The sequence below is a fragment of the Oryzias latipes genome, chromosome 10 (assembly GCF_053564925.1).
Source record: "Oryzias latipes strain Hd-rR chromosome 10, Olatipes_Hd-rR_3.1".
Lineage (NCBI taxonomy): Eukaryota > Metazoa > Chordata > Actinopteri > Beloniformes > Adrianichthyidae > Oryzias > Oryzias latipes.
The window spans coordinates 27,614,239-27,758,417 of NC_136246.1; the positions used below are offsets into that span (position 1 = coordinate 27,614,239).

At 38.5% G+C, this 144,179-nt stretch overlaps 3 protein-coding genes and 4 long non-coding RNA genes across 8 annotated transcripts; 3 read left to right on the plus strand and 4 right to left on the minus strand.

Moving 5' to 3' along the window:
• The first annotated feature begins 1,039 nt into the window (after positions 1 to 1,039).
• On the plus strand, positions 1,040 to 61,803 carry LOC144994920 (uncharacterized). The gene is made up of 4 exons (XR_013658618.1): positions 1,040 to 1,371; positions 40,431 to 40,485; positions 61,205 to 61,301; positions 61,670 to 61,803. It is a non-coding gene; the product is annotated as an uncharacterized LOC144994920 (long non-coding RNA).
• LOC144994919 (uncharacterized) lies at positions 33,038 to 36,650 on the plus strand. The gene is made up of 2 exons (XM_078954349.1): positions 33,038 to 33,980; positions 34,107 to 36,650. Exons 1-2 carry the CDS (start codon positions 33,557 to 33,559, stop codon positions 36,488 to 36,490), a joined length of 2,808 nt encoding a protein of 935 aa, XP_078810475.1. The 5' UTR covers positions 33,038 to 33,556; the 3' UTR covers positions 36,491 to 36,650.
• LOC111948058 (uncharacterized) lies at positions 61,642 to 63,270 on the minus strand. The gene is made up of 4 exons (XM_023959443.2): positions 63,017 to 63,270; positions 62,735 to 62,906; positions 62,212 to 62,360; positions 61,642 to 61,997 (listed from the first exon to the last, which is right to left on the minus strand). Exons 1-4 carry the CDS (start codon positions 63,174 to 63,176, stop codon positions 61,837 to 61,839), a joined length of 642 nt encoding a protein of 213 aa, XP_023815211.1. The 5' UTR covers positions 63,177 to 63,270; the 3' UTR covers positions 61,642 to 61,836.
• Positions 63,271 to 63,766: 496 nt separating this feature from the next.
• On the minus strand, positions 63,767 to 64,829 carry LOC144994963 (uncharacterized). Its single transcript, XR_013658703.1, has 3 exons — positions 64,715 to 64,829; positions 64,505 to 64,601; positions 63,767 to 64,399 (listed from the first exon to the last, which is right to left on the minus strand). It is a non-coding gene; the product is annotated as an uncharacterized LOC144994963 (long non-coding RNA).
• Positions 64,830 to 89,954: 25,125 nt separating this feature from the next.
• Positions 89,955 to 95,011, minus strand: LOC111948037 (uncharacterized). 2 transcript variants are annotated; one of them, XR_013658620.1, is made up of 3 exons: positions 94,897 to 95,011; positions 93,691 to 94,088; positions 89,955 to 93,082 (listed from the first exon to the last, which is right to left on the minus strand). It is a non-coding gene; the product is annotated as an uncharacterized LOC111948037 (long non-coding RNA). The 2 variants fall into 2 exon arrangements; XR_013658619.1 differs by having other exon boundaries at positions 89,955 to 94,088.
• A 70-nt stretch (positions 95,012 to 95,081) lies between these two features.
• On the plus strand, positions 95,082 to 102,356 carry slitrk4 (SLIT and NTRK-like family, member 4). The gene is made up of 2 exons (XM_004073617.5): positions 95,082 to 97,012; positions 97,685 to 102,356. Exon 2 carries the CDS (start codon positions 97,727 to 97,729, stop codon positions 100,307 to 100,309), a length of 2,583 nt encoding a protein of 860 aa, XP_004073665.1. The 5' UTR covers positions 95,082 to 97,012; positions 97,685 to 97,726; the 3' UTR covers positions 100,310 to 102,356.
• Positions 102,357 to 113,503: 11,147 nt separating this feature from the next.
• LOC144994921 (uncharacterized) lies at positions 113,504 to 121,071 on the minus strand. The gene is made up of 3 exons (XR_013658621.1): positions 120,898 to 121,071; positions 115,001 to 115,056; positions 113,504 to 114,808 (listed from the first exon to the last, which is right to left on the minus strand). It is a non-coding gene; the product is annotated as an uncharacterized LOC144994921 (long non-coding RNA).
• Between the last annotated feature and the right edge of the window lie 23,108 nt (positions 121,072 to 144,179).

Sequence of the window (144,179 nt, forward strand, 5' to 3'; positions counted from 1 at the left end):
ACAAAACATTCACAATACAATTCTGCATTGCAACTGTGCTAAAGTGACATTTTTTGTTCAACTAATCGTTTCTGGCCTTATACAGTTCTATTAGTGACTTCTTGTAGGTTTTTTTGAATACATGTAAACATGTTACATGTTTTCAAACATGTTGTGAAAGAGTTTGCTCTGCTCTATACCCACCCTCCTTTGTTCAATATTCTTTTTCAGTTTATGCTCAGTAGAAAGCAATGAGACTTTTGTAGACATGCTCTATGCATGATCAAACGTATGGCGCCGGTTCCCTGACCTTTGTCATTGTTCACATACAGAGATCTGACTAGCTAAGCAAGGATTTCACGGGTCAGTGATGAAGGAGGAAAATTGTGTATGTGTGAAAACAAATTTTAAAAGAAGCCCATCAGAGGTAAAAGTTATCAGGTGAGCATGAAAAGACAGGCTATCACTTAGAGAACAACAGGTGGGGAGGAGTTCAAATGTTGAGATGGAGCCTTTTGGAGTAACTGACTGTAATTGGGGAGAAACCATTTCCTTAGAAACTAGACTTTCTTCGCTCAAATGTTTCTCTTTGTGTTTGGGAAATGCCACTTATGTGAATATTTTTAAGATGAAGGTGCATACAAAAAAATGTTGTTTTTGTAACTGGGCTACACTGATTTTCATACAATGAGAAAAAATTCCCTCAGGGTATAAGCATAAATTTAAAAAGAAATAGGTATTTTAACCAGATGAAAGATTAAAGTGGACTCTTTAGGTGCAAAAAAAATATTTTGAATACAAAAGTAGTGTGAAGTAGTTTTGTATTTTTATTTATTTTTATAATGATCACAAGAGGTCAAAGCAACAACGAATATAGATTACAACAACAAAAAAACTTGTGATGGAGAGTGTACGTTGTGTTTATCAAAGTGTCTAAATGAAGAAAAAAAAGAAAATTATCTTTTTTTTTTTTTTACAATACACCATGTTTAAATAAATATAACAAAGTTTTGTGTTTGCCATTGTGCCTTCCAGACATGAAAACTGAAAGAAAACAGAAAGACAACAAAGGTTGATTTATTATTGAGAATAACCAAATTTGTAGGTATAATTTAGGTGGAGGAATAAATAAGTTTTATAATGCTAAGTATAATATATATGACCGATGGAATGGAGAACTATAGTTATCCTGATCCACACTACAGACCAGTTGGTGGCAGTATTTCCCCCACCAGTTGATTGTCAACTGCCAAAAAACATTATAAAGAAGAAGAAGAAGAACTTGTCGTCAGAGGGTTTTCTGAGAGAAATCTAAAAAAAAGTTTTGTGACAGACAAATCTTAAACACTTGCTGACGTCCTCAAACACATTGAAAGCTGGAACAACATCTGAGTGAGTTTTTTTTCAACTTTCTAATTGTTTTTACCAAACACTGACCAAAGACAGCATTGTACAGTAAATCTGTTGAAAAGCTTGTTCATGGTTTGCACCTCTTGCCAACTTTTACTTGATCAACTTCCAGTCATTTACTATTAGAACCATCCTCCTAATATTATGTTTTTGGGTTAAGCTGCTTTTGAATATTGACTTAGTTTTTAGTCAGCCCTAACGCCTGCAGTGAGCACCTATGGCACATGTGTCAAACTCCAGGCTTTGATGGCCAGTGTCTGACATGTTTTCCTTATAAATGCCAGTGTAGTTCCTAATGATGGGACTTTTAACTTTAATATAGTCTGTGTCAACCATCTTTGCCGCTGAAATTCTCAGGCATTAACATATGCAGAAAAAGAAAAGAAAAACATTATTCTATTTGAATCTTTTCAGTTGTGTCACCTGCCACTGAAGTAAGATTTTTAATATAAAAAAATAAAAATAACTAAAAATTATAAATTTTCCAGCAAAAGTTGCATTTTAAGTGATCATAATTTTTTGTTTTGTTTTTGATTGAAGGTTTTGTTCAGACAAAGACATTAAAATAAAAAAAACAACAAAAAAAAAACACAACAGATTGTTCCTTAAAGCAAAGCTACAAATAACAAAGAAAATGATAGTTTGCTTTAGGGTAGTGCTTTACACTCAAACAATTGTTTTTTGACAGTAGCAATCTTATTCGTGGTGTGTAAAGCTTAAGAATGCAAACTTGACAGAAGGAAACCAATATTTGTTATACAGAATTTTAAAAAGCTACTAGAATTACTACATAAAATCAATGTCTAGTCAGCAACACAGTCAAGACAACTGTGTTTAGCACTGGTCTCAAAATGAATACCAGTTTGAAATCTGTCTAAAGTGGCTAAACAAGGGACCATGACGACTAGTGTTTAATCATTTTACAACGAAATAAAATAAAAGAACTGTCCAAGATATATCATAAGTATATATTATAAGTATAATCTAACAAAGACAATATGAGTATTTTGACAATATTTTAACATTTTTTTTGCCTTTTAGTGACTGTAGCAGTGTTAAAGCTAAACCAAAACATGTCACTTCCAAATTTGATGAACTTAAAAATGCCAAATATTGAAGTTCCTCAAAGCTTGCCTTTTTTTTAAACATTATGTTAAAAAGTTAAACCTTTTCCATTCACGATAACTTTTTTATAACCAATTGAATTATTCTGAGGTTAAATTTGTCCATAACAATTTTGGAGTGTTTTTTTTTTGACAAGTGGGAGGAGCCATGATGTGAATGGGTGATTTTTGGTCTAATTTTCAACTATCAATGTTTCTTCATATTGCATCAGTTATGAATGGATCTGCTGAAGTAGGGCAAAAAGCAAGTCAGTCATCAGTCAAAGCGGCACTGCAAAGCAGCTCTTTTCCGCTTCAGAATCCCTGGAATTAAGTTAATTGCGTAAACTGTTGAAGAATTTTGATAATCCAAAAAATGTCAACACTGGAGCTATAGATCCAATGTAAAAGGTTAAACATGGTGGGAAACATCCGAGCCTCACCAAAGGTGGTGGAGCTAGAACATTTTTGTATGAGAGATGGTAGCAGAAGACTTTGGAAGGGTGGCAAATGAGAATGGCACAGTGGCAAGCCGTTACAAATGAAAGGATCAAATGTTTTTGAAACTGTTTTTTTTTTCTGTTTTATTTTTTAATCAAATAGGTCTTGCTCTACTCCAGTGACAAGCAAATTCAATTGAAAAGGGTAGGGAGTTTCTCTTTATGACCTCAGGGAACTGGTCCTGTTGCCGCTGACATAATTCAAGCAATGACAATGGCAATTAGTGACTCATTAGATAATTTACCTCTTTTATGTGTCCTTCATTTTAACAACCTCTGGTACATTTTTTTCTGTCTGCTCAACATGAGTGGTGGTCAATGCTCGGTATTTAACCTGCCAATATAAAGTGGTCGGTCTGTAGTCTGGACAAACAGCTTTGTTGGAGCAGATGAGGAAAACTTAACCTGTGGTGTCACAAGTCAATTTCATGTTGCTGCAGATACAAATTTAAACAAATAAACGTCTGTCTTATACTTAGCAACAAGTTGTTTTGGGCATCCACAAGAAAAGATATAATCAGAAGTGACTGCTTCAGAGGGACAGCTCATGTTAGACACTTTCGAGATGTATGTAAAGTAACCGTTTGAGATGGTTTGGACATTTTGAGTAGAGCGACAGATATTGTTTTAATAAAAGGATGCTGTGGTTGAAGAGAAAGAGCAAAGATGAGTTTTATTGATGTAGAGAAAGAAGACATGAGGGTTGTTGGTTTGAGTGAGATGGATGCAGATGATAGGGTTGGCTGGAGGCAGATCATTTGTTGTGGTGATCCCTAAAAGGAACAGCTGAAACACAGCAGTAGAAAAACAACAAATCCCCAAACACTGAAACCTTGTGGTTCATTTTTTTAACAAGACTATTGAGAACTTAGAAAATATGGATAGATTTAAATCTATTTCCCCCTTTTTTTTAAATTAGTTGGTAGATTTTCTTTTATAAATAATGTGGAAATTATGACAACTTGTATAAGCCTGAAAACATTTGATTTTAAGGTGTTATGTAGATCCTTTAGTTAAAATTTAAATAAAAAATCTCAATAATTTATCAAGAAAATATATCTGTACTTGTCATCATATATAATAGGGTTGTAACAATCAATCAACTTAATCGATGAATCAATTTATATTCCCATAATCCAACCAGACTGATCTGACCGGGACAAATTATGTTTTGTAAGAAATACAGGGAATCTGCACTGTGCAGTACCCATGTACTTATCTCCGAGTCACACTGGTTGATTGGTTGTCCTAAATCGATTTTAGATGAGTAATTCAGATTGTTCCAATTGACCCAATATTGACTATAAATTGTTAAAATGTATTGTTACAATCCTAATATATAAGGGTGTCGGAGGGTATTCTTATGCAGTCTATAAGCCAGCCCTGCAACCTTATATTCAGTCACTAACAATTACAGCTTCATTAGCTGCATCATCAAATAACTAGAACATATATGAACTACAAAGCAATTTTTACTCTTCAAACCGTCTTTACTCTTCTTCTTTTTTTTAATAGTATGTGCTGCAGGGAATGTAAATCCTCCAAAATCCCTTCTTTTCTTGGTTTTGTTTTTCTTTGCCTTCCGATAGCACAATTTGAGAGCTTTTTCCTTACTGAGAAGAACATTGTAAAACGTTATATTTCCAAAAATGGTCTAGTAGCTGTTTTTTCCCTTTTCAAAAGCAGAAAAATATTTTACCATTGTCAAACTTTAATTGTGTTTTTGTTACAATTCATGGTTGTAATCACTTATCTTCCAACTTAGTTGTAACTGTTTTAAAACATAGTGGTTATCACGGTACAATTATGTTGAAATACTTGTGTGCACTGACTTGGGTGTGTTGGTAGGTTGATTAATGCTGGAAGTATGAATTTATGACACATTTGTTGCTGGATCTGCATCCTGACTCCTCCAGAGAACTCATTATTTTTTTTTGTCCCCCTCACCATCTCCACCCCCCTCTAAAGCACAAAACCAAGTATCATCTTTACTCACACTAAGCCTTCTGCTCCATGACTACAGCCTACAGCCATTGCTGATTGGAGACCATCAGTCTCCGTTACTGATAACACTTATGGTGCCTCCTCGTCTTCATGTGTATTCTTGAACCAGAGCAGAGTTAGGGGCATCAGTGCGAGTATTTATCAGCATCTGTGATGCTGCTGTTGGTGTAGTCTGACTGATTCAGCTGGTAAAGTCCCAGCATGTTGCTGCTGATGAAACAGATTGCGCGATGGATCTGGGGAGCACTGGAGCAACTAAGTGTGTCTCTAAAAGCTTTTCACCATCTCTGTCAAAGCTGCTAATTAACAAGAGAACAAAGCTCCCGCAGGAAAGGAGGATAGAGATAGTTGAACAAAGGGATCACACAATGCAGCTGATGCTAATATTGAACTGTGCAGTCATTAACTACGAACAGCCCTAGTTGGTAAACGTTTGCAAAGATGGGGATCATATATCGTATATAGTGATGCCTGTCACAAATGAGTCACACACTAGTGAATTATTTCTCACAGTACTGGAGTCTGTAATTATGTCTTGCAAACAGATTAACTGTTTTTTTTTTAAGTCTATATTTTTTTTTGAATGTGCTCCTATTGTTTTAGAACTGAATATTTACTTGGGTTGGATGTAAATGAATGGGTTTTGTCAAATATAAGTAATAACTTGGTAAATGGCGTATACTCATTTAGTGCTTTACAGCCTCATTTAGTGCTTTACAGCCCCATTCACCCATGCACACACGCATTCACACACTGATGGCGGCTCCGCTGCCGAACACTGGTGCCAACCCATAACCAGCAGGAGCAATGTGGGGTTCAGTGTCTTCCCCAAGAACAGTTCAACAACCGGGCAGGCAAGGCGGCAACAGAATCTGCAATCCTCAGAACAAAGGTCGACTGCTATACTTATGTCCCATGGCCTCCCCTAAAACATCATTTCCGTGCTGCAGATTATTGCCCACAAAGATTAGATAACCACTGATCCTGTCTTCGTTGACAGCAGGCAAGCATACAAAACATAGATTTTTGGAATCACTCACTAATCTTTGATGTTCAAGTTTTGTCAGGGTCCAATTCCAGCTTCTGCTTTCTTTGACAATGTTTTGTGTTTTTATTTTTTCTTTGGAGTTGGTGTCAGTGTCCCCATAAAAGTAATAGAATCACAGAGAACAAACACACAAGCTGGCTGCTGACTTTACACCATTTTTGAGAAGGGCGCTACTTTGTTCCCTCACAGCTGCCATAGTGTTGGCTTGTTAAAGGGTCCCTGATGGCGCTGGGCTCAACAGCCTTCTTTGTTTACAGCTAATTTCACATGTCTGGGCATTTTTTTTTCCTTTTCATCCTCGGCTTTTGTATGAGTTCTGCCACTTGTGCAAGTTTAGTTTAATGTACGAGTCAGCATTTGGTTTTACATCACTAAACCTTGCATGGCACTCTTCTTTGTGCATACATACACTCTGTCAGACTCTTTTTGCTGCATTGTCTTATCAACTTTCATATGAAAAATGTGTATCTCATCTGTGGACCAAAAAACAGTGAAGTGCAGGACTTGTTTACTCATTAGAGGTAGCCCTTGTCTTTTTACAAGCCAAGCTTTTTTTTTTTCTAACGCAGAATGTAAAACTTTACCAACATTCCAGGCTTCCAAAATACAAAATCCAACAGAAAAGTCTTTCCAAAGACAGTGTTTTGACATCGAACATCATGCACCCCACAAGTACTATTACACTGCCGCTGTACAGCCAGTGGGAATGCAGAGAAGTGATGCACATCTTGAACTGCTGTATTAATATTCAGGGAGGTTGAAGTCTTGTGTTTGACGGAAAATCCATAAGGCACAGCACACTATGCCAACCTCTGTGTATGACAGCTACCCTGCAGAATGGATGTTGTTGGCCGACTGCGCTACTGTTGCATCTCCAGAGTAAGACAAGGGTAGGAAAATGTGCTTTTGTTGACTTATTGTCACTGTAAACTGATCAGGCAGCCTTCACTTTCTCCCTCCAGGTGGTTGCTTAACATGTGATATATGACAACTCAGGTTACAAACTTTACTTTATTAATAGTCATAATACTATAAAGACTATTAACAACTGCTTTGTCCTTTTTGGAAAAAAAAAATCATAAACTTACTGTATCCATAACAATAATTGCAACACCTGCTGCACCATTGGGCCAAATGTATGATTTGGTGATTGTTGTAATATGCCGGTCCAAATTTAGAGCTGGTGTTGGTTTTATTTCAAAAAGTGGGATAGACTATAATTAGCTTAATATTCAGAACAAATAAAATGTCTCAGGATTCAGAGTTTTCTTCTTCCTCTGCACACTGTAGTCTGAGTAGTTATCAGGAGCGGACCCCCTCTGGCCTTTTTTGAGTCAATATAAGTATCATTACTGACAAAGATTTATAAAAAAGAATCAATACCACTTTTTATAAGCATTAGTTGTAGCACCTCAGGTAAAGGAACAGCTGTTTAAAAAGGCTTTTGGATTCACCTAGTATTTTGCTAAGACAGGAAGAACTGGAAACAACAAAGAATATTCTTAAGTCTATTTTATTTTGGTTTTAAAATACACCTGAGAAATTTTAATCTTTGTGAGTAGGAAATCATCAGAGCTTCTTCAAATTTGATTGCTGCTTATTCATAAAATGTTAATTCCGATACCCAAAATCCAATTGAGATGAAGAGAAAATGAAGACCATAGGAGTAGAGAGAATACATATTAACCCTTTAAAACCAGAGCTGTTGCCAGTGACAACAAAATAACATACTCTTTGAACCACAGTGTTTCTTTAACCAGTCATGCAATTGACATATTTCTAACAGATACTCATGCAGTACTTTACATTATAAACTGGTTTACATAACTGCTGTAAATTATTGGATATCAGTCGAAAGCTGCTTTTCTCAGCCTCACAATCTGCTGAAGTAATATTTGTTGCATAAACAATTGAAGAAGAACAAAATTCAAAGAACATCAATATTGGAGCTAAAGCTCCGGTGTTAAAGTAACCAGTTTTTAGAATATTGGAATTATGTGACATGCTGTCTTATCCTTCCTGAAGCCCCATCAAAAAATTGATCAAATGGTCTTAAAATGCAACAAGGTAGGGCGGTTCAGTGTTTCATGTAGTTTGTACTGTGATTCTATAATCTGATTCTTGCAAGCAGATTCTTTAGAAGAGGCAGGAAACCAAAGACTTTATAGTCTTTCATCTTCTTCAGGGATCAGTTTGATGTTGTATTTTTCATAACTTTGCTGTAAAAAAAACAGGACCATTCCAGCTACAGCTGCCATTCTGTAACTTCACAATAGCCTCTTCCTTCTCATTTGATGTAAATCAGACATTTTTATATGAAGTGTCCCCTATTGCTTGAGTCACATTCTAAAAAAACGAACATGACAGATGAAATCTGCAAATCAGCATTTTTTTTCAATAACTAGAGATGGTTTAGAGCAGGGGTCCCCAGACTTTTTCCAATGAGGGCCACATGACGTTCCCTTTCTCTGATCGGGGGCCGGGTCAGTTTGAAACAGAAAAAGTGTGACAATCACAGCGGTGCATAAATGTAAACATTTATTGTTTCCCAGAATGCCAAATATTAAGCTTATTAGCTTACCGATGGACTGTATGTTCATAAGCAGGAAGTTGAACTGTGGGCCTGCATCTGGCTGGTGAGGAGTTGAATATCCGGTTCCATCGTAGTCACAGCAAGTCTCAAACACTGATGCAGATGTTCATCCGTCAATCTTGATCTTAGTGGACTTTTCAGGAGTTTCATCTGTGAAAAGGTTTGCTCACAGATATATGTGCTGCCATAAAGTGTGAACATCTTCATTGCGTTTTTTTTTATATTAGGGTACGTGTCATTTGGGAGAGCGGCATAGAAGTCAATGAGACTTTTGGGCTTGAATGCGTCTTTCAAAACATCACAGTTCTGTAAGTCAGCTAGCTCAAACTGACAAGAAGGCTGGGCTTCATCGATGTTGGCAAGAAAGGGGTTTTGGAAAAGACGGATTTCTTTTGCATGAACATGAAGTTGACTGAATCGCACACTGAACTCCGCCTTCAGCATTTCCAGTGCCTCCACACACTTTTCGGCTGGGAACGGGGCCGCTGGGTTCTCTGCAGAAAAGTTTTGGGTAGCAGGGAGATTGGCGAAGTTGTGCTTCTTCACTTGCCCCATAAGCAGCGCTAGTTTCACCTCAAATGCTTTTATGTGGTAATTCATATCACAAATGAGTTTTCCCTGGCCTTGTAGCTGCAAGTTTAGGCCGTTCAACATTTCTGTCACATCTGTCAAAAATGCGAGGTGCCATTTCCATTCTGGTTCGATAAGCTCTGGGATGTGCCTTTGGAACACAGAAATGCGTTGATTTCAGGTAGCAGCTCGTAGAAATGCCTCAAAACTCTGCCGCGGCTTAACCATCGGACCTCTGTGTGGTACAGCACATCTCCGTGGGCAGACCCCAAGTCAGACAGGAATTGTTGGAACTACCTGTGTTTAAGTCCATTTGCTCTGATGAAGTTTATGAATGATACGACAACCTGCATGACAGAATCCCACTTCAGCACTTTGCAGCAGAGTGCCTGCTGGTGAATTAGGCAGTGGACTGGTAGCGGAGCGCTGAGACCGCGTTTCTCCATCTCCGCGTTCATGCGTCCTATTAGACCCCGAGATGCGCCCACCATACTCGGAGCTCCATCGGTGGTAATGCTGGCCAGCTTTGCCCAGTCCAGATCCAACTCTTACATGTTTTGGCATACATTGTGGAAAATATCCTCCCCCGTGGTAGTGCCTTTCAGACTTATTAGGGCTGCCAGCTCCTCACAAAACTCAAAGTTTGCGCTAACGCCACGAATAAAAATAAGCAGCTGCGCCGTGTCCTGCACGTCCGTGCTCTCATCCAGCGCTAATGAAAAAAACTCAAATTCTTTGGTCTTCTGCTGCAGCTGGGCATAGACATTACTCCCGATTTCTTCAACGCGTCTGGTGATAGAGCTCGCCGACAGACACAACGCATTAAATACATCTCTCTTCTCGGGACACATCTCCTCCGCGACGACATTCAAAAATTTCTTCACAAACTCTCCCTCGGTGAAAGCTTTACCGCAGCTCGCTATCAGTTGCGCGACACAGAATCTGGTCCGAAGGTATTATTGGTTGACTTGACTTTGGTTTACAAATGCAGTCTGCTGAGCTAACAATCCACTTTTTAGCTTTGAGAGTTTCTCTGCTCGTATTTGGCCTTGCAAGTTATCGTATTTGTCTTTGTGACGGGATTCGAAATGTCGGCGCATATTGTATTCTTTGAATACCGCCACCGTCTCTTGGCAGATTAGACAAACAGCCTTTTATTTGTGTTGAATAAAAAAATACTCGTTTGTCCACCGCGGGTTAAATACCCTGCATTCAGAATCAATTTTCCTCTTACCTAACCTTTTTGCCATTTTTCCGTTGTGTGGGGGTTGGGAGGGTAGTGTTCGCTGTAAATAGAAGGTTCCGCGTGTCTTGCCTATCCCATAATGCATTACTCCTATTCCAAAACATCTCGTTCACTGTAACTGAGATGCATTCAGGGGCAATACGATAAATGTAAATCATAACATTACAATCAGGCGGCCAGGCTAAAAAAGATATTAATCGAAAAAAAAGGCAGCTTTTGACCCGCCCCCCCCTATTGGTCAGGGAGCCGTTCAGGGGGCCGGGTCAAATGAGTCGGGGGGCCGGATCCGGCCCCGGGGCCGGGGTCTGGGGACCCCTGGTTTAGAGCTTTACCCCTGCCCTCCCCCACTACACACGAATCTAAATGTTTCTAAAATATTCCAGAATGTGAACACAAACATTGTTTAAACTGCAACCCTTTGTAGAAAAAATAAGTTCAGTTTTATAGAATGAAAACAAACATCTGCTCGCAATGAAGATTTATGTAGTAGGTCTGGTGAACTAAACACATTCAGGAGACACGGCATGGAGTGACACGGAGTTTGACTCAAAGTGGTCTACGGCCAATCAGCATGCAGACCACAAAGTGCGCTGTAAAAAGAAAAAACAATAAAAATCAGCAACACGGAAAGACATGAAAAGTCAACCGCAATATAGGCGGGACTACTGAATAAATTATTGATACTAAATGACCATTCTTTCTTATTTGGAACATTCCTATTAAATCCAAAATCAGGGTTGGGCATCCTAGTTTATCAGCTGACATACTCAGGTGGACTTACCTAGCAACCATTGAAAATGATTTGAATAGTTTTTTTTGGTCTTTTTTCTTATGCTAAAAGTAAGGCTGATCTTTTCTATTTTCTCATGACCATTTCTACATGCCTAAAAGCACATGAGCTGATGCCATGTGATTGCCAAAGACAGGTGTAGCTAACAAAGTGGCCATTGAGTGTAAAATTGCAGAATGAGTCACTGCTCTCAACAAGATCTCAACTTGAATTTGAAAATCCAAACAAGAATACAGCTAAACATACACACTGTCAGAAACGCAACGCTCACAATGCGAAACAACTATTTCCCGAGAACTATTATGTACTGCTGTGATAAAACATATTTTGGTTCCTTTATGGAACCCAAAACAAAAACCAACAGGAAGAAAGACGACTTAAGCAACAAAGAGCTGCAGTATCCCACCCGTGGCTGTCATAAACTGAACACTCTAAATTGTGAGTTGGTTATATCAGAGGTACACAATGTCTAACACCCACATACTGGTTTAAGAGAATTATTTACAAAGAACGGAAATGAAACAAAGAAAGAGTAAGTATGCCAAAACAATTGTTTTTGTTATGAGACGGGTTTTTCTCTCTAATTGACAAAAGTTAAATAACTGACAAAAAAGCAAAAAGGAAAGGGGGGTAGTAAATTCAACCCGTTAGGACCACCACACCGGTACTGGTAAGAATATAATGATTTGCCAAAGTTCTGAAAGATTGTAGTTTTAGATATTATCAAAGTCCATCATTTTTAAAACACACATTTTGAAAGTTCACAGCATGTTGTTTTGTTTGATTTCTGTTTTTACCTGAACCATAATCACTGTTCTTTACTGTAATTACTGCTTTTACACAGATTTCTTTGTGAACTTCTCAAATAATTCCTTATGGATGGCAGCAGCAGTTCAGCCATAATTAAGCAGCATTAGTTCACCAGTGAGAAGTCAAGAAGTAGGACATCTATCATGGACCTGTTTGAAAATGGCTTGCTGGTTAATTATGCTGCACTAGTAGTCTGTCCCATTGGAAAATATCCATAAAATTACTAATTCTGTCCTCCTATATTTTGGCTGCTGTCCAGCAATCAAGCAGAAGATCCCAATTAAGACAGAAATACAGCTATAGAAATGCAGCAGAAATACAGTTTAACTTTTGTTCATTTATCAAAAATGAATGAATAGGCTTCTAAAATCCAGGATAAAAGCAGCAAAGAATGATGAAACTTTTAGAAGACCTCCTTGTGGATAAAAAAATAAAATAAAAATGAAAAAATCCGATTCAGACATCATCCAAACAGCCAGTAGAATTCTTTAAGAGCTGTAGAGGCCAGTTCTTTTAGATTCAGAACCTCAGGCACACCCTCTTTGTTTCCCAGAGCCAGAATTAAACTGCCTTTCCCCATCTTCTTTGACCCCATCACAGAAAAAAAAAAGAAATCCCTGTAGAGAAAACGCAATTGACCACAATGACATTCACCATCTGTTAGATCTAATATATCCATTACAAGGCTTTAGCTTCCTTTAGAAACACATTTAGGAACTTAAAGGATGAATACAAAGCTCTAGTATGCCCTCGCTTTCTTGTTGCAGAAAATAAAGACCCTACAAATATACTGTCTCTGCAGGTAAAGTGACATCTCTCTGGTCCACTTGTTTAAATTCCTTGCAGTATTTAAGGGGGTTTGGTCTGATGGTTGATAATTATGCCCATTTGTATAATGATTAATTACTCAATTGGAAACATTTTCCTGTTAATCCCATCTACTGAAATCTTTATTAAAAAAAGGGATCGATCAATGCCTCATAAAAGTGTTGCAGATTTTTCTAACTAATGCTTAGATTTATAACAAATTTTCAGTTTTATTGTAAAAACAAATATTTCCATTGTTCTTTAAAGGGTTGTTGACTTGAGTGTCTGGTTTATCACTGTGAAACTGCTGGTCAAGCAGATACCTACTGTATGGGCCAAACGTAAACATTAAAAAAAGTCTTGTTGTTATCCTGGTACATTTTGCTAGAACACGATTACTTTTGTACTCTTCATCATGAACGATTAGTCAGATTTCATGAACACAAATGCTTTGCGTTGTGTGTGCTCGTGTTCTCTGTGCTGCTTTGCTCCAGCAAACTGATGAATGGCAACTGCCTTGAGCTCACATTGACTTTCTGCTTCAGCACTTCACACTGTCACCCTTGTGCCTAGCCATGTAACATCAGAGTATTCCAGATTCATTTATGCTGGTCTTTTTAGAACGAATGAAAGAAATGTAGATTTTTCTCAGTTGCATTTTTGCCCTTTGCGATGGAATCCACTGTCAATGGTTAGCCTCAAGAATGCAAAAGGAAAACACGTTTTTTTGGGGGGTTCTTCTTTACGGTATCCACATAGGTCCTTCTCCTTTGCATCACATGGAGATGTAAAAATGATTAATATGGTCAAATAGGAGAGTAATCTGATTTTTGGTTAAGCAAATGATCAGCATAGCTGTGGGTATTTCACACATGTGTAACAGACAGAACATTTGTTAGGAGACCTGCAGTAAGTTAGCCATGTGCGTTGTGCGTCTAATGTCTCAGATAATTCATCATGAACTGGCAGAGATTAATAATTATAATCATGACAGTAAATCTGAAAAAAAAAACTTTCATAAAATTCAAACAAGGCACGCAAGCTTAAGTATAGAAACACTTTTGCTTTCATCATGAGGCGATCTCACTTCTTTTTTTACTTTATTTCATACCTTAGATTTTTTAAAACACTCCTAACTCCAGAAGTGAGTTTCCACTAGTCAGTTTTAGTTCTTGTTAACACTAAAGTACAAGATGTGAATACAATTGGAACTAAATAATATTGAGTATTGATTGGTCATGCGTTCGGGATGGCATGTTTCCATTGCAATTCTGTTTATTACATACAAAATTGAATTTAATAATGTCTTTTAAAAATAAAGTTTTGTGTAGTTTTTGAGTTCTAATGCAAATATGTTGGGATAAAAATAGAACATATCAATATTCCTCAATCCAGTATGAAACCTCTTGTGGCCTGGTGCCAAACACTTTTCATTTTTTGTCTTTTCTAATACCTTTCTTTGTCAGTGTCCCACAAGCTCTTTCTGTTCATCCTGGCCACAGAATAGCAATGCAACGCATTAAATAGTCTCTAGAGGGGCCACTGCTAACAAGACTCCGCGTTCACTGGCAGCCTACCAATAGAGGCTTAAAGAATAAGACTTGCTTGAAAGTGAAAGAGATTAAAGTTGTCTTTAGATACCTTCTCTGGCCTTGTGTTGAAGAAAGTGGAGGGAAGTAGAGGAAACAGAATGAGATACTCACTGAAATTTAGAGGTGATTTTGAACAGAAATCACGAGCAATGATTCTTATAATTAAAGAGGTCAAAGGTGAAAACAAACAAATAAAATAATTGAATTGCCATTGTTCATCAATTTGAGCTTGCTTTACTGTAGTAGGACTTTACAATCTTGGAAAGTGTAAGTTGACGAACTCCCATGTCTACTAATCAAAGGAAACTTGTGAAGATACTGTTTATATTGTTGTAAAAAGTTCAACCTAGAAACAATAATAATTCCAACTGAATGATGAAAGATTAGTAACTTAACTTGTGTTGTGTGAAAAAAAGTTCTTCTTCATCCAAGACAAAGATGTGACTAAAGATAAACACATCAAGTAGGGCCACTTTTTTTTTTCTTACATTGTGCACAGTGTGGCTCATATAATGTTTTTTCTAACTTAAACCCTTTTTTACTATTTCAAATTGGGTTGTTTGGTCTGGAGCAGTTTGTTTCCTCTTGGGGTGTCTTTCATGTGGAGCATAACAGCCGTGAACTCTAACTTTGAGGCAAGACGGTATTGTCTGCCTAAGAAGGAAGGTCACAATTCATGTGAGTTAACTTTGCTGTAATACAGTCAGATTCATGTTCACTACAACAAGGTCGACCAAACAGAAAGGCATATGCGCAATATGATGACACATTTTCATTGAAACATGCTTTTGAATTTTGTAACCCAAACCTGACATTTTTTTTTATACCGTGTAATTATGGACGATTATTTTTTTATAGATTTTTAACTGTCTTAACAACACACCTCGTTATTGAGTCTCTTTCTATATTTCAGCACAATAAACTTTAACTCTTTCAATAGGTTCTGTTTATAGAGAAACTGTCTTCATTGCAGCTCTTTTAAACATTGCAGGATATGACCTTGGGTTAAAGTTTAAAAAGTCAAAGTCCTATTATTTGTCACACACCTAGGTGTGTGAAATTTGTTCTCCGCATTTGACCCATCCCCTGGGGAATGGTGAGCTGCAGACACAGCCGCTCGGGAACCATTTGGTGGATCAACCTCCCCAATCCAACCCCATAACCCTTGTGATATCCTATGGGGTCAAGATGACCATTGATGTGTTATTCCTACCATGACACAGGTGGATAAAGGTGGAGAGGATTTCATGTAATCCATAGACACCAGTGAAGATCACAAATCATTGGGAAAAAAAAAAAGTTCCACACATTGTCTAGTGGGTCTAGATGACCCAACTCCCAATGTTAAAGTGCCTAGGATAGCACGAGGGTTAATGCTGAGTGTCAAGCAGGGAAGCATTGAGTCTCATTATTTGAGTCGTATGACTCGGCCTGGATTTTGAACTCACAACCTTCCAGTCAAAGGGCAGACACTCTTCCACAAGGCCACTGAGCTGGAACCATGCTGGGCCTCTCTGTTCATGCAATTAACAACAGTCCTCAAGGTTTTTTTCACCCTTGAGTAAACTTTATCACTTAGGTTGTTGAAAATGATCTTGCAACCCTTCCGAGGTTGATGGTCAGCTACACATGCTTCTTTAGATCAGTTCCATTCTCTTTTCCACACTGTCTCATAAATTAATGCATAACATCAGTAAGGTGTGAAACATTTTTGCATATATGCTTTCATTACCATGGCTAGCTTCAGTAGCCACGGTAATAGCTACTAATTGTGACAACTTTGACATGTTATTTTTTATTTATTTTTTTCCAAGCTTTTGTGTTTAGCAGAATTACAAACATGTAGATAGATGTTGTTTTTCCTGATAGTTTTAAGCATCTGATCCCTGCAATGCAAGCTGACAGTAAAAGGTTTAAAAAATAAATAGACTAGGTGTCTGAATTGTAACCAATCAATTATTTGGTACGAAAGCACAGCATTGTGTAATTTAAGTTTTTGTTAAGTATATTTTCTACTAAGAAACCTTTTTAAATTCAAAACATGAACTTATCTAAGAAAATTGCAAAAGTCTTGAAATAAAAAAATAAAGTGTGCAAACAATCCTATCATTGATTCAGCGGCAGTTCACCTGAGTAATTTAATTTAATGTTATTACTGTTCTATGCAACACTATACAAATTTTGTTAAATCTTGAAACCTGCAAAATCAAAGGGTAGATAATAAATAGAATAGACACAATTGTAAAAAAAAACAAACAAAAAAAAAAAAACATCAATGTTTAATTTTAAAGTAGGCCCAAGGATAAATGCTGGCTCACATTACTTCATGACTCCAAAGAGAGCCACTATTGACACGATAAATGGCTAATCATCTTCTAATACAGCAGTCCAACACTTGATTTATTAGTTCAATAAAAGGCTTTAACTCTGAAGCACCCAATAACACAGTTTTATGTGGGCCACTGGCTGACCATGCTGCTATAAGAATGTAACATTCTGCGGGGTCTGGGGGGGGTGGGGTGGGGGCACTATTGGTACGGGGCAGGGGGGGTTGACGGGTCGGGGTCTCCGCTGAGGCCATCGGCGGTTTCCCTGGCCGGTTGGCTGCCTCGGTCCCGTCGAGGCCTGACCAGAGCTCTTCTAGGGCCGGCGTTTGGGGGTGGGGGCCTGGGCTTGCTCCGGGGGCGGGCCAGCGCTTTCTGGCTCCTCTCTCTCTGTGTGTGTGGGGGGGGGGGTGCTGGGCCTGGGGTGTCGGCGCCTCCGGGGGTGGGGCCCCTGGGCTGGGTGGGCCTGGCCCCCTTGCTGGGGGGGGGGGGTTAGGGTTTGACCACCGGGGGACAGTCTATCAGCTGTCCCCAACTTACCCCCTTCCTCATATAACCTCATAATAGGGTGAGGGGGTGGGGGGCTTAGCCTGCGATGAGCCTTGGGGGGGGGTTTACTAGGCAGTGGCCCCCCTCCTATGGTTGCCGTATGGAGTGGCCCCCCCCTCTTTCGGTTTTATTTGCACCTTAGACATGTAGAGCCCTTGGTAGGGGGGGGTGCTTGAACATCACTGCCAGCAAGCAGCGGATGTCCTCCTAGCACCCTACCCGCCAATTTTAACTGCACATTAGACATTTAGGGCCCCTTGGTGGGGAGGGTGAGGGGACGTCACTGTGAGTAATCAGGAGACGTCCCCTTAGTGCCCTACCCGCCAATTTTAACTGCACCCCCCTTAGTACACACACCCCTCCCCCCTTAATATATACATCCCAACATAAACACACACACATGCACACACCCACCTTCTCAAACACACATACACGCACACACATGTTGCAAGGAAGGTGGGACCTGGGTCCATCTGTCCCCTGCCTCTTCCCTGGTGGGGGGTACTGGCCCTTTTGCAACGGCGGCCGTCTCCCCGGGGTGCCGGCTTCCTGGGCCCGGCGGTGCTCTCTCCGCGCGGTGGGGGGGTTCACATTACATCTGAGCCGGGGCTGTCTGGTCCCTGGGGGGTGGGTTCTGGTCCTTGCTCCTGGGTGCTGGGCCCCGCCAAATTTCCAACTGTGGCCGAGCCTGGTCGGGCCATATTTACAACACCCCTTGTGGGCCCTCTTTTTTTTCCCCGGGGTTCCCCCCTCCTGGGCGGCGGGCCCCCTGCCTCGCTCCTCCCTGGACCAACCGTGGGCCGGGCTGGTGGCTGCCTGGAGTGCGGAGCGGGTCTCCCTTGGGGGGTCCTGGCTCGTACCTGGGGTTGGGGCGGGGGGATGCCCGGAACTCCTGGGTGGTGGTGGGGTGCTCGTTTGGGGCTGTGGGCGTCCTTGTCGGGTGGGGCCCTGCGTTGGGTTTCCCGGTGGGGCCCTGCGTTGGGTTCTCCCGGCGCGGCGGGGGGGCTGCTCTCCTGGTTGGGCTGGGGCGGCGCTCTCTTTCCCTCCGTGCCTCCCTGGCCTCTGGCTCTGGGGGCCTTGCGGCGGCCCTGCTGGCCCTGGCCTGGGTGGCGGGCTTGGTCGCCCGGGCGGCGGTTGTTCCCTGCCGGTTCCCGTGTGGCGTTGGGGGGATTCCGGCTGCCGCTGCTGCTGCGGTGGGGATCTTGGGGTGGGGATGGCTGGGCACTCTCCCTCCTTCTTTTCACGTTCCACCATCCATTTTAGAAGAACATAAACACTCACCTGAGCACTGGTGTTAGCTCACCTTTGCACTAACAGTTTGCATGACTGAAAGACTGAAATATTTCACACTAGTTGGTTTTAAGGCATAAGTATGCGTGTGAACACTATCTGTTTTGTGTACATGTCGACAGGTGGACATTTTTGCAGCTAGCAGGTGTGTTTATAACATTTGAGTGTGTGTGTGGACAGGCCCCGCCCTTTTTGTACTACATTTGAACCTTACCATAATGATTAACAACCAGTAAACTTGTTGCTTTATGCTGCTTCATGGTCTTACCCCCCTTCCCCTCCTATTATCACCCCCTACCCCCCCTCTCTCTAACGTCCCTCTCTCTTCTTCCCCTCTTTCCTTTTCCGTCCGGTCCAACACCAAAGATTTTCAGACATGATTGAAATTAATAAAGTTTGGCCTCAATTACAAAAGGGGGTTATTCAGACATACCTTTGGTTTGTCTGAAGATTAATAACCCCTCTTGCTAAAGTAAAATATGTCCAACACAAGAGGCCCTCAGCTCTCATCTGTCTGCCCAGCTGTTGGACAGGACAAGTTAAAAAAATAAAAATAAAAAAATGTAACATTGTTCTTTTATGTTACTTTAGTTTCCTTCTGTTTTCACTTTTTTTGTTTCCCTCCATTCGCATTACAATAGGTTTGAGTTTCAATCATTCGCAGCTGATCTTTGTTGGCCAATGACCCTCAGTCTATTGAGCAGACTGGGTTTTAGTTTGCACTAATCTGGTCTTGCATTTTGTCACCTCTCGTGTTGTATTTGATTTAAAGTTTTTGAATTGTGGGTTGTCATACTTCAAAACCAAAACTAGAAAAAGTGACACATTGGACACAGAACACAGATAGAAAACTTCTGTCATTAAGACTTTTGCTACTTTTTTTTCTTTTTTTTTACATGTAAGAAATATCTCTTTAGACTTTTTTGGGGGGACAGGACTTTCTTCCATGATATCTGAAATTATGTATCTTAATGAGTCTAAGTCATCTTTCATTTGGACTCCAGGGATGTCCTAATCAAAGCAGAGCTTGAGCTAGATGATCTGAAAAAGCATTAAAGAGAATCCTCAAACTCCACTGGCAGTACTGGTTTTCAGCTCTGATAGCTGCAGTATGCTGCCAAAAACTCAGTCTGAGCTCAGAGAGCACTAAAGAGGTGCATTGGCATAAGTTTATCGATCCTTAGAGGCAACCTTTGACTGAAACTGGCTGAAACTGTCATAGAACACAATGTTGTGAAATGGATTTAAAAGTATAAATAATACTTTTGGATGCAGAGGTGAAATGGGCAAACACTGTTACAGCATGATAGAAAAACGCTGACGGGTCTTTATCAGCTTTGCAGAATATACAAGTTAGAACACTTTGAACTGTTCTACATGCGTTTATTAAAATATTCAAAATTTAAAGGTAAAAATGTTTTATTATATTACCAACTGTCCAAAAAAATTGTTTACTTCAAGTCTCGTATTTTGCACTTTACCTTAACACTTTTCATCTAGAAGCTAAAGATTTATTGAATGTAGCAAAACCTTAAAGTTTTGTAAGACCTCATAGGGCTTTGAAACTGCAACAAAGCAATTTCCTTTTATTTATTCTTTGGTGCAACAAGCTGTCAGGCAGCTAAAAGTTATTGATTTTATGGCAATTAAATACAAAATCACCTTTTTAGTTTTGCCATCATGGCAGTAATGAAAGTACTTCTAAAAAGAGCAAAAACAAATGGTGAAAATCTTTTTTAATAATCTGAAAGATCGAAAGACATTTAGAGAATTTAACTCCTTAAATTCCCCACCATCTAATATCATGTTCAACCTATTGTATTCTCTCATCTGTTTTTATGTAAATAGAATTTATTATCATGTGCATTTTGGCTGATATTTTGTTTCATCTTTTTGAATGAGCCACCTTAAGAGTCAGGGCATCAGCTGTCAGTGACAAGTATTCAAACTCAATTTACATTACTTAGTCAAATTTACTCTTGGGCTACATTAACTCAAGCTCTTTAATTATTTTATTTTTATGTGTTTTTGTTGTTTTTTTAGAAAAGACTGAATCCATCTGTCCTCTTGGTAGTCATGTCTAACCTTTCAGGAGATAGCTTTTTTAAAAATGATTTTTAGGTATTCTGAGGGACACTGGTACAGATTCTCTTTTGATCTTTATATTTATAAAGTTTAAGTATCGAACCTGCCTATGTTTTTGTGCATAATGACCCACTCCAATGAAAATCATGTTTTGGTGTTTTTGACATGTTCTTGAAGGATTTTTCCCTTGATGAAAGACTTATAGGAAATAAATTAAGATTAAAATGGAGTATTTCTTTATTTAAATCAACAGCAGAGAAACCACTGTTTATGCAACAGCTAAAATGGGCAGGGTTGGGGTGGTGAGTGGCTGAAAGATAGCAGAAGAGAGTGTAACAAAGGAATGATGGGATATCAGCGAAGGCTTTCTTCTGCACCACCAGTCTTAACCTAAAATCAAGAGTTGGATTTCTGATGAACTGTTGTTCTGCACCAACTTTGTCTTAAAAGATTAAACAGTTTTTTTTATTATTATTATTATTTTGGCTATAAACTGCATCGTTGTAATTAAAAGACTACTGGGAAAGATTTTTTTTACAACAGATCAAAAGATGATTGGAGTGAAACTTTAAATAACTAAAATTTAAAAAAAAAACAAAAGCTGAGGGTTGGCCTTTTTTACTTGTTTTTCTGGTGCTTTGACCTTAGCAAAGCAAAAAACAAAGAAAAAAAAAACAAGAAAAGAAATGTCAGCAGGGATTATTAAATAATGCTATGGGGTACATTTGGCACTTGGACTATCAAATTCTATTTACAGTTATAAAAGAAACTTTAAAACAATACTGCCGTCAAATAACAAATATTTCTCAGTCAGTAATATTCTGGGGTAAGGGATTAATTTTAAATAACAAGTAAAATGGAAACGTCTTCCAATTTGTTGTGAGCCAGTTTGACAGTGACATTATCAGTTGTTTGTCAGTATCTTGCATTCAAGCTCTATTAAAGATAACAAAAAGCTGAGAGGGGCTGCAGGCATTCCAGTTTAATTAGAACGAATGAAATGGATACGGTTGAAAACCATTTTATTTTTCCCTGCGGTCACTCACCTGACACCCTTTTGTGTTCTTGTGTTTGTATTATTGACATCTCACAGGTTTACACATACATGTCCTATTTTCTCTGTCATATTGTCCCATTGTGTTGGTTTGTGGCTCATGTCATTCTGTTGACAAAAATTTCAGCATTCATCCTCACTGCTGATTTTTCTTTTTTTTAATGTTTTTAAATAGGTTTTTTTTGAGTGTTATGATAGAGTTTAATATTTCCCATTTATTATTCTTTGGTACATGCCCCAATCTTAGTTGATAATTCCATTTTTTTATAGTATTTTATAAAGTTAAATACCCATGGGCTTCCTAACTGTAACTGCAAAGTGAATGTTTGCATTAAAAAAGAAATGTAGAACATGGGATGGATGACCTTCCAAATCGCAGGAAGTCGATGTGAGCAGTCGTCCTCTTTTTCATGAACAAGTTTTGCCATGAAGCAATAATCTTTCATCTTCTTTCATCTTCCATTTGAGATAATTCCTCCTGGAGTACGCCGTACTCATTGGCTGACTTTGATCTTTGCACACCACCATAGGTTGTAACTACATTATATTTTATTTCAAAAAGTAAAAATTTGATATTATTGGCAATACCCAGCACCACGGAAGTGTTATTACCTTATATTGATCAACCAAGGTTGATAACCCTTAGATCATGCTCACTAGATCAGAATGGTTTCTAAAAAGGCTTATGGATAGTTGATTGGTACTTTTTCCTCCTCCTAAACAAAACAAAAGGGCCAATAAATGTGCATCATTACAGAATTTTGGGAAATGTCAACTTTTTGAGGGAAAATATGAGGAACTATTAAATTTATTGATTTTAACTTCACCTTATTTTTTTTATTTTCTTAATTTAATTTAACCCTTCTTGCTATCCTATGGGGTCAAGATGACCATTGACGTGTTCTCCCTACCATGACAAAGGTGGATAAAGGTGGAGAGGATTTAATGTAATTCATGGAAACCAGTGAAGATCTTTTGGGGTCTAGATGACCCAACTGCCAATGTTGAAGTGCCTAAGATATCACAAGGGTTAAGTACATTGTTGTTGTTTTTTACCCGTAATCTGTAAATAGTGAAAAAAATTATATTTAAGATGATCTGACAAAATTTAACTTTCACTTAAAAAATCTTTCTTCTTTCTGTTGTATAGAATCAATGCAATTGTTAATTGAAATAATTAATTTAGGGTAATTGTTAACACTGCAAATTCTAACTTTTTTAATCTATACATTTTAGTTTTGATCAAACATTTTTGCTTTTTTCTCAATAGTATATTTCCTTGTTGCAGGGAAATAATTGGTCTGTCATGGGTTGTTCAGTGTCCTTAAAAAATACTATGTTTCTCTCTCACGCTTATGGTTTTGATTGGTAAAAAAATACAGTTCATGTCATGTCACGGAAAATCGTTTTGTTGCTGCAACATATATGCAAACATATAAATCTAATAATTATCTTGCTTCTAATGCTCTTTTTCTTTGAATGTGACATCCATGTAAAGATAGACAGTGGCATTTGTTTTCTGTCTCACTCGTCTTGACTGTGCGCTTTAATCCAACAGCAATGACTGAACATACAATTCTGGTTGAAAATTGTAAGCGTTCCAACAATTAAATCCTGCCAAACCATGTGAAAGTCATGGTTTACTTCTCTGAATGGCCTGTTCTTTGTGGCTACTTTCACTTGGGCTGCAAACGATCCAGGTCCTGCTTCACCAAGCATGGAAAACGTACCAAATCAAAATCTGCAAGTCAAACTCAGAACTTTAAACATTTGTTTTCTTTTAACCCATCTTGTAGAGAAATCCCACACCGACTTTGTTTTGGATATTTAAAATATCTTCAGCAAAAGAGGCAAAGATGAAAATGTCATTGCTATTTCAAATACACTTGTCTTAAGGATGATGTGCACTTCAGTGTTGCTGTCACTACTGACACAAAAATACAACACTCATGCCACGGTAGTCACTCACAGAGCCTTTTATTGAAAATGTATTTATTTATTTTGCTTGGCACAAACTACCAGTAGCTTCTGCTCTAGACGCCCTTAAGCTTACCTAACCTCATTCCAGTTTATTTTTTGACATGACTGCAGTGTTAGCAGCAAACTGTTCAGTACGGTTAATAAGTGTGTGCTGCAACTGACTGAAGATGATCTAAGCCAATTTCCTAAACTGTCACTTTGGCAATTTCAGCCTAAAGAAAGTATAATTTTACACTTCAGCTTCCACACTAACACAGTTTTGTGTGTTCACTCCTCTGAAGCAAAAGGCATAACGGCTATGGTGACACACAGCTTGACAAGAACATGCTAGTCTGTTATTGTTACACATGGGCGATGAGAGCTCGGCCTTGGAAGCCTATCACTGACATAAAACATATGATTCTGCAGTCATCCTTAGCGTATGTAAGGAATGGCGTATACTTGTATAGCGCTTTTCTACCTCCTTCGAAGCCCCAATGCACTTTACAGTCACAGTCCCATTCACCCATGCACACACAGGTGGCGGCTCCGCTGCCGAACACTGGCGCCAACCTACCATCAGAGGCAAGGTGGGGTTTAGTGTCTTGCCCAAGGACACATGGGCGCGCAAGGCGGGAATTGAATCTGCAATATTACGATCGTGGGTCAACCGCCCTACCGCTCCACCACAGCCGCCCTAAGGAAGAAACCAGGTGAATTTTTATTGACAACATCTAGTGACCATAGATTGTTAATGTACTAAATGTAAACTCTTGAGACTGCTTGTTTGTTGAACAAAATCGCTTTTTCTGGGCCGATGACGCATGAAAAGATGCAGCTACTGCGTTAGTTGCTGTATGCCTCCAGGATGGAAGAGTGATGCATGTGCTGCAAGGGAACACAAAGAAGCTGACAGGAATTTTGCATTACTGAAGCAATCAGGTGGTGTGTTTCTAGTCCTAATGTCAAACCAACCAATGTGTGATGCCTTATTTATTTAACAGTCCACATTTTGAAAGCTGATCATTTCAATCAAATAAGAACTTGCTATTCTCTAATAATGGTTAAAACTGATACTCGAATGAATGTTTCTTCAACTACAATCACTCCCAAAAGTTGTCCGTTGCTGCCAGATTTAAGACTGCAATGTGTTCTCAGATTTTTATCTACTTGGCTTCTCTGACATGATCTTTAGTCTTTGGAGATACAAGACAGATTTCAGATAAGATAAGCAACAACAAGAAAACAACCTTCACTATGGACTTTACCTTTCCTATCATTTCTTTGGGTTTTTAAACTCGATCTATTTTTTTGTTGGCGTTTCTGAAGTTTGCACAATGTTTGTCTTTTTCATAACTAAGGACTAGTTTCTTGCTGCATGGTTGTTAGCACTCTCGCCTCACAACAAGAAGGTCCTGGTTCCAATACTGGCTGAGATCTTTCTGTGTGGAACCTGGATGTTCTGCCTGTGTACGCGTAGAGGGTTTTCTCTGGGCACTCCGGTTTCCTCCCAAAGTCCAAAGGTTCATTGGTGACTCTAAAAGGGGTCCTTAAGTATGAATGGGATTGTGTGATAGTTGAGTGGCCTGAGTGGACATCCAGAGTCTACTCTGCCTTTGCCCAGCAGTGAATGGGATTGGCTCCCACAACCCAATGACCCTAAAAGGGATGAAGCGGGTTTAGAAGATGGATAGACTTGTTACAACAAAAAGATGTTTTAATATCTTAATTTTAAAAATTGTTTGTTTCTGTTCAAAAGAATGGAAAAAAACAAAACATTCTGGTCCCAGAAACATTGTTCAGTTATGTTTTATGTCAAACTGTACATTTGTTGAGTGATTGTGTGATATTCCCAACACCAAAAGATTAATTCTCCAAACCCAGGTTAAAATGAAGTCTTATCTATTTTCATTCAAATTCCTGTCAGGGTGAGTGATGGATTTTTCCTTGAGCTCAACAGAAAGCCATGTTAATGGGCTATAACAGCATGTCGCTGCTTAGCTGTCATGCATCAATAAGTTGCTTATGAAAAGCTTCGTCAATCAGCCTGGCACAGAGAAAAAAAATTAAAAGTCCTCATATGATATATCAATCAATCTACATTGTGTCTGAGTTTGCAAGGTATGTGCACTGGAAAAAAACTAAGAAAACGTAAAAATAAAAATGAAGACAAAATTAAATTTAAAGGTAGTATAATTTTTTTTGTTGTTTATAGTTTAGTTTTGAGCCTTTCAAAACTAAAGGGTCAAAAAGTACAGACATACATTTTTAATCAGACACAAACCAAAAATATTATTTAAAAAAAGACCGACTTTACTGGTATGACATGGAAAATATAATAGATTTCTATTATTCAGAGACGGTTATTTTGGTTATTTTTATTATTATACTCAGGTTAAATACAATCTTTGGAGATGTAGAACTAAAAAACTTGTGAAGCTGCAATTCCAGTTACCTAATTTATCAGACATGTCTACTAGGAGTTAACAGTCCTATGCACTTAAACCATGGAAGTCTTCCTCCTCAGTGTCGGATTGGAATAGCATCAGATATTCTTCGCCACACACTCTGTCCCCTTCGTTGTTGCTGTCAGTGTCACTCTCATCCTGAGGGAAATTCTCTCCTGAGTTTGCGCTGCCCTCTCTGTCATGCAGCAGACCGGCTTTTCCAAACCCGTTGGTGATGGTGGATTTTTTCACACTGCTTTTAACGATTGCTTTTAACTTGAAATCTGCGTCACATGCATTTCTCCTTGTATTTTCCATGATAAGGGTCTGTTCATGCTATTCATTCACAAAGCAGGAATTTACATTAACCTTTTGCTTCCTTGACACATATACCGTATTACCACTGTCTCACTCTTACCCTTTCTGCTCGAGCGCCCCTAGCGGCCGTTAGAAAAAATGCATTACAAAGAAAAATACATTAATTAGCCGCATCATTGGTTAGAAAGTGTGTAGCGGCTTATAATCCAGAAATAGGTAGATCTCACTGTCCAGGTCTAAACTGACAGTGCAGTTTTAGTGAAAGCTCCAAAGGTAGACATTTTATAAGGTGTGCCTGTAAAACAAAGCATTGGGATTTAAAAAAAAAAACAAAAAACACTTATGTGCGCGTGTGGTTGTCTGCGATAGCATGATAACATCTATATTGAGTTTTTATAGAAAAGAATGTCTCTTTCCTCCATCAAAACAAACAATAACTTTCTCAAAACTTCAGATGCCTTTTTTTTGTAGCAACCATTATTCTTAAGATTGAGAAAAGATGTTTGAAAAAAAAAGGAAAAGATAAAGAATTAATAATTTCCCATTAAACTGCACCATACTTTATCTTAAAGTAATTTCCATATTTTTAATCCACTTGCCAGTTGTTGCCTCAGTTTGTTACACATGAATAGGACTATCCAAACAGGATTACAATTATTAAAGTAGCTTTAAAATTTCAAACTACATTTTCAAATTACAATTTTTATTAATTAGATAGTAGAAAATAATGTAAATCCAGTATTGAAATGCAATTAAAAATGGACTAGTATATGTGAATGTAATTTATTTATCTATATATTGTCCATCTATCATGGTTGAATTAAAAAATGTATTTACTTATCTTTGTACTTAACTTCATTAAAAATAGCTGAATTACTAATTCATAAATTCTCCTGGTTCTCCAAAACTAAAATAAAAAACAAACAAACAAACAAATAAAAAATAATTTAAAAAAAAGACGCAGATGGAAGAACTAACGCATACAGTGATACTAAACAGTATATTTTTATTTTTGTAAAATCAGACATTTTAGTAAGTATACTGACACCAATAGGGCAGTGACATGCAGTCAGGTGAAGCAGGTAATATTGCAAAATATAGCTCAAAAAATTAAAAATAAATAAAATGAATATACTTTTTTTAATTAAAAACAAACCTCCACTACTTTTTTGTGGGGTTTTCAAAGTTCCATTCGTTAAAAACATAAATGAATAAATAAGAATTAGTGAATATGCATTTAATTCTTAAAGACACAAGAAAGCGGCAGTTCAGACTGAGCCACACACACTGAGCTGCAGCTGTCGCAAGTGCTTTACTGACACTTTATTTTCAAATTTCAATTTCTTACCAACTCTCTGATTACATTGGTGTCATGGTTCTGTGAGGATTTGTGAAGCTGCAATTCCAGTAAAGCTTGTTTTAGTCAACCAAGCTCAAAGATCACAATTCACATCTTCACTAAGACTTGTAAAATAAAAATAAAAACATGTCCAAACTTTTTTATTCAAATTTTTGTAGAAACAGCAAACTATTGACATGACTGAGCTTAAATCACTTGTCAAGTGAATTAACAAAGTTTGTCAGATATGCTGTAGCACAAGAATCATAAAAAAAGGCGGCTAGTCAGCAGGAAGTCATAATATTTAAGGCAAGCGTAACAGTCTTGGTTACGAAACATGTTTGTCAAATAAATAAATTGTCTGCAGTTTCTAATGCTTTGTTATTCATTGGTTGGCCATTAAAATTAGATTGAGACAAAGTAATTTGTAAAAGTAAAAACTGTAGAATTTAAAAAGATGTATAAGTGATATTGCTTTTTTGTTTATTTTTACATGAATCGCTCGTTTCAGTTTCCATTTTTAATTCCAACTGCTGGACTGAAGTTAGGTAAAATGTTAAATAAAATAAATAATTTAAAAAGGCAATGTTTTTTCCAACCTGAAACTGATTTGTATTCAGTGAGTGGTTGTGCGGGTTAGACTTTTTACCAGCATGTGCAGCCTAATGACGAGGTTAACCTTGGGTTGAATAAAGCTCAGATTTTCTTTGGAATACATCATGACTCATTTATTATACTTCTGAAAGTGCGCTCAAGTTCTTCGCAACTTTGTAGTGGTATGATGGTTGTGGCAAAACTTTGTGCAGCTTTACTATTCATTTCAAAAATAGACTTCATTTATCTAAAGGGATTCTGTTTATGAAAAGATATTTTCACAATCTCAACTGATGTCTTAAAGTGCCGAAATTAAGACACATCAAAGCATGCCAAATAGCATCTGAAAATATGTATTATTATAAGTTTTTCTAAAGATTCCTAAACATTACAAGTCCAACACTTTTCAGTGATGGCTCAGTTGCCGAATACTGGTGGAAACCTTACCACCAGGAGTGAGGGGGGGTTGCAGTGTTTTGGCAAGGTGGGAATCGATCCTGCAATATTCTGATTGTGGATTGACATCTCACTCTTCTAGGTTTGCCACCATTCACGGTTCTTTGGCGATTATATAGTTAAATCTTTGTTATCTTCATAGCAGAACAGTGAAAAACCTATTTATTCAAAAATAATTGTACGTTAATTAGTGAGACCATAGTTTTGGTGCAGTCAGCTGGAAAGCCCGGCCGTGGTGCTAAATCTGTCCTTTGATGTGTTTGATATTTTCACTCAGCGCCGCTTGCACTGTATGAACAGCATCCTGTTATTGTTAGGAAGCTTAGAAAACAACAAATCTATTCACTGTGTTCAGGCCTCTTATCAAACTTTCAGAAGCGCAGCAAAAAGCAATTACTTTCACATACCACTGTAAGCACTTTTGTTATGATTGAGGACCCCTGACCACTCACTGTACCACAGCTTATAAGCTTTTAAATATCTGTTACAGGGGATTATGATGCAAATGCTGGCTTTAATCTTTAAGTTAAAATAAGCTTTCCTGCTGTAAAGCTAACTAAGCACAAGCCAATGAAGTATGAGGACGGCTATCATGAATATGTAAAGCTCTCTCGCTGCTAGTTTCAGAGACATAATAGCGTTTATATGCAGGGTATGTCAGCTGATATTTATCATCAACTTTTATGATTATTTTCGTATGGGTGACTTCCCAAATCATGACGGATGTTTTTATTATATGTTTTTTTAAACACACACTCACAGTGAAATCTGACTCAAGGCAGATGACTTCATAAATCTTTTCTGTGCCAAGTCAGCACCACTGAGGAGCAGATGAATGTAAATCCATTCCCTCAGATTATCCATTCTCTCTGTACAGGAAAAAAAAAAATCCTGCCACAATCCCTTTTTTGCAATCCTTAGTTTTCATCCGGACTCTGGTATAAAAATCGTATCATGAGGGGACTCAGCCGTGACTGACGGGACAGGGTTGAATGACTGAGAGACGGCAATGTTAAATTTTGACAGCTATGTTGCATTGGTACGGTATAGGTACAATAACCGTTCAGCCTACAACTACGGTTCGGGGTCCTTTCGACTGAGGATAATGTCACACTACGGTGGCCCCACTTGGACAAATTACATAGGGTCCAGATCTGCGCGGGCTCTACATATTTTCATTTCATGTTTCCTTTTGTAATATAAAGTTCTTTTCCCTCGTAAGTTGTGTCTGACATTATCCTTTGTAGTGTTTATAGAGAGATTTTGCCACAACCCAACTCTGCTGCTCCACAGAGTGAGCCGTGTCTCTGAGCACAGCAGCCGGAGTCTCGTAGCTTCGTGTTCGCAGACAAACACAAATTCATATGATGGTTTCTCAGATCGCAGCAGCATTTCCGCCTTCAGCGATCGTCGGGAGCTTCGCGCTCCGCTGTGCGAAGGCAGCTGGCGGTCCGAAGAACAAAAGCTTGTCCGCGGTGCGTCCGGAGGAGGACCGCAGAAGGCGGGCATGCAGCTACTTAGTCCTGAGAAGCTGTGGAAACTCATCAGAAGTTCACAACCATCACAAAACCCTCTTCTCTGGCGCTAACACAGTCTGCTCCTGGTGTGTGTGTGCGTGTGTGTGTGTCAGTCAGCAGCCGGACACACGGAGAAATCAGTGACGTCATCGCCCCGCCTCCCCTCTGCTAATACTTTTCCTAAATGAATATTGTGACAAGGTGCGCTGGGTGGATGTGAAAATGCAAATGCAATCCCCTCTTTGCATTTTCATTTTAATTATGACACAGAATAAGCGGTTTTAGGTATAAAATGAAAAAGCATTTTGAAATATTGTTTTTTCATTTTTTCTTTTTATTTTTGAGTCAGAAAATGCAGTTACATTTTGAAAATTAAAAAGCATTTCTGTTAATCCATTTTAATTGTCAAATTAGACATTTCTAAATGAATTACACTACACATTTACCAGAGACCTTTTTGAAAATGAAACGTCAAATACCATTTTATTTATCATTTTAATTAAGTGACAGAAAAAGCTGTGTTGAAGTTTAAAATGATAAAGCATTTTGAAGTATTGCTTTTTCTTTTTAATTTTGAGTCAAAAAATGCAGCTTCATTTTGAAAATTAAAAAGCATTTCTATTAATCCATTTTGAATGTCAAATTAGACATTTCTAAATGAATTATGCTACACATTTACCAGAGAACGTCTTGAAAATGAAATGTCAAATACCATTTTCATTTTAATTTTAATTAAGTGACAGAATAAGCTGTGTTGAGGAAGGAAATGAAAAAGCATTTTGGTGGATTGCTTTTTCATTTTATTTTTGAGTAAAAAAATGCTTTTTCATTTTGAAAATGAAAAAGCATTTCTGGTTTTGACTTTGCTTTTTATTTATGCTACATAATCGCTTCCATAGTTATTGTAGCTATAATGGCATTCTGTTCCAGACTCAGAAGGCCGTTTGAGTTCTACAAAAAAAAAATTTAAATGGCAGAAAAAAAGGATTTTTTTTTTTGGGAAATAGCATAAATGTTTTAAAAATTCAGTAACACTCTCAACTGAAATAAATAATTAAAGAAATAAATAAAACAAGTAAACAATTCAATTATTTGAGAAATGAGCGTGAAGAAAGCCAGACATGAAGAGAAAAAAAATACTAATTTCTATTTTGTACTTTAACGTCAGTTTAATCTTTTTATTTTATTTTATTTTATTTTTTTGGTTGCCTTCTTCAAGGGTTGCTGTTGCAAATCATCTAATTCCAGACCTTGAGGGCCAGTGTCTTACATGTTTTCCAACCAACCTGCCATTGAAGCTCCTTATTGGCTAAACCCACCTGATCCAGGTAATCAACAGCAGATCAGGCAAGGTTTCTGGAAAACCAGCAGGAAGCCAACTTTGGACACCCCTGATCTATCTCATCATCGATATCATTGACATCAACCACCCTCATTAGCCTCCTTTTTGGTCTTCCCCTAGGTTTCCTTCCCAAATAGCTAGCTCCACCCTCAGCATCAGTTTACCAACATCATCACTTTGATTTGTTTTTTTCATGAGATGTCTCAAAGGTAAACAAATCCAAACTTGGTATTATGTGTTGACTAATTTCCAAATGCAGCAAAGAGTTGGATCTAAATGATGGAGGGTCAGATCTGCTTTAGTAGTGGTGTCCCTCATGTTTGACAAACATTCACTGTTCAAATTCTGGGTAAAGATGAAGGATACTCAGGATGAAAGTCTGCTTTGAGATCACATCTTGCAACTCATGCAAAATAAAGCTCTCCCTGGAAAACTGCAGAGAAAAAAAAAAATATTGGAGGCTCATTTTGACCAGAGGAAGGATTAGTGTTAAATCACAAGTTTTCATCAGAAACCTCTGGGTGGAGGCAGTCAGAAGCAGTTCCTGGAGTTGTAGGCCACTCAGTCTGACCTGGTCCTTTAACACAGCAACGCTGCAAAGGAAACAGCAATGTCGGCACTTTCTACATAGAGGGTATACTGACTTGCTCAATCTGTGTTTGGTCTGAAAATTGTAAATCCTTAAATTAAAAGGACATGCAGAGAGTTGTGAGGATGGACTGTATGATTACTGAGACTTACATTTTCCCATCATGGACCAGTGCTTTAAAGCATCAAAAGGGTTAAATAAAAAATGCAGCCAAATCCCAATAGCACCTTTACACTGGGATGCACCTTATTTTGAACTGAATACATTTTAGGTAAAACCTATTAACTTTTGCTGTTCAAATTATTTATAATGTATTACGTGATATAAAATGTATTATAAAGTTCAGTTTGAAAAACTGCTTTAATTTTGTATGGCACCTTAAATAGATTTGAAATTGCTTTGTCTGTTATGTTTTGCATCAAAGTGTTGAATGTTAAGTAGCTTGAGAACCACAGTTGGAGAAAAGGGGAAAAAAAAAGTACTTACAGCATTTTTGAGCAAGGTTAAGGTCTTTAACAATGGTCATTATAGTCATAAAAATCTAAAAATCTTCTGCAATGGCAATTGTACCTTGGGGGCCATTGACAAATTATTTAATCCAGACAAGAAAATTCCTACACATCACCTTTTTTATTGTAGAAGTCACTGTTGTTAAATGATTTTACTGGCTTACCCAAAATAAGAGTAAGCCAGTAAAGTAAGGGTAAAAAGCGGAAATGAAACTCTAATGCTTCCTCTGGACTAAGGAGTCATGGAATTTGTGTTCTGGCATTTGGGAATCAATTAGTGCCGGTAGATCCTCTGTGTCAGAGGCCATGATCAGTGAAAAAAATAGTCATCATTTATTAAAATTGGCATGAAATTGTATTTTATTAACACTGACTGACATTCCAGAATAAATCCCAAAAGGTATTCATCTGAGAGCAGAGAAAGTGAAACTGAAAAGCAATGAATTCTGTGGATAGTATTTGACTTACATTTAGGGGTTGCATTTATTTATTTCTTTTTTCTTTTTTTTTTGCTTTCCAGACTGATAATTATTGTTAAAGGAGTGCAGCTTTTACATGGATTAGAAACAAATTTTATGTTTTTGTGGGTGGTTTTGTGGAGAAAAAAGTTGTTGTTCAGCAAAGTGACGTAACGGTTGCGCCAACTGAAGTGGCAGCAAGTTCGTGTAGCGCTGTGTTTTTGCTGTTAAAAGTAGCTTTTTGTGCTTTTTCTTCTCATCATTTTTGACCGAAATGTGCATCTACAAATACTCGAGAGATATCCTCCTTCAATTACGACACACATCGAACGGATGTAAACATCCGATTCCTCCGGAGATTAAGAAGCCCTTCCGTGGATGCCGTGCTGGGGCTAAACTAAAGGCTAGAAGGTGGAGAAACAAGCCCTTCGTCCCATCGATTATCATGGGGAATGTAAACTCTCTACAGAACAAGTGTGAGGAGCTGGTCGCCTTGATAAGAACTGACGAGGCATACCGTGTGAGTTTATATCTGCTCACAGAGAGCTGGCTGACTGACGTGATCCCCGACTCAGCTGTTAGCATCCCCGGCTACGCACTCGTCAGAGAGGTGGAACTATGCGGAAAAACGAAGGGCGGTGGACTTTTTGTGCTGGTCAGCAACAAGTGGTGCCATCCCGGTCACATTACGGTCAAAAGTAAGATCTGCACTCGTGATGTGGAGTTCTTGGTGATCGGTACAAGACCATACTATCTTCCATGAGAGTTTTCCAACGTAGTCGCTATCGTTGTTTACATTCCGCCGCGGGCGGACCCATCGTCAGCGTGTGACGTCATCCAGGAAGTGGCTGCGAGGGCTCAGTCTGCACACCCAGAGTCGCTCATCATAATATCGGGGGACTTCAATCATGTTGATGTGAGCTCTCACTTAGGGGTTTTCACACAATATGTGAACTGTCCAACTAGACACAAAAACACTCTGGACCTGTGTTATGTGAATTTAAGATCTGCCTACACTGCAGTGGCTCTACCCCCCCTTGGTAGGTCTGATCATAACCTCATTCAGCTCAGACCATCATATAAGCCATGTGTGATGAGGCTGCCTAAAGCTACCAGATCCTTTAGGCAGTGGACTCCTGAGACAGCAGCCATGCTAAGGGACTGTTTTGAATCCACTGACTGGGACTTGCTGGTGGGAGACAGTGACAGTGACATCGATCAGGCTGTGGTGTGTGTCACTGATTACATCCACTTCTGTACAGATGTGGCAGTGCCTCTGAAAAAAGTACGCTGCTTTCCCAATAACAAGCCGTGGATTAAAAGCAGTATGAAGCACCTGTTAAACCTGAAGAAGCAGGCCTTTAAGACTGGTGATCGGCACAAAGCAAGGGTGGCTCAACATGATCTAAGAAGAGCCATAAGGCGCGCCAGGAGGGATTACAAATCTGGGCTTGAGATGAAGCTGCAGAATAAGAACACTAGGGAGGTATGGAGCGGCATGAGAATCATTACTGGCTTTAAGGAGAGGGGATGGACTGTGCCTGGTGATGTGGCCAAGGCGGATGAGTTCAACCATTTTTATAATAGGTTTGACTCAGTACACGCTCACCCATGCCCAACCATCAGTGACTCTTCCACCTCTGCTGCTGTGACTGTGACCGGCTCCCCTTTTCCACCCAGTGACAGATCCTTGACTTCTGCTGCTTTGACTGGTTCCTCTACTCCACCAGGTGGCGGCTCCTACACCTCTGCGACTGTGACCTGCTCTTCTCCTCCACCCAGCAGCGCCTGCTCCAGCTCCAGCCCTGATGCTGTAACACCTATAAGAATAGAGGAAGTGTGCATAGAGCTCAGGAGGCTCAATGGTTGGAAATCTGCTGGTCCTGATGGAATATCACCACGGTTGCTAAAGGACTGTGCGTCAGAGCTGGCGGTGCCTCTTCAAACCATCTTTAACAGGAGTCTTCAGACAGGATGTGTCCCTGGCTTGTGGAAGACCTCATGCCTTGTCCCAGTGCCCAAGGTGACAAGGCCTGCAGGGATGAAGGACTATAGACCAGTTGCCCTAACATCTGTCATAATGAAGACTTTTGAGAGGCTACTACTCCGGAGGCTCAAACCCCAGGTGGAGGGGGCGCTGGACCCCCTTCAGTTTGCCTATCAGGACAGTATGGGAGTGGAGGATGCAGTCCTTTATATGGTCCATAGGGTGCTCTCCTTTCTGGAAGGGACTGGCAGATATGTGAGGGTGATGTTTTTCGATTTCACAAGTGCCTTTGATACAGTCCAGCCTCAGCTGCTGAAGAGGAAGCTTGAGAGGATGGGAGTTGATCCAGGTTTTGTTCGCTGGATCCACAACTATCTGACTCTTAGGTCACAGTTTGTCCGACTAGGAGACTGTGTATCTGGGACATTGAGGAGCAACACCGGAGCACCACAGGGAACTGTACTATCGCCTTTTCTCTTCACACTCTACACTGCTGACTTTAATTATGCATCTGCAGCTTGTCATGTCCAGAAGTATTCGGACGACACTGCTATTGTGGCGTGTGTAAAGGGAGGGGATGAGAGTGAGTACAGGGAGCTCATCACCAGATTCACCTCCTGGAGCAGGGACAATGGTCTTGTGCTGAACATATCAAAGACCAAGGAGATGATTATTGACTTTAGTAGGAAGTCCTCCCACCAGCCAGTGATCATTGATGGAGGGGGAATCGAGGTGGTTGACTCCTACAAATACTTGGGTGTGCACCTTGACCACAAACTGGACTGGTCGGAGCAGGCTCATGCTCTTTATAAGAAAGGGCAGAGTAGACTGTTCTTTCTGAGAAAGCTGAGGTCCTTTGATGTATGTACTGACATGTTGCTCCTCTTTTATCAGTCGGTTGTGGCGAGTGCTGTCTTCCATGGGGTTGTCTGCTGGGGTGGCAGTATGACCACGAGGGATTGCACTCGATTGGACAAACTGATTAAGAGATGTGCATCTGTGATCGGGAGGAGGGTGGACTCTCTGGGATCTGTGCTGCAGAAGAGAATGAGGGCTTTGACTCAGAGCATCCTGGACAATCCCAGACATCCTTTGCACAACACGATGTCAGGTCAGAGGAGCACACGGAGTAATAGACTCCTTTCACTGCGCTGCAGGACAGAGCGCTTTAAGAACTCATTTGTCCCTACAGCTATCAGGCTGTTTAATGAACCTGCCTGATATGAACTGATATTATTTTGTGAACTGTCTTTTTACTGTTGTTTGTTGTGTGTGGTTGTGTGTTTTGCTACCGGACACCTGAATTTCTCCTTTGGGAGATTAATAAAGTTTATATCTATCTATCTATCTATCTATCTATCTATCTATCTATCTATCTATCTATCTATGCATACATTTAATTCCATATATACTACAGGGTTTCAGAACGAACAAGTGGGGATAGGTGAGCAGTGGCAGCTGAGGTGTTGACACTAATACATAATCTACACTGACAAGACTATCTGTTGAGTGATGCAAAAATGACATTTTGCATTTGAAAGATCTCATTTTTAATAATATAACCTCTTTGAGCATCTCTGATATGCCAAAAGTCGTGTTTAATGACTGTGGGGTTGCATACTGCTCATCTTACAAATACTAAGTAACATGTGTGTGACTCTCCTGGCACAGTACATCAAATCTTTATAATGTATTATGGAATCATTAACTTTTTTATTTAAAAAATGGTTTTCAAGGATGACTGCTTCAAGGAGTTATTAACTGTTACAAATCCTGCAGCACAAGCATTCTGAAGTCTTGGAGAAACTAAAGTAGGACTCCCCTAAAGGCCACTTTAAGTACATCTGCAAATTTTTGCACGTCTGGTCAGATTTTTGTCAATGTGATTTGGCAGAAAATTGGACAGAGAGACGCATATTCAAGAGGCATACATCTTCTTTTTCTCCTTACGTCTCACTTTAGGGGTCCCTGCAGCAAATCATTTGCCTCCCTCCAACCTATCGTATGCATCCTCCTTGCTCACACCAATCATGTCATCCATTCCATCCACAAACCTCATTTTTGGTCTTCCTTTAGCCTCTTTCTTGGTAGCTCCAACCTCAGCATCTTTTTAACAACATCCTCACTGTCCCTCCTCTCAGTGTGACCAAACCATTTTAGTCTGCTTTTATCTCAAACATCAACCATGATTTGTTCCTTCAATGGATTTATTCCTGGTTCTATCCAACCTGATCACTCCTACAAATACACAGTTACTCTGTTTTGAGCTTTATTGATCTCCTTTCCAAAAAAAACCTCCACCTCTTCAGATGTTCCTCCACCTGCTTCCTGCTCTCACTACAAATCACTGTGTCATCTGCAAACATCATGGTCCACAGAGATTCCAGTGTGATCTCATCTGTCAGTCTGTCTATCACCACAGCAAATAAGAATGAGCTCAAAGCTGATCCTTGGTGCAGTCCAATCTCCACCTTGACCTCCTCTGTCACACCTACAGCAGATTTCACCACCGTCTTACCCTAGGCTCAAACTGCATCCATTCCAGCTTCACCACCACCAGAGCGGTCTAGCTACGGCAGATAACTCACATTGGCTATGGATGGCTGCAGTACTGCTACATCCCAGGCTCTGTCCTATTTGTCGTTGTCCTTATAAAGAGTGTTTCATAACTATTTGAAGCCAGAATTTGAAACCAACGAAAATGATTCAGAGCACTGGTGAAGCCGAACTGGAATGGATGCCGTGGGAGTGCCTCTTCCACTTTTTAAGTTACATAAAGACTCCAGCAGCTGCACCGGAGCTGAACTGGATGCAGTATGAGCCCAGCGTTTATACATGTCCTGAACAACCCCAACATACTTCTCTGCCAATTCAGATTCCATCATACGACTTTTAGATCCTCCTTTTTTTAAACTGTCAGAGTTTTTCTAGATCTTCAAAGACACAATCTGACCTCCTCTGTACTTTCCCCAGCAGGAGAAGTCATCAAGCTAAAAAACAATGTTGTTCTCATAATGAATGATTAAAAAATAATTATTTTACCAAATATTATTGCCCCATCTAAAATGCTGACTTGCATGAGGATTTGTAACTAAAAACAAGTCTAATTTGTTTGTCATTTCTTCAACATACTTTCTTCAGCAATCAAAAGGGAAAAAAAAGATGAAAAAAATGCAGCATGTTGTAACCCTTGTGCTACCCTAGGCACTTTAACATTGGGAGTTGGGTCATCTAGACCCACTAGACAGTGCGCTGAAAAAATTTCTTCAATGATTTGTGATCTTCACTGGTGTTCATGGATTACATGAAATCTTTCCACCTTTGTCATGGTAGGGGGAACACGTCAATGTAAGGGTGGGGTCATCTAAGACAGCACAAGGGTTAATATGTATTGATTGAAAGTAGGAGACTAAGATGAAGTTTAGTTTAAAAAAATGATTTCCAGTCAGACCATTTTAACTGTTCTTTGTTGCAAAATGAAGAAGGTGTTTCCTGTTGACTGTGTGTGGTCACATGTACCGGTCAGCATGTGAATCTCTATACTTTTGCCTCTAACTGTGGGTATGCAGATGACTTTGTATGCATGTGTAAGTGAAAGGGTGGGAGGCGTGATCCATGTTAGCTGTCTTCCCTGGTTCTAATGGACCAAGCTGGAGAGCTGCAGGCAGTCTGACGTGTGACAAACAGCAATGCATATTCATCCTCCTCCATCTCACACACATACACACATTCATGCACACACACACACAGTGGCTCCCTGTGGTTCTGCTGCCACCAAACTTTATGGATGACTAGTAAAGGCCACAGCCTTCACCTTTTAAGTGTTTTTTTTCTTATCTTATCTTTTCTTTATTTCCTAAGTTATTCCATCTTTGTCCTACATTTCTCTTCTCCTCCATCTTCTTTTTATTCTTTTAAATTTTTGTGTCACACTTTTGTTTTTCCGCCTGTTTATTCTCCCTTTATTCCCATGTGTTAGCACTAAATAGCTCCCTCCTATTCTGACCAGTTTTTTTTCCATTTGTTTGATTCCTCCTTTCCAACAAGTTTGGTATAATTTAAACAAAAATATAAGTCTTAATAGTCCATCACAGCTTTTCTTTTCTCGACTGTTTTAAAAACCTTTCTAAAATCTTTCGTTTCCAGGGAGATGACGGATTTCAAATTTATAGCCAAACCCCTGGAATGATTACTTTGCCCTTTTGAACATCTCAGTTTGATATACATGGTCACAGCTTTCTCTCAATCGGAGTTTCTCATCATCCTGAGTCATTCGGTTTGACGTCCTTTAAACGTGTCTCCAGGTGGGATGCACATGCTCTCAGCCCACTTTATGCAAAAACGTGACTCCATATTTCTTCCCCTTTGGCCTCTTCCGGTATCAAAGCTTTGGCTCTTTCTTTTATTTTTATTTTTTTCTTTATCACCACTGGCATTGTTATTAGGCTGCACAGATTTTTTTTTTTTTTTTACCAAGTGTGCCTTCAAGCTCTTTTTTGACAGTTAGAAAGGCTTAATATTTACTTCTGCATCCATTTGGCCTGTTTTCACGTCCTTCTTTGAAATCGTGTTTATGCAGTGTTTTGTTCATCTGAGCCTTTCCCTTTGATGTGTGTGGAGTGTCTGATTTTGATTTCCCTACAGGAAACAGAAAAATAATTTCCTTTCCACCTTTTTCAATGTCACAGATGCTTTTATGCTGTTTTCTTATGAACTTCAGTTCGCATCTGACTGATGTATTGAACAGCCCCAATGACAGATGTCTCTCACTTTGGTGAGAGCTCCCTTTACTCTCTGTGTACTAGAACAGATGTGTGTAAATGTGGAACATTACTAACCCTAAATAAGGTGAATAAAAAGTTTTCTTTTTTAAGTAATTTCTGACAGTTTTGTGTCAAAAGGAAATATTTCTATCTTAAATATAATTGTCAACCTTAAAGAATAGTTAGACAACAGTTAAACACTTGTTTTAAATAGACTCCATCATGTCATAAATGTTTCTTTGTTATGTACTAAATTGATTCCTTTTTATGTCATTTTTTTTCATCCACTTTTCCATTTTCACTTGACTTACTTCCAACCCTATCTATACATACAGATTTTTAAACTTTCTTTTGTTTTCCCATTATAGTAAATGCATTTTTATTTGTTTTCTTTTTAGAATTGCTCCACATTGGAAGTAGTTTGCTCTGCCGAACTGGACAACCTTCTGATGGGTGAGTAGATGGATAGATACTTTATTTCTCATTGTCACTGGTACTACAACATTTAAAAAGTGCTCTCTGGGCAGTGCATCATTCATATAGTCAAAACAACCAAAAAGTGCACCATTCAGTCTTTTCAGAGTTTTGTTGTTCACTTACCTACCAAACCAAAAGAAAATATCTTTTCCTTTTGACTTCTCCTTTCAGGAGTCGCCACAGGGAATCAGCTTCATCCATCTAATCCTGAATTGAGTTCTAAAAACCAGCTGATTTACCTCCATAGACACACACCTACACACACAGACACTTTAAAAGAGATGTCATAAAAAACAAAACCAATAAACATTGAAAAAAAATAGAAACCAGACTCTTTTTTAAGTTTGGTTTTGATATTATAGTTGGACTTGGAGGCTGTTTTGAAAAGCAATTTCCCAATGACCTTCATATGTCTACTAACCACTTTGCAGCTACAGCGTTCTCTCATTTTTTGTTATAAAAATAACTCACAATAGGGGAATTTTGTGAAGTATAATATCTCGTCACAGCCTCGTCACAGCACACCTTAAACTTGTTTTCCCAGACTTTAACATGTTCACACTTATCTCTTGTTTAAGCTCTCAAAGTTTAAACCTTAGTAGAAGAATACGGCCGGTATTATAGAATGAAAACAAATATATGCTCGTGATTAAAGATTTGTGAACATTTAACAAAATGAATGCATTCTGTACAGGAGCCACTGCACGGAGAAGACAGATTCAAAACGTCTACCCCCAATCAAAATGCAGAGCACAATATGCTGTTTAAAAAAAAGAAAAAAACATGCAAAATTCCACTGGAAATAAATAGTGAGACTGCGATACAGCAAAGGAGCACTGGAGTTTAAAGATAAAAATTGTTAGTGGGACCTCTGTAGGGTCATTAGTTTGGATTCCTATTGTATATTTCTTTAAGGTTTCCAACTTCTTTTGATCTTTTACATGATTAAAAAAAAAAGATCTGTCCACACTTATCAGACCAAAAATTAAAACCAAAAATGTCCCCAAAACTTTTTTATGTGAAACTTATAAAGAATTTAAACCCCATGTTGTTTCACTTATTCAAAGTAGAACACTTTCCCAAACATATAAACTTTTTGCCCATCAGGAGTAATAATTGTTATGCTAGTAAAACTGTGTGTCCATCTAAGCTTTGCTTAAAATCTGGATTCATGAGTCTCTAAAAATTGACTCTTATTTTCATTGCACTGTGTCATTGCATCCTTTTCAAATAGCCTGTTTACTTGTTTGGAGCAGAACTAAATATGTATATCTACCTAACCTCACACACACGCTTCCTCTTTTCATCCATCTCTCTCATCTTAATTAATGAATAAGCGAGTCAGGTCAGAGTCGCCACAGTGTGTATTTGCTCTCATCAAATTTCATCTCCAGCGCTCTGGTTTCCCCACACAGCATTACTGTAGGGACAACCAGCCCCATCAATATTTAAAATGCATCCCGATTAAGCCCTGGCTGCCGGCTCGGAGCCCGAAATGAGCAGAGGGTGAAATTATAGATGATTTTTTTTTCTTGCCCCCCCACTGCCCCGATATCCCCACAGACTCTTCATCAAACCGAAAACAACAACAAATTGCTGCTCACTCGCCACGTCTCCAGGGGGACTGGCAGAGATTTGATGCGGGGTGTGTATGTGCAGTGAAACATGGTTGATCTAATGGGAGGTTAAATATTTATGGCCTCCTTGATCCTCCTTCACAATGCGGTTATGGTGATGGATGACATGTTTGCAGGATAAGTTAACCTGCAACAAAGACGGAGAGTGACGTTCTTTTTATGTCAGAGTGTGTTGAACGCTACCGTCTGATCATGTTTCAGCTCTGACAGTGAAAAGGTTGCCCTTATTTGACGGAAAGCAATAGACTGACAAAGTTTAAAGACACACAAACACTGAGATTGTGTGCGTTTCTGTTGGAGTCTGATCTAAAAACATGGAACAAGTGGTACCAGGCCTCCCTGAAATCTTTTTTTTTTTTTTTTAATCATCAAATGAGTAATTAAATGCTTTATCATAATATTTATTTTCAGACAAATTGTAATAGATTAAAATAATAAAACAAAGTTTTAACAAACATGTGGTATTAAGACAGCATTATTAAAAGGAAATCTGATCTTAATGCAAAACCAGATGCGGGAAAGCTACATTATAACACAGGTTCACTTTGAAAGACATCAGCAATAATATACAGCTGTTCCTTTGAATAAGTATTTTTTAAAATTTATTTAGGAATTTTAAATTAATTATTAGGAAAAAAAGAAAGGTTTTAAGACCATTTTCAAACAATTTGCATAAAAGAACACTCTAAGTGTGTCATGATTAGGGTTTTTTTGCCGTAGTTTTTACTTCTGTTTTGTCTCTGTCATGATTAGAGTCCTGCCTGCTTCCTGTTTTATTTTGAAGGTTTCCTGCATGTCTTAGTTTTGAGTTTTACTTTCCTGGTCCCAATCTCCCCTGATTGTTTTTACCTGTGTCTCGTCAGTCCCGTTTGTATACATGTCTTGTCTCCTCCGGTCCATGTGTCTTCTTCCCTGTCTGCCTTGTGACACTGACAGTTGGTTTTGTCTGGGTTCCCTGCTCAGCAGCAGTATTGAACCTTTTTTTCTTGGAACCACCTGCCTCTTGTCTCTACATTTTGTGTGTGTCCCCCCCATACCTGACAAAATGTGATTGACAAGGGATCCAATTTCAAAGATGTACTTTGTATTTCCAAAAAGAAGTGGTAATCTGCATGGCTTTGGTTTGCAGTAATGGGATCTCATGAATCAACTGAATTCCTTGGCATACTAAAGTCTCGGAGGGTTTTAACTCCTTGACATTATACTAGTTGGATTTCCTGAAGCACAGCATTTTATTGTATTTTTTTCTATGAAACTGAAAAGACTTTAGACACAGCTTTTGCACTGTCAAGTTTCAAACCTTGGGCATAAATAACAGGATTCAACAAAAGCTCATCTGACATTTCTAAGAACATCTTTGAAAAAAGAAATCACAAATATCACATTGATTTTATTAGCTTCTTATTTTACAAGCCAAAAAATCTAAAGCTTACTTAAAATTTCCAAAAAATCGCTACATCTGTTCAAAATTAGATGCAAAAAAGCCACAGATTTGACATTGTTTAAACCCAATTGCATGTACGCCGCATATTGTTAAGAGGTGGAATCAAATTCATTTAGATGTGGTGGTACAATGATAAGGAATAAGGATAAGGAATTAATAATAATTAATAATTAATAATAATAATAAGGAATTAAATCTATTTAAAACTATTACTAGGTATTTTATAATTTTTTATCAGCGTATGTTACAATCCAATACAATATATACAGTACAGACCAAAGGTTTGGACACACTTCATTCAAAGAGTTTTTTTTTTATTTGCATGACTATGAAAATTGTAGATTCACACAGAAGGCATCAAAACTATGAATTAACACATGTGTAATTATATACATAACAAAAAAGTGTGAAACAACTGAAAATGTCATATTGTAGGTTCTTCACAGCCACCTTTGCTTTGATTCCTGCTTTTCACACTCTTGGCATTCTCTTGATGAGCTTCAAGATGAAGTCACCTGAAATGGTCTTGCAACAGTCTTAGGGAGTTCCCAGAGATGTTTAGCACTTGTTGGCCCTTTTGCCTTCACTCTGTGGTCCAGCTAGCCTCAAATCTCGATTGGGTTCAGGTCCAGTGACTGTGGAGGCCAGGTCATCTGGCGCAGCACCCCATCACTCACTTTGGTTTGTAGTAGGGATGGGGATAGATGCCCCATGAAGCCTCATTGGGGTTCATGTAATTGTGCCGGAAAAATGAACTAACCATTCAGGGCTTTGAAACCACACAGAACAGCGGCGTCTTGTGGCGGACTGGGCGTATATCATATGCTTCATCTAAACTCTTTGCAACACTTCAATGTGGAAATGATAATGAAAAAACGTAAAACAAAACAATATTGTTGATGATGATAGAAAAAAACAACGTAAAACAACACGAGTTTGCTGTGAGAAGTGCTTCACACAGCAAAACACACATCACACGAAGAAAATTAAAGCAAAGCCAATAAAAAAAATTTAAAATGCTGACATTGAACCCATTACCTCCAGATGCAGACCCCATTGACTTTTCCACTGAGCTATCTCTACTGATACAGAGTCACTTTGCCATTGTAAATTCATTAAGTTTTTTTTGGTTTTTACACAACGTTCATAGTGTATTGTTTTATTAGGAGAAATCGAATTGCAGCGATCCTGAGCCACAGTACGTTTTTAACAGGAGCCATGGTAAAGTGTAATGAACTGATACAGTCCGATACAGGAGAGGCAATAGAACTAGTCGGGAAACGTTTAGGATTCATTTAGTGTTTCTACAGAATAGCGCGCCCAACTGTTCGAACACAAGTGACATATGAACCGTGGTTCGACCAAACGGAACATTTGGTGCTTCATACGTCATCAACCACGTGATCTGCGCTATAGTTGACACATGCCCCGAAACATTGTGCCGAACCACTCTGTTTCATGAAGGTGAAACACGCGCCGAAGCCTCTGTGTCAAACAGGCCATCCCTAGTGAATTGCCATTTTCTTTAGTAGTTGTTTTCTCCTGTTTTTGTTAGTCTAGCGAGGTTAGTGTTTTGTCATTGATTTCCCTTTTCTTTCGTTCACAGGTAAGATTACATGTTTCAGTTAGGTGGGGTTTTGTTTGTTATTTTGGTCTTTGTTCACCCTGAAGCCTTTTTGTTTCACTTTAGTTCTTGTTGATATTTATTTATTTGTAAATAAATTAGTTAAATTAATATGGAGACATTCGTTTGGTGCGTTTGTCAATTTAAATTTGGAGACAAAACCATAACTTTTTATGTTATGCCCCCTAGATACCCCTAGACTCAAAAAGGGGTGTAACATCTGCGTCGCACAAAGACACGGTGGTTGGAACCAAAAATCTCAAATTTGGACTCATCAGACCAAAGTACAGATTTCCACTGGTCTAATGTCCATTCCTTGTGTTATTTAGCCCAAACAAGTCTCTTCTGCTTGTTTCCTTTCTTTAGCAGTGGTTTCCTAGCAGATATTCTACCATTAAGGCCTGATTCACACAGTCTCCTTTGAACAGTTGTTGTAGAGATGTGTCTGCTGCTAGAACTCTGTGTGCCATTGACCTGCTCTCTAATCTGAGCTGCTGTTAACCTGCCATTTGTGAGGATGGTGACTCAGATGAACTTATCCTCTGCAGCAGAGGTGGCTCTTGGTCTTCATTTCCTGGGGCGGTCCACAATTGGGCCAGTTTCTTTGTGGCAGGCATCGCAGGATTCTCAGGTTGTGTGGAACATCCGACTATGATTTGAACCAGATTCAAGCAGCCAAGTGCGAGAAGTCCGACCTGCATGTTGTCTGGCTGGATCTGGAAAACACCTGTGGTTCAGTTCCTCATCAGCTCATAACCTTTGCGCTAGAATTCTTCTACATCCCAATTTGTATCCAGAGCCTAATATGCAACTATTTCAGTAGTTTCCAAGTATGCTACACCACACAGGAAGCTACCACCAGTTGGCACCATCTTGAAAAAGGCATCGCAATGGGCTGCTCAATCTCTCCCATCATCTTCATGGCAGCCTTCGAGGTCATTCTAATTGGTGGTAGGCAAATGGGGCGCGGGACAAAGTCACAGTCAGGCCAGCGACTACCAGCCTTGCGGAGTTACACGGATGTTGTAACAAGCCTGCTGCAAACAGCGCCATGTATTACCAGGTTCCTGAAGAGGTTTGAAGATCTCCTTGGATGGGCCGGAATGAGAATCAAACCCTCAAAGTCTCGCAGTCTCTCGATCCGGAAGGGGGTGAGGAATGACCACATCTCTTTCACAGTGAATGGAGAAAGAATTCCATTGTCGGCTGAGCAACCAGTGCGAAGCTTGGGAAGACTGTATACGTCGGAGCTGTCTGACACCCACAAGCCGGCCACCATTATGCTCCAGCTTAGGGACGGACTGGAGAGGATTGACAAAAGCCACCTCCCAGGGAAATTCAAAGTGTGGTGCTACCAATTCATCCTCTATCCACGCTTGATGTAGCCCCTGAAATTGTGTGAGATTACATCATCCACAGTAGCAAAGATGGATGCCAAAGCAAACAATTTCATCCGTAAGTGGCTTGGCTTACCTCGAAGTCTGTCCAACACAGGCCTTTTTGGGAGAAACACACTCCAGCTGCCACTGAAGCCCATCAGCCTAGGCTACAGACAGGAGAAGACAAGGCTTGTGCTTGAGCTGAGAGATTCAACCGACCCTTTTGTAAGAAACGCCAAGGCTCCTGTCCGAACCGGAAGCAAATGGAAGGCAGAAGAGGCTGTTGACCAGGCCATCAGCAAGCTTAAGCACAACGAAATTGTGGGAAAGACGCAGTCCGGCAGAGCTGTTAGACTGGGGAACAGCCCCCAAGTTCTGGTCGAAAGCCACAAGAAGCGAGAGGAAAGAGCTGGTGATTGAAGAGGTGACCAGGAGCGAGGAAAACCAGTACAAGATTAAAGCACTCAGCCAGCCACAACAAGGGCGTTGGACAACATGGGAAGGCGTGGTCAATGGGTGGTCTAACATATGGAAGATGCCCCCAAGCAAGGCTGAGCTTCCTCATCCGGGCCACCTATCAAATCAAATCAAATCAAACTTTATTTATAAAGCACTTTTCATATAAAAATATAACACAATATATAAATATAACGCTTTAGATTAAAACACAACAAAATATAAAAACAAGCATTGACGAATTAAAAATAAATAAAATAAAAATAAATAAATAAATAGGGCCCCCCCCCCCCGGACCTAGCCCCCCACTCCTTTCATACCTCCCACCCCTTAAGTGATGGCAAGGACAATGAGAAATAGGTTGAGCACAAAAACAGGATGCAGGAAACGCTAATAATTGGAACCTCCCCCTCCGAGAACAGCCGCATAGACAGCCAAATGCAGCATCACAGGCGGGGACCGCTCCACCACAGCTAAGCGGTGATGCAGGTCCCCATCTAGAGCCGCAGTGGCTGAAAAGTAGCCGACCCAGAGGGACAGGATCCAACTGAGGAAGCACCGGAAATAAAAATGAATAAAAATGAGAATAAAAAAGTAAACATATTGATAAAACATTAAAACATTAAAATAAGGTTAATTAAAATGACACATTAAAAATCAGGTTCAAGTTCATAAAACAAGATAAAATGGATAGATAAATAAATAAAATAAAAATAAAAAGAAAATATAAATAAATAACTGAATAAATAAATAAATAAATAAAAGTAGTAAAAAAAATAGCTAAAAGCCAGGTTAAAAAGATAGGTCTTGAGCCTTTTCTTAAAAGCATTAATGCTCTCTGCGGCTCTCAGGTCCGCTGGCAGACTGTTCCACAAACGGGGGCCATAGTGCTGAAATGCAGCCTCTCCATAGGTTTTAGTTTTTACAGTTGGAATGGTCAACAGACCAGTGCCAGAGGATCTCAGGGTCCGCGAGGGTTCATATCTTACTAAAAGATCTGATAAATAAGAAGGCGCAAGACCGTTAAGACATTTAAAAACGGTTAAAAGTATCTTAAAATCAATCACCCTACCCAGCCCCAGCAATCTGAGCCTATGGTTTGGCTCAGAGGAAAACTGCCATCTCTGCAAGACTCCAAGCCCAACATTACAACACATCCTGTCCGGTTGCAAAGCAGCTCTGGCCCAGGGTAGGTACAGATGGCGGCATGACTAGGTCTTGAGGAAACTGGTAGAGGTCCTGGAAGTACGGAGGATGGAGGCAGCTAAAGATCCTCCCACGAAGACACCGTCTTTGATCCACTTTGTTGGAGAAGGGGCTGGAGCACAGAACACCAACCAGAGAGGGACACCATCACTGCTAACACCAGGATGCGACTTGAACTTAAGGGTGGACCTCGACCGTCAGCTCAAGTTCCCACCAGAAATAACTACCACCGCTCTGCGACCAGACATCATCCTGTGGTCCTCTGCAGCCAAAGCAGTAATCCTGGCAGAGCTCACAATCCCTTGGGAGGGAGGAATGGATGCTGCACATGAAAGGAAGAAGGACAAATACACGGAGCTGGTAGTTGAGTGCCGAGATGCTGGGTGGTCAACCATCATCTGCCCGGTGGAGGTCGGCTGCAGGGGCTTTGTTGGAACATCCACCCAGCTCCCCCTTAGGAAGATGGGAGTGTCTGGGTCGAAATTGAAGAAGGCATCCAAGGACTTGGCGGAAGAGGCTGAAAAAGCCAGTTTCTGGCTATGGTTGAGGAGGAAGGACAGTTCGTGGGGAAAAGATGGGTCCTAAGGGCGGCTGCGGGGGGCGGCAGGGAGACGTCTCTGCCGTTGCTCCACCACCATGACATGTTCCGGGATTAATGGAGCGAAACATCAATGAAGGGTGGCTCCCGGCTGATGACCCTGCAGCTGCCCAACTGGCACCGTCGGAGGTGCGTCAGGCGGAAACGCCATGCAGGTAGCGTTTACCTGTGCTTACACCGTAGCGCTTGATGGTTTTTGTGACTGCACTTGGGGACACTATCAAAGTTTTCCCAATTTTTCTGACAGACTGACCTTAATTTCTTAAAGTAATGATGGCCACTCGTTTTTCTGTACTTTGCTGCTTTTTTCTTGCCATAATACAAATTCTAACAGTCTATTCAGTAGGACTATCAGCTGTGTATCCACCTGACGTCTGCACAACACAACTGATGGTCCCAACCCCATTTATAAGGCAAGAAACCACACTTATTAAACCTGACAGGGCACACCTGTGAAGTGAAAAACATTTTAGGCAACTACCTCTTGAAGCTCATCAAGAGAATGCCAAGAGTGTGCAAAGCAGTAATCAAAGCAAAAGGTGGCTACTATGAAGAACCTAGAATGACATAGTATTCAGTTGTTTCACACTTTTTTGTTATGTATATAATTCCACATGTGTTAATTCACAGTTTTTATCCCTTCAATGTGAATCTACAATTTCCATAGTCATGAAAATAAAGAAAACTCTTTGAATGAGAAGGTGTGTCCAAACTTTTGGTCTGTACTCTAACTATTTACATGTCCAAAGTGAGTAGCCTGGGTTTGAATTTGTTTTTTGTTTTTCCTTTAATTGATAGTTGAGCTAGTGAAAGCATTATTGATTTATTAGTAAAATCTTTCTTAAAGGTAAAAAAAAAATTATCAGGCTAAATACATTTCTGTTAGTTTACTGTTTAATCCTGGAGAACCAAAGAAGAGTTTTTTTAACGTTAATTTGAACATTTGTTTTTAGTCATTTTGGTCAGCAGCAGTTAAAAGTAATGAAAATCCAAATCTAAAATTAAATCAAATTGGATGAAAAGTATTATATATTTAATTAAATCAAATTTGAACTTGAATCAAATCACAAATGTGTGAATCCAAGTCAATCGACTAAGGATTTTGGCATTAAACCATATCCTTTATTATTTTGAGCCAATCGGTCATCGAATGCATATTTGAATTTACATTCAGATGCTATGCTGCCACTGCTTTGTTAGTTAACAAGCTATATGGGAGTTTCCATTTCATCTCAGTTGTCTTTAAAGAGGATTATTCTCACTTTACTGCAGGCTTACGCTGAATATTGGCTCCTCGCTCCCACTCTTAGATTTTTAAGCTCTGAAGAAGGCATTTCTTGGCATGCACAAGTTCTAACGAGGATCTGGTTGAAGGTCGTGTTGCTCCAGGATGACGCGATCTCCGCAATTTGACTCTGTAAGGACATCATCTGTTGACAGACACAGTGGCAAGTTCACATCAAGTTCACAAAACATGCATAGAGATAAGGGAAGTGTCTGGTCTTTGAAGTCGGGGCCGTGGATCACTTATCTGTCGTAAATGATGTATACAGGTGGCCCCACCTGACAGTATCTGTGTGCGAACAAGGTAACGTAATACCAAAGGAAACAAGCCTTTGAACTTGTTTTTCTCCATGTCATTAATACTGTACACATTTATTTGTTGTGATTTTTTTTGTTTCTTTATAAATATTCATGTGCTTATTGCCCATTTTTTATTTAGATTGAATTGCTGAACATTCAAAAAGATGCATTTCTTTGAGTGATTCCCTCTGCTGCAGCAGACCTGCAGCACAGCAGGAGTAAATACGGCTTGTTTTGCGTGAATCACTGCAATGCAGCTCAACAGATAATAATGATGAAAGATGACAATCAGTGGGATATCAAAGTGCAACTGAGTCCAAATGCCTTCACTCGAGCAACTAATTAAGTCACATCTTCTGGAGAAGCCCTTTTGCCTGTGAGAATATTTTGGTTTGATCACTGCGCTCCCACTGCCGCATGACTGATTTATGACTCCGTACACATGAGCCACAAGTTTTGCTTTATTCAAAAGATGGTGCTTGTTTTTAACACTGCAGGTTCAACACAAAGATGCTGGAGCTTTACAGCATGATGTTTTATGAAGGTTAGCATGTCACATACAATTATTGAAATGGTTGTAATTCATGAAAGATTCAGTTTTAAGGTTTGTCCGCTGCAATAGTGTAAAAATACAGAGTGATTAAACATTGAATTACAATAATAAAGCATTTTGTTTTATATGAGCTTTGAATGCTAAGCTGCGTTAAGTTTCACTGTAAGTCAATGTACAGATAAGACCATAGGTCATGCAGGGCAGGTAGAGTTTTGAACGTGGCATGTTGGTCTGGCAGCGCATTTTTGGCATCACTGTACATCAACAGTTCAAAGGTTTGAAATTTGGCAAAGAAAATGTGTTGCATCAACCAGTCAGGAACTCATTCTTACCTTTTTATTTATTTATATTTTTACCTCCTTAGACTATTGTGGAACAGCAAGTCCTCATGGGTCACAGAGAAACTGGGTCTCATGAACCCTAACATAGAGACGTTATTACTGATGTTTTGAAAAGCTCTTTTTATAATAAAAATTACCTGCCTTTCATGCATTGTAAATAAGCTATACAGATATACATTCAGTGCTTCCATGTCGTGATGAGGCTAAAAACGCAGAAAGTAGCTCCTCCTACACGCATCTGGAGCATCAAGTTTATGAACACATTATTGGACAATTGCCAGGCACAAATATTTGACACACAAATCATGTTCGGTGTGAACATGACTTCTGCATCTGGCTCTTACTAAAATGAACAAGAAAAAAAGACAACAGGATCCGAATCTCATCACTGATGTCATGCATTTCTGCAAAGTAAAAGCTCTTTTCAAACTACTTTAAACTTGTTGACTGTTAATGGACCCTTTTAAACAAGCAATTTCCACACAGACGTCAATGATTGTTAGTGTTGTGACAGGAATAAGAGGGAGTCTTTGGGAAAATCAGGCTCCTGATGCACTTGGTTAATGGCTGCTGACATACCTGTCCTCTGTTTTGCAATGCTGCCATTGTTCAGCTGTCATAGCAAAAGGGTTTCTGGATTAAAAAAGACAGACTGAGATTGTCTGCTGTCGCAGGACAGCATAGCTCTTCTCACATTTAGAATAAAGGGTCAGCTTGAAGATATTCACAATAAACATGCAATAAGAGTTATGACAAAAGTGTATCGTTTTTTTTAAGTACTGGGTTGACGGAAGTTGGGCATTTAAACAACTGTCTCACAATAAGAACTTTCTTGTTTAATTTTCCATCTTAGTACTTCTGTGTTTTCTCCTGGCACTCTGGTACGTCTAAGTGAACGATTGTCCTTCCTTGTATGTGACCCAGTTTTAGATTGAGGGGCTGTTAAAGGTGTGCCCTGCCTTTGCCTTTTCATGGCAAGGATAGGTTCCAGCAACATCTAACCCTACTAAGACCTATAGGTGTGTCATAGGTTTAGCTGTAATTTGATTTGGAATAAGAAAATCCCAAAGTTTTTTAACCAACACAAATGGCCTAGGAAATACAGAAATTTGCATAACCATGTGCCTCCCTTTACTTACCAAGTCTGTTGAAGTAAGGCAAACTTTGATTGATTACTGATTACCTACAATAAAGACAGAAAAGAAAATTGGCACAAAATTGAATAGAAACAACCAAATCAATGACCTCTGTGGAGTATCTTTTTTCCCTGTGAGAAATAAGAAAATAAAAACATTTATTTCAAAGGTCAAATTTGGTTGATGCAAAACTTAAGATATGAAAATGTTTTTTAACCATTTTTAGTCCACTGGCTCACTAATAAACAGTTAAACTATTAAACAATGTCTCTCCCCTGATTATCATCCTCATCACCCAGCAGTCGTGTATATATATATATATATATATATATATATATATATATATATATATATATATATATATATATAAAGCTTAGTCGGAGAAGGAGACATTATTTTACCATGTAATTCTGACGACGTACTCTCTTTTGAGTTTACAAATAGAAACATGAAATTGAATTACATTCTTTCTGAGGTGATTAAATATGATATTTTAACTGGATAAATGTAACCAATACAACCATCATGAACCACCAATAGAAGCTTCTTATTCACAACATTTTGCTTATAATTAATTTGAAAGGATTTACACAGAGTTCAGCTCTGACTCCCATTTAGATGTCATTTTGTTTATTTACCCATAAACATCTTGGACTGACATCCTCATTTCCTCTTTGGAATGGTTCAAACTTGTTTTGTAATAAACTTTGCTAACACAGTGCTCTTCATCACTTTGCATACAGTTAGAAGTGCCTAAATCATGTCTGATCTTGGTTTGTCAGCAGCACACACAGCAACACTGAAAGCACACGGTCCCCTCGAGCATCATCCTTCAGGAACAATCTGCTCTAATGATTTTCAGCGTGATTGGATTTCTCTTCATAGGCACAAGTCTGTGTCTGATTCTGACCACTGTTGATTTGGTTGTCAATGAAAACCCTGTAATGAGATTGTGAAGTATTGTTCGAGGTAATACTTTCAACCCACCTTTCAAGCTATTGTCAACCACTTGACTCCTATAATTATCATTATTCTTTTTTTTACTTTGCGATGTGTTTTTTTTTCTTTCTTACTTCTTCCTGTTCTAAACACCTGCCCGTTTGTCAGTTGGTGTTTTAATTTATTTAATTTATTATTTTCTTTTCAACCATGAAACAATATAGGGACATTTTCACTTTTCAGTTATTAAAGAATTGGATATATATTCTAATTTAGGTCACAAGAAGCCAATTTATGATTAAAGTCATTAATGACTGTTGGTTACAGGGAGCTGGTTTAGCTCGTGCTGGTTTGCGGCGCCTTCCGTCCGTGAAACCAGGGTTCGACTCCGGGCTGCTCCCTGTTCCCTTCTCTACCTCTGTGCCGGTCCCAAGCCCGGTTTGAGAAGGTTGCGTCAGGAAGGGCATCCGGCGTAAAACATTGCCAAGTTTACCATGCGACTTGTTCGCTGTGGCAACCCCTGATGGGAGAAGCCAAAAGAGGAAGAAGAATGACTGTTGGTTACAGTTACCCCAGTATATGAGTAACAAAATCCCACATGTATCAATAATATCTTACATGTGATCCATGCCTGCACCGACCTATATATCAAAAACTAAATTAAAAACTAGATTTAAAATAATTTTTAACAATGTTGAATGAGTTTTCATGCACCTGTTGAACCCTGGAGGGCAAACACGTCACAGAAAAAGACAAATAAATTATTAGTCTAATTAATGATCAATGATAAATCTAATACAATTCTTCTAGCCCTACATTCTTGAAGGCCTGATATCAGGATGTCTTTTGAGGAGGTAGTCAGCCTGGGTCGTACCTTGATGGTTGGGCTATTGGGACCGTCTCCTAGGTTGCAGCCCTCCTCTTCTTGGTTTTTGATTTTGCAAAGACACTTGGGCCCTTTGGTGGGAGGGTGGTTTAGCACCACTGTCAACAAACAGAAAAAAGCCCCCAAGCCCAATATAAATAAATAAATACATCATCTTCATTTTTTTTACTCAACCAACACAGAACACACACAGTGCAAAAGAAAGGAGGTTGCCATCCATTCTTTTTTTCCTATCCCATTCCTTGTGGGATGGCTCTGGTGACTAAAAGCTTGGTTGGTTTGGTTTTTCATTCATTCTTTCTGTTGGGGACCTCAGCATCCGACCAGTTCCCGTCTCCTGGGTGAGGGGAGTGGTCTCAGCCTGATTCGGAATTTTCCACAAACCTAGTCAGTGGCCTGTGAATCTAGTTTTCTGAGGTTGCCAAAGGTCTATGGTTCTGCCTTCTCTTCCACATATAGTATTATTATGGTATATTTTTTGTCAAATTACACACAAACACCTGTCTGTTTACTGTTGTCAACTAATCATCTAACAACTTTTCACCATTAAATATCTCAAAAGTTAAACTGATTTTTGTGACAAACAACTAATATCATGACGGCACTGTGGTGAAGTGGTTAGCACTTTTGCCTCTCAGTGACAAAACGCTGGTTGTGAATCCATGTTAGGTCCTTTCAGTGTTGATTTTACATGTTCTTTTCGTGCAGTATTTTCATGCAGGATTAAAAGAAAGGGTTTTTCAGCCATTGGCATAAAAAGTATGAGCAAAATAAATAAATAAATACAATAACAATTATTTGCAGTGGACACAGTCTGTGGTTTTTTTTTTTTTTTTTTTGAGCTTTGCAATGATGAGTGTAATATTTAGACAAATTACTAAATGTTTGACAGAAACTGAAAATTGTAGTTCGCTGGCAACAGATAATTTTCACAAATAATTTTCAATAATCATTTTAATGTCAGTTACTAATTTAATTTGATCATTCTCTACATTAGGCTTTTTTGTGTTGACTGTCAATGGTGAAAATGTCTGTCAGTGAACGTTGTCAAATAGTTTGATGCAAATACACACAAAAAGAATGAGAGATGTTCCTGCTAAGCACATCAATGTATTCTCCCCACTTGAAACAAGAAGGCAAAGAGCTAGATTTATAATATGCTACACTGACTCAAATCCAAAAATGTGCTGGCACATACATCAGAGAACAGCGTGTCTGAGCTCGCACAGTTCTGACTTCCAATCTGAAAGGAAAAAGTGAGTGAAAATGAATCTTGATAAATCCTTTTCTTCTTTTTTTAAGTGACAATTAAATGAAGCATTCTACTAGAAAGAATAGAAAATAGTTATTTTGAAGAAGCAATCTTCAAACAGATGCGCAAAAATACTTTTATCCCAGCAGTACATTGATCACCCAACTCCATAGCAAAGGTCGGGTGATAGCTTCATTTTGGACTCTTATTTGGATACTTATTTTCCTGCCATAAACCACTTTCACCAAAAATGGGTCCAGTCTCACAATATTGGTAAATAGTAATTGGTGTATACTTTTATAGGTAGCGCTTTTCTACCTTCCTTTAAGGGCCAAAGCACAGATTCAGACTGATGGCGGCTCTGCCGCTGAACACTGGCGCCAATCTTACACCAGAGGCAAGGTGGGGTTCAAGGTCTTGCCCAAAGACACTTTGACACAAAGCAGGAACCAACCTGCAAACTTCCGATCAGTGGTCGACTGCCCTACAATTGAACCACGGCTGCCCAACCATTGAACCATGGCTGCCCAACCATTGAACCACGGCTGCCCAACCATTGAACCACGGCTGCCCAACCATTGAACCACGGCTGCCCAACCATTGAACCACGGCTGCCCAACCATTGAACCACGGCTGCCCAACCATTGAACCATGGCTGCCCAAGCTTGTGGAAAATCGTAGTAATGGCTTTTGAAATGGCCATTGAGAAGGTGGTGTTTATGGATATCTGTTAAACAGGTCATTAGTTCTTAAAATATTGAAAATGTGGAAATTACCTTATGATTGCAGATCAGAGATCAGATCAAGCATATTCAATCTCTTTGGTTTAATGTTCAACATTATTACTCCTTTCTTAAGTTGAGTATACAATCTACTGCATCACAATAACCACAGCTAGCAGGTTGAAAAATGGAAAGATGTGTTGGAGGAGACAATACATAAAATGAGTTATTGACCAGTAAATAAAAATGCAAGACTACATGGGGCAAGGAAATTATAACCTTAAGACTGCATGTACATTGAATGTGTTAGGAAAAATTGCATTCAGTTTTCTCATAAAATAATAACTTTAACATTTTTTGGGGGGATTTTTCCTGCAGATAAACAATTACATTTTCAGGGCGGTAATATTTAAACATTTTTAAAGCTCTTGGTAGTCTGTTGCCATTGATGCTACAATGATAAATATATGCAGTGGAGGGATACATCTGTACTTGAAATCAAAGTAATAATATGATGGATGTGGACATGGCTTATTTTTAAAGACATGGAGTGATGGATGTGGTCAAATATTTTTTTTCCCCAAACATTTAGATTTTAGCTTTAGAAATTAACAGTAACATATACATTTAGCTTAGATTTTATTCATGTTTTTGTTAAACATAAATTCTATACGTGTCAGTGTCCTTAGGCAAGCCAATGGACTCCACATTTGGAATGACTATACGGTAGCGCCATGTCAATGCAGCGGAGCTGCCATCAGTGTGTGAATGTGTGCGTGTGCATGGATTAGTGGGACTGTGACCTTAAAGCGCTTTGGACCTTAATTGAGCTAGAAAAGTACAGTACAAAAGTAAAATATGAACAACCCATTTACCATCTATAAAAGTAATAAAAATGAACCAAATATTAGAAAAGTTGGCTAAATCTGCAAAAAATTAACTAATTTTTAAATGCTTAACTTTTATATTTTGTACCCCATAAACTCAGGTGTGATAATAGTTTTCCTAACAACAGGGACCAAGTCAGATGATATATTATGACATCAGAAAAATTAAAGAAATCAGAGTGCTGCTTTTTATGTTGGGTATTTGCATAGCTTTGCACATATAGTCAGTGACCTGCAGGTGTGGGAAACAGCCCTATTGTTTATAAAATTAAAACAATTTAGCTTTTTTAACCTTCTGTTATTAATTTGAAGATTTCCTTTGTCTTTTAAACTTGTTTTGTCTGATCCCAGGCAGCACATTTCGTCTTAACTTTTGGTCTTTTCCTGTATGCAGTATAGTCAGATTCGTGGTATTTCCATTTTATATTAGCACTTTTGTATGCGTCACCTTTGTGCGTCACTCTGAGATCCATCCTTATTACTTCAATTACAGGATTATACTGAGCTCTGGCCAGCAGACGCTTAGAATAGATTTTTGAGTGGTGTGTGGACATCTTTTTATGCAGTCAATAAAAGTGGCTTAAGTGATAAAGCTATGTTTACAATCAGTCTTTAATCAAGTCTATCAACTATTTCATTATTAAATTGTATACTACATTTGTCTATTTCATTCTTTATGTTTCAAATCAAATGAAATGAGCTTATTTTCATAAAGGAACCTCCAGTTATTTCTTCAACAGCCTACATTTTTATTTTATTTTCTCATGTAATAGCCTATCTCCACATCAGCTAATTTGTGTAATACTTTTAAGTGTGTAAGAATGACATGGCTTCATTGACATATATAAGCATCAGTCATCATTTGTACCAATCTTAACCTGTCCTGACTCCACTGCAGCAGTGATACATTATGTCAAAGGAACAGAAAAAGACAGAAAGCCCAATTCAAGTGCTTTGTGGTAAAATGGCTAATGACATGTACTGAAGTTGAAGAGCAATAGGTGAGTGGTAAAATTAAGCATCAGCTCTGTGCCTGTAAGCAAATTTTCAACCATCTAACAGTGGGAACATTAAGCAGTTCTTAATGGCACTACTACAGTGCTTCAGTCTCTATTATTAATGCACATTCATTGATTTATTTATTCATTTGCCTAATGGGGAGTGTACAAAAATCATCAGAATATCTCGTACAGAGGTGTTTGTATTTATTGCACGTGTTTGGAAAAGTTTTGATTATTAATGAGAATTTTTTTTAAAATGCAAGAATTCATAAATATTCAAGAGGGTGCACAGGTACAACTCTTCGTGTGCTGTAAGGTTCTTGTTTTCTTCATAGGTGTACATAACATATTGGCAAATAAAGCTATCAGAGCACAAAACCTACCTTTCATTCACCCAAGTCCACTGATGACCCAAAAAATATGCATGCATACATTTGACATGGCAAGTGGCTACAGCACATATTAATGGGAAATACTTTCTCTATATGTAAATGAGGTGCTGAACATCGCAACAAAAATAGTACAAGCATAAAACCAATCACAGTTTTGGTCTGTACTAACTCAATGGTCTGTTGCAGTCCTGAAAGAAACCACTAAATGTCTGTGCTAAAAGTAAAATTTAATTTTCCATGTTTTATGCTACAATAAAATATAAAAACACTAATTTGCATATTCTCACTCAGCTAACTCGCTTGTGTTTTCAGTCAGGTTCAGTACTTGCTGCCTTTTTGAATGCATCCATCTTCCTCCCTTGCACTTCAAGTGACAACTGCCAACCATGCCTTAAAATATTTCCATTTTAATTGACTTATGGTAAACATTCATCCTGGTGTTCCAGTTATTTGCAATGGAAGAAAAGCGTAAATAATAAAGACATAACCACCTTCCACTTTCATAAATATTTGATGTACATTCACCTTGAATCAGATTGTGAAGTAAAGGACGCAGTATGTATTCGTGCACGTGTGTGCATGTGTTTTCCATTCATATTTTATGATGAGGTTGGTTATGTGTTTTCAATGTGAATTTGTGTGAACCCATTCAAGCCTGAGTTTGCCCATGCATCATGTGATGATATGAAATGGTAATGCAAAATGATAGAAAAGATAATATAAAGTCTAGATAGTGCTGATGTCTATCTTTTTCTTTATTTTGCAGTTATTTGAGAAGGAAGATGTGAAAATGTGTTGGTACTGCTGCTCTGTCAGTAAAGGTTAAAAATTCCATTGGAAAAATATATTACTTCATCTTGGATTGATTATGACAACTTCTCTCCCACTCAAAATTTAGAAGATCCAGATGGTCGCTGGTCTTTAATGACGAGCGTTCAGTGCTATGGGTTGTTGCACTCTGAAATGAAATTTTAAAAAATAAATGAAAACAAAAAAAAGCAACCAGTCACATATGAAGCCCCGAAATGAAATTCATTACCAAACTAAAATCTGCATTTGTAATTAATTTAAGTGGCATCCTTTTAGAGTTATAACAAATACAAGAGTTGGTGTATTCTTTCTAAAACTCTAGAGTGAACATTCTTTGGAAAGTTCTCTCCAAGTCTCCCATAAGTGTTTGACACTTGTCGGTTGTTTTGCATTCACTCTTCTGTCTAGACCATCCAATACCAGCTCAATGTCTTCTCCATCTTTTTAAGCTTACTATCTTGTTCTTTTGTCCTCCGGTAGTTTTGGCAGGGTTTGTGTTTCTGTTTTGGTTCATTGTCTTGTCTTGTCTTGTCAATTGCATGGTGCCGCAGGATGTGGCAGTGTGTGTGTTCAGGAAGACTCTCACACTGTGAAACTCTGGATCTAGAACAAGCAATCCCATACCATCACACCTCCCCTTCCATATTTGACGTGATGGTATCACACACAGCGGAGACATCTGGGGGTATTCCAAAAAGCAGGTTATGTGAGTTACCACGCTAACTTTGAGGCTAAAGAAGCGGATAACCTCAACTTTCGGTTCCAAAAACAGAGGTATATTTCAGGATACGCTTAGTTCCCATAGCAACTCATGCTTTAAACATAACCTGGTCTGGAGCAGGTTTAGTTGAAGGTTACTTGGTTTTCAGGGAGGTGAAGCAGCATGGCGTGTCAATTTGAAGATGATTTAGTGGAAGCTCAGATAATACTTTTTCCACCGTGAGAGGGTGATAAGACCACATATGGATGTTGTAAAGTGAAGTTTTTTACATTAATCTAAATTCATTATTTGCTTTAGTTAAGATTTGGTTTTTGACCAAATGTGTTTAGTTGTTTAGCTGTTTTACTGTGTTTTGCCTAGTCATTTTATCCTGTTCTGTTTAGTCCTTTCAGCACCATGAGTGAGAGGGAGGAAGAGGATGATAAGGTTATTTACCACTCCTAGTGCTTCATTGTATTATAAGCACTGAAGTTAAAGTGTGGGTGACATGGCCTATTTTAATAAGCCAAAATATAGTAAATAGTCTCTATTTCATGTTGCGATTGTTTTTAATATTTTTCGAAAAAGAATAAATAGCGAAAAACGCGATATAAACAACGAGGACGGCCGCCGGCTTCACGCATTCCGCCGAATTCGCGCCGCCCTGTTTGTGACGTAACGAAAGGCAGACAACATGGCTAGCACCGATAGCAAAGCACAGAGTGATGCTACCGTCTCTATTAGCGATTTATCATCAGATGAACAGAAAGATGAAGAGGAAAGTTGCGGAGATTATCATGATGATGAGTCACTTTTGCAACCGTATCGATTCGAACCCTTTTGCGAAAGTGAGGAGGATATAGCAGAAAGTAGTAGGTCTAGTGATGCCGATGACGATAGCCAGCATGAAGATTCTGCTAGACTCCAGAACACGGCATGGTTAGTTGCCTTTCGTGATTTTGGAACCTACGTAGACTAGGCCTTGTGTATACATCTGTAAAAGTACACGCAGAATTGAAAAGTCAATCTAATAGGGCCTAATGGTGAAATTTTTTCAGTGATTCCTAACAGTATATATGTAGGACAGCTGGATTCAGTTTGTAAGTTACAAATGAATGAGATGAACTAAAACTAACTTTTTGTCATAGGTGCCAGTGTCAATGTTGTGCTGTCATGCCTCTAGTGATGGAGTGTATTTGCTGCCGTGAAATAGATGAAGTCCAAGGAGAAATGCTGCGCAGAGGGGTAAATGCATCCTGCATCACTGAAGTGCATAGTTTCCAGACCTGCTGCCTGAATCCTGATGTTTTGAGGGTAGCATACTATGCTTATGTTGATCATCATGGTAGAATGGAAGAAGCTACATCACATGAGTGAGTATACTCTACATGTCGAAGGTTGACACAGAATAGATCTAATTACCAGGGTATACATTGGTAGCATAGCAATTGAGTTAAAGTTAATTTAGTAGCTGGTAAAAACAGACTCTCGGTCAGGCCTAGGATATGATATATTTATTTACTTCCATCAACAATAAAAACACTTGCATGTAAACACGTCAATATATTTCAAACACTGACAGACATGTAATCAAGTCTTTATTCTATTTTCAGAAGATATCGATATATCGCATACAGGCAGTTTGTGAGGCTGTGCTGGGGACATCTTGGGAGAGCGGTTCGTGTTACCCTGCCATCCTGTGCTGTGAATAAAATACGGTCAACTTTTTCCGCACCAACTGGACAGTATGTTGGATTTTTGTATCCTGCATTAGACTGATTCAAGTGGACTTGTATCTGGATTTGAACTGTGAGACAGCAGTTTCTTTGGTTGGTCTTTGGTATTCACCACTCAATGGAGGAGGCACATCTCTGACATCCACATCTTCTCTGGGGTGTACGAGTCTGTCCAGGACATCCTTGATGATCTCATTGACATAGTCTGAAATGTATTGTGGAATACATATAAATGTATATGTATATTTTTACCTATACCAAACAAATGTACGTGTATTCTTAAAATTCACATGCCTGTTCATTGGAGTGAGCCAATACATATAGAAATAAAGCAATATATTATAAATAAAGAATCGTGTTTTTTTCATATAAATAATATGAACATAGGTTTATTGAAAAATGGAAAAAATACAACTTACCAAATGTAGGTTCTTCTAAAACTTTCCTCACTGTGTGTCCCCCTTTCTTCCACTTTGGCAGGGACACTGCATACTGGAGTTCACCTGATCTGGTACTTTGTTGAGTCCGCCCACTATTTTCATTGAAATGCATCACTGCTAACAGTCCTCTATTAAAAAAAATATGTATTGACATAAACATTCAGCTGAAAATACTAACATCTTGAAAATATGTTACGCTAGAGCAGAGGTGGGCACTGAGGGCCGCATTCCTGCATGTTTTCCAGCATACCCTGCTCTGGCATGTTCTAATTGGCTGGACACACCTGAACCAGGTAATCAGCCATGAGTAGGGCAAGATTATTGGCTGGACACACCTGAACCAGGTAATCAGCCATGAGTAGGGCAAGACTATCTGGAAATCATGCAGACACACCGGCCCTCGAAGCCTGGAATTGCCCACCCCTGCGCTAGAGACAACTATTTTTTCTTTGATAAGCTGATAAAGCAATGTTTCAAGTACCAGCATATAACATGTATGTACCTGCAAAGCTGGCCCTCATAAGAAAAGGCATACATTTTCGGAGCGTAGTGGTTCAAGAGGCTGTGGAACGCCTCCAGAGAGGATGTCTGCTCCCGGTTTGATGCCTGTTTTAGATCTCTGATGAGGTATGTTGTTGTTGCCAGTGTTTCTAATTTCACCATCAAGGTAGAACCTGTAAGCAAGCAAATTGGATGTACATCATCCAAACTTACTTATACTTCTACAGATGACTCCAATAAAAAAAAAAGATACGGCTGTGTAAAATATACAAAACATACTTACATGGTTTCAACCACTTCTTTCTAGCTGCTCTTCCTCTCAGCCTTTTATGCTCACATTTAGGGAATAACTCATTGTTGTGCGTATGAATATTTACAATATGATTCAGCACAGACGTCCACTTGGCTTCAACTAGGTTTGGCTCTGCTGAATCTGTTGACATGACTGACCAATAAAGGTGATTGATTATGCTGTCAATCCACTCTTTCAAGTCTGTGCAGTCTTTTTCTTTGGAAAGTGCCACAAGTTTTTTTTCTGAGACCTGGAAATAATAATAAATATATTGGATATTTTACAACTGGAACAACTTCTGATAAAGAAAAAAGACTTGAGGAAATGAATAATACCCTTCGCAACATGCCAAACGTCCAAAAGGTGTTGAACATCTGGCAAATTCTCTCTGATCCATTTCCGTAACTGGACATGCCTGTCTGTTATTATCACATCTATATCTAGACCCTGTTGTGTTCCCAAGAAATTAACTGATCTTATGAAGCCCTCCTTTTCCATATGCGAGGCACCACCAACTTCATTGCTCTGTAAAAAAAATAGAAGCGATGGCAGTTTATCATATTTTTAACATTAAATAATAAATAGGTAGTAGTAACTCCTCATTATCAAGAAAGATAAATACCTGTACCAGTTGCATGTCTATGATAACATTTGCTGGTAATTCTAACATGGTGTACGTCCCATATTTTGCGGAAAGACCAGGGCTGTCTGAGCGACCATCTCCAGCCAATACGATGCCTCTTTGTTCTGCTTGAAGACATGCAATGAGCCAGGCTTGCTGCTCAGCCCACAAGTGTGTGATACTGGGAAGCAGATAGTCTTTTTGATGCCTAAAGAATGTTCTTTTGGATATGCATGCCACTTTCATGTTTTGGAACATGCGTAGTACTTTAGTGGCTACTGCACCAGTAGACAATATTGCTACAGATAGCAAAATATTGCCTAAAGGTATGTCTCCAACAAAAGGCTGACTCTTCCATTTTGTAACTTTTTTACAACTCTTGCATGTCCAGAGGACACACAGCATTGTACCCTGGGTTGTGGTTGACATGTCCATGTCCATTTCTTGACAAAAAGCACAACACTTCAAATTGAGCAGCATGCTCAGAGCAGACCAGGCAACTAAGAAAAAACGCTCAGTGGGTGGGGGTGTGGACCTTCTTTCAGAGTCAGAGGAGGATGGGGTCTGTGAAGAACTTGGAAGATAGTCACTATCATCAGCTGATACGGGATCCGGCTGACTGGATGGAAGGTCTGGTGATGAAGGAATGATTGGTTCAACTTGTATAGATAGCTGCTTGTGGTCACACAATGGGCAAAAATCTTCATCAGTTTGAGTGCTGATTTCCACAACTTCAGGCATTGTCTGTGACCCTGTAGAAAATGAATTATGAAATTGCATTATGTTACTTATCATTTTGTGAATTAAGAAAACAAAGCACACATCTTTAAATAACTTATATTTCAAGTAGGCCTAACCTTTTGTTTTTTTCGTTGGACCTTTCGACCTCATATCAACCTGCAGTCTAACAGTGCGACTAGTTCCTGGTTGCCTAACTGTCTGTGTGGTAGCTTCCTGTAACATGAAATTTATGAGTTCATGATAATTATTTTCACATTATTAATTTAACATTAATGCAATTCACTAATTACTTTAACAACAAATACATATATATGTGATCATCTTACATGTACAGGGACTGGTTGCGGTTCATCTATCTCCATTTCCTCTTGAATATGTTCAGGCAGTTCAACTGGTTGGGCTAGAAGCTCCTGTACTTCCTGGAATATTGTCATAGATATTGTTAGTATTATTAGTTGTCTTGCTGCTAAACAGCTTATAATTAATTGTGTGAAATGTGTACAGGCAACATTTAATTTAAATGAAGGATTATTCAGTATAAAGATCTGTTACTCTGTATAATACTCTGTATAATATAGCATAGGGAAATTTTTATATCAATATATATACCGTATATATATTAAACGTTAAACTCACTCTCTTTTGTAATAAATACATTATGTAATAAACGTTAAACTCACTCTCTTTTGTGCCAGCTTTTCGGTCACAGATTTTCTCTTTTTTTACTGGCTCCTGCCAGTGCTGGTACTGGGCGTTTCTGTTTCGGACGTTGCCACTAGCGATCTCTTGAAAATGGTGGGGATTGCGTTCGGTTTCAATACTTTTTTATATCTGACATGCATTCCCATATCTTTCATGAGCTGTGGTGTTTCTTCAAAACAGTCTGCCTCAAAATGTTCGCTGCATAAAGTTGACGAAGCAGTTGGCACCCAATTCGTCCTCGTTCGCTGAACTTGTTTTGTCCATTGTTTCAGCAGCGTTTCTTGTTTTGGGAATTTATACACAGATACACTTTCACTAGATGTATTGCTACATCCAGCTGCCACACAACGACTTGGCATGTTGATGATTAACAGAGAATTAATGAGAATTAACGAATTAACGATGATTAACGAGAGAAACGAAGACTACCTGTTTTGTTTACCTGCTGTCCGAAGCGGAACTACGAAAGTCAATGCCTTTCGTGACGTCACAGGTCATATCGGGGTCACTTCCAGCCTGCGCTCTTAGCGGCAAATTAAAATCTCTGATTCCTTCGAAAGATGTCTATTATTCATATGCTTCAGATTTTTTTCGACGCGAACTATTGGTATCAATAGAATCAGCGTTTAAAAGGCTTTTTTATTTGACAAAGTTGTTCAAAGCATGGCATCCACACTTTAAAGTCAGTCATGTTAAAAAACTCTGTGTTTCATGTTGCATATTCACATTTTGTCATTCATTTTAATGTTATAAAATGAGAATATCTGCGGCCTCAAACTTAGACATATGAGAGTTCCCGGATTACATTAATTTAAGATGGAAAAACATTTAATTCAATTGGAGTAACATGACATTTAGTTAGATAAATATGTACATTTGAGTTGTATAAACAATTATTGAGTTGGATAGATGCATAGATAAATTAGGTTGAATAAATTTAACTCATTACTCTTTACCAATTGAATCAATTAATTTAAGTTGTATAAGTTTGATTAGTTATATACTGTATATGTATGCATCACAATGAAAATGGAAATTAGATTAGAAACTCGTGCGTTTACTTTGTTATTTTTCTCCAAGCAGAAACTCTTTCTTTTGCTGATGCAGCCATACTCCTTTTTTTGATGGGCGTAGAATCTTCATATGCCGTCATTAAAATCTCCGACTCCTTCTCACTGAAGTATAGCGCTCTCTTTATTTCTCCACGTGTTTCCATGGTGACTCCGGAAATCGGCAATCCATTGAGAATGTCTTTATGTACCTGCCATGCACGCACATTACCCCAGGGTTACCAGGTCGAGCGTAATTACGCTTACTGATAGGTCTTTTGGAACCCAAATAACCAGAGTAAGCAAGTTTATACAGACTTCAGCCAGAGTTCAGGGTTAAAAGTCAGGGTAGTTTAAATGGGCCTTCTGGATTACCCCCCTGTTCACCCTTTGATGGGTTACAAAGATTTTGCACGATGCACCAAAGATTCCACATTTTATTCACTGGTCTATAACACCTCATTCCTGTGTTTTATCAGTACTATGTTCCCTGGCCCAGATAAGCCCAGGCCACTGTTGTAAATAAAAACATTAATAGCTTAACTAGTTAAAGAAATAAAAAATAAAAAAAAGCTTCTCTGACTTATTTTGACTCCATCTTTGGTCCGGCCCACTGAACAATATCAGAGACCCGTGTTTTTTTGTTTTTTTTTATCTGGCCATACGATCAAGACGTGACATTTTAATCCCCCCTTCTGCAGTCTGTGCTCCAACCTGAAACCCTCTAAAATCCCTGTCAAATAGAACAGAAGACAATCTTTCCTTTCTACATCGTAGTCCATCTTTCCCGGTTTAGCTTATTCTTTTAGAACAATTGCGTTTTTTAAACAGCGCACCCTGTTCTGTGTCCTGATTGGCTGGAGACCTTGTCAATCAATCTCCTACGTGCCATGTGTCCTGTACAGAAACGCGGAGCTCTTCAGATCAGAAATCTGTGATCGATCAGATCTTCATTCTAAGATCCTGGACCTAATTTATATGAAGGTTTGAGAATTTAAACAAGGGAAAAGGGTGAAAATGTGTGAAAATGTTTGTCTGAGTGTGTCTAAGTGTATTTAGGCAGTGAGGAGTTTTACTGCCATAAACGTCTGTAATCATTCTCCGTGGATTTCACCGATTACGGTTATTTTTAGAACGTAACTCCTGCAATAAACGAGGGAACTCTGTACTGGTGAAAAGGTAATGCAGAAATATGCTTAGCTGCAGCAGAAGACACTCAAATTTGCTTTTCATAATTACTGGATGAGAAACAGACGCGCAGGACACAGCGCAGCTGAGCAAACTGAGGAGCTGCAGCCCTCAAAGTCTTTATTAGGATTATGACAGGAGAGAATCGACTATTTATTGTGTTTTTTTTTTAATGTATCAGTATATTTTTCCTGAATTTTTGTCTTTGAAAATCATAGTGTTATTTGGTCATTGTTTTATTTCATAAATAATGTTATTTATTTTATTAAAAGGATCATGAATGAATGAAACTTTATTCATACAGTACTTTACAACTCCTTGAAGGTACCAAAGGGCTTCACAATAAAAAAGAGATCTGAAATGGAAACAAAAGTTTTAAACTAAAAAACTCTAGAATATTCTGTTTTAGAATATAATTTTCAATCCAAATGTTTTCATCTAGACTCCATGTCATTTCTTTCTCACTCCACGCATTTGCTCCTGGTCCGGCCCTTTTATCGAATTTTAGAACCCAATATGGCCCGCGACTTAAAATAATTTCCCACCCCTGCTGTAGGCCTTCAAAAGACTGCGCAGCCAGACTGTAAACCACAAACTGATGCATGTCTCAGTACTGAAGGTCAGATTGGATTTAGAAATTCAGCATCATAGTAAACATTGATTTTGACAGTAATTATGGACCATTGAGTCCAATTGAATTTAGTTTGTTAATACAGATACTGATGGTATAATCTTTTCGGGCTGCTGTCCGGCGATGGGGTTGAATCATCTTTATTGGTTTAATACGGTGGCCCAGAAGGGTCACAACACAACACATTAACTTTACACACAACACATTAACTTTACACACAACACATTAACTTAACACACAACACATTAACTCACAACACATTAACTTTAACCACAACACATTAAATGACAACACAACACATTAACTTTACACACAACACATTAACTTTACACACAACACATTAACTTAACACACAACACATTAACTCACAACACAACACATTAACTTTACACACAACACATTAACTTTACGCACAACACATTAACTCACAACACAACACATTAACTCACAACACAACACAATAACTCACAACACAACACATTAACTCACAACACAACACATTAACTCACAACACAACACATTAATTCACAGGACAACACAATAACTCACAACACAACACATTAACTCACAACACAACACATTAACTCACAACACAACACATTAACTCACAACACAACACAATAACTCACAACACAACACAATAACTCACAACACAACACATTAACTCACAACACAACACATTAACTCACAACACAACACATTAATTCACAGGACAACACAATAACTCACAACACAACACATTAACTCACAACACAACACATTAACTCACAACACAACACATTAACTCACAACACAACACATTAACTCACAACACAACACAATAACTCACAACACAACACAATAACTCACAACACAACACATTAACTCACAACACAACACATTAACTCACAACACAACACAATAACTCACAACACAACACATTAACTCACAACACAACACATTAACTCACAACACAACACATTAATTCACAGGACAACACAATAACTCACAACACAACACATTAACTCACAACACAACACATTAACTCACAACACAACACATTAACTCACAACACAACACATTAACTCACAACACAACACAATAACTCACAACACAACACAATAACTCACAACACAACACATTAACTCACAACACAACACAATAAATCACAACACAACACATTAACTCACAACACAACACAATAACTCACAACACAACACAATAACTCACAAAACATTAACTCACAACACAAAACATTAACTCACAACACAACACATTAACTCACAACGGAAGTAAAGCTCACTGTGACGTTACTTTCTGTTAGGCAGTTAGCACTTCCATTGCTGCTTTACTTCCGTTGTGAGTTAATGTGTTGTGTTGTGAGTTAATGTGTTGTGAGTTATTGTGTTGTGTTGTGAGTTAATGTGTTGTGTTGTGAGTAATTGTGTTGTGTTGTGAGTTATTGTGTTGTGTTGTGAGTTAATGTGTTGTGTTGTGAGTTAATGTGTTGTGTTGTGAGTTAATGTGTTGTGTTGTGAGTTAATGTGTTGTGTTGTGAGTAATTGTGTTGTGTTGTGAGTTATTGTGTTGTGTTGTGAGTTAATGTGTTGTGTTGTGAGTTATTGTGTTGTGTTGTGAGTTATTGTGTTGTGTTGTGAGTTAATGTGTTCTGTGTAAAGTTAATGTGTTGTGTGTTAAGTTAATGTGTTGTGTGTAAAGTTAATGTGTTGTGTTGTGACCCTTCTGGGCCACCGTAGTTTAAGGCAGCTGTACTTCAACGAGAACATAAACAAGTAAAATGGTTTGACATCCTCCGTGCATACCTTCTGTGTTTTGACTCAGAGCTTGAAAAGCATTTCCAACTTTCAACCAGTCCTTGGACAATTCAAAGTTTTCCCACTAACTTCACATTTAGCATAAGCAGTGCATTTTAACCTGCTTTAAAAAAAGACAATCTTTAACCTTTAATTTTGATTATCAACAACCAAATTAGCAATGCTGCACAAAATTTAATCTGTTCAGACAATAACACAGGAATTAGAAGTCAAAAATAATCAACTTCTGAGTTTCAGAATCATTTTTCATTTAGGGGCTTTGGGAGAGTAAATAGTCCCCAAGTGTTTGTACTTTATGAAATAGGCAAGATGTAAGTCTTTTTAAGACTCTTTGCATCACTCTCTTTTTGAGAGTGATGAAAAGAGGAGGTGAAATGCTTTACATTTGTAAGACAATCGAGCAAAAATGGAAAAAAAAGACTTCAAGTTAAACTTGAAGCTCATGGCTGATTGGCTAAATTGAAGGTGTCTGGAGATAAGAGACTATGGAGGCTGATTGGAAATGGAGGACAGATCTATAAGAACAAAGATGATAAGGACGGTCTTCCTGGCTGAACCTTCAATAAGCTTTATTAGGTTGCAGCAAGAACAAAATGATAACTTTGAGTCTGTCATTTAATTCAACAGAACCTGTGATGGCCACACATGCTTTCACAGACGTGACAAAATGGCAGTAACCCTTCTTGCTCTTCACACCTTCATAGCTGTTTCACAGTCTGTTTAAGTTACAGATGCATTTTTCACTCAAATGTTTGTTATACTTTCCCAAACACAACATGCACACGTCTTTTTGTTTGACATTTATTTTATCTAATTTATTTCAAAGACAAATTTTAGTATAAAACTTAAGTAATCCTTAATTCTATTTTCTTTTGCCAGGTTACAGTTGAAAATAAAATTTTTATTTTTTGCCTATATTTCTAGTTAGTAAATATTTGACAGTTTGATGTGTCCTCAGAACCCCATATAATATAATAAAAAAGTCACTTGAAAAATTAGGAATGGGTGCAAGAAAAGTTAAAAGCTTAACTCTATTAAATGTTTTCTTTCAAAGCAGCGAGTTTCTTCTGTACATAACTAAAGAAAAAATAGTTAGATAACCTTTTATGTAGAAAATGACAGTCTAAACTTACCAAGGTCAAAACCATCTCTTAGTTTTTAGTCAATTTGCACTAATCATGTTGTTCAAAAATTATTTTCACGGTCATGTTGTTTATTTTTGAGATTATCCAAAAACAGCTATTTCATAAGTAATGCTTAGATGTAGATGTGATTATGTAACAGGAAAGCTTAAAGTTCTGCCAACTTTATGCCTTCTTGTGATTCAACATCAGCTCATTTCACCCTAATGAGGTCAGACAGTGATTACAAGCCCCCTTCAGGTAGAAAACATCAGACCTTCCAACTCAATTTCACTGCCCGTGTTTTCAAGTCGCACCTACCCAGCAGGCACGTTGTTAATATTTGATGTGAAGCGCTACTTTTTCCTTATAAAAACTTACATCATTGTTGTTTCAGCTGATGTGGAATCTCTGCGGCATTTTAGATTAGGAGAGAAGTAAAAGCGAATGATTAAGAAGGTGGCGGGCTGAGTTAAGAAAGGCATTCAGGATGACTAAATCAAATTCATATACGATATAAGTTGTTCAAAGGAAAGGATAGAGAGATGGAGGACCGCGGGGTAATTAAAAAGGGTGTCATTGCACTCATATTAAAGAGATAGCTAGTTTATTCAAAACCCACTTCTTTTTCCAAAGGTACAATAAATTTCAAGTCACAACATCAATTTTTTTTGGTGGCTATTTTTTTATATGTAAGGCAACACCAAAGGACTCCAAAACAACTCAATTCATTCATTGAAAGCTTTAATCCAAAAATAGAAGGCAATACCAAAAACGGCAATTTAAAAGTCAGAGAAATCCCTCAAAAGAGGAACAAGGCACTGAAATATTCCAGCAGAAAGGCAGTGAAGGGTCGTTAAATGTAGACAAAACAACCAATACAATTGTGGACAGCTGTGGGATTCTTCATGAGAACCAAAGGCAGAACCAAACTGGGAGAAGCCACAGTATGCATGAACCATAAAAAACAGAAACTATAGGCAGATTTACACCTGTCCGTCTGTGATGCGTCTCTGTTGCATTGAGTTCATACAAAAAAATACAACATCCAGTAATCAATTGGAATGTATCCATTGCCTCTATCGTCTCTGCATCTGATGTTCGTCCCTGCGCAACAGAACGCGAGCGTCATGAAGGAGTTCAATTTGCAGTTCATTGGCGCATTGATGTTGCTGCAAAAAAAACGGAGAAACGGGAAAAAGGGAAATAAAAACTTCAGTTGCATTTTCAAAATGAAAATATGTGTAATGATTTTTTTTACTTAAGCAGATGTGCCCAAGTGATAATGCATGTTAACACCGCTGATAACACTACCATCCATTTTGGCCATACAATTTAGAAGTACAAAATCATGACTTCATTTATGACACAAACATGCATTATACAAGAACTGATGGCCAAAGTATGAACTACTCGACTTTAGGATGGCAGGACAAACCACTCCTCCAGAAGCCAGGGGGGAGGGGGAACGGACCGGAGATGCAACGGAGACAATGTTAACTAACTGACGGTCGTGAGACGGACTCCCCACAGAAAAAAAGGGAGACGCACCATAGACATAGCAGAATAAATCCAGCAAAAGACATCCGTGAACAACCCTGACATGAAACAAACTGATGGCTTAGTTTCACCTCTTTTTCCTTAAAACCTTTCCTCAGCCTCTTGTCTAATGTACTTGTGTATTTATGATTGCCTTGATTTTGTTCCAAGGAAAGTCTTGGAAAGGAAACAATCGTTTTTTTGTTTTTATTTTTTTTTTATCAGGTTTGGTCTGTATGATGTCTATAATTAATTACAAACTATTTTGATGGGAATTTGATTAGAAACTGTCTACATCTTTGCCAAGTCTTTGGGAAAAACACAAATTTCTTCTTTCTCTATGGCTGTCCTCAAAGGCAGAGGAATCCCCAAATCTTTTTTTTGTTCTTTTTTTTTCTTCTGTCTACTGGTCATAAGATATGATGATGGTTAATCATTTCTGTCATCTTCTAATTTCCAATTAGGTTCCCCCTTCACACGTAGGCACCAGATAAACTTTATCAAGGCCAGCCAAGTACCAGATCAGGATTTCTCATTCAAAATGTCAAGACACTGTGTATATGTCCTGATAATCTTCCAGAGCATTTCCAGCCTTTGAGGAATAGATGAGATGGCTTGTGGGTCAGATAAATGATACCATTACAGAAAATGCTGGAGGAGCTCAAGCTCCCATAAAGGATGCCAATGCCTCTTCTTAAATTATGTATATTTTAATACATGGTTGGATATGTGAAGTGAAGTAGAAGCAAGCCAACAGGCATTCAGTGCATGAATCTGTATTAGAGAAAAAGGTCTGAGCAGATTTAGAGGAGTATAATTCTAATGTATTTTTGCTGAAAAGAAAAGGAATAAAACAGCAAAAACTTATGTAAATTTTTTTAAGCATTCAGATAACGTTTTATAATTTTTATTATTGTTCAAATAAGGTTAAATTTGATGTACCTACTTCGTTAAATAATTTAATGTAATTGGACATCTGTAGTCCAGCTACATTTGTGAATCCAACGGTACATTTTGAATAAATTTCAGGTGGAAATTAATATTTAGTCATAAAAGGCCAAATTTACATTGTTGCAAATGTCAAAGCAGCAAGTCATTTACTAATTAGGATTGTCCCCTTAGACCCCAACTGGTCACCACAGACTATTGCCGTTAACTGAGTCAGGTACTGCTGAAATTTTGGTTCTAATCTTTTATTATTATGGAGTTTTCCCTTTCTCACGTCACCGTTTACGGGTCTAATTCAAAGCTTTCACTAAAACCAGACCACATCATTTTCTCTGAACGTCTCTCTTTTTTCTTAAAAAGACTTCTTCTCAATTCCTTAGACATGCTCTGTGCTCTCACTCTCCAGGCTCTTGGTAAAAAGTCAACTCAGAACTTAACTGCCACCTCTCCTAAACTCTTCCAGATCTGAAGAGATTGTTTCACATCCTTCCCATCTTTGTTTGTCTGTAAACAGTATTCTGCATACATTTGATTAGCATACTAAATTTAACCAAATGAATATTTTTTCACAGTTCTTTTCTGAGGCCTAGATTGCATTAACATTGGTTCCTCTTTTAGTTTAATGTTGTTTGTTATGCTTCATGTTTTCTGTTTCAGTTGTATTTTGTGGTTCCCTGCTTTTTCCTTTAATTCAAATGATGTTTCACCTGTTTCTTCTTAATCAATATACCCCCAGTCTCCGGCTCATCTTTACCAACTCCTTTCTTTTGCTATTCTCTGTTTTTTCCAGTTCTTCACAACATAATTTTCATATAAATGTAGTTCTTCTCATGTTTATGTTTTTTTTCTAATAATTGAAGTTTTACTTAAGGCAACAAGTCTGACTCCAGCATTTGGGTCCCCTATAATCAATTTGAATCAGGAATGAGGAAAATTTATTGTCATTTTATCACAGTGATAAAACTAAATCAGGGTCTCTGGTCCCGGGCCAGCAGTTTACAGTGAGAAGACAGGAACAAGTAAATATCAATATAATATGGTATGATTTGATATAGTATGTTTCTGACATATGGGTAAAATACAACTAGGGGTAATACTTTGTTTTTGGCTGCAATGCCTTCATTTACAGCTAAAACAAGGTGGGATTGCACTTTAGAGGAGAAAAATATGAAAAATGTAAGGATTTTTAAAATCTTTCTGCCAAGATAATAAAATGTCAAACATTTGGAATCCCCAAGCAATTGAGGCCCTGAAGTAAATAATTATTGTTTTCTTAAATTTATTTGAACCCTTTATTTTATTGTGTTTTTTTGTCATTAAAAATGTATCTTGAAGTGTCAAACCACACAAAGAGTGAGAGCTGGTTTTTGACAAAAAAAATAAATTTGATTTTATGAGATAATTCAGGCAATTTCTCAAGATACTTAAATGAAATCAGGAAGAGCTTTTTTTTTTAAGTCTTTAGATACAATGTCTGAAAAGCAGCAATTTAAATGAGTACTTATCAGCCACTTGCTGGGCAGCGGCCCATGGAGTGGGTTGTGGGAGATTAACTAAATCCTTGATTTTTTTTCCAGCACTAGTTGATGGGTTTGAAAACCAGGAAAGTTTAATTTAGCTTAAAGTAACAGGCTGAGTGGCACTGCCAAAATATTTTATGTCCCTGCAATGCAGGTCAAAGGGAACAGTGAGGGCTCACAGGTGTGAATGCTAAATGGGTCATAACAGTTTCATTTGTCTGTCACTGAAGCTGTTCCTAAAAACAATAAATTATTATTTTTTTGTCTTTGCTTTTGCCTGGTTGTGCCAGTGCCATTGTTAACCATCAGAGATAGATGAGCTGCACACTTTCCTACCTGTACATGTTCATTCACCCCCAACTCTACATCCCATAAATTGTCCCATACTCAACCATCTAGTTACTCACTAGAGTTTCAGAGGGTGCACACCTGGCCGCTTACAACTTTTTTCTCACCCATGCATTCTTCATAGATTCAGCAGGCAGGTACGTTGCACAATGTATCATGGTTGTAAGCTGGAAGGAAAACGCTGGAAGAAGATGTCCATTGGCCGTTCTGCATGTCAATCAAGTCCCGTACTTCTCGGTGAGGATTTTGATTGGCTGGTGGATTGTTTAGAAGTACATTTTTTATTTATCTTTGCTGGGCTGCGATCTACCCTCATGTCTTGAAGATCTACTGGTCGATCGCGATCAACGTAATGAGCACCACTGAATAGACTGATGTAACAGATAATGGGGCGATTTTTCAAAATAAAACTTCTTTCTGATTCCGAAATAAATAAAACGGAAGTAATGCAAGTTATATATTCTTTCTGTGCGGCCCGGTACCAAATGACCCACGGCCCGGGGGTTGGGGACCACTGCACTATGCAACACAATTTTTTTTCTTGGCTTCTAAGTGTTATATTTCAATTGCTTATGTCTAAAGTATGTGAAAAAATGACTTCAATAAGCACAAACTTTCCTTTCATGACAACAGCACGAAGAAAACGTATTTTTTGTGTGAAAATAAAATGATTTTTTTTTTCATTTTCGTCATTATGATCAGGTAAAAACAAAAATTGCACAAGGAATAGACAAACACAGTTGGAAACCACTCAACAAGGTTGTGTAGATTTTGTATATTCATGATTGTACTGTGAATCACTTTCTCGAAGTAGCCCCCAAATTTAGTCCCACCATCATGTTTTCGTTATACTGTCCTTGGTAACGACAGTCAAAGTCCAATATATCTTGATGAAAGCGCTCGCCTTGCTCCTCAGAGTAAGCTCCCATGTTCTCCTTGAATTTGTCGAGATGCGAACCAAGGATATGGACTTTCAGAGAAATTCTGTATCCAATTTTTGTGTAATTTTTGTAGAGTATTCACCAATTCTCCCTAGTTTTCAGCTTTGTGATTACCTAGGAAGCCATGAACAACTGCAACGAAACTGCTCCAAGCCGCTCTATCCGTCCTGTTCAACAGCTTTGCGAAATCCTCACATTCTATGATCTTCTTGATCTGTGGTTCGACGAAGATACCAGCCCTGACCTTAGCCTCAGACAGCTTCGGAAAAAGATCTTGGAGGTATTTAAATGCTGCTGACTCCTTGTCAAGAGCAGTGACAAATTGCTTAATGAGGCCTAACTTGATGTGCACCGATGGCATAAACACTTTATGAGGTTCTATCAGCGGCTCCCACTTCACATTGATCTTCCCAACAGAAAACTTGGTCCGTTGTGGCCAGTCAGTTTTGCGATAATGCGCCTTAGTGTCACGGCTGTCCCAGAGAAAGAGGAAACAAGGAAATTTCGTAAAACCTCCTTGAAGACCCATGACGAATCACTGATGAAGTCACTGATGACCTCCCATCTGTAGTCGACTTTAATGCAGTCAGCAACATCTTGACACTGGTGTAGTTCTCCTTGAGATGCACAGAGTGGGCCATCGGGAGAGACGGGTAGTTGTTTCCTTTGTGAAGCCACACGGCTTTGAGGCTCCGGGATGAACTGTCTATGAATAGGCACCATTCAAAGGATTACATGCGATACCTATAGCCTGGAATAGACCGGCAACATCGTTGCAGAAGCACAACCCATCACGCTGACTAAAGAAGTTGGAGAATATTTGATGCCGCTTCCTCTCATCCGTGATTGTACGCAATCATCAACCAAGTTCCACTGTTCGAGCCTGGATATCAGAAGCTCAGCATTCAATTTCATAAGCCCGAGGTCTCCAATTAAATCATTCTTGACTTTGTGGTTAGGGAAGTATGGTTTTCTCTCCCCAACTTCATCTGTGGAATCGTGGTCCATATCTCTGGTATCTGCCTCACTATCTGACTTGCTGCTGTCTCCTGAAGATGACCAATGCTGCCTAGGAGGAGTCGAAACAGGCAGATCGGGGCTGTGTGGTACCGTCTCTTGTCTTTATCAATTGTCCGCACATGTAGCAGAATGAATCAGCTGGATGCAAACAACCTCTTGATGCCATATCAAATAAATAACTTCTCTTCAACTACAAATCATTATCCTTTCATTCAGTAATAACACGAATTAGAATCTTGGTTTGAGACACCTGTGCTTTTATACTTGTATAGCTACTTTTGGAACGTTCGAGAACGTTCTAGAAAGTTCTGAGAGTTTCTCGAAAGTTCTGGAAGTTTCTTGAACGTTCCAGAGTGTTCAGGAGAATTGTAGAAACATCTGGACAACTCTAGCAGTTCAGGAATATTCTAGGAGGAAGCTCGGCATTGAAAGCAAATTGAGAATTTTCTCGAAAACCCGATTTTCAGAATTTCACTACCCTGGTCACAGAAGCAAAGTTTTTCTGGAATAACAGCGATTTCCTTTCTGTTTTAGACATAACGGGTTAGGAAAACACACTTTCACAAGTCCTGACTAAAAAACATCTCACTGTTAAATAAGGTTTCAGTTCTAGACAAGGCAAGAGGACTGTCTGGTTAACCGTCTGAAAAGCTGCTCTCAAGTCCAGTTGCACCAGAGCAACAGGGTGTTTGGTCTTAGCGGACAGGGTGATGTCATTGTGGACCTTCAAGATCTAAGATCTAAAACCTGACTGACACTTCTCAAAAATAAAAGGATGTTCAAAAAGGGACAGCAACTTCTTAAAAAGGACTTTTTATAAAATGAGAAACTGGTCTAAAATGAGATAAAACAGGTTTCAAGATGAGGTTTGTTAAGAAGAGGCTTAACCACAGCATGTTCAAAAGCAGATCAACTCCAGAGCTTAAGGACACGTTAATAAAATTCAAAAGACCAGGTCCTACCATATAAAAAGTTTTCTTTAGAATTTTAGTAGGAATCACATCAAGACACCAATTTGGGGGTTTGAATGTTTGACAATTTGAGAACCAGCTTCTAGCACTCAGTTCCCATCATTCATGTTAAAAGCCGTTCAAAAGATTTGTTTTAGGTTCTCCATTTGGCGCCCAATAAAATTCAATGCTAAAACCCCTGACTTCAAATAACTTTTCTACCTGAGTCTATGTATTTTTTTAAATTTTGTTTAATGATGTATGTTTCCTACACCTAGAGATGCCAACATTATCAGTTTAAATCCAAACTGTAGGTTACACCATTGAACCTAATCATGGGGAAAGGGAACCGTTGAATCACCACTGCACACCAGTGTGTTTATGTTGAAAGTGTCAAACATGTGTAAGAAGGATTTATTATTCATTATATTTATACATTACCCCAAGCTTAGTATAAGACAATTGAAACGTTTTTTTTATCATTAACATGTTGTTCTGATTTTTGTTTGTTTGTTTTTTAATAAACATATCGTACCCAAACAAAACTGTGACCCAAAAATCGGTTCAGTTAGAACAGAATTATGGGAAAAGTGAATCATTTCATCCCTAATGTAGTCTGAGGTCAGAATAATTACAGATATGGAGCATATCTATCTATCTACTGACCCGTGACTGAGATATCATTAAAACTTTATGGAGTATTCCAGGTACTGTGTTTTCCTGAGTCACAACACAGATTTTTGGGAAAAAGTGAGCATTGCCATGCCAAGTAAAGAAATTACTTCTGAGCTAAGACAAATGACAGATGTTCCTAATCCTTGTGGGTACTTTTAGCAAGTGCTTCAGTACTTCCTGGATACTTCTTTAGTGCTTTCTGAAAAAAAAAAAATATCAGTGTGTGCATTGATCTGCAAGAACAGTGATCATAGCTGTCAACACAAAGGCTCAGGTATGTGCAAGTAAAAAAAAAAAAATGTTGCTAAACTGGATTCTTGTCCTGTTTCGCTAAAAAATATTGAGGGTTAATCAAATAAAGCGACCAAACAGCTATATTGTTGTTGGAAGTTGTTCAGGCTATTAATATAAAAAAAGATTCAAAAACAGCATCAAAATTCAACTGAATGGCAAAATATCTTCTAAGAAAACATTTGAAGGCCACCAAAACCAATTATTGCTGTATTCAATAGAGAGAAGCTGTGAATGTTCCTATTCAAACATACATCTTTTTAGCAGCACACTAGTTTCTTCTGAAATTCAAGCCAATATTTGAGTGCGATGAACTTTGGGTCATTGGTGATTGTCACCATTTTTAACATTTGAGGATGTGGCTAATTCCAATGGATACAAATATTTTTATCAGACAAAAACAAAACCTAATCTGGTAAAAGAAAAAATGTGCAACTCCTTGATACATCTAAAAGAAAACATCCTTTCCCCTCTGCTTCTGTAAACTTCCTGGTTTCTCTGCTCACACATAATAGTCTTCACACAGACTAACAAATGTTTATCTCACATTTTTACAAAACATTAAACCCCACAATCCCTCAGCCAAGTTACCAATCCCTCCTCCAGCCACCCTGTGCCCCACAGCAAAACAATGCCACATGCTGCAGAGCGGTCAGCATTGGAAGTTTAATTTCATCACAGTATCTAATGCACAGCACCATATGGTGGGGCTCTACAAATTACAGAGTACCGTCACCGAGAAGCCTTGTGTTAAAATGAAACATTTATTTTTTTTGTGAGCGTGTTTTCCTTCAGGACAATGATGTCCCCTTTCCTACAGCTCAAAAGTTAATTAAAGATTAGAACGATGTAAATTATTATTTTGGGTTTGTATTCATGGGATCTCAATCCACTAATTCTTACAACAAAATGAAAGGTTTTATTTATTAATTTATTTTCCCCTATGTTTGTTCCTGAGGAAGTGGGACTATCAGCAGCAGGATTTTTGTTCTGGTATTTTGAACACTCAGCATTGCATCTATGAGTTGAAAGTTTCGAAAGGCTCCAGAGTTTATGTCACAATGTTTTCTTTGATGCCATTAACTGTGCCAGACATCAGATCTAACATACCCAAACATAAGTTTGAAGTTACTGCAATAAAGTACACGACATGTACAGATACACAGCTGAAAGCCCCATTGCATTTCTCTATTGCCGTACACAGTGGCTGCTGCAATCATTTGGTGTATCTTTTAATGCTAGCACTTGCTTTTAAAGGGCCTATACCATACTATTTTTAAACCTTTTATAGTAAACAATATCCATATATGTGGTAATAAATTACCTTTGGCAAAAGAATAATTTGTTTGAGTTAGTTGAGTTGAGATGAGTTAATTTTGCAAGCTATTTTCCCACCCAGAATGAAGATGACCTGATCTCTGAGGCACCGGCTTTTGCTTCCTGTGAGTGCCGCCCATTTCATTTTGAAACAAACTAGCATGCATTTTTTATCTGTATGTGTTAAATACAGAAAAAAGGACCCATAACTGAAACTGCGCCCAATAACCCAGTGGCCCCTATAGTTGTGAAAATACGGTAACCACACCGAAACTTTTGCAAAGGTAGATGTTCAGATTGTGCATAGAAAATAACCCCTAGCTCCGTCAAGAAAGTGGTTAGATGTGTTAGCCTTCACCTGACCATCTCCAGCGGGATACTTACACTCCAGAGAGGGCTTGGACCCTGCCTTTGTGATGTTTGTGTGTGATTCTCAGGTTTCCCAACATACTCTTTGTTTCTCCGTTTCCACAGCAGTTTCCACAATTTTCTTACACCCTTCTTGGATTGACCAGCTGGCTGACTGTACCTCTAAAGTATCCAGTACTCTGTCCTGAGCGCCTGTTCACCTGAGCGTCTCCGGCGGGATTCTAACAGACCAGGCAGGGCTTGAAATATGCAAACACTATGGCAGGCTGACAGCCTCAACTCTGAAGAATCGTAAACTGCTATTGAACTCCATCCAGCCAGTGAACGTTCGGCTGCGAAGCAGCAGGCAGAGACCAAACACCAACTACAGGTGAACAGCAGACCCAGGCAAAGAGTAGAAACATGTAAAAACTAGCAGGAAAACATGCAGCAGAAGCTAATACACCATCATAGCACCTTGTAGAGCTTAATAATGCAGGAATAAAAAGCAGCTTTGTTTCTTTGTTGCTTTATACGGATGAAACTACAATCTGCCCAACAGACCCCAAAACCACCCAATTTATATGAACCTGTCCAACGAAGATTTTCCCACAAATTTCCAATCAAACCCATCCAGTTTGGCGAATCATCCAATCTGGGAACATTGTTCATGAATGAATGATTAAAATATAAAATATTAAAATATATATATATATATATATATATATATATATATATATATATATATATATATATATATATATATATATATATATATATATATGTGTGTGTGTATATATATATATAGTAATCTTATTTTTTATCAAAATAAGTAATTCTTTAATAATAATTTGCTTTTTACCTGTGTTATATATTTGGGCTTTGAATTCCAGTTTTGTTTGCCTCTGAAAAGAACTATCTTTTTGATATAATTGGTTTTTGCTTTTGGTAAAGTGAAATGCCCTTCAGTAGTGTTATATGTTGAATCTTCGTGTATATTAGTGCTAAATTCAAATTTTCTGTTGATAATGAACAGTGTTTTTCTCACAATGATATTCCTGATACAGTAGTCTTCCTTTGATCTGTAACCATGTTTTCTTCATAAACTTAACATTGGTTCTGTAACTACATCCAAGAGCTACTCGTCCTGCTCTGTTTTGTTTTGTTGTTTTTTTCCCTAACATTACTGACGTGGCAGTATACCAAATTACTGGGTAGTAAAACTTAATGATTCAATCATAGATTTTCTTTCTTGGAGTGTCAAGAAGATGGCATTTCTGCTAATTGTAAAAATCACACTCCCCATTTTGGCTGTTGTAACATCTATGTACTTCTTCCAGGTTAACGTTTTGTCAAACATTATGCTTAAAAGTTTAATTATATTAATTTGCCTAATTTCACTTCCATTTAAACGTAGAATTAGTTTGCATTTGTACTTATAAATGGTAAATGGCGTATACTTGCCTTTCTACCTTCCCAAAGTGCTTTACAGTTACAGGACCATTGACACACATTAACACACTGATGGCTGCTCCAGTGCCAAACATAACCTACGACCTAAAGTGGGGTTCAGTGTCTTGTCAGAGGACACCTAGACACATGGGCAGGCAAGGCGGGAACCAAACCTGCAATTTTACTTACCATGTTTAGAGCCAATCCCTCTTTGTCTTTTATAACACTAGCTGATTTTGCTCAGCCCATTGTATTACAGACCATGAATTTCTCTCCACAGTCATGATAAGCTGATATATGGTACTTGCAGATGAATATACATTTAAATAATCTGCATAACAGATGGATGTATTTAACTTTTATTTTTGCTGAAAATACATCAATGAATTTAACCTTGAATGTACCGTGACTGCATGTAAACAAGTCCTATTATATTTTAAGTGAATAAACTCCAATATATTTAACATGACCTGAAGATAAGCTAATAATCTTTTTCAATAACACAAATATGGAAACTTTGGGAATTAGATTTTGAGTTATTTGCCCTTGCATTACAATAAAGCCTTTTGAATTGAAATGTGTTGAATTTCAGAAACGTTTTTTTTTTTGGTGAACCACACATTTAAAGATAACTTGAATTAGTGTTTTTTTGTTACTTTGAACATTTTAGAATTTGTTGGAAGACTATTTCTTTATCTTTATTCGGCATTTGTGGCCCTATTGGCTAAGCTGAATGTCTTGCTTTGACACTGTTCTAAATAATTCGAGTTGTCCAGCCATTTGGTGCATCCCAGAAGCAACCATCTGTTCTGCTAATCACTGGAGGGCTTTGTGTGTGTTTTGGCTTTCATTATTGAGCAAGCCTTGTCAATTTTCTGAGCGGATCAAGCTGCCAGGACATCAGCACAATAATGTCACAATCCTTTTTTCTTTTCTTTTTTAAATAAATAAATTCATGTTGGTCTAAACAATAATTTGTTAATATATTTTGGACTCAGTGGTCACAGGTGGTCATTTAATTTTGAAGGAGGGATTCATTTTTCTGAATTTACAAAAAGATTTTTTGGAGTGTATGGCTAAATTTAATTTTTTTTGGTTATGCATTGATTTTTCAAGTCATACTGCAGATCACTGCAAGATCCTGGGTCACTTAGTGGTTAAACTTTTCCAACATTTTGTTTTTCACTGATCTAAAAAGGCAGGTACAGTGTAGACGAGAATTTTGTAAAAATAGTTTTAGATTAAAAAAAAATACTTAAAATTTGTTTTTTGATTTTACTTTTTGCTCATCAAAGATGTCTGTTTTAGAGTGGAAAGAGACAATAGAAAGTAACTGATCTCTTCTTTTGTGATGATGTAATCTGACATTTTCTCCATGTAAATAATCCCTCTCTACTCTGCGATCCTCACTTTAGACACACAGGCAGCATTGTTTGGGTGAAGTGACAGTTGACTATAGGAAATCCTGCTTTGGAAGCGTTCATTCAGACTAAGGTGATTAGCTGTCAGCTCATCAGCTCAGGTAACTTCTACATCCCTTCCTTTGCTCTCCTTGTCTCTGACTGGCTTAATTCCACTGTTTGTACTTTTCCAGTGTAACATAGACAGTTGTGAAAATTCAATCCATCACTGACACACAACTGTAACCTGAAAAAGAACCCAGTATGAGGCTAAAGCAGACACTACCAGGGGGTAAGGCTGACTGCAGTACTGTGAAGCCTTATGGAAGACAAAAGCACACATGCAAAAAAAAAACAAAAAAAAAATGCTGCTTGACTACAGTGTTCTATTTTTAGTTCCAAAGTCTTTACATGTCAGTTGTAAAATATTTCTAAGGAAATAAATCAATACATGGGAGCAGGTTCAGCTCGTGCTGGTTTGCGGTGCCTTCCATCCGTGAAACCAGGGTTCAAATCCAGGCTGCTCCCTGTTCCCTTTGCTACTTCTGTGCCGGTCCCAAGCCCGGTTGCTTTGAGAGGGTTGGGTCAGGAAGGGCATCCGGCGTAAAACATTGCCAAGTTTACCATGCGACTCGTTCGCTGTGGCGACCCCTGATGGGAACAGCCGAAAGAGAAAGAAGAAATAAATCAATAGATGTTATAGTTAAATTTATCCTTAACTTGTGTTCACACAGTGACTGACAATTTAAAATTCAGAGTGCTTGTAAAAGTTCAAAGAATCTAAATTATTTCGTTGTTTTTTGTTTGAAGATGTATGAATCAGCAATCACTGTATTGATGTGTTGGAACCTATATAAATTATGAAAATCGAAGAAATCTTTAATTTCATTTTAGAGTTGATTTTATCCATCCATTTTTTTTTTTACTCTTCCCTGTGACTGGGTTGCAAAGGAACCCGAAAAGCTGTCAGACCAGATGATACAAACCTGACCCCCCCCCCTCCAAAAAAACATACTAAAATATGGTAAAAAAAAATCTGTCATTTCAGTCCTAACTTTATTTTTAAAGGGATGGTTGTTCATTGTAAACAAAGTTAGGTGGTTTAATTATAGACCTCAGTGAAAATGAGTCATTCAATGCATTTAATTGGTCTTGCCACTGATATCATTTTAAAGCATCATTCTCATTCTGTGTCATGTCAGAAACATTATGTAATAGTAAAGTCAAATGCTGTGGGATCGTTTAATATTTTGTAGAGGTCGACCTACTGCTCTGGTGTAGTTGTTTTTTTTTTCATCAGAAGTGGGGATGGGGATATTTTTAGGTCGTGTTGTCTGTCAGAACTCTGTCTTTGGTAAACTGACAGTTTTTTGGGTTTTTTAAAGCCGTATCCACACAGTGACCCAGAATAGCATACAGTAGAAGCGTAAAAAAATCGGTGTTTTTCCAAGTGGAAACTGGGGCTTGTTTATTTGAGCGGCAAGCTGAGCCCGACGGGACACTGAGGTGTGTCTGAGCCCAATTAACCTCTGTCTATATCTCTGTACGTCTCTGAGGACAACAGAGATGAGCTTTGAATTCAACCCCAACAGCTTTTCATGGTAAGTAGAGAATCACGTAATGACACCAAGGACATAGATGAATGAAGGTGGGACAAAGTTCTGTTGCACTTGTTGTTTAGGTTGGGTATAGCTTCTAATTATCTATCTTCAGGCCTTTCAAGACACCTTAACCCTTTTGGGTTTTTTTTGTTTGTTTTTTTTGGAGATGTCCAGTACACGTCAGCTGTAAACAGATAAAACTGGAGCTGCATATCATTTTGCAGATTACCAAAAAAAAAAAAAAAAAACAGGTGTTAAAATTATTATGAAAATGTTAGAAAACATGTTGGTGGCATTGCCGTTGCAGATAATTATCAGCTGCAAACTACTAAAATTATGATCATTATTGTTGGTGAACAGTTCTGTTTTTTTTTTCCATCAACCATTTGTGTTCACAACAGATTTTTCAGGTTTCATTTACTTAAAACAACAGGGACGTGCAAAAGATTTTAGAGGGGCAGGGGCTCAAAGTTGGAGAAAGGCAGAAAAAAAATACTTTTTTGTCCTTTAAACAATACAGAAATTAAGTAAAATTCAAAACCACAAATAGATAACAACGCAGCTACTGTAGGGGAAAGTGATACAATTGTCAATTTATTTTATGAAAACAAATTATTGTCAACATGAGTCCGTTCACTTTTATCATACACTTGGAAGACGTCAAAGCAATAAAACACAAGAGGTTATTTATATTAGCAGAATATGCTGCATAATCACCATGAATAAAGTTTTAAAACAGATGGTAAAATTTAAAATACAGTAAAATTTAAAATACAGACATTGTACAACTTTTATCCCTAGAATGCTGAGATTATTAATAATATTTCATGATATTATACTTTTGCTGTGAGGATTCTGTGGTTCAGTTTGGTTTGTCAGTGGTGTTTTTGGTCATGTTCTGTCCTCTGTGAGTCAATCCAGGTTCATCATCCACAGCTGTCTTCATTTCTGTTTATTTTCTTAAGTAATTAGAAGTGTCTGGTTTTCAGTTCTACATTGTCAGGTCATATGGTATTTTGTTTCTCCATGGATTTTGAAATTATTTGTTAAATGTTTGTTTCTGCCAACAAGCCCAGTTTCCTGCATTTTGGCTCCTACACCTCCAGTTCCCGACAGTTGGACTTAATGTAACTCCTGTTCTATGTTGGGGATTCACAGCTAACTAAACTCTAATAACCTCTAGACACAGGCTTTCGTTGTGTTTGGAAAGATTGTATTACAAAATATGGTGAAATTAAATGAATCAGAGTTTAAAGAAGGCAATCAGAAAATGTTACGTTAAACAGATACATTTTAGTGTCAGATCTGGAGTGAGGAAGCTATGAACTTGCCATAAATACTGTTCATTTATTTAAAAAAATCCCCAGCGTTTTATTTTGAACTTAGTACCTAACCTCCTGTCCCTGCATGATCTGCTGTGTTTAATTGATGTGCTGCTGAGACATCTGGCTAAAGTAAAAATTCACTCTTTGACTAATATAGAGCGTTTTTCTGAAATATGAACCATGTTTAAGCTCATTAGATCAGTGGACGAAGACGCGTTAGACCAGAACTGTCAGGTTCAAGTTGCTTCACTGTCACGTTGTCTCTTCGGTTCTCTGTGGAGCAGCAGCTTCTCTCACTGTCCCCGGCTGTCCCTGTGGAAAGACAGAAGTGGCAGATCAGAACCCCCGTATTACAAGAAAACGGGTTTGATACTGGGGGTGTTTGTCGCCACATTTTTTCTTATATCTCTAACAAGAATGTATAAATATAAATACAAAAGGTAAAAAAAAACGTAGGGCACTTTTTGATTACAGGGCAAAAAGGGCAGGTGCTCAAGCACCCCTAGGGCCCAATGAGTGCACGTACCTGCAAAACAGTATATAAACAAAACAGCATATAAGCATCCTTATGTTTGTTGTTGTTCACCTTTTGGCACATCCACTCAGGGGTTGCCACAGCGAATCAGCTGCCCTTCCTGACACAACCCTGTATTTTATCCAGGCTGGGGGAATGGGACAGGTAGACTCAGACCCAAGCCCCCTTGTGGCTACATAGGCAGGCAGTTTTACGGAGGGTCTTGCCAAAGGACTGAAACTGGATTAAGCTTATTGCGCCCCTTGAGAAACAAACCCTGGTTGTCAATGGGCCAGTCCTACACTCAGCCAACTGAGCCAAACGGTCGATAATTAGCATATATACACACATATTTTTGATTTTGCTTTATTATTCCAACCTTTTCCTTTTTTTCCTCCAACTACTCACCTTGCTCAAACCTCTATGGCCACTTGACCCGTTTTCCGGCGGCTTAAGTTCTGCTTTTTAATATAGTTTGTGGCATCAGAAAAAAATGTAAAGATTATATTTTCAAATGATTTCGATATAATAATGTTAGTAGACAAAAAGGATTTGTTTTAGATACAGAAGGTCAACAGGACCTTTTGAGGTTGAGGCTGAACAGCAGAAGTGTATAACTGAGCTCCTTTTACCTATATGGTAAAGATCAAACATGAGCATTCTCCAAAGCAGGTCTGTGGTCAAGATTGCCTACTACAATACTGAAAACAGGCCAGCCAAAGCTGCAACAACAGTTCAGTTTAAAGTGTGTAGCTATTGATTATCTTCCTAACAAGAATTTGCCTCAGAGATTTGCATCGATAAGATCTGTCCCAACGCCAGACCATTTAGGCAGAAGCTTTTTTTCCCCTTTAAATTGATCTTTGAATGTTAAACACCAGGCCTACGAAAGAAAAGCTCATCAAGGTGACCTATGGTCAGATGTTAGCCAACTCAGCATGGGTTCCTAATGTAATTAACAAAATGGATGATCCAATCAACTCATTTCTCATAGATTGGATAGGGGAATATTTAAGAGTTGGACATCTGTTTAAAAATCCGAAGTTACTAGATTTAAACAGATTTAGGTACTTAACAGACACTATACATTTAAAAAATCTGAAACCACACAATAGCTATGCAGTGTAAATGTGTCAAAACATTAATTTCTCCAATGTTGAATGTTTGTACAGGTTTTTTACTTCTTTGAAAACATTTTCTATGTTAATAGAAACTGTAGGGCTGCTTAGACATCTTTAGGGTTCTTGGAATTCCTTTTTTTTGTCTTGTCCCTCCTTGTCACCTGCAACCATTTTATTCAAGTAAAAGCTATTAAAAAGTTGCAAACATTACAAGTTTATCAGACTCTCTGTGGTCATTCCCAGTTCATCAGACAAAAAAAAAACCAATGATAGTTTGCTTTTTTACTTACTTTGCCAAAGTTATATGCAGATACTTGTGCAGGTACCATTGCACACACCCTACTCATCAAATGTCTAGATATATGTACTGTATACACGTTATGTGTACAATAGGTGTAAGGTTTTCTGTCTGGTCTCTAATCAGTTTTTTTTATTTTAGTTTTTCATTTGTATGTAGATAACACCCAACTTCATCTTTCTTTATAATACTGCTCTTCCTCCATTCTCCTTCTCATTTCTCTATTTAAAATTAAAGCTTAGTTTTCACAGAACTTTCTTAAACTTGGTACCAAAAGTGAGTTTTGACTCATTGGTTCCACATCCACTCTTCACAAAATTTACAGTTTTCCAATAACAACTTATTTTACAGCCCCCCTCTCCTCACAGGTTTGAAGTCATTATTTTCTACTCTTTTGTCACTCATATTAGCAAGATATCACAAATATCATGTATGCTTCTAAGCAAAGAAATGATAGCAGGAAAAGGAAGACGGACATACATGCCACTATTCTTCAGCGGGGAGTGTGTGGAGAGTATAGAAGACTTTCGTTTCCTGGAAGTCCACATAGAGGAGAGCCTAACCTGGAGTACAAACACCACTGAGCTGCTGAAAAAAGCCCAGCAGAGACTGTATTTCCTGAGGTTTCTCAAGAATAACATCAACCAAAGACTGCTGGTGACCTTTTACCAAGCCACCGTAGAAAGTGTACTAACATACTCATCATGCATTTGGTTCAGCAGCTGTACAGCGGCTCAAAGAAGGCTCTCCAGCGGGTCATCAACACCACCCTATTTATCGATTGATCTATCTATCTAAGCATTACCTATGTACAACGATTCCTCGCCATCTTCTACAACAGCTGATGTGCTTAGGGCATTGGTCACATCCTGTGTTAACTATCCCATCATTTTTGGTCTCCTGTGCAAGATTCAGCTACTTAAAACTTTGCCTGGACAATTTCACAAATCGTCTTCCTTCATCTGCACCTCAACGCATCACTCTTATCCTGTTGCTGCTTCACCTCTTCACCAGTCCATTTCTGAATAGAATTGTCCCTCAATTCTATTAACCATCATGCTCTCTGAGATCATCTACAGCTTCTCTCTTATCTCTGTCTTTCCACCTTGAGGTCAAAAGCATTTAGTGAAACTGCACCTTGTCTCATGAACTCTCTGCCCCATGACCTTGGTGCTGCTAACGCACCATACCAGCATTTATATTGTCTTAAAACTCACATTTTAGAATGGCCCACATGTAAGCTTACAAAATGTGTCCAACATATCTTTATTCACAGCGTAAATTACATTTGATCCCTGTTGTTTTGATTTTTTTTTAGTTGTAATGTGGCCTTGACGATCATGAAAGGCGCCTAAAAATCCAATGTACTGTTATTATTGATATTTTTACTCTCAGTAGTGGTAAACTCATCACAAAACAATCCAAGATAATAAATAACACCATTGCAAATAAGAATGTTTGCAGTTTTGTAATTTATTTTGTAATATTGTGAGGCATTTAAGAGTTTTTGAGCCCAAACAAGTCAGACTGAAATGAGAGGCCTGTTCACCATCAAACAGCCTCCTTGGGGCATGCTGTGCATCTTAATCAATTAAAAAGAACCTCTAAGCAGTCAGTGTGAGTTATTCCTGTGAGTCATGCTGACCTAAACATTGAATATGTTTAGAAGGCTCCTTTACACTCATGACTCACAGCTCCTCTCTAGCTTTACTAACAGGAACTGATTTACATTTCCTGAGGCGTCTGGGAGGTGCTGGTCTGACAGAAAACCAGCATTGCTAAACATATTTTTTTTTGTTTACAAAGACACGGAGCATAATTACAAATGCAAATATTTCACTAATAAGTATAAAACTCGTGCCTTTCAGGGAGAAGAGTCATTTCACTGCTAAGAACCTGAAGATGTTTGGTTTAGATATCCTCGTCTCGCTGGAACAATTACATCTGAGCTCCAACCATGCTGCATTTGATCTGTCAGCATGGGTTTTCATGTAACCTGCTTTACTGAGGGACATCTGAGAGAAATCAGCACAGTGGCTTTATGCAGTAGATTAATTTGGTTTTCATTTGGATGAACTCTGTGATCACTTGACCTACTGGTTTGTCCTGGGCTTATCATCTCTGCAGTCAGTCTTGGCTGGTTATAACATTGCCAAACCCCTACCTTTCCAAAAAATTGGTGAATGAGTGGAATATACTCAGTAGTCTTTCAATAGCTGTCAAATGAACACATATGGTAAATGGCGTATACTTATATTGCACTTTATTAGCTTTTAGAAGGTCCAATGCGCTTTGTAGTCACAGTCCCATTCACCCATGGACTCAAACATGTTCACACGTTGATGGCGGCCGGCTGCCAAACACTGGCGGCAAACTATAACCACCAGAGGCAATGTGGGGTTCAATTTGCTCAAGGACACTGAAACCTGAAATTTTCCAATCAGAGGTCGACCTCTCTACCTTGTAGCTAAAAAAGTACACCTCAATTTGAACACCGATTAATAAATGAAAGGGCATTTGTAAAATGTTACTCCTACATCTGTCTTACTATAAAAGCAGATATTTATTCAGAGTATTGAAAAAAGATGTTGGAGCACAACACACTTGTGCTTATTTCTGTTGGGAATTCAGGTCTGTGAGGATTGTGGCCCTGGATTTGGATTGTCAGTCATGTCTGTTGGTTTGGTTTGGTTTTGCTTTGAGTTGACCCCTATCAGTTATCAGTTACACCAGAATGATCATCCACAGCTGTCTTCATTTAGTGAATTAACCTCAGTGTTTTTAGGTGTCCGGTTTTCAGTTCTTTATCGTCAGGTCACCTACTACGTTATCCTTCTGCTGCTCTCTGTGCTTCAGTCAGGTCAAAGTTTCTGTCACCAAGGCTGATCTCTTGCATTTTGGGTCCTACACTACCCGTTCCTGGAAAGGTCTGTAAACTGGAGTGAATGGGGACTGAATAGCTTGTGCATCAAGTCATCTAGTGGTTACTTGGAAAACTAATCTGGCTCCAGTTATTTTTTCCCATAGAGAAGCCACGTTTCCATAATATTCTAACTTTATTAGAGTAACATTAGAGTAACTATTTAAGTCGTATTTTAGCGTATTTTAAATTAGTGATTTGAAAAGGTGCAATGACCACAAAGTTTCTCTTGTCTTGCTGCAGGACTAGATGTTTGTGACCCACTGGTATCTTTTCTCACTAGCCGCGTTTACATGGGCAAAAGTAATCGGAAAGAACGCCTGATCGGAAAGAAAATGCGTCATGTAAACGCGCCATTCGAAATAATCTGCGGATCAGAATTTCTTTCCAATCGAGATAGGTGGGTTATACCGATCGTTTATCCGATCGTGGAGCATGTAAACGGTCATTCCGATCGTGCGTCACTTCTGCTATGGTTTACGTCATGCATAGACGGTGTTTCGCTGAGAGAAAGCTTTGGAGCGCATACGGGACCGACCAGCTGCTCTGTGGACGCCCCGTGAAAAGTGCCGCTCCGCTCTCGCACCGCTGGCTCTCCCGTCTCTTTCACCCCTCACGAGGGAGATGCAGGGCAGGAGCACTTCGTGCCCCCCGACGCTCACTCGGTCCACTGGCACCCGAGTGAGCAGGAGCTGGATTAATAACTTCGTGTCTGAGGGGAGGAGGATGCTTGTTCGGTGTGCGTGTTTTTTTTGTTTTTTTTGTTATGTGTGGGAGAAGTCAGACTGCGAACCGGTTAGCGGCTGCAGGACTCAGGAGAGCCGCCAGCTCACGCAGCGAGTTTGGGGAAGCAGAAATAAATGTCGCTCAGTCCTTTTCAACACTACTGCGCATGCCCAAATGATTCATTCCGACCGAAAGTGTGAGCCATTGGAACGTTTGTTCTAATCGGAAAAAGGTTTTCTGATCCCATGTGCACGGGTGAATTTTAACCCGACCATTGATCCGATCAAGATATTCTGCCCATGTAACCGGGGCTACTGTGCATTTTACTTCACTGCGCTCCATTTATTCTACTCGTGCTGACTTGTCTTTCTGTCCCCCTTAATCCAGATATTGTAGTGTTTATATGTGCATGTTTTTGTTATTTCTGTTGCAGTTTGGACTGAATTATTTCATAAAAATCTTAAATAATTGAATGTTTTTCAATTTTTATTCAGCTCAGGTATGTCTTTTTTGGAAGGGAAAAAAACAAAGAAACTAGAAGAAATAGAAAAATGTGCTTTAAAAAGCATTTAACAAGTAAAAAAACAGTTTTAGGCAGACTAAGGTAAGACTTTCCATTAATTTACTTTTGAACAGAATTTCGTTGCTTTATGTAGCTCCCTGCCATTTCAAATGACGTCTTATATGCATTATTATTTCTAAAAGTATTTGCCAACACTATCCCACAAAATGTCCCTACATTTTTTTCAAAGCTTTTTTTTATTTTTTATATGTACATTTTTGGGGGAATGATGTGCCCAAATCAATATTTTCAAGGTTGTCATAACAAAAATTCTCAAGGGACCGATTTCAGAATGTTGGGTATAAGAGCATTCCTCTCACACCAGCAGCTCCTCAAGCCTTTTTCCATCTTCGTTTCTGAAGGAAGACAGATTCTGAAGGAAGCAAACACACAAAAGTAGCTTTTATCCAAATGGGATAGACAAGAAAATGAACATTTACCCTCTAGTACCAGGACTTTTAAATGTTAGTACTTGTATTTAACATCACTATGTCCACCTAAAAAGAGCTTTAAGTACCATTCCCAGTGATCTGGGTGAATTTTGAGCATCTCTCTTTGCAGCTGTAACTGCAGTTGCAGGCAGACCCCTGAGCTGAGGCTGCTTCATACTCAGCCACTTTTACTGCTTACTTATGGTGTTATAAACTGCAGATAGGTTCTTAGAATGAAAGACTGCAGGCCTCACTGCACTCGCATGACATTTCTTGCATTGAGACTAGATTTAGAGCAGTGTGACAGATGGTGAGGAAGGGTTTCTCTAAATGTTCTTATTCTGGAAGTCTGTACACTAACTGAAATGTCCTTATTAAAAGATTATTAACCTAAACAATAGAACTAACAAATTAACATTATTTTTTCTTTGTTGCTGTGGAAGGCAAACAAAATCGTTCATACAAGCTATGCGAAAGAATACTAATTAGGAAGCAAGAAATTCTACTAAAAACGTCTAAATGAATGAAAAACATTTAGTAGGCCTCATACCTGTGACCTGAGAATGGGATGTGATTTTTCTTCTGTCCACTTGAGGGCGACACATCAAACACTAAATTCTGCAGACTATTCAAAGGGACTGCAAATGACAAAATGAACAAAAAAAAAAGAAAAAGTGGGAGACAAAAATGAACTTGCTTAAACGGACATTCTATGGGGCTTTAGGTTGATCAAACAAACGAGGCTGGAGCATGTGAGGTTGAACATTTTCCGAGGTTTGGACACAGGAAGTGGCGACTCTGCCACATGGTCAAACCAGCTACAGCAGCTGAGAAGGAAATGGAGGCTTTGCCAACTGTCTGGCTCAGTCTCTGGTAGGCCTGCCTCCCTCAGGCCACTCACACAGCCGGCGGGGAACATGTCCAACACTGTCAAATATCAGCACACGCCTGCTCAAACCAAACACACACACAGGAAGATCACACATTCAGATCAATGATGCAAAATAAACCATTTAGAAATATTTTTTATTGTTTTATTTCAGTTTAAATTGCATCTTTTCATACAGAAAGGAACATATGAAGGGGGGAAAAAAAATAAACGTTGCACCGCCTGGCGTGTGTTTTTTTTGTTTAAATGTAATGTTTTACGAAGTCTTTATTTTGTCTCTTCAGAAGGAAATAATGTTTTTTAGGGTTTCAGGAAAAAAAAAAAAATCCACAAATAATTTTTCAGATGTTCCAGAATAGCACCAAGTTTCCTTGAGGTTAACCATCTACACAAGGCAGAAATGATCAAATAAACGGTCTAAAGTGAACTTTTTTTTTTGTAATCATCACAATAAAAGAACATGTAAACAAATCTTAAATATAAATCTTTAGTTAATTCACTTTTTAACTTTAAGAAAGTAAAACAAAAGATGAAATTGCTTTAAGCAGAAACAAAAAAAAAAGACGTTTCCACTTTTTACTATTTTGTTCATAAGCATGCTTTCTTTAATTTCGTGTATTTTTTTATAGTATTTTATATGTATTTTATCTACTACTAGAGATTTTAGATTTTATCTATCTACTAATGAGCAATGGCTGTGCTCAGAAATCTAAAACTTTCTTTTCTGAAAAGCTGCAGAAGTCACTAATTACATTGAAGTGGAGTTTGGTTTATCATGTTTTTGGATTTTGGAGATGATCCGAACTAAGAGAGTCGATCATTTAATCGTGAAAGTAGAGATGGATCGTTGCGCTTAAAACTCTTTACCTCCTTCTTACTCCTGCGCGTCCTCTGTGTGTGACTGGGCTCCTCCACCTGTTGCAAAAGGAAACAAGAGGTGAGGCTTCCGCTGAAGGCTGTCAAGTATCACGTCCGATCTCCATTTGCTCCTGAAGTCATGTGAGCAGAGGATGGAGGATGAGGCGCTGCGCTGCGCAACGCCGCCAACGCACTCAGCAGCAGAGGACTTTGCCTTTCCATCACTCCGCGTCAAAAGTCATACTTACGTAATTAGCAGATAAAGCCGACCAAGAAGCCATACCTTCAAGCGTTTCTCGCTCAAACCATTTTTTCTTCTTTCAAAAAAAAAAAGCCTCTGCGCTTGACAGCCGCCGCCGCCGCACCTCCTCTGTTTCCTCCTCGTTTTGACTGCATCACTCCCAAATCCCATTTTCCTCCTCGCAGACCCCTCACCTCCCATCTCTCCCTCTCTTCCCTTTTACCATTCTGCTCACAAGCGCATTGTTTGAAGACACGCTCTCACTCTTCCGTCGGACCGCGGGGATGCGCCATGCTTTCGTGGCGCAAGTCAAGCGCAGTTGCGCTTGTTTGGCATTTTGTTTCTGTCCTATAGCGCCAACAAATCCACCTTAACACGCAAAACACACAAGTGTGCAGGCTTCATCGGCTTTGATCGTTATCCCCGCAGAGGTTTTGCGGGAGGAGAACAAATCAAACAGAAGATCCGAAAGATTCGAGGAGGCTGAAGAAATGAGAGGAAGTCAATATTAAATACAGAAATTGAGCCGTTTGAAGTGCGCGCGAGACATAATGGAACAGTTCCAAGGTCTGAGGATTTCTCTCTCCCCCCTCTTTCTCGGTCTCTGACACCCCCCCCCTCCCTCCCGTGCGCGCACTCCTCCTTTCTCCCCCTCCCTCGCTCCTCATCGCTGCACTCTCCTCTGCCTCAGTCGTGTGGGAAGCTGAGTGAATGCGTCTGCAGAAGGAGCCAGCGCTCACACGTCCGTTTCGGTTCTATCTCCAAAGGAGGGGAGTGATTCGCGTCCGTTCTCACCTCTGTGGTCTCCTCCAGGATACTTTTATCTTCCCTCTTTATTCCACGTGAAGTTGCTTTCCCCCCCCCCCTCAAAATTCTCTTTTTGGCTGGACTCTCTCGGGGCAGATGGAAGCGGCAGAGAGCGCAGACTTTCCAGCTCCTCATTTGCAACACGGCGGACCGAAGATATAATTGCAATTTTTCATCCGAACACACCACTTTTTGTGGCTCTTGTTGATTTATTTAACCTTTTTTCATCATTTATTTATCTTATATCACATTTTTACATTATTTTCTTGGTGGTTTTTCTTTGCTAACAAATGGACTATGGAATTGGAAATGCTGTTTTTCACCAGGACTGGATTTATGTTGCCAGAATGGACAGTGATACTGTCTTGCATACTATCTGATTGGAGCTGCTTTTGTCCTAACGTGATGCGCAACTTTGCTTGAAACCTGAAGACTGAAGCCTATATTTATTGTTTGGAACATTTGGAGGGGGGCTGAAAGCAGACACAGAGTTGCTCTATGCTCTGTTTCCTCATACACTTCTAACACGTAAAAAAGAAAAGCCTGAAAGAATGCCGGACCAAAATCTGCGCACCACTGTCCATCTTGCAATGTTTTTCACGAATTTCGGGACGCGTCGTCAAGATTTCTGAAAGAAAAAGAAAAAAAAAAAGCTGTGCACCCAACCCTCCCTCGGTTTTTCTACCTTTTTCTCTGACCCCCTGCCACCAAATGAACGCTCTCACATGGAGCTAGTACGGCCAGCTTGGGGGCCGAGCGACCAGAGGGGCGATTTTTCCAAGCAAAAGGAGCCCGTCAGCAAGAGACGCATCGGATGAAATCGGACCCCCCCGCTCCTCCCCACCCTCCTCCGTTTCTCCTACTCCGCCACCCCCTCCCCCTTCTCTCTAGTTTTCTCGGTTCGTGTAGATGTACAGCAGCCTGGATGAGAATATAGTGGAAACCTTGTTGCTTTCCTAAAACTGCTTGCGCTCTGCTTCAGCTGGGAGGACCGTTTGCGCACGTCCCCATCCATGTCTCACCAAAGCTGCCCCGCATCTCCGGAGGGAGCTGCATTCATTACCACCACAGCTTGTGGTAAGTCTAACATCTTTTTTTTTTGTTTTCCCCCTTTCACATGACAAATTTCCTCTACAATCCACAAGGCCAATGCGGTTCAGTAAAGAAAGAAGATTGTTGACCCCTCCATAAATGCCTTAAATCCCCTGAATATGTCAGCAGCGGGCACAGTCACAATCCTTCCTCTGCTACTGTGGCTTTTTTTGAATAATTTGAGTGTGCTGTGTGGGGGTGCTGATTTCAATTTGAAACATTTTGACTAGGATTATTTTTGTAATACAGTTGAAAAGGTAAAAAATGAATAGACTGAGCTTTGCGCATGTGAAAGGATTCAAAAGGGAGGCTGGGATGCAGTGCACTTTGAGCAATCCGTACACTTTCCTTGCAAGTATAGAAAAAAAAAAAAAAGGAAAAAAAAACAGTCGTTCAGTATATATGGAGGATCATGGAGTCAATTCCAGAACTGTGCATTACAGTGACTCAAGAGGAAATGTAATTGAAAAAATGTGCATAATTTTATAGCTATTTAAATTGTTCTGATGAAGATTAAACATGGATTTAAGGAACGGGAGAAGTCCAACTCCACTAATTAATTTTATGCATGAATATTGATGGTTTGCTTTCTGTTTGGGATGTATGCCTGTATGATTGAATGTTTGTGCATGCATCCTTTTTCTCTTCTCTCCAAAGGTTACTAAATGGTAATCTGGAGGAGGATTTCTAACCGGCGAGATGCTCCTCTTACTTCAGCTGGCAGCCCTTTTTTCTTCCATCTCCAGCTCCCTATCCTTCAACCACTCCTACATGTCAGACGGACCCCCCATGGCAGACCCATCCACCTCGGATTTGGTGGCCGAGACCTGCAGCGCCTGTTCCTGCTTTTCGTTGGAGAACGTGTTGTATGTTAACTGCCAGGAGAACTTGGTGTATCGTCCCACACAGCTTATTCCTCCAGCATCCTCCTTGTACCACCTGAACTTCCAGAAGAATAATTTAGTCATCCTCTACCCAAATTCGTTCCTCAACTTCACCCATGCTGTATCGCTGCACCTGGGGAACAATAACCTGGAGAACATTGAAGGTGGAGCATTTATGGGCATGAGTGCATTAAAACAGCTGCACTTAAACAATAATCTTTTAAGTGTGCTGAGAGCAGACACTTTCCAAGGCATTGAAAATTTGGAATATCTTCAAGCTGACTATAATGAAATTAAGTCCATTGAAAAGGGAGCATTTAACAAACTGCACAAGTTAAAGGTTTTGATACTGAACGATAATCTCATTCATGGACTTCCTGATAATATATTTCGGTTTGCCTCACTAACACACTTGGATATAAGAGGGAACAGGATTCAAAAGCTCCCTTATTTGGGAGTTCTGGAGCATATTGGACGCATTGTCGAACTGCAGCTGGACGACAACCCATGGAATTGTACCTGTGATTTAGCCCCTCTGAAGGCATGGCTTGAAAACATGCCGTACAATATTTTTATTGGTGAGGCAGTTTGTGAAACACCAAGTGACTTATATGGGAGGCTCCTGAAAGAAACCAAAAGACAGGAGCTTTGTCCCTTGGGAACAGGAAGTGAATTTGATGTGAGGATGCCACCTATGCTACCAGATAATGGGCAGATGCCCTCCAAAGTATCTCCAACAACTTTGGCTCCTGTTTTCACAAAAGCCCCTAAAACCACGGACTCATCCAAGATTTATGGGAATGGCATTGTGGCTGGTTTTCCACCATTTGGAAGAAATAGCCAGATTACGTCATTTCAAACAAGGACCCCACTGCTCCTGTGTCCACAGCCTTGTAGCTGTAGTGCCCAGTCCCCAGACTCAGGCTTAAGTATAAGCTGTCAGGGGAAGAATATTAAAAGTGTAGTTGATCTCAATCCGAAACCCCCAAACACCAAGAAACTTCACCTGAGTGGGAATTATATTTGTGATATCGGCCAAACAGATTTCCAAGGGTTTGAGAGCTTAGATTTGCTCCATCTTGGCAGCAACCAAATTGTCACATTGCAGAAAGGGGTCTTTTCAAACCTCTCTAATCTGAAAAAATTGTATTTAAATGGAAATCAGATTGAACAGTTGCATCCAGATATGTTTGTGGGTCTAAAAAGCCTTGAATATCTGCATTTGGAATACAATGCCATAAAAGAAGTCTTGGCCGGCACTTTTGACTCCACACCAAACCTGCAGTCCCTGTTTCTCAACAACAATGTTCTGCGGAACCTCCCTGCTTACATATTTGCGAGTGTTCCTTTATCCAAACTCAATCTGAAGAACAACCACTTTATGACATTACCAGTGAGTGGTGTGTTGGACCAGCTGCGGTCACTGACCCACATAGACTTAGAGGGGAACCCTTGGGAGTGCTCCTGCGATGTGGTGGCCCTCAAGCTGTGGCTGCAGAGGCTAAATGATGGTGTGACTGCAAAAGAGGTAAAGTGTACCTCCCCACCACAATTCTCCAACATAGAGCTGCGGCTCATAAAAAATGAGGTTCTGTGCCCTAAGCTTGCAAGACCACGACCTATTGTGACCGGTGCCACACCTTTCCTGACCTCAGTGTCACCCACACGAGTTGGGAAAGCACCTCCAGGAGGGCCTGTGCCTCTTTCGATTATGATCCTCAGCATCTTAGTAGTGCTTATCCTTACTGTGTTTGTGGCCTTCTGCCTTCTGGTCTTTGTCCTGAGGCGGAATAAGAAACCGGTGGGCAGGCAAGAAGGACTGGGGAATCAGGAGTGTGGTTCCATGTCACTGCAGCTCCGCCGGCACAGCCACAAATCTGGCAAAAAAGGCTCTATCCCAGGAGATGACTTGGGCGGGGAAACGTTCATTCCCCAGACCATTGAGCACATAGGAAAAAGTCACACGTGTGGGATCGGACGCTCTTCTGACATGGACGCTGGGTTCAAGTTTGCTGACTCACAGAGACAGAAGATCATCCTTCGCAACTGTGCCGACAAGGATAAGGACTTGTATTCCACCCTGGAGCGCAACAAGCGCCTCAGCACCATCGACGAGCTTGAGGAGTTTCTTCCTCACCGGGAACCCAGCATGTTTATCCACAACTTCTTGGACAGCAAAAGAGACTTCAACAGTATAGGGATGGGCGGGTACGAAATCCGTTATCCTGAGAAAACACTGGATAGAAAGATGAAGAAAACTTCTCTGATAGGTGGGAATCACAGTAAGATTGTGGTGGAGCAAAGGAAAAGTGAGTATTACGAGCTGAAAGCCAAGCTCCAAGGGACGCCTGATTACCTGCAGGTGCTCGAGGAGCAGACTGCCCTAAGTAAAATGTAGGGACTATTGTGTTTGATTTTCTGCATTGATTACACCCACATACACAAGGAAACCCAACTCCTGCTGACAGACAGACAGCCTGACACTTCTGTCTATCTCTTGTTCTTTGTCCTCCCCTCTCCACACACACAAACACCATTCAGTCTCTCAAATCTCTGCTCGTCTGTCTTCAACTCTTTCTCTTTGCAGGCAGCCACAGACACACTAACACACACATTCAGAGCAAGTAAAAGTGCCTTCTGGAAATCCTTAATGACCAATGCAGAGATAGACAAAATGGCTCCGCACTACAAAGCTATTACTAGTATCCGCTTGGATTTATTTAAAAGAGAAAGACCTTTTGGAATATACATGCCACTACCTGTAAGAATTTGGCCAACATACCGCAGGACACCCTACAAAGCAACCATACCATTGTAGTATTTTTGCTGCTATCAACATTTTGTTGTTTTTTTCCTTTCCAACTGCTTTTCTCAGTCAAATCAAAGTCTTGAAAACTTTGCTTGAGAATATACCTCACCATCATCAGCAGTACCTGTTAAGAAAATAAAATTAAAAAAAAAAAAGCAAAAGGAGGGAGCATTTGTTGTTGTTGTTTTTGTTTTTTCATTTGGAATGTAATTGCTTCTCATGGAAACGAAATTGACAGACTTAGTTATGGATGGATGCTATCTTTTATTTGTTTTCCTTTTTTTTTTACAAGGGTCGGTTGTCTGCTCCTGGGGAAACTGTGAAGTCCGCTGCAGACTTGCTGTCACTTTGTCTGGATTGCTGGGAGAACAAACAGTATTTAACTGATGGGAAATGAAGGCACAGCAAACCTCTTGATAAAATTTTTCTTTTTTTTTTGTTTTTTTTTTATAACTTGTTTTGTGTAAAGAGCCATGTTAAATATAGTGTCTTCTGAATAGAGTTGTGTTTCTCTTCAAACTTGTTACTTACATTATGTTTCGGGTGAAATCTAACGGCACATATATTGTCGAAGGACTATTTTGAAGGACAAAACAAATAAAAAAAACAAGGATTAAAGAAAAAAAAAAAACTACAAAGCTGCTTGCCATGTAAGCGTAACCTGGAATTTATTTTGTAAGTCTTACATTATTTGTATTTGTGGGACTGGTTTGTAAATGACAAGGAAAGACTAACAATTACACAGAAACACACATATTCATACTGTGCATTGCAACATCTTCACCGAGAGACTTCAAGCCAGACAACCTGTACTAGAATCTAATCTCTTACCCTTGTCAAAACTCAATTTGTAGTTAAAAAAAATGACAACTTAGTTAATTTATTTTTCTAAGAAGATTATGTAAAGAATTACAGATATAAAAAGAATACTACAAAAAATGGCGAGAACTTGTGAGAATGTCCTGGAGTAAATGAAGGCGTTAGAAGCCACTGCTGAGTTGTTAAAAGGTTTTTGTTTCTCTCAGTTTACCTCTGGGAGAAGGGTTGTGAAATGTGATCTGTACCGTTTCCTTTCTGTTGTGCCACAGGACAAGCAGAGACCTCCTACAGTTTGAGGTTTCAAGTAGTTTCCCTAGTTCTTATATCTCCCAGAGTATAATGTAAAAGTTTTTTTAATCAACATTATGCAACCAAAAATAAATGTGCATTAACTTTGATATGCTTTTGAGGTTTTTGGCATTGGCAAATGGGGGTTTCTGTAGACGAGGGGTGGCAAAGTTCAAAATTGTCAGACCGGAACAGAATTTTAGCGGAAATGTGCAATATAAGAAAACTTGCTCAAGTAACTTTGTTTTAATATTATCATTATTTTATATTTTATAGTTTGAGATTATGCTATCCAGACAAGTTATATATTCCAAAATTCATTCTGTTAGCTACCTGGTCCTTATTAAGAAAAAAAAAAATACTGTTAAGTTCAAATTACCAGTGTTTTTGACATTACAGATGGATAGAATGTATCATGAAAAGTATAATAAATACAATTTTATATTGGTCTAAATTTCATGTATATTGGTTAATTTTCCCTTGTATATTCATGTTGAAGTCAAGGTATTAAAATCAGCACCTATTTGCACTGTGTCCCCCTTTTTCTTAAGAACCTAACACAGCAATTCCTCCCTGCTTTTATTTTGAAAATTCAACCAACCCAATGAATTTCCTTAAAAATTGATGCTGAAACTTAAAAATGAACAATTTTTGGTCAATAATATAACATTTACTATTTTATCCTTGTACGTGTTATATGTAAATCTAAGTTTATTTTTTTTTTTTATTATAAATCTTTTTACTGTTAAATAAATTTCAACTCATTGCATCACTCATTACGTCATTTTAAGGTGCTTATTATGTTCTTTAAAAGACGTTCTCTATAACCTGTTTATCAGTCCCATGTTTTTCTGCTCTAAATTCTGGGAAATTAAAGGGAAGACTCCATCATTGCAAATGTATTATTTATACTCTCTGGTTAATTGTATTGGTGAATTGCCTTACAAAAGTATTATGCTTAAAATCTGTTCTTAGATCTTTAGAAGTCGTTTTATGGACAGTTTAAAACCTTACAGCTTGATTTTACTGTATAACCAAATCCCGCCTTGTTTATTTAGCTTAGTAACATTGACAGCAAAACACCGTCTGTTGTCATGATCGTGCCTTCTGCCAAAATGTTATTGTTCCTATTCATTAACAACGTTTAAGTGTGTATTGTAGCTTTAGACATTTATGATATTTTGGAGATGGTTTTCAAATGAATCAGTCTACTGTCACTTCATGCATTTTTCCTTTTCCTTTTTTTTTTTTTCTTTTAACCTGCTTCTTGAGAGTCCCCTGATGTGCCTTTTCTATATCTCTCGAGGTTTCCTTTTAAATGTTGCTCCAAAGCTGCAATTGTATCAACGGCACCTTCTGCTTTTAGGAATCTGTCAAATATTCATGCGCCTTTTTGGGTTAAAAATTGAAAATTTCCAGTGTCTGTGGTGATCCAACCTTTTTGGGCTGTTGAGAAATGAAGCAGCAGGAAGCATGACTCATGCAAACGCCAGAGAATTGTGCCTATTAATTATTAATAGCACATGGCAGTTATGAACCCAAAAAGAGACGTGGGAACCAAGGTGGGGAAATCTGATATGGTGGCTGCTTTCCAAAGTTTCAGCTCCTTGTGCTGATAGAAAAATAGAAAAAAAATATAAAACCAAGAAAAAAAAAACACCAATGAGATTATATTTAATAATTTATAGTTGTGATTTGGCTCTTGTTGACTATCTAAAACGCCACGACTCTTTGAGTAACAGTAAATGGTTAATGTCTGATAAGTTGCTCATTCTCCCCTCTGTCTGCCTCTCTGGATGCAGAGACATGAAACAGAAGCAGTTCAAGTCTAAAGCATAACTGGAAAATAGTGAATGCCTGGGCTCTGTGTATATTTTTGTGCGGTGCGTTTGTTTTGCCTATTTTAAAATGATATGAAAAGATGCACAACTGCTTACAACCGAATATTGTTTCATCCTGCATTGTGTTCAGAATTGGCCACAAGGGGCGCTGTATGCCTTAGAGTACATTAGAAGCTGTTACATCTGAATAAGCACTGCTGTTTTAATGCTTCTGCTCACCTCTTTTTTTTGGAGAAAAAAAACAGTGAGCAATGATGAGGCTGTCTGACTGCCTTTGGTTGTTTATGTTGTTTTGGGAAGAGTTGATGATGCTTAAATTTCTTACTGGAGTGAAAATGTATTAAAAGGTAGAACGAAGGAGATAAATGCATCTTGAAATGCACAAAAACAAAAAAATAATAGAAGATTGTGATTAAATCACATTAGGAAAGAAAATATATTTCCAGACAAACAAACCACTGCCCTTGTTTTTCAATATAAATGCTGATAAAATTTAGGATTTAATCACCACAATCACCTCTGGCCTTGAAGCTTCTGATTAGCTGGATTCACTTGAGTCAATAATACTATAATACTTGAGGCAAGCCAAACTACTTCAAGTGGACAAAAAGAAAAAAAAATATGTATATGTATATATATATATATATATATATATATATATATATATATATATATGACATGAGATGTTGATTTAAAAAATCGCGTGCTTATTGTGACCTTCTTGGATCTAATAATCAGACAAACTAGCAAACATAAATGTTATGCTTTAAAACAGGGGTTGGCAAACTTGACACAAGGGTCGGACCAGAAACAGGTGCGGTTGGTGTTTCGGTAATCCAGCATTTAACCCTTGTGCTATCTTAGATGACCACACCCTTACATTGACGTGTTCTCCCTACCATGACAAAGGTGGATAGAGGTGAAGAGAATTTCATGTAATCCATGGACACCAGTGAAGATCACAAATCATTGAAGAAAAGAAGTTCAGCGCACTGTCTAGTGGGTCTAGATGACCCAACTCCCAATGGTAAAGTGCCTAGGATAGCACAAGGGTTATGAGAAAGAAATACTGGAAAACCTGTGCCAAAACACATAACGGTTTTAATTACAAATTAATGTATCTTTTAAAAAAGAACATTTAGGAAGTTTTATTATGTGTGGCTTTTGTTGTCATTTTAGTGCCCATTGCACAAATGGGTTGATGTCCCTCAGAGAAAAATGCAAATTTAGAGAAATGCTCCATTTATGTGGTGGTGAAATGTTTGGAAAAATGACTGTCCTACTTGGAAGACACATCACCTAAAATTTCAGTTTATTAGTAAAACAATAACAAGGACTATCAATATCCGAGTTCCCAGTTTGGCAGGCCACATTAAATAAATGGTTTAAAGGGACACATATAGTTTGCCCAAACCCTGATTTTTAAAGAAAAGTCAACTAAAAATGTTTCATTTTGCAAAAAGTTCATGTTTAAACTCAATAACAAAATGTATTGGACGTAATTGTCCCAAGCCATCATTTAGAGTAAAACATTTTGACTGTTGCTTGAAATACGGATGTTGTCAGCGGCTCAAAACATCCAAATAAGATCAAAGCAAATTTCCTTAAACTGCATTAAAATGTGAAGAATTGGATTTTAAGAACCTCTGGAAATAATGCATTTGCAGATGTGAAAGTAGATGTACAAGATCAGTTTTGAGATTTTGCTAAGGTAATTTATCTAACTGCTCTGAAAGTGATAAACTCTTTATTTTAATTTCATCCTCATGTAAAAGATTAGTGTGAAATAGTCTCCAGCAAATGCTGTTTGCTGTATTTCACCTGAAGGAAGCTTGCAAACTAATGTTTATGATTTACTGGATATCAGGAATACTGCTAGAGATGACAGGAATTTACTGTTTGCATTGCATTTTTTTTTCTGGTATTTTGAGTTCTACAGCCCAGAAATGCGATACCCTATGCTTTGAGGGCCGGTCTCCTGCTGGTTTTCCAGAAATCCTGTCATATCTGCTGCTTTTTATCTGGATCAGATGTGTTTAGCCAATGCGGCCATGGTGTAGTGGTCGACCCCATGTTCAGAAGTGTCCTTAACCCCACCTTGCCTCTGGTGAAAGGTGTCAGTGTTCGGCAGCAGAGTGTGAATGTTTCTGTGACTGTAAAGTGCTTTGGGGAAGGCTTCGAGGAAGGCCATTTACCATAAGGAGCTTCAATGACGGGTTGGTTGGAAAACATTTAGGATACTGGCCCTTGAAGCCTGGAATGGGACAACTCCATTCCTGCATGTTTTCCAACACACCCTGCTATGGCATGTTCTAATTGATAGGACACACCTGAACCAGGTAATCAGTTGGGCTTGGATATCTGTAAACCATGCAGACACACCAGTCCTTGAGGCCTGGAGTTGGCTATATTTGCACGGTCTGCATATGTGTAGTTTACCAGTCTGTTATTGTATTTTACTTGTGCTAAGGGTTTGTTACACAGTCAAACTTCAATCATTAGTGGACACTGCTCGTCGTTTAATTCGGAAATTAAAAGAACCCGTTCTTCTGTATTTGTTTTACATTTCCTCAACTTTTTTTATGAAAAAAAACAATTAAATTAAATGGAAAAAAAATCAAGAAAGTCTGATTTGTCAGTGCAATAGCATTGTGTGTTAAAGAGGAAAGGAATTCTAAATGTTTTGCTTGTCTTTTCTTTTATTTAGAGGCATCAGTAAGTAAAGTAAATTAGCTTTAGTCTTTTCCTTTCCCTTTTCTACACTGTTGTTTAGACTTCAACGTCTCATTATTTTGAGGGGTCACAGTTGTTGTGTTGGTTCATGTCGGATGAATGCCAGTGTACTGGTACCTGAGAAGTGTTGGCATCTGTCACAGTCAGGCAGCCATTTGAGAAGGATGGCATTTCGCTGATTACTAAAAATGACTCATTGGATTCACCTAAAGGGAGAAAAAAATAACAATGCTTTTCCTTTACAGCAGCTGTCTCATTAAACAGACAAAACCTTCTACAACTGCTGTTTTAAGTTGCTTGCCTGTTATCGAAACAACATTTAAAGGTGCCTATTCCAGAGAAAAGAATCTCGCCACCTGATAGTGAGCAATGCCACAGCCCCAGAAAGCAAAACCATCAAGTTTCATTATGGGTTGGATAATCTGAGTGCAGCTTTCTATCATTGTTCTGAAGGGTTTTTAACATAAGCCAAATTTATTTATAATCATTTTGAATTTTTGCAGGATTTTCTGCTTCCATTTAATGTAGCGACACATTTTAGAAGAGTGCTCTGCTCTAGAAATTTTTAGTGTTGCTCGAGGAAACTTATTAACCTCTCTGGCCACTATAATAAGGCAATTATAGTTCGCTTTTCAGAATCCAAATTACATTCTTTCATTATTTTCATTGAATTTCTTAATAAAAAGAATTGAGTGTAAGAGCATGATGAGTTTTATATATATATATATATATATATATATATATATATTTTAAGAAAGGGGAGATATTTACCGTTAAAAAGCATGGCCTTGCGTTATGCTTTTTTTTTGTTTTTTTTTAACAGGTGGGGCTTTTTTTCCTTAAAGGGGATTGTATCAATGTATTTTAAATCAAACACCATCCCTTGGTAAGTCGTGTTTTAACAATCCAGGGCCATTTTATCAGTTTCATACAATGTGTTTGAGCCCCTGGTATCACAGATTAGTGATACAAGTAAGGAATTGACGGAAACCTTTTCCTGAATCTAATAAAACTGTTTAGGGCAAATTTAAATGTCCAACGCTGTCCAAACAGAGCAACAAAACCAAACAGTCTATCCCCAAAAATGAGAGACTGGACAGTTTTTGCATTCTTTCATCTTGTCTACTTGGATTTGTCATCAACCTTTCATGGAAAACTTTGTTATAGTGTTGTGGTATTTTTTTTTTTTTTTTTTTTATGGATGGAGCATCAAAGAAAGAGGAATGACGCACAAATCTCTGATTGTCTGTCTTTGTCCCTGTGATCAACTGAACTGTCCTTTTCTTGACAACAGCTGAGTGGACTCCTGCATTGATTGAATATTTCTGCATTGCAAAAGACGGTGCAGGATAATGGAGCTGCTGTTGGCCTAAGTTATAATATTGTTCCATTGTTTTGGGGATTTTAAGCAAACTTGTTTTTTTTTATTAAAAATAAATAAAATCATGTGTCACTCATTCATCTGTAAAAGAGCACATTTGAGTCCATAATTCAGTTTAAATCAATTTCATTGGATTACAGTGTTTCCTCGCTATATTGCGGTTCACCATTTGCAGTCTTGCTGTGTGCAAGTTTGATTGCTTTCTTATTTTTTTTCTTTTACTTTAACAGTGCCATGTTTATTCCGTTCTGATTGGCTGATGACTTTGTCAGTCAATCTCTCTCCTCTGTGCCGTGCCTAATGCGTGTAGTTTGCTACATGTACAAAACTCTTTGATCATGATCAGATCTTTGGTTTCATTTTATTACTGGACTTATTTTTCTATGAAGATGTAAACTTTGAGAGTTTTTAAAAAAGAGAGAAAAATGTGAAAATGTTCATGTCTGTCTGAGAAAAGTATAAAAAAGGGGGCAGTGAAGAGTTTTACGACCATCTGTAATCCCACTTTACGTATTTCACCTAATGCGGTTTATCCCCCGCAGTAAATGAGGGAACACTGTATCCTGGTTGGTTGGTATCTTGGTTGGTATCATGTTTTGGTTATTATAAACAATAAATTATGCTAATTTAGTTTAGTTCTATGGGTTTGATGAAGCCGTGCACCATGCTCAGGTTCTGTTCTGTTTGGTTTTATTTTCAGCTGTTTCTGTTTATTAGTTAATTAGTCTTTAGTATATTTTAGTTTATGATTTTCAGTCAGTTGGGATCAGGTCTTCTATTAGTTCGCTCCTGGTTGGTACAGTTTTGTGTTGCTGTCATCATAACCCCGCGCTCTGTCATTCTTTCTTTCTGCTGCTCACAAATAAAAGTTTACAGTTTAAAACAGCTGCATAAGAGCTGTCTTAACAAATTTGGTAAGCACTGTTGTTTTCGATGAACAACTGCTTCTGTGCTTGTGCATGAGATTAAATAGTTCTAGTTAACATTCTGCCGCTTCCTTGTGGTGCAAAGACACACCTGTGTCTGCTTTATTATATTGACCTGTGAGCGATCGATGAAACAAGAACAATCACAGACGAGTGGAGGGGACTTGAATCTTTGGGACCATGAGGAGTTTTCTGGGTCATTTGTGGTCATCTCAGGGGAAGACATTAGACACTTGGCTTTTTCTATTGCTAAGACTAATCAATAACTTATGCTATTTGATATAAGCTAAGTCTCTAAAAATCAAATTAGATAAAAAATGATGTGTATTTAATGGCTTGTTAACATTTTACTGCAGCATTTTTTTTGAAAGTCTTTTTCTTCTTAATCATGACCCAAAAGCAGCCAAATGTCTTACACCATCTTTGTGTCACTGCTGATCTTTAATCACTGCTACAGCACACAGCCTCGGAGATCCGTCCCCTAAACGGTCTTCAGTCGGATCCGCAGTCATCCTTCTTCCCTCCTTCCCCCGGCTGCCAGTCTGCCTTGTTTCCCCATCTCAATGTCCATCCGTCGTCCCGTTTCCCTCTCTTCTCTTTCTGCTGTACCTGAGCTGAATTATGATTCATAGTCTTGCCAGCTGCATTGTGATTGATTGGGCTTTCCAGCTAACTAATGAATTGGCCCCTCAAGGACGTGCAGCCGTCCAGCTTTGGAAACAATGTGGCCTCTGCTGAAATCAGCTTGGAGACTGCTGGCACCCCACGTTGCCACTACCAGTGTTTATTTGGATTCGGCTTTGGTAGGGATTTGGTGCGATTTAATTTTTAAAGTGACACCAATTGGATTTCTAATAGCTCATCATCCCAGTAACACATGGCAAGGACTCATTCTTTTTTTTCTTCTATATCATGTCCCATGACTGTATTTTCTTATCTTTAAATGATACAGGAGTTTGCTGTAGTAGTATTTTTACTAAAATGTATTGTGTGTTGGGCTTTTCTTCCAGCTTTACTTTTCATCCAATGACTCGAGAAACAACTCATGAACCTTTCAGAAGCAGCACAAAACCAGTAAACTTACAAAAATACCAAACTGGGGAATTAAGTTAAGTTAGTTTAGTCAAATAAATAAATAAAATTAAGTTTTTTTAGAGTGGAAAAGTAACCTTTCAAAATACATGATTTTTACGTTTCTTTCTAATCTTTATGTAACTTTTTTTCCGGATCAAGATAAAAATCAAAGGTTTTTGAGGACTCCGCCATTGAAACTAAGACTGTTAAAGGACCAGTATGTACCTGCATTGCTTTGCTGTTATTTGTTTGTCTTCAAAGATTTATAAACTTGCTTTTGTTCGTACATTAGCATAGAAATGCTCGCCAGGTTGAAGCAGTGCCAGAAAGATTAACTGCATCTTGGCAAAAGCTATCAGCACTGCTGTTTTTGCCTCTGCAGTGTTATAGCAATGTGCTTTCTCCCAGACTTTTGGTTTGAAAAATGACGAGCACTTTTAACTTTTAGGCAAAAAAAAATCATGTTTGCGAAATTCACCTAGATCATTCAGATTGTTAAAAAAAATGATGAAAGGAAATCTTTTTTTTTTTTTTTTTTTAATTTGTCAATGAGTGTCATCTATTATCCTAAATTGAATCAGTAATAAAAGCTGTTTTATTTATTTTTATTCTATTGAACAAACTGATGTTTCAGGACTTTGGGAACTTTCTCATTTACAGTCAACAACAGTGACTTTCTTTTTGCCATGTTGCCAATTCCATCCAGCCATCTTATCTTTTAATAGTTCAGGCCTTCTTGAGTTTTTTTTTTCCCCTACTTTACCATTTGTTTAAGTAATTTATCTTTAAAAGATTTTTTTTTTTTTTTTTTTGTGGCAACAGTTGATATCAATATTTGGAGTCTCTTTTTACAGATACATTTTTAGATTATTTAATGCAATAATTCCACAGTGAAATTTGGGAATTTTTCCAAAATACATAATTCCAAGAGATACATTTTGTCATTTTTTACTGCAAAAATCCAAAATATTGAGATCAAGCAGTTTTTTAAATGTTTTATAATGAATATTAACCCTTGTGCTATCTTAGGTGACCCCACCCTTACATTGCTGTGTTCTCCCTACCATGACAAAGGTGGATAAAGGTGGAAAGATTTCATGTAATCCATGGACACCAGTGAAGATCACAAATCATTGAAAAAAAAAGGTTCAGAGCACTGTCTAGTGGGTCTACATGACCCAACTCCCAATGTTAAAGTGCCTAGGATAGCACAAGGGTAACACGTGTAGAGACGAAATGAAAATGTATGAATCCTCAAAAAAAGCAAAGACAATGTGAAAACTATGTGAAAATGGTTTAAAAAGCAGGTGGAGCTCCACTCAAAGATCTAAGTAATTATTCCTAGGGGTTATCACAATTATGTCATAACCTTTTTAATGTTTGTTTTCAACCAACCGTTTCAAACCCTCACATTCAAATTTTGAATGAAAAATACAATAATTGGGATATTTATTGGTTTCATGTAAACAACAAACGTTATTGGTAAAATCCACTGAGGGAATGGAGGTTCATAAACCTATTATACATCTCTTATTCCACCTTTCTCAAAAAGCATCAAATAAATACAATTTTCAGGATTGTTATTCTTTTTTAACAACAGAATGGTGATTTTTTGTTTGTTTTGTTACCTTATTAGTGAGTTCCCGTTAATGCCAAAGTTAGCTGCTGCTTCTGTTATCAAATGACTTCGATTCATTTTTGGGGTATTTGGCACATGTATCATTTGTTTCTGTGTTCGTCTCATTTGCAGACAGCAAACTGAGTCAACACCTGCTGTGACGGTTGGTCATGCATGACCAAGTGTGTGATTATAGCAAACTGTCAGGACTGGAGGCACTGCAGTCATTTTAATTGAGCTTTTGCTGTGTGCATGACACACAAACAGAGAGACAGCTGTGTTTAAAAGCATTTCATATTTAACACATTTAACGTAGAGGAGCAAAGTGATCACGAACTGCAATGTAAGCATTTCTGATAGTTTGAGTACATAAGGGGAATCTGTTACCCCAAAAGGAACGTCGTCGCCCTCTACGACGCTGAGAGCCCTCAGGAAGGACCCATCGGTTTGACTGGGTTGAAGCCCTTCAGAGTGTAATCTGATAAAGCATGTGCAGGAACCCTTTGAACAAATAGGATTCCCTGACATTCCAGATTTTATCACACAGAAATCAAAAGGACCTGCTGCAAATGTCCCAGAAACAGACAGATCAGGCCGTCGAGGGCTCGTGCTGCACCAGGTCAAAGCTGTTATGGCAAATCAAGGGAAACCTGCAGAAAAATAAGGATAGCGGTCGCTGTAGATAATATGCATTTATAGAAAACATGCTGTTTATCTTTTCAGAATCCTCCAGTTTACACTGCAAAAACACCAGAACTCACAAAGTGTTTTTTAAATTTAGTTTCAGGTTTAGAAACCAATTTCCTTTCCTACTACTCCTACAACTTGTTATGAAAATAAACCGTTAACATCTTGTGAAGTAATTTGATCACAATGACATCTTAGTTTTAAGTAATATATCTAAAGAAATATCTTTTTGTCAGATGATATTTGTAAGCAGAAGCTTTATTTGTGATGGTGAGTGGTCGTGTTTCAAAAAACATTTAAGCTTGAAAAAGGGAAACTAAAATTTTTATTTGATTCATATAATTTTTATTTGAATCATATAATTCATATAATTTTAATACAAATTTAATATTTAATATACAACTCTAATCCAATTTTAAGATGGTGTATGCTCTGGAAATAAAGATAGTCGAACTGTTGCTTTAAATAGTACGACGGAGTATTAGTGCCACCAAAAAAAAAAAAAAATTAGAGCCACCAAAAAAAAAAAGTAAAATTACGAGATTTTATCTCGTAAATTTAGGAGATAAAAACTCGTAAATTTACGATTTTTTATCTCATAAATTTACGACTTAAAATCTCATAAATTTACGAGAAAAAAGTCGTAGATTAAAGAAAAAAACACCGAAGTTGTCCGTTTATCGGAACCTAGCTTGAAGATGAAGTATGTGGAGCCTTTTGTGAAGCTTTATTTCCGGATTATTATAGGTTTAAAACAAAGAGATTCTGAACCTTTTGGCGACTCAAAATCAGATTATTTTCCGTGTAGCAGTCTTTCCGGGGTTCAGTGTCAGTAAAGCGGAGTTTAATATGTAAAATAAGGAGCTCAGAGACACGTTTGGGTGTAGACAATCGCTGCAGCCTTTATTCTCCTTTTCATTCACATATCCTGAAGTTCATTTGTCTCATTACGTCATGAACCTGTCATCCCAACACCAATGCGGAAGTAAACAGTGTTACAAATGCCCCCCTCCTGCAGATGAAATGTCCCGTTTCAGCATAAAACAATAAAGAGGAATGAAAATAGTGTTTTATATTAGCTTTGGAACGTTGAAAATGCCAAAAAAAGTGCTCCTCCTTTTGTGTGACGGGAGCGTCACACAGACGTAGAGTCTTGTCTTTGGTGGAGGAAGAAAGGATTCAAGCGAACAGCTGCAGGGACACCGACGACGGCTTCATCGGGCTGCAGTGATCCTGCAAACCAACCATCAATAAATAAAACTTTAATGAATCGCAAATCAAACAAATGACCTTCCAGACATTTGGAACGTTATCAATAAACATTCAGCTCACCTGTTCAACAAAGTTTAGTCGGTCTTCTCGGCGGCTGCAGTCTGCACGGCGTTCACCTACTGCTCTGCATGCTCACTTCCACTGTAATCTCCTAAAATTACGAGTTTTTTTCTCCTAAATTTACGAGAAAAAATCTCGTAATTTTACTTTTTTTTTTTATTTGGTGGCTCTAAATTTTTTTTTTTTTGGTGGCCCTAATACTCCGTCGTAAAATAGGATTTGTTTTTGGGGAAGGTGTATTAATATAGAAAATGTTTGAAGAAATAAAACTCTAAACAAGACAGACTTATGTTAAAACATTTCCAATTACCAGAGCAATAGTCCTAATTTAATATATTTTAAGAAATATTATAAAGACAAATTCCATGAGCTGTAGTGGCATTTTATTCCACCTATAATAAGAAAAAAAAACATCTTGTAATCTAAATATTAATGCATTTCTCAAATTTTTTCCCTTTAACGTATCTACACTGGAAAAATTCTGTACTGAGTCAGTCTAAGTTCAGATCCTTTGTCAGACACTTCAGAAAAATCTTGAGACTCTCCTCCACAAAAAAGCTCAAGGATCTACAGACCTCTATTGTTTCCTCAACTGAAGACGTTTGACTTTGTTCTACATGAACTGAGTGATTGATTGCAGTTAGGTTCATAAACAATTACAGACTTTTAGCCTGATCTTTTAAAAAAGCCTCAGTCATATATCATAGTCCTGTTTTTTTTTAAGTTCTAACTAATTTTGACATAAATCAACAAGGTAGGTAGTAGGAGAAATGACAAAAAAGATCAGAAAAGAAAAGTCAGAGTCCAATCTGCGACCTTGATTGATTACAGTTGAAGGCAGAGATAAAGGTCAAGAATAAATCTATATTTATTTTTTATTTTTTACCAAACAACGTTTTCATTTCAGATTTCCTTACACCAATGTTAATTAAGAAAAGGTGAGAAGAATGTTAATTTTGTTTATTTTGTTTCTTGGAATTTTAATCCCATTGGATTTTTGTCCTGTCACAATGTGAGCTATTTACATAAAAAGACACAAAAGTCTTCATTTTAAATTTAAAAAATCAGTTATGGGGCATTTCTTTAAATCTGATCAGAATACCTATGACAATTGTTTAAGTTGATTTAATGTTGCAATAGATCTTAAAGTATCAGTATTAGAAAAAAAATGTATTGGAATTCTTTAAAAGATTCAAATTTGTTGAATTGTGTTTTAACTGAAACAAAAAAGGGTAGAAAACAAGGGTTTACTGCAGATTAAGTCTTGATTCTGCTTCTCTGACTTCACTTTCCTTGCGTCTTTTGCTTATTCACTGTCTTCCAGCTCCACAGCTTCTCAACCGTCTGATAACGATTGTCTTCCCAGTCAGGTGTGTTGGAACAGGGAAACTATTGATAAATGTAGGGCAGAGGGGTGTGAAGACCAAGACAGAAAAATACAGGCCTTATCAAATTATCTGTTCCATGCAGGTAAATTCATTTGGTAGTTAGCAATATTTTTGACAGTGCCCAATATTTCAGTTTTGTGTTTTGCAGCCTGAAATGTGGCAAAAAGTTGAAAAGTTGAAGGAGGCCGAATACCTTTGCAAGACATTGTACCTGGAGCAGCACATTTGGGTCCAGGGCATGGCAGCAGTCTGAAAAAGAATACAAACTCCTGGCTGCATCTTTACTTTGCCTTTTTTGCTAAACCTCTAAGCAAACATTGACAGCAGCTGTAAAGAAATCTATGAATTCCTTTGCATAAAAAGTGTTTGTTAAATGGCACAAAACAAGAGTTTGACCTCTGGCTGTTTAACAATTGTATTATTTATTTAAATAAAATAAAAAAGGGGATATACAGTATACTGGTGCAAAAAGTCTGGTTGTAAGGACAAAAAAAAAGGTTTCTCATCAATTTATCATTCAGAACTACTCACAAAAGAAAATTGTATTTAAAAGCCAAGATGCCCTCATCTTTTGTCTGAAATATGTTTTATATGTGAAATATTTTCTAAAAAAAGGGTTCAAGCTTATTTAGAAATAATTTTTTTTCTACTCTGCTCTGTCCTTCACCTTTCTTTGGCATGTATTTATAAATTTACAAAGAAACCTTTCACTTTCAGATAACACCTTTCATTTTTTTTAAACAACCATTATTTATTATTGCTTTTGTAAGTGTTTGGGTAATTAACTAATGAAGTAGTTTTTCATTACTGATTTCCCAATAAAATATCCCACTATTGTATTAGAGATATAATCTTGCTATTTTGCTTTGACAGGGACCCGTCACCATGGTCCAGTTAAAGTCTCACACATAATTAAAAATATGCTGTTTTTAGCCAAAATTCAAAATAAATCGTTTTTTAGGACACAGTTTCTTCAGAGCAACAGTCGGTCATTAGAAAATTGCCTCCAAGTTAGGACGTGGAGTTAGCCTACCCCCATTTCCCATCATCCATCTGTTTTCGTGCTCTTTAGCTAGCTTTATGAGCCAGATGCCAGCTCAGAAAAGGAAAACAAAGACGTACATGGATCTAGTTGTCTCCAAGTGGATCTATCAGAAGGGAGCAAAGCAGGGAACTTGTGGCCAGCCGAGCTGGCCACAAGTAGTGTAGCTTCTATGTCACAGCAACAAGCTTTTTCATACATGATTTGATTTTGAATGATTTGAAAAAATAAATATTCAGAAAAGTAATTTTGACCTTTTGTCATTATATATGTCCTCCATCATCAGAAAAATGTCATAAGAATACGTTCAAAACACCAAAAATACTATTTATACCAGAGTGGGTCCTTACAAGACAGTTGTGACAGTGTGTTCATGCAACATGGTTGGTCTTTTCACTGATCTGCAAACAATTTCTCCTTCCACTCATTGGAATATGACAACGGCTATGAGGAGCAAAATGTGGTCTTGTGAATGCAGACGTTAGTAGGAACCAGCCAACTGGGTGTACGGGTCCATTGTTGTCCCATGCATATTGGTGGAAAAAAAAGAATACAAAGAAAAGGTCTTCAAAAGATGATGAGAGAATCCAAAGCAACACGAGAAAACAGAATAAAAAAGTGAAGATGGGATTGAGAAATAGAGGTTTGCCCCATTTAAATTTAAGTATAACTCTGAACATAGACCCCCCTTTAATTGGACAACATGTCCACATGTGGACTGAGTCACTATGTGTTTGTGTGTGGGGGTCTACACTGTACATGAATGCAGAAAAAATATTAAGCTCAACAAGAGAGACTGAGCATTTGGAAGCTTGTATAATTCTCTCTGTGGGTGTCAATTAAATCTCTATGCTCAGTCAACAGCACACGCATTCAAACACACACAAACACACTGACTCAACAGTGCTTCGACAACACCGGCTGGCCTGGCAAACAAGGCAGAGAGGGAGGGAGGAAGAAAAGAGCTGATGGAGGGAGAAAGAGTGATAGGAGAAAGAGAAGTGGCAACATGAGAGCATGGACTACAGGTAAGGAAGTACTACAGCTTCTCTGCCTCACACACACATATACACAAATAGTTTATTGTGCCACGAAAATGAACCCACGCATTCAAAGGAGCGCACATGCAAAACGTAAGATCACATGCCATAAACATGCCATGTTTAATCTTCCTGTTGCCACATTTTAAAGCCCCGGGATGCAGTGTCCCATATGATTAACTTCACATCAAAACGTTGGAATGCAACAATCTCGCATACAAAATCCACAAGATATTGATGTTTGCTGATCCTGCAGATGTGTGTTTGCTTTGTAATGTAAAGGCATATGTCAGTATGTAGGGGCACACACTCTCCTGCATTTCAATAATGAGTTTTTAAACGAGGACTTAGAAACCTGTGTTATACTCAGGGAGGATGAACTCCATTTGGATTCATTGTACATCTGTATTTTATTTTAGTCTTTTTATAGCTGAATATCTTCACAGGAGCTGGTTAGAATGGTTAGAATTGGATGGAACCATACAATAGAATTGTATGGTTCTGTACAGCTCATCGCAACAGTTATGCTCTACTTAAGGTTGTACACAACTTTTAACTTTGGACTGATCGAGTACTAAGGATTGGTCCAACTTTTTCTTATCTTACAGCTCTAAATATGAAGTTCCCATACCGTTTTAATGACTCAACACCCTGGTTAAATTCCTGTAACTTAGGCAGTATTATGCGATTGAATAAACATCTGAAACTACGGACACACCGGGCATATTACACGCGTTCAAGAATGGGCTAATCACGCTTAATCGCTTATTCACACTGGACAAGAAGGGAGGTGGAAATCTTGCAGTTCTTGATCCAAAGTTTTTTTTTTTTTTCACAGCTTCCAATATATATGGAAGAATTGGTGTCATTTAATTCCACCTTAGCACACACTGCAATTATTAATTTCTTCTCCATGATCAATTTTCAAACGGTTGGCTCTTAGGTGAATTAAAAAGGGATGTTATCCGTATGTCGCTACCAAATCTGGGTTTAGTCAAAGTTTGACCTGGTTTAATTTTTGATAAGCATTCATTGACCACGCATTTAGTATTTACAGCTCCAAAACAGTCCTTTAAATATCCATAGCTACTCTTGAACTCAAGAGTTTTGAATGTGGAAGCCCGAAACGTGCATTTATGCGCATTTACATGGACTTTTCTCTGAAAGTAGCCGCCGGACCGTGTGTTGCCAGGACCGAAGCTTAAGGAAGATGAATGTTGAGGAGGCCAGTACAAATCGTCAAATATCATGCAGTTTTAGCAATGTAGTATAGCTAGTGAAGGTCATGAGTATTTCTCATTAAATTTTATTTATATAGCCCAATGTTCCAACAATAGTTGTCTCAATAGGCTTCATACCAGTAATTGTATAAGGTCATTAAATCAGTCATAAAATAGAATAGGTAATTGCTAACTAAACTAAACAGACTAAGCTAAACTGGGCATCCCTGCCTTTAGACCCTCCCTCTTGGTAAAGAGAAACTCCTTAAAAAAAAACAAATTCCAGAAAAAAAAGGTGCCTGCCGTCCTCACCTGGACGGATAGGCGATGTACCACAACTCTTAGAGAAGAATTAGCTTATCTAACTCTACAACTACATGTTTAAATAGTGTAGCAGATGGGTATGGTGTCAATTCAGCGCCTAATGTATTGCGCATCAAAACCATAAAACCGCGAATCAAAACCCCAAATCAAAATGCATAAATTGAGAACCAAAACCCACAATTTGCAACCAAAAGATATAACCCAAAGCATAATCATATTTCTCAGCTGCCAATTTTTTTTTTCATCATTCTGAAATCGTCGTTTTGAGTTGCGCTTTTATTTTTTGAGTTGCACTTTTTTTTCTTTCTTGATTCTAAAATCTGTCGACACGTAAAATCAGCGACACGTCAGTCAAGGGGACAAGAGGTGGGACATCCCTTTTAGAAACCTTATAGGTTATACATTGATGTACTTCTTAAAAAAAATATTTGATTAATCGAAGTGAAAATTCGCGGTCAATTATTCCAAAGTTTGACATGACCGATTCTGACACTGTCGTAAAAAATCAACTTTGTTTAATCCGTAAAAGTCCTGAAATGAGCCAAAAACCCGCTAGAGTTGAGCTAGCTAGCATGGCTAACACGGGAAAACATTGTTTACAATGAATAGCAATAGTTTTCATGCAACATCATACTTTCTAACATCTTTTTTCACTAGCAGCAACTGGTGGAGGTCATCTGACTGTGCTGGCTTCCTCCGGTTACATAAAGTACACGTTTGTGCGTTTAATATGTTAAAAGATGTGAAAAACATGAAAAACTCACCTTATAAACTGGTATATTGACGCAAGACTCAGAGTTATTCGGTAGCCAATGAGCTAATGGATGTCGGGGATGTCCCGCCTCTCCTCCCCTTGACTGACGTGTCACTGATTTTACGTGTCGACAGGTTTTAGAATCAAAATCACAAAGGATTAAACTGCAACTCAAAAAATAAAAGCGCAACTTAAAAAGACAATCTCAGAATAAAAGCGCATCTCAAAACGACGATTTCAGAATGGTGAAAAAACAAATCGGCAGCTGAGAAGAATTATTGTGCTTGGGTTATATCTTTTGGTTGCTAATTGTGGGTTTTGGTTCTCAATTTATGCATTTTGATTCGCGGATTTGGGGTTTTGATTTGCGGTTTTGATGCGCAAGACATTAGGCGCTGAATTGGGCTTCATTTAATCAGCAGCCTCGATGATTACGGACTAGTAACTCTGACTCCTGTTATCATTAAGAGCTTTGAGAAATATCGCATCATGTCTTGCCTCCCTCCGGCATTTGAGCCATTTCAGTTTGCATACAGAGCTAACAGATCGACAGAAAATGCCATTGTCAGAGCACTACACACCATCATCTCCCACCTGGAACACCAGGGGAACTACGCTAGGCTGCTCTTCATTTACTTTAGCTCTGCTTTCAAGACACTACTACCAGACAGACTGACAAATAAGTTGCTGGATATGGGACTTCTCTAAAACATCTGCTGTTGGATTAGAAACTTTCTCTGTCCAGAGAGTCAGAGTCTCTCAACAGCTCTCGGCATCAACATTGGCTCATCACAAGGCTGTGTTCTCAGCCCCCTTCTGTACACCCTGTATACATATGACTGTGTCAGCATCCACCCAGACAGCACTGTCATAAGGTTCGCAGATGACACCACCATGTTGGGGCTCATCTCCGGTGGAGACAGCATACAGGGACTAGGTCCACAAGCTGGTGGGGTGGTGTGCAGTCAACTACTTGGTCCTCAACATCTCCAAGACCAAAGAACTAATTATTGATTTCAGGAGGAAGAAGTCCAAACTTCAGCCCATCTTCATCAATGGGGAGTGTGTGGAGAGGGTGCTCAGCTGCAAGTTCCTAAGAGTGCACATAGATGCAGACCTCCAGTGGAGCTCCAACACCTCAGAGGCTCTGAAGAAGGCCCAACAGCATCTCCACTTTCTGAGGATTCTCAGGAAGACCCATTTGGAGAGGGAGCTGCTGACAATCTTCTACCGCTGCTCAATTGAAAGTGTGCTGACAAATGGCATCTCTGTATGGTTCTTCAGCTCCACCACAGCACACAAAAAGGCACTGTAGACGGTCATTAACACTGCCCAAGAAATCATTGGTAATCCCCTTCCCTCCCTGAAGGACCTCTACAACACCCGCTGTCTAAAGAGGGAATGAAGCATCTTGATTGACTGCACACACCCAGGACACCAGGTGTTTGAGAGGCTGCCCTCTGGCAGTTGATTCAGAGTGCTGAGAGCATGGACAAACAGACTAAAGGACAGTTTTTACAACCAGGCAATAACCTTAATTAACGCAAAACATTAACACCAGATCATTTGTACCTTTTTTTATTTTTAGAGGGATTTTTTAAAACTAGATTATTTTTTTCTCTCTAAATGCACTGATGTGGGACAATATCCTTATTTCATTGTACTTTGAATGAAGTATCACTGTGCAATGACAATAAAGATTTATCTTACCTTATCTTGAGTTGGGGGATGGCTGGGGGTGCAATGCGTCCTAGAGGCAAGGTCCACGTTCAGGTACAGGAGCGCAGACAAGCCAGAGGCGAGGTCCAAGGCCAAGAAGAGGAGCAGGAGCACAGACGAGCCAACTGGAATCTGGAATCACTCCCGCTCCCCCGGGGTTGAGTGGAAAAGAGGGACAACACTTGAATTGCATTGCACCAAACAGAGGCATGGAGAACTAAATGATAAATAATCAAAAAATAGAGGAGAGGAGAAGTAGATGACTTGCACAACAAGTCATCAAACAATTCAGTGACATCCAAATACCCAAAAATTCTTGGGGAGTAATGAAAGAAAGAAGATGTTTTACTTTTTTTTTTTTGATGTTTATTCTCCTGTTGTGGAAAGAAAAGGCTTGATAATGTAGAACTGAAAGAGCTTCAAGGGAAGACGGAAATGTCCACCAAGACTTGTTCCCATAACTGCGTGAAGACGATATCCTTTGCAGAATAGAAACTAGCTTAAAAGCTGTTGCATATTATTGGCAGGCTAATACTAAGGCTTCTTAGTGGGTTTAGGTACATTATGATTGGTACATACTATTTGCATCTAGACTAATTACAAAAGTGGATAACAATGAATATGCGTGGTGTTCTTCCAGATTCCTCCCAAAGGGGCAGAGGGGAGTCTTTTTCTATCAGTATATGAAATATGAAAGGATGCAATTTATGAAATATTCAGTTGAAAAATGTGCTATAATTTTGATAATTATGAACTGTAACTGAATTACTGTGGAGGGAACATCTGTGACTGTAGATTTTAAAAAGGCCTTACTCAAGAGGATGACATCATCAAAACAAACATTTTTTTTTTATTGTTTTTTTTTAACTTGTTCTGTCCGACTACTGAGCAAACAGATTAGAGCCAGTTACTCCAACTTTTTACAAAATGAATGACTAAGCTCTGTCTCTCCTACAGATATTGTTAGATGTCAAAGTGTTTTTAATTTATAAAAGTGAGTGAGATCCCAACATCTTCTGCCTCAATGTGCACTCAGAAGAGTGCCTAGAAGAGCTACCTGGTAATTTCAAGGTTGTGTTTTGCTGGCTTGGCCTTTGGGTTCGCTTTTGCTTTGATGCAGCAAATAATCTACTTTTCCTCTCGGCTCTGCTATCAGATGCTTTCACGGGGTGACTGCTTCGAAATTCAAAATAAGAAAAAGTTGGTTCATTGTTGCTGGGTTTTCCAAAAGATCCAGGATGTCAAAGAAGAATAAATGTTAACACACATAAAAAAAGTTACGTTTTTAGATCATATATTAAATTCAGCTTGCACTCTATGGATCACACATCAGTCATTAAATAAATAAAATAAGAAAAAGGAAGAACTGTATTATAATAGAAACAAAGTAATTGTTTCTTCTTTTTGTTTTACATATAAATGATTTTATATATTTTACCAACATTCGGATACAAGTTTGGTTTAGATTATGGTTGAATTAACATTTAATTAAAATTCTTAAAAGGAATATCAAAATGTATTATGTTCTACAAAACTCTCAAGAGCTTTTTGGGTTTTAATATGGGTATTCTAAAGTGTTGTTCTTTAGCTCATCAACTTTGTGGATCTGCAATAACTTGCTTTATCCTTTTTTTTTTTTTTCCAAAGATTCCAATTTGAATCGTTGCACTTCCATTTAACTTTGTTATTTGGACACATCTGGTCTCACGAAAGTGTTACACCTGTCCTTGTTGAGTTTTTTCATCACCTGTTCATCATATTTTTAGATTTGCCAAACCTTTTTCTCTTTGCTACTGCCCAGTTTCTTTATTGGCTTCAGAATCCATTTCTGGAAAATGTTTGCTAGTTTCATATTTCAATTTTGTAATCCCTCACATCCCAGTCACTGATACAAGCCTAAACCTTGGACTCAGTTTCCGTTAAAAAAAGTTTCTTAAACTACTTTTGACCAAAAGCTCAAACCTGAATGAATAAAGGCTAACATGCTAGTTTCTTGAAAAAAAAAAAAAAACTGCACAAAATCCCATATTGTTTCCAAATAATCTCAAACCTTTAACCATTTAAAATCTCAAAAAGTGCATTTGAGGAGATGTGGACAAACAGAAAATGCTTTGCATATTCATAGCACAAAGCGGGACTATTCAAGACTATATTCCCATTAGACTCTGTGTTTTTGTTACATTTTTTTTCCATCAAAAAGGTTATAAATGAGCCTCCAGCTGTGAACTACAAAATATCTCTGTGTCCCAAATAAGAGGCTATGAAACCAATGACTGTTTGAGCAGCGGCTTACATAGTTTATGGTCTGGGAAGCCTGAGACTCATCAGTTTGATGCCATCACTGCAGTCTTTTTTCACCTCTCAGCTTGAACAAATGTGAGTCATTTTGCAAATTATAACATGCAATCACAATTTTTGAATAGGTTTTACATGTTGGAAGTAAATGTATATACACAACTCGTGAATTAGTGTGGTGTAAAGAAGAAGAATAAAGAAATCAGAAAGAATTTTTGTAAAAGATTCCAATGCTTACTTTTACCAAAAGTGGCAAAATTGAGAAAAGGAATTTATGTGTTAGTTTCAAAAGATTCATGCCAACAAGGCTGCATTTGTTCCAGGTTCGTTTATATTTTCTGCAGCATACTTTGGCCTCTTATTGGCATTTGAAGAGGCCTTTGGCTTTAACACCTCGCTGCAGTGCTGCATCTAAAATTATAACTTTCAAAGTGGGCCAAAGAGATTTAGATTTCCCTGTACTGATGTGCAAGTGTTCTGATGCTGATATCCCATAGAAAGGTCCTGAATTTTTTTCATATGCTGTTTGCTGCATAACTAAATCTGGTTGACATGCAATATGAAACATTTGTCAGTTTTCTTTCAAGTCATGTCCTAATTCTGTTTAGTCTCCGATGTCATTGCAAATTAATGCACCAGAGCTGCTTAAAACAGGTTTATCGTTCTTCTGATGTGTCAGCTGTGATCAGACATTGCTTTTGTTGTTCAGGACTTTGCAGAGAAATAAAAACAAATAAATAAAATGACAGTCTGTTGTTGCCTTAGCAACATCTTGATTTTCAAGGTTAAACTTGGTAGAGTGAATGTATTGAAAGGTTACTCATGATATTGGATATCAGTTCAAAGTAGTTATAAAATGTCTTTCAGCTTCACAGCAGCCGTTGTGAAAAGACTAGAAAGATGAATTTCTTGTTTTCAGAGTCTTCCAATGGCAAAAAACAAGATGATTACTCTCCTGCACACTCAACGCCTCCAGTTTGAACATCATTTATTACGCACTGCAGCTCTGAGTTAAGTAAGCTGCTACAGACATTTTTAGTAAATAACTTTTAAAGCAGAGACAGAATGGACCAGGTTTTGGTTCTAAACGTGGGTGAAGCAGAAGGTAAAATGAGTCAGTTCCAGGGCTCAGTTGCACGATGATCAGACAGGGCCATGGTCATCACACTATACCTCATGTTAAAGCTCATTGTGCAGCTTTCAACATGCAGTAGTCTGTCCTCTTAATGATAGTGTGACCAGATCTGAAGCAGCTAAACGTGGGCTCGGGAAACCTCTTATTTCTTAGTCACATGCACCCAAACGGGGGTTGACCCGTAGGGGTGCTGCAGATTCTTAGGTTGTCCGGACTTGTAGAGAGCCATAGAGAGTTGTAGTCACATCTTGAAGGGAGCGCAGGTGTGTCCTGCAGTTCCTTTGAGGCTCGTACGGACACTTCAAGGGATGTCAGGAAAATGGAACGGAGGATTGTCATGCCTGTGGTAAGGTGATATTTCAGTCCCCGTAGGATGCCCACACAAACAATGACCTGATTTTCTAATTTCCAACAACATTTCTGACAAACAGGCCTGATGATCCAGCATCCCATGCAGTCAAACTTTGATGGTGTCAGAAATGTGGTGTTAATTGCTGTTTGATGATTATTGTGATGCATACAACACAGACCCTGATTGTCTGATAGTCTTGTCACCACGTGTGCGTGACTCACATGACTTAAGTCATTGGATTAATAACAACTTGACTTTATTTTTATTTTTATTCAGTCAAAACATGAGGGACTGCAGTTAAACTGCAGTTAAAGTTTGTGTCACTGACACCAAGGACAACAAAATGTGAATAGAACGGAGCTGCCTTTGGGTCACAAAAGGTGTGGTTGTCTGCATATGGTTTTAACACTGGGGGTCAAAGTACTGAACACTGATCTATCTTTCTGTTTGACAAGCCTGCAGCTTGACACTGTCCTGCACCACAGCCTCTGTATCTGCTGAGTGTTAAATCTTCCCAGATTTATAAACATGTACCAACGTCTTTTTTCTTTTCACCAAACTACAGTAAGTGACATTAAAACCGTTTCCTCCATCCTGACAGAGCGCTTTCAGAAGCACATAAACCACTGCACCACTGTTTATACTTTTTAATGCCAACTTCCTGGGCTGAAGCCTGCCTGAGTAGAGCTGTCTGATACCCAGGATTGCAGCTTTTAGCCATTCTTTCTCACAAGAGAGTTAATCTCAGAGAGAAATATGATTCAACAACAATTAAAGGCACAGTTTCACAGCTGGTTGTCACATCACTAATTGTGAATGTTTGTTGAAGCAGATGCCCGACTGATGTCTCAAAAGACTGTCTCAAATTAAGCCCTGCCAAAAGTATTTTATGTACTTCAGCACTTCCTAAATGTGAAATAGATTGATGGTGATGTGATTGCCAAACACATTTGGAAATCTATTATTACCAGAACATGCTGTGGTTTGAATGACATGTTATAAACAGCTTTCCAGCAAAGCATATCACTATGTTATCCCATAATTACCACTATTAAAACAAGTCCCTAAAATTTGTATTCATTGTTATGGATATCAGTTTTTAATAAAGGAAAAGCTATAATAGCATTTTTCTAATTTCCTAGCCGCGGGTGCTCAGGCTGTTTTCCTGGTGTCTGTTGTCATTTTCCATCAGGCGATTTAGCATGCACACTGGGGATTCAGTGGCCTGTTTGGCTTGGAGCATGGCCAGACTGACACCCAACCCACCAGCTGCCCTCTCATCTGCTTAATTGTTTTTTTCCTTTTTTGGTTACTGCACTGTGTTTATGCAAAACGCTTAAATTAAGACCTTTGTCCACAATAACCATCTATCTAAACACTTTGAATAAACTATAAGTTCAAATTGTGAAGCATGATGAAATTTCCTGTAATCTCTCGGCAAATATACCAATTCTTTCCTGAAATGGACTCAAAGATTACAAATTGGATGGATCTGGGATGTTTTCCAAAGGGTGATTTCCTACTATCTGTCCCCATTGGACCACACAAACTTAAAAACTTAGCTACCCATAAAAAGGAGGAAATATTGTAAATTATGTCTGTGATTAAACATAATTCATATGTGGTCTTGACTGGTTGCATTGACTTATAATCACTGGATTATGGGCTCAGCCACAGCAGTTGTAGCACAAATCTACATTTTCATTCGCTTTTGGGTTTTGCCTGGCCTTCAGCAGATTTACCATGATGGGCACCGTATTACTTCTGAACAATAACAACCACGCCAAAACCTAAACTAGGCGTAAAATATCAAAAATATTGGGTAAGCATCACTGTCTACATATTACTGTATATCATTGTTTAAAATACACATTTGATTTCTATTAAAATAACACTATCATTGATGCATGCTGGAAAAAGATCTTATACAACATATTCCTATGTTGTATTTTATGAAAGTGATTCTTTAATGATTTCCAGAGAAATTTAATTAAATTAAATGAATATTATTTCACAGGAACAATTTGGAAGGTCTTTCTGTAAATAGTAAAGCTCTTGTAGAGACATTGTCTGGTAGATTGACTGTAAATAACCTCAGGGTTGCATCTTCCTCACGGTCTGTTTTCAAGGTGAACACAAAAGTTTTAGTCTTCCGGGACTTAAATCTGTTCAGGGTCGAAGTGCAGACCAATATGACCTAACCTATGCCACAACCAAAGGATCACAAGCAAAAAATATCAAGTCATGAAAAGTTCAAATTTTCATTCAAAGGTGTGACAGTGACCCTTCACACACAAAAAATCCAAATCTCACCAAAGACTAACAAATAAATCTGAAGAATATTATGATTCCATACAGCCGTGATAAGACACTGGGTCACAGTGTTTTTTCTTTTGGCAGGTGTGGGCACACCTGCCAAAGTTTTTTATCAAAGCTTATCTGTCAAAAACATGTATTAGGGTCATTGGCTCTCTGCAGGCTTCCATCCGACTGATTCTCTTTTTTTAAATCAGAAAATAATCCCGATCCTCATCTGAACTTCAGTGAGGATCATTTTCATTTCTGACCACACATCCTCCACATTGTTCAGCTATTTTTCCCACAGCTTTTTCTGAAATACTATTTCTCTTTCTTATTTTTTAAGGCCTTTCTGCACACTCTACACATTAGTAATTGGCCATGTCCCTCCCCTAAGGCTCTCCGCCTTTCTTCCAAAGCTCCTCCAACTCACCTATGATCCATGGCTTATTATTAGAGAAGTATCTCATTGTCCTGGTGGGAATGATGTTCTCTACAAAAATTAATAAAGTCTGTCTGCACAGTCACAGCACATATGAAATGCTCACGAGGTTACCAAAGTACGCATTAAACTTTGGCCTGAAAGCATCCCACAAAGAATTTCTCCAGCTCTCTCTGACCACGTCATGACAGTTCTTGTAATGAGAAGGTTAGAAGAAAACATTTGTAGGAAAGCCCACCTCACAGCACATTCCATTTCCATTTCAGAGAACTATTGACACTTTGGTAGGGTTTGTTTTGTTGGAGTTTTTTTTCACATTGCTCTCGATTCACTTTCACATGCAAATGCTTGATGTGCCACATCACAATTCCCAGGATTTGAGAATGCACCAGTGCTTTGCCCAACAATCAAGTCCAAACGTGTGACCTTCTGGTCCTCTAAATAGGCAAATGCTGGATTATAGAAGCTTTTTGATTGGGTCCATTGACTGTATATGAGAACTGGACAGCGTGAGTGTGACATCACCCATTGAAAATGGCTAATTTCCGGCTCCAATCAAATGTCGTCAGTAAGCAGTGATTGGTTTGAGTCTGTCTGTGTCTATATTTCTATAGCAACCGCTCTCACCAATCAGCTTGAGAAGTCCACACTCCTACCACTAAATGTGGGTTCAGAAGCATCTGTCAGTCATGCACGTGTCATTTTCCTATGAAAGAGAACAAATGTAATAAAAAAATCATTTCATTTTTACATTTCTGAGTAATTCTCCTTTTGAATCACTGTCAATCAAACCCTTGCAAAGACGCTCAGTTTGACTTAATGAGCTGTTGTGATGCTCAGGTGAGGGAGAAAAGAAGTGGCACATTGCTGCGTTGCCCGCATACATTTTGAGTGCGTCCAAGGTTGTTTTTTTTGTTGACCCCACGTATTTAAAATTAAACTAAAAGTTAAAGTGCCAAATGTTTTCTCCGCATTTGTGTTCTCGCTCTGAGCAAGTTTTTGCTGTCCTGCATTAACCAGAGAGGGTTAATTAAGCTGTGAACCTCACTGCACGTCACTCCAATCAATGTTTAGGATTAAAATCTCGCCAACACTAAAAAAAATACAGGTCCACCGATCTGGACTTGTGGCTAATCTTGTCCCGTTTAATGTTAAAACACTACTTTGAAGTTCATAAAACATTTTCTTATCTTTTATATTGAAAATAGAATAATATTGACCTGACTGCATTATCCAATTTAAAAAAAATTTGATGTGAGTTTTTTTACATGAGAATGCAGGAGAACGTTGACCCTTTTCTCTGTTGATGGCATTGCATGTCTTTTCTTAACCATAATAGCTGCTGCTGTTGAAGTTACCCCACATACGGCCTTCATACTGCACACATAACAACAATGATCTAAGTGGAATGACCCGTACCACTTTACAAAATAAATCATAAGGACAAAAGAAAATAAGCAGAAGGCATAGATAACATACATAAGATTGAAAGTAAGTGGTAACTGCAACAAAGCTTGATTAGGTGAAAATGAACTGTCAAGTCAATACCTGCTCATTTTACATTTATAGCCAGTTATCTGCCTCTGGGTGTTATGTTATAACCATAAAAATTTTATCTTGCGTGAACCTGGACGCAGTTCCACCGCAGCATTGTCACACTTTGTTTTCCTTATTGACTGGCTGGTTCAGCTGTGGTACATGCGCCTCCCACAGCAAACACTTGTTCAGCTTGACCTCAGGCTACACGAGTGGTGTCACGGTCTCGTCCCCTCCCTTGAGTGACAACACAACAGTGGAGGAGCGAAAAAATGTATGCCAGTCACGCTCCCTGACCCTGTCTGTCCTCTAAGAGCGGGAGAGAAATCAAACAGCTTGTTGTTTTAGATACATGAAAGTGTCACCAAAACACCTGAGCTCAGCAGACGGGCGTATCTCCATCCCTCTTACACTTGTGTCCCTTTGTCTCCCCTTGTTGACCTCCCTTTAGTCTCTTTACTGAACATTTTAAGGATTTTTTTTTCAAGCATCTCTGTCTCTTTTCTTCTGTTTCCATTACCTCTATTCATTACTTGTCTTCCTTTTTCCATTCTGGTTATCTTTTCATCCTCCTCTTCATCTGTCCTTAGAGTTTTCCTCTTAGTAAAGCTTTCATCATTCTCTTTTGGTCCATTATGCCACCCTTAAGAAGCCACATGCATGGGCTGTCCTTGTATTTTCCTGAAGCCCGACCTTTGTAAATGCAGCCATACAATGCCTATTGATTTATGCATACAAATGCAGTGTGAGTATGTGTGCTACATTCGTCAACCTTCTCAATGTCAGGCACTTTTTGGCTCCCTACAGTTTCCTTTCAGTTAGAAACAGCAAACGTGAGCTTCATGTTCCTTGTTTGTGTTGAGCGTGCACACCTGCTAAGCCTATAGTGATTGAAATGGAGAGGGGGTTGCATGATCTGTCATCTGCATGCCAAATTATTCAGGCACCAACCAAGTGTGATGGGGAGCTTCTCCACTCAGTCAGGCCAAAGAGGGAAGAGCGAAACAGTACGTTGATAGTCAAATAAAGAGGATGGATGGACCCTTAAGGCTAATGTTTTGACTTTTTCAATGGAATGAAAATAAATAATTGAAAGAAGGGAAATGTTCAAACCGATCTAAAAATCCGAAAGAACAAATCAATTTGTGCAAAGAAACATTAAATAGGGGTGGCATATCTAAACAAAATTTTACAACTGAAGCTCAGGATGTGCAGAAAATCTGTGGTAATAGATTGCAGATGGGGGTTTCATTAATCATTTAGTAAATATGAACTGTGAATGTTAGATGTTTTTTTTTGCAGAAGTGATGGTCAAACCCATGTCAATATGCATTCATGTAAATTGTATGTAATTGTGTGTGATTCTTGCAAGATGCATGTGCAATTGTGTGGATTTCCATGACCATTACACATACTGTATGTCTAAGGGATTTTTCCACCGATGTATAACTTTTAGATCACATATCTTGTTGAAAGGATGTAATTGACAGCATAATAATCAGGCACGGTTTATGTTCTACTTTAATCTAAGTGTTCTCTTGGACAATGTTTACACCCCACAAAATGGAACATAGAAAGCCCTTCCCCTCCCCCACCTGGGCGCCTCAGACCACACCACTGTCATGCTAATGCCAGCATACAGGCCAAAGGTCAAAGCCATCAGACCAGCTAAAAAGATGGTTCGGGTGTGGCCTGAAGGATCTACTGAGGCTCCACAGCAGTGGTCCCCAACCACCGGGCCGTGGACCGGTACCGGGCCGCGGGACACTTGGCACCGGGCCGCGGGAAATTTTGGCACCGGGACGCACAGAAAGAAAAAATAATTTCCATTTTATTGTTTTTTTTCTTTCGAAAAAAACATTTTATTTTGAAAAGTGACCGGAATCTTTCTGTTACATCCGTCACACTTAACGCACGTCAAAGTCGCGACACCAAACATCACGTGATGCATGATGAGCAAAAAACGAACTTCTTTAGAAAGTTGCTTTGACAAGGGGAAACGGTCCAATGATGGGACAGAAGAGGAACCTGCACCCGCTAAAAAAGGGAAATCTGCCTTTAATAGGCAGCGGTAAACGTGCCTTGCGTTGCACCTCAAAACTCTGCTGCTCGGATCATAACACAAACCCCCTCCTCTATGCATATCACACCCGTCCCACAGAAGCTTCACTGGCTACCAGATTAATTATAAAATCCTTATTTTGACCTTCAAAGCCCTCCATAAACTTGCCCCTGCATATCTGTCTGAATTTATCCATGTTGCCATTCCCACCCGCTCCCTTAGGTCTGCCTCCTCACTCCAGCTTGTTACATCCACCGCTTGGCTCGTCACCATGGGGGGCAGAGAATTCAGCCACTCTGCCCCCCAGCTCTGGAACTCACTTCCCTCAGGTCTACGGAACATGAAATCACTCCTGCAGTTTGCTAAAAATATATCCACCCTAATTAATTTATGATTCCGTTTTCTTTTGTTTTGAACTAAAGTGTCTTTCTTTTACTTGTTTTCATAACTTCTCCCCACTATTTCTTCATATAGTCTTTTATTACCAACTTTGGTTCATATAATTAGTCTAAAATGTATGTAGTGGCTGTGTAACATTGCTTTTAAAGCCTCAAAGCTGTGCCTGCCCTCAGATTTATAAGTTTGTTTGTTGTTGGTGGATTTTAAATTTCAGGATTATTTCAGGATTGCTTTTCTAATCAAACCTTTGCTCCAGACTGAAAACCTTGTAGAGAGTGCACAGATGTACATTTTTTTGAATCACTTACAAGGGACGCCAATTTTTCTGATTAAAAAAAATGCTATATTTTATACTCTGACTTATTTCCAAACAAAACAGGTTTTTAATTTGAAAGTTTTACCTTTAGCTTTTAAATAAGACCATGCAGAAGTCCTAAAAATCACATCGACTTCCCATTGCTGCATGTTGACTGAAAGCAGTGCAGACATAAATTCTGCAGATTTATTGGCTTTGGGTTTTTAAAGTTTAACAAAAGTGTGTAATAAAATATAATATCTGTCAATAAGCATAAAACTAATAATGACATTAGCAATTGTTGGGGTGAACAGGGGTTCCATAATATTTTCTATGATCTTTTCATTATGCATAGGCTTCTATTATATTTTCTATGTTCTTGTTATTATGCATTTAATGGATTCTATATATGCATGTATATTGTATTGCAGAAATATGTTTGATTCCTGCCCTCAGTAGCAGATAATATGTGCCGAGGTCACCAGTAGGTCTGTTTTTGACTTTTGGTCTCTGTTTTCTATCTGTACTGGAGCGTTTATGGAGCCACAACACCCGCAATGCAGACTAGACAAAAACAAACCATTCTAATGACGTATTTTGTATGTTTTCATCTTCCCTTACTGAATAATAAAAAAGCATTTTTGCTTGGGGGACAGAGAGAGCAGACAGCCACAGAGCCTAGCAGGTCGTGTTTCTCCACCTCTCCCCTTTTGCAAAAGGTTTGAAAATTCATGCAGACTCTTGTGTGTCTTTTCGTTTCCCAACTGCACATTTCATATTTGAACGTCCTGAACCATCTGAATCTGCGAAGGCCGCACGTGAGGCCAACTCAATACAATTGGAACATTCTAAAAAAAACATGTTATCATGTAAATATATTCAAAAATCGGTAGTAGTAGTTGTTGTTGTATTAGCTTAAATGATGAAGAAGAACATAACTATGATTAAGCTATAATTAAGATATTATTTTGTGTACTGAAAATTACTATATCTGTTTTATTTTTATTTTATTGATATTTTTAGGGTTAGGCTTTACTAAGCTAAGCTTCTCCCTTGTCCCTTTCAAACTTGTCTGTATCATCATTGTTATTATTATTATCTACCATATTGTGCCATGTTGACTGCATTTTATTCTTAACATGTTTGAAACTAATTTTAATAAATTAATGATTACATTTTTACGGCTTTGTTATAAACAGTTGAAACCTTTTTGACATTCTTACACTGTAAGAAACAATGTGATAAATGTGATCAAGCAAATCACAATATTCCAGAAATCTAGAGGCTACAATAATTTGGGGATGGCTCGTGTGAGCATAGCTTGCTGGACGTTCCACACACTTTCTGTTTGCTGGAAAAGCAGCATTTATATCAGCTGTCATTGTGCCATTCTTTGTCACTTTACTGTGTAGCGTCTGGTCCTGCTCAACTGGTCAGTGCTGCATGTCATTCATTTTCACAAGCTGTCAAAACTGAGCTTTAGTGTGGCCTCCAGCTGAGGTAGACTCAGTGAACAAAGCATCACAAAATTATAAAAAAATACACAATCATTGATATGTGACAAAATCAAAGTTCATGCTGAATATATTTATCTGCTTTTTCTACTGTACTTGTCCATGTGGACTCCATTGACATCTCAATCATGTGGCTGGTTGCCTCTCTGTAGTGGCAACTGAAAGCCAGAGCAACAATGAACAGCACGCCAAATGCAAATGCCTATTTCCCTGAAGCCAACAAGCCGATTTTCCTTTTTTTGGATCTGTTTTTTTTTTTTGGAGCCAATCAGTTATTTTTGGTAGTGCAGAAAACTTAACCTCTTTTCCTTTTTTAATCAATTTTCCAACATGCTCTATCATAATTGCAGCATCTCTGCTCCTTTTGTGCCCACACCTGCCAAAATCTATTGTGCTGAGCTGCTGTGGACTGTGGCTTTACAAAGGTTACAGAATTTCAGCCTGGTGTGGGTGTCTGTTAATAGCTTTAGCCAAATCTGGCTTTGCAGAAAATGTGCCTGAAACAATGTTTGCCTGGACAGCCCGGGAAAAAAAAAAAAAAAAAAAAATCTGGAGACAGTGCTTGTAAACCAGCCAGGATGCAGTGAGGCAGGGCTAAATAGGTCATGGGTCACACGCCTGTGGATCCCAGGAGAAAAGAGCAGGGAAGTGTGTTGATAATTCCTAGTCCCATGGGGAACACTGCCTAAATTTACTCAGAGGTATCTCTGTTTCTATTTCCTGTAGTTTTAAAGGTAAAATGTGAAAGATCTCAAGTATGCAATGACTTGGACAATGTGAAATCCAATTTTTGAAGTCATGCTAATGACTTAAATAATGACTGTTAGCCATGTTGTTGATAGAATGAGTGCCACTCTAGTTCAGGGACAGTTTCTGTAACCAATCTGCCTTTCTAAGCTGTAGTAAGCCACACTAAGCCAGTTTGAAAGTTGTTGCCAGTCCCCTGTTTGCCTGGAGCTTTGGGTGACATGTGTGTTTATTTGTGTGTGTGGGTGTCAGTGTGCTACAACGCCCAAAGGCAGTTGTCGGGAGGAAGATAGGCCACATGCAATGTTCCCATTTGAGATGGAGAAAGACAGGGAGGGAGAGATGAAGGGAAACAGACAGAGCCAGGGAGAGCTAGCGAGTATTTTTGGGTCATGTGGGTTGCCCTATTTAGCTCTTTTTTTTTTTTTTTGCAAGCATCTGAAAGGCACAGAACACACACACATAATAATACCCAGGCTCAGAAATCACAGTCACACACCAACAATCCTTTTTACTGGGTAACATCACTAAGATTTGTTTGCACATGCATCTTTTCGTTACTACCCACCAGCAATAAATCATGTTGTCTATTTCAGTGGCACCTATGATTATTCTACAAGAGGTACATAAGAGGGAGATCATAAAACTGGAACACAGGTTGAAGAGCAGGTTCAGCAAATGAACCCGTTCATTTTATGTGCACAGTTCATGCACTAAAGCTTGCGCCTTTCCAGCACTCTTTGGGTTTGGTCAGAATGGTGCTGAATCCGCATACTCCAAATCCCAGTAAGATGATGTCAGCATTCTAGGAGAAATAATCTCTATGACTGGTTAATAGGTTTTCTCTCATGTACAAAAATTTAAATATGCCTGATCAGTTTTAAGAAAGAACTGTCCGTTGTTAAAAGAAAATTGTGGGCTCTTTCGACGGTTATAAGCTTTCCTCTCTGCTGCCACTCCAGAAAAAAGTAACATGCTGTTATATGAAGAGGATAAAGGGTAAGAAAAAAAACTAACTTTAACAAAACTGACTTTGTTTTAAGAAAAAATATTAAAAATGAAATACATCCGCCTAAATTTTACTTTAAATTTACTAGCAATTTTCTCTGTGTGATGGTATGTTCACACCTGCCTCCATAACGCGCTTTAGTGACCACTCCAACTAAAAGTCTAAGACTGCTGCATTCAATACTCTCGTGCTCATGCATTGCTACACGCGGCCATTGAATGCACGGCGAAAGTCAAATTTGTTGAACTTTGACCAATCAGGGACTTAAACTTTGCATTAATATAGATGGCATATTTTCAATTCACTCCATGAATTATAAAAGAATTATAACTTCGCACCAAGTCTCTTCTGACGGTGAGTCCAAGCTTGGATGCGCATTCTTGAACATGTGACACATGCCCGGTATGAACATAGCATCAGAATCAGCTATTACACTGTGATCGTGTTGACGGATGAGGAGTTACAGTAGGTCAAAGAGCATGTGGGCATCTTGGGTGTTAAAAGGTTAAACGCTTGTCTTGTGTAAGGCACTGTTCATGTGACATGATGCCATTTTTAATTCCTAGATAATACTAAAAATATAACAATATTTGAACACATGACCACCAACAGTAATTGTCCAAATAAAGTTAGCTGGATATCTGAAAGTCTTTGTGTGTGAGGAGCTACACTTCACTGGGAACATCTCCCAGATATAAAGGTGCAACCCTTGTGCTATCCTAGGCACTTTAACATTGGGAGTTGGGTCATCTAGACCCACTAGACAGTGCGCTTAACCTTTTACTTCAATGATTTGTGATCTTCACTGGTGTCCATGGATTACATGAAAAAAATCTTTCCACCTTTATCCACCTTTGTCATGGTAGGGAAAACACCTCAATGTAAGGGTGGGGTCATCTAAGATAGCACAAGTGTTAAAAGAGAAAAATTAAAAAAAAAAAAATATTTAGTCTACTTTTACTTTCCCAGTATGAATAACTTTTCTTTTTAAACACCTAAGAGGATTCAGTGGCTTGGTTATGTTTTGGTCCTGTTCTTACTTGCCCTTTGTCAGTCAAACCAGTTTCAGGTTAATCATGATACAGAGCTGTTGTCCTTTCAGTTAATTGCCCTCAGCCTATACAAGTGTCTGGTTTTCAGGTGCTGTACTGTACAGGTAATGTGTTCTGCTCTGTCACCTTTTTATTTTGCCATGGGTTTTGTCTTGTTCAAGTTTCTTCATGAAATTCTTGACCCAGATGCCACCAAGCCAAGTCTCCTGCATTTTAGATCCTCCACCACGAGCTGCTGACAACATCAGGGGAAAAAATTCACATGTCATAAATCTGAACTGATATCTGATTGTAACCCTTCATATATGTCAGCATTTAGGAGGTAAACACCAGTTTCCAAAAACTCAGCCATTATGGAATCTCATAATCAGGGAGAGGTTTTACTTTATCTGCAAGTTCCACTACATGTAACAAAAGCACAAAGACTCCAAGTGCTCTCCACTTGGCAATACTCTTAAGACAGTTAGAAAACTCAGAGGAGTTTGGAGTTCACGCATTGCTTTTGATTTGAAAAATTTAAGACTCTGTAATTTGTTTCTTTTCCTTGTTTTTCAGAAAGAATCCCTGTCTGCTTTATCTAACTTATAAAGTAGACTTAATATAGCTTACATTTAAAATAAAAGGGATCCCTGGTTGGTGAATTTAAAACTTGAGGCCAAAAAAATCAAGACATCTTCGTCCTTTAGCCCCTGAGCTTTTGTTGAGGTTACTTTGTGTTAATATGCACAGTCAGCTGCTGAAGGTCTTGGTCAAAATAAAACCCTGTTAAATCAGACGCAGTGACAGGACAGTTGTGAAAAGCACAGTGCTGTTATTTATAGAGCTGACATCAGTTTGCTGGGAAGCTTTTGAATTAGAACAAGGGGATCATTAGTTTGTGTGGGTGACACAACAACAGCCGTAATTCAATGTCTACAATCCCATTGAAGGTTCTGGCCGATGTGGTCTGAAGTACTTACTGTTGGGGAGTTTTTAATAAATGTCAGCCATCTGTTTAGTACTGTTCAGCCACATCTGTCCTGGCACAAGAAAGTGAGTCTAAGTTTCAGCCTCACAGACAATCAATCCATAAAAATTACATCAGCAAAGTGTCAAACTTCCCTTAGGTGCCTTACTCCTTTAGGAGTAACTTTGAAATGTTCACATATAATGCATTAGAAGACGTTTTTGATAATGTTGATAGTGTTTGGGTCATGTGGGTTGTAAGCAAATTAAGAAGTTCATAATTATATATCAACTGTTATTTTTTGTTTTTGCTTGTTCTAAAGAAAATGTTATAATGCTGGGCTCTGAATATTTGGTGTTATATCAAGTCAAACAATTTAACATTCAAGCTTATACAAGAAGCCCTCTAGAGGATATTTCATACAGTATTTCAAAAGTGTGCCTGGCTCAAGTTACTTTGTTCTATAATAGACTACGGGTTGGGAATACTGGGAATTTGGGTATCAATCCGACATCAAATAATTACTAGTACTACTGATATCAACATCAATACCTACACCAATACTTTTGTCTTGTAAAGTTTGATTACAGAATATTTTTACAATGTAACAAAAAAAAACACCATAAACATGTAATTCAAAATAACATAGGTAGGTAATAAAGTCAGTGATAAAATAACAATGTCAATAGAAAATGTCACAGGGCAGCTCACCGTGAGCTGCAGGCCCAGCCACGCTTGAGAACCATTAAGTGCTCTTAATGAACATAAAAATATAAACAACACAACAAAAATTTCTGCCATTGCATACAAATATCTGGTTCTTTAATGAAAAGGCTTCACTAAAATGCAAAATCAATTACAAAGAAATAGTCCAGATGATAAAAACAAAAATATAACAAACATTTAGGTACTTTCTTTGCTCCTTTATTTTTATTTTACTTTTATTGCATTAAAACCTTTTTGTTTTTGAAATGTCATTTAGTACTGTTACGCTATGACTGAGTGGTTTGGTATTATCTGTTGATCATTAAGACTTTTTTTTTTTTTTTTTTTACGAAATTTAAGAAAGATAATTTTGCTCAACCCAAAATGAAAGTTAAACTTGAAATTGGATTTAAAGTTTCTTATCTTGTAAGTATGTATAAACAGTTCTATACAGGCTTCTGTCAGACATCACAATGCTTCAGCTCTGCAATGTTGCATCACAGCAGCGTGCATCTGTCTGATGGTTCCAGGAGAGAAGCTGTCATCATAACACAGTATGCCTTCAACCTCCCAATGAACGCACACAGAGGGAAGGAAGCACCAAAGCATCTGGGTCTGGGCTTCCCCTGCTTCTATGCAAGATAATGTAATTTCCTTTTGTTAAACGAGTGCACAACAGTGTTTAGTTGATTTCTTAAGAGGCCAATGGAATTACAAGGACATAAAAAAATGACAGGAAAACTCAGGGTCCATTAGAGCTGAGTAAAAATATTGTTAGAGGAATATATTTTTGGCACTGACATTATTATCTCTGGCTAACAATAGTGATTGCTGACATGAAATGGGATGGCAAATAGGAGTTTTTCATTGTAAATAATTTCTTTGGCTCACCTACTTCAACAACCTTCAAAGTCCCGATTGATTTTATAGCCACATTGCTATAGATTATGCTTAAAAGATGGAGGAGAGTAGCAAAGGATGTCAAAACATAAGTGCTTTGAAGGGTAATATCACTGATAGAAGGCCTCTGATTTCAGTGGAATGGAATTCTAAAGACATCACATTTGTTATAAATAATTAAGTCAACATATTTTTAGAAATGTCCTTTTTTTTTTTTTAGGTCCAAAAGCCTTTATTAATCTAGTTTTTCACCATGTCTGATAAGAATTAGTTTAATTTATTCATTTAAATATATAGAATATAAATTTAAAATACATATTCACCTAAAATATTCACCTGAATCAAACCCAAGCTTAAATTTTAATCTACATGTCGTGCCCCACTGGATGCAGTCAGTCAATGATGTTTACCATAAGTCTTTAACAATGGAGCTATGTCTGTCAACCGTACCTCTTTGACTGTTTACGCATCTAATATAATCCCAATGGAAAAGCAGCCTTGCACATCGGTACACTAGGAGAGTGTTGTCAGCTTATTTACTTTGGTTGGATAAATAGTTGAGGAGATATGGTAGTTCTACATCAACACTGGAGCTAAAGCCAACCATCCATTTTCTCATCCGGAACAGGGTCACGGGCAGCAGTTTGAGAAAAAATGCTCAAACTTCCCTCTTCCTGGCCTCTTTCTCCAGCCCCACTTCAAAGTGTTCCCAGGCTAGTCGAGGGACACAGTCTCTGCCCAGTGGGACATGGACGGAACACCTCCCCAAGGAGGTGCCCAGGAGGCATCCAGACCAGACTCCTCTCAATGTACTGCTCCAAGCTCTCTCTAGGCGAGCTTCTTGTCCTATCTCTAAGAGATTGCCCAGCCACCCTACGAAGGAAGCTAATTTCAGCCACTTATATTCAAGACCTCGTTCTTTCGGTCATGATGACCATAGAAACAATGGAACAAAAAGATCGATCTATAAATTGAGAGCTTCACTTTCTGGATCAGTCTCTGTTCACCACAACAGACCGACACTGTGATTGCTTAACAGTGGATGCTGCTCCAATCTGCCTGTCAATCTCACTCTACAGTCTTCCTTTACTTATAAACAAGAGACCCACCAAGAGAAGACAAACTACCTTTCTCCAGCTAGAGCTCCTGTGTTAAGTAGTTAAAATGTAATTATTCCAAAAATCATCCCTAAAAAAGACTTTTACCAGGAACATGTTTGGTGTCCAAATGACCCATTTGGTAGATGAAAATCCCTGCATATGATTTCCTGTGACTTACAGACAAAGTGTTGGGGATGTATTCTGCCATTGCTCAATGACAGTGGCTACAGGCGAAAGCACATTCCTGTGAAACTGAATAAAGTGATTAGAATAAATGGAGGGACAGTTCAAGATTCAGTGTGAAATTTTGTCAACCAAAAGATGAAAGTCTGCAGTTCTAGAGGACTCTTGCTGACTTAGCTATATCAGGCTAAATTACATAATGGGCAGTCTTGTGAACTCTGGATGTAGTTAAAGATATTTCATTTTTCTGAGCTTTTACAGACTATGACTCTGTGCATAAACTTGCTGCTGGCATACGGAAAAGCCCTTTTGCATTATCCAAACCACTATCAAGCAAGCTGAAACTGCACCAGCACCAAATGCTAGTCCATCATAGTACATGTTAAATTCCGTTGTTTAAAAATGCATTTAAGCTTTGTTGCATATGTCTTTTGTCAGTTTAGAATGTTGCAGGGTCCCGCATGTCTGGTCAATACCAATAAACTGAATGCCGAGGATTCCGGAAACCCTAATCTTAAAAAATGTGCCATCTTGAATAACCTAATCCATCAACACAACCAGTACAAAATGCACACACTCTGTGACACATGCTGTGGGTATGCTTTCAACCTCCCCTGCCGTATGCTGTGCACAAACAAGCCATGTCAGTTTTCCGGTCACAGGCTTCCCCCATTGCTAAACACTTGAATGGATGTTGATCCATAAATATTTAATAGGCCTCCTGTCCCCTCTAGGAGGAACAACCCTCAACATCTGACTAAGCAGACAGGATCAAACTGTCTGGTTACTCAGGAAAGGAGAGAAGAAGAGCAAATAAGGGAGGAATATTTTTCTTTGTGCAGTCGACTTTGCTAAAAGTTGTGTTTTTGTTCATACATGGCAGTGCAGCAGGAGAGTAATGTTTCATTGATTTTCACCACAGGAGGAGGGTGAGTGCAGAGGGAGAGTGAGTGAATGAATGGTTAAAGAGGACACCTGTGGAGCAACATGACTGTGTGTCTGCGTGGGCTAGACAGAGTGAGGGCAAGAAAGAATGCATAATGAGTTTGATTGATTGGGGAGGATCACATTGAGGAGGCAGGAGTGGGAGGTGGATGTTAAAGATGATGAGATCAGATCTGCAGCAGATGATTCATTTTACCTGGATGTGATTTAAAGTCATTAGCACCCCAAAACGGAGAGAGAACGCAACTTGAATGACAAAAAATTTGGTTTCATTACTGCAGATGGTGACTCAACTTGACAAATGAAGGATTTTATCTTCTCGTGCTGTGGGCTGAATTCCCCACAGGGCATTGACATTTTCCAGATAAGTCATCGTTGTCGTTTCCTAAAAATATGCCCTGAGTCCTTTTATATACATACAGCAGATATTGACATCACTAAATAAGTGAAGCAATGTATGTCCTTTGTCATTAAATGCTGTCCTTAAAAACAATAAAAGAATGTGAAAACATGTTTACGGCTAAAACAGATTACAGAAGAAAATAAGGAAACTTGCTTCAAATCCATGGAATTCTGGAATAATACATTTATGTTGCATCATTTTTGGCCGACCCATAACTCCAATCTTAAGAGAAGCTTTTGTAGAGAAGTAGTAGACTGAGAAATTCAGGAAACACAAGAACAAAACTGCAATGGAAGTGGACTATAAATGGCCCAGAATAATAATAATAATAAAAAAAAAGTAAAACTGAATGCCTAACAACAGTGTCAGGTTTGAAGAAACAGTCCTGCCTCTAATGGCTTAGACTCCTCTTTAAAGCATTGCTGCGGCCGTCTAAAAGCTAGACAGACCATCAAACCTTTACAGACGTTAATAAGTACATTCCTTGCAAAATGAAGGCTTTTTTGGCATCATCCAAGTGACTGATGAATTCTGAAATGTGAGGTCATGAGGTTTTATCTCATCGGTGTCGAGACATCATTAGTCAGTGTCCTCCAATCAGGCTACATGAGTGTTTTTTCTTCCTCCTGTCAAGAGGCAGAATGCCAATATTGGTCTCCTGTGGCAGAGAAACAGACCTTGTTTTTACCAACCTTTTAGACCGAGGCTGTTGCTGCAGACATGTTTTTTTCTTTTTGTTTTTTGTGGCTACAAAAGTCCTGTGATGAGACAACATCATTTTTTAAGAGATCCTTTTTTTGTAAGCACCCCATTTTGGACTTCACTTGGACAAATTTAGTGCTGAGAGGAGACAGGATTAACAAAGAAAAAGGGAAAATTTGCTGAAAGTTGAAAAGGCTTAGAACAAAAAGAATGACATGAGGGAAATAATGGCTGAGAGAGGAAAGAAATAAAGTCCTCAAGGAGAGGAAGAGAGGCAAAGGAAGGAAACAAAGGAAACCAAGGACAGAGATTAACTGTGCTCTGACCCCCGGCAGTGGTATAAGTGCACTGTCTGCCCGATTAGAGCTGCTGAATACCAAGGACACTGCAGTGTTCGACAGGACTTTAAGAAGTATGAATTCTGATATGACCTTTACTCACTTATATCTTGGAACTGAAAGACAAGTGAAAAAAAACATTTTTTTCTACTCCATATGTCGTCAAAGAGCACTACTGCAGGCTTTGAACACATAGAATTACTAATTCCACACAGTTAAAAAATGCAACTTGATGGAAGACTCAAAAATTCTCAGATGGTGTGCGTACGACTCAGAATTCACCCCCAACAAATATGATGGTAGATTTAAGTTATGGATTGCCAAAGGGCTAACTGATTTCAACTCATTTGTTCATAAAGGAGCATTTCAAACATTTGATACCCTAAAAAAAAAACACGGGTTAATTTCTGACGACTTCTTCAGATATCTACAGGTCCGGCACTATTTCAATCAAAAAATTAAAATATCCACAGATGACCCAAGGTTTCTTAAAACTTTTAAAACGTTAATAAAAGCAATATGCCCTACGAAAATAATTTCAAAGTTATACAATAGTATCTTGTCGCACAAGAGGGAGAACACGTACTATGTAAAGGAAAGATGGGAGCGAGAAGGACGGCTCACTATCACAGAGGAGGATTGGGAACAAGTATGTCTGAAACAATGGGTCACAACAGGATCAAACATTTGGCGTGAATTCTGTTGGAAAAGCATAATGAGGTTTTTTACTACACCCTCTCAAAAAAAATACCTAGGAAATAGTAAATGTTGGAGGTGTGGTAACAATGGAGCCAATCACTTCCATATATTTTGGGACTGTGTGGTTATCAAGAAGTATTGGTCTGACATACATGAACATCTGCAAAATGTGTTTTCTATTGTTTTCCCCTTGTCTTTTGAAAGTCTGTTTTTGAGTAAAATTGATGGCCTAGACAACAAAAATAAGAAACTGCTCTACATTCTGCTGGCAGCCAGTAAGAAAGCAATAACCAGAAAATGGCTTAAACCTGAACAGCCAACGACAGAAGACTGGATTGATGTTGTACAAAGAATTTATATAATGGAAAGAATCTCACACTCTTTACAAATACGGCTGGATGTTTTTTACGCTACTTGGTCTATATGGACAGAATATGTTAAGCCTGTAAAATCAGATTTCATCTGAAATCATGTCATATCATTTATGTTTTGAAACTCCCTGCTTCCTCACATGTTCCTTTTTTATTTATTATTATTTTTTATTTTTTATTTTTTTTGTTTTTCAATTAAAAAAACTGAGAAAGCATGAACATTGTAACACGTCAAAACAATGTACAATTTATCCTGTGCTTTTTCAATAAAAAATAAATTTGAAAAAAAAAAAAAAAAGAATTACTAATTCCGCTGTAAATTGTTTACTTTAGCTTCTCATATGGTGATATATGCAATAACTAGTTGCGTGTACATGAGCAAAAAGTCTTTAATGTGATCAAAAATTGGATTACAATTGAACTGTGCACACGAAAAAAAAAGTATTCAATTATAACAAACGTTTACACCCGTCACACGTTAACAAATCTTTTTGACAAGCGCAAAACTATCTAAAATACCAGGAAATGGTAGTAGAAGAAGAAGTAGCGGAGTTCTGCTACAAAAAAACACAATCAGAATAATTTGTTTGCATTAACCACAATCAGAACAACAAATAGCCATAACCAACCTGTCTTAATCGAGAGACGTTTTGATCTGAATGACTCTGATCGGGTATTCTGAATGGCGTGTTTACATGAAGCATTTTTATTCTGATCAGGCTTTTGTTCTGATCCCTTGTGTCTATGTAAACGCAGATATTGTATAAAAGATATGAGCTTTTATAGCAGAACTGACCACCTTGGACCTGTTCTTGGAATGAATTCAAGCATGGAACATCCTGGAA

Coding starts and splice junctions, on each gene's coding strand:
- LOC144994919 (XM_078954349.1), top strand. CDS start 33,557: ATGTGCATCTACAAATACTCGAGAGATATCCTCCTTCAATTACGACAC. Junction 33,981..34,106: donor CGGTCACATTACGGTCAAAA/GTAAGATCTGCA, acceptor ACCCATCGTCAG/CGTGTGACGTCATCCAGGAA.
- LOC111948058 (XM_023959443.2), bottom strand. CDS start 63,176: ATGTCAACAGATTCAGCAGAGCCAAACCTAGTTGAAGCCAAGTGGACG. Junction 62,361..62,734: donor TATGAGGGCCAGCTTTGCAG/GTACATACATGT, acceptor TTTTTTTAATAG/AGGACTGTTAGCAGTGATGC. Junction 61,998..62,211: donor TTTAGAAGAACCTACATTTG/GTAAGTTGTATT, acceptor AATACATTTCAG/ACTATGTCAATGAGATCATC.
- slitrk4 (XM_004073617.5), top strand. CDS start 97,727: ATGCTCCTCTTACTTCAGCTGGCAGCCCTTTTTTCTTCCATCTCCAGC.